Source organism: Eleutherodactylus coqui, chromosome 3, assembly GCF_035609145.1.
Source record: "Eleutherodactylus coqui strain aEleCoq1 chromosome 3, aEleCoq1.hap1, whole genome shotgun sequence".
In the NCBI taxonomy this organism is placed as follows: Eukaryota; Metazoa; Chordata; class Amphibia; order Anura; family Eleutherodactylidae; genus Eleutherodactylus; species Eleutherodactylus coqui.
Genome location: NC_089839.1, coordinates 69702837 through 69824732, shown reverse-complemented (window position 1 = coordinate 69824732; position 121896 = coordinate 69702837). Strand labels below are relative to the sequence as shown.

At 43.6% G+C, this 121896-nt stretch overlaps 3 protein-coding genes across 7 annotated transcripts; 2 read left to right on the top strand and 1 right to left on the bottom strand.

Moving 5' to 3' along the window:
* The first annotated feature begins 3019 nt into the window (after nt 1–3019).
* Nucleotides 3020–18204, top strand: PEX13 (peroxisomal biogenesis factor 13). Its single transcript, XM_066595730.1, has 4 exons — nt 3020–3167; nt 4986–5677; nt 7429–7554; nt 9850–18204. Exons 1-4 carry the CDS (start codon nt 3094–3096, stop codon nt 10143–10145), a joined length of 1188 nt encoding a protein of 395 aa, XP_066451827.1. The 5' UTR covers nt 3020–3093; the 3' UTR covers nt 10146–18204.
* A 4054-nt stretch (nt 18205–22258) lies between these two features.
* Nucleotides 22259–47788, bottom strand: LOC136619759 (GRIP1-associated protein 1-like). 4 transcript variants are annotated; one of them, XM_066594522.1, is made up of 9 exons: nt 47705–47773; nt 46329–46474; nt 45927–46208; nt 40333–40464; nt 32041–32199; nt 31841–31956; nt 30889–30994; nt 27561–27689; nt 22259–22431 (listed from the first exon to the last, which is right to left on the bottom strand). In XM_066594522.1, exons 3-9 carry the CDS (start codon nt 46161–46163, stop codon nt 22381–22383), a joined length of 930 nt encoding a protein of 309 aa, XP_066450619.1. In that variant the 5' UTR covers nt 46164–46208; nt 46329–46474; nt 47705–47773; the 3' UTR covers nt 22259–22380. The 4 variants fall into 4 exon arrangements, with proteins under 4 accessions (XP_066450619.1, XP_066450618.1, XP_066450620.1 ...); XM_066594521.1 differs by lacking the exon at nt 46329–46474 and having other exon boundaries at nt 47705–47788; XM_066594523.1 differs by lacking the exon at nt 46329–46474 and having other exon boundaries at nt 47711–47781.
* Nucleotides 47789–48037: 249 nt separating this feature from the next.
* SANBR (SANT and BTB domain regulator of CSR) lies at nt 48038–103865 on the top strand. 2 transcript variants are annotated; one of them, XM_066595727.1, is made up of 22 exons: nt 48038–48103; nt 56098–56263; nt 56404–56558; nt 66260–66446; nt 72206–72299; nt 78721–78959; nt 82778–82836; nt 84059–84219; nt 85087–85173; nt 85264–85374; nt 87357–87480; nt 88139–88276; nt 91021–91157; nt 91237–91336; nt 93023–93055; nt 96216–96315; nt 97162–97253; nt 99063–99088; nt 99174–99247; nt 100518–100606; nt 102675–102766; nt 103689–103865. In XM_066595727.1, the coding sequence occupies exons 3-22, from the start codon at nt 56409–56411 to the stop codon at nt 103723–103725; spliced, it is 2130 nt and encodes a 709-aa protein (XP_066451824.1). In that variant the 5' UTR covers nt 48038–48103; nt 56098–56263; nt 56404–56408; the 3' UTR covers nt 103726–103865. The 2 variants fall into 2 exon arrangements, with proteins under 2 accessions (XP_066451824.1, XP_066451826.1); XM_066595729.1 differs by lacking the exon at nt 93023–93055.
* Nucleotides 103866–121896: the final 18031 nt, after the last annotated feature.

Genomic DNA, 121896 nt, shown 5'->3' with positions numbered 1-121896 from the left:
AGATCCCATGCTGTTACACAGCAGCGAGTATCGCTCGCAGCGCGACCAGCAGGGAGTCGGGGCGGCCTGAGAGCGCTCTCCTCCTGCCAGCCTCCATTCACTATAAGCGCCGGTCGTTCAGTTTTCAAGCATGCTGAAACTGGATAATAATAATCTTTATTTGTATAGCGCCAACATATTCCGGACCGCTTACATAGATAGGGGGATACAGAAAGACAAAATATACAAAAATTACAGAACCACGGTTACATAGTAATCAGTTGATGGAAACAATAGGGGTGAGGGTCCTGCTCCAACGAGCTTGCATACTACAAGTAATGGGGTGATACAGAAGGTAAAGGGCTGGAGATGTTCACCGTATGGCGAGGTGGAGAGTGAGGGATGCTATACACACAGACAATGGTCAGACATTTGACCGTGTGATGGCAGAAACGGTATGACTGCAGGAGCGGTTTATTATGGTGGCTGGCAAGGATTGCAGTCAGTAGGTCAGGGAGCATGTTATCAGGCGGAGTACAGAGGGGTTTGTTTAGGGAATGTGGTATGCCTCCCTGAAGATGTGCGTATTTAGAGCACGCCTGAAGTTCTGCGAGTCCTGGATTGCTCGGGTAGCCTTTGGTAGTGCGTTCCAGAGGACCGGTGCTGCTCTGGAGAAGTCTTGGAGGCGGGAATTAGAAGTTCAAATTAAAGTGGCAGTCTGATTTCGTTAGCAGAGCAGAGAGCCCGGAGTGGGTGATGGATTGAGATGAGGGAGGCAATATAGGGGGGCGCTGCGCTGTGGAGGGCTTTGTGGATGAAAGTAGCGAGTTTAAATTGAATTCTGTATTTAACGGGCAGCCAGTGCAGTGACGGGCACAGGGCAGAGGCGTCCGAGTAGCGGCTGGACAGGAAGATGAGCCTGGCTGCTGCATTCAGGATGGATTGGAGAGGGTAGAGTCTGGTGCAGGGGAGGCTGATCAGCAACGAGTTGCAATAATCGAGCCGGGAGTGGATGAGGGCAACAGTGAGCGTTTTTAGCGTGTCCACCATGAGAAAAGAGCGGATTCTTGTGATGTTCTTGAGGTGCAGCTGACATGTTCGGGCCAGAGATTGGTTGTAGGGGGTAAATGATAGATCAGAGTCAAATATGACCCCAAGGCAGCGGGCATGTTGTCTAGGAGTTATGGTGGCGCCACACACTGAGATGGAGATGTCAGGATGAGGTCGGTTAGTGGAGGGTGGAAATACCAGCAGGTCAGTTTTAGAGAGGTTTAGTTTTAGGTAGAGAGAGGACATGGTGTTAGAGACAGCGGACAGACAGTTAGTGATGTTTTGGAGGAAAGGTGCAGAGATGTCACAGGAAGAGGTGTATAGCTGGGTGTCATCAGCATATAGGTGGTATTGGAGGCCAAATCTCCTGATGGTTTTTCCAATAGGGGCTGTGTAGATAGAGAAAAGGAGGGGGCCGAGGACCGATCGTTCAGTCTCTGCAGGCATTTACGCGAGACGACCATCGTCCAAAACCCTGCGAGAGCTGCAACTACCAACAATAATCATCCCGTGTACAAGGGTCTTAAAACATGCGTGTGTGCAAAAATATGCAATGCCCATTGTTCAATTGTGCGTGTAAATGTGCTGCTTACGCGTGGCCATAAAGCATGAATGTCACCGATCAGTGTTCTCTCTGATTATGGTTATTGCGCGAGGGTGACAGCCGACACCTGCCCTGTATAGGATGGGCTCAACCTGATATGCAGGGGTTATTATTAACCAAAATGGGTCCAAAGCAGGACAGCCGGTGGTCCGATGAAAGGTTCATGGGCATCAAAGGCTCATTGATGTGTGTACGGAGTGAGGGCTAGTCGGTTTGATTCCACAGAAGAGCTACTGTAGCACAGATTGCTGACTATGATACAAAGATGGCAGATAGCGCCACTTGCTGCATATGCGGCAGTGTACCTGAAGCACCCATACTGAGTGCTGATGACAGCACTTACTAAGTGCATGTGACATCTAAGCCTTGTGCACAGAAGCTCTTCGTAGGCATTGGACCACACAGACTAGCTGTCACTCCCCATGCACATCAGTGATCCTTGGGTAGCTATGGCTTGATCGCCGTTTCACCGGTTGTCCTTCCTTGGATCACTTTTGGTAGGTAACTACTGCATATATGAGCCTTGTGTGGCGCAGAGTTCTAAGCTCTCACTCATGACATGAAGGTTGTGGGTTCAATCCCTAATTGGTTCAGGTAGCTGGCTCAAGGTTGAGTCAGCCGTCCAGCTGAGGTCAGTAAAATGATCACTCAGCTTGCTGAGGGTAAAGATGACTGGGGAAGGTTAAAACACTCGTCTGAGAAACCCCATTGAAATCAATGGAAGCTCAGTACGCTGTAAGAAAACGCCTGTGCAAGAGTGGCCTAGGGGCTTGCAGGCGTCTTAGTGCAATGTTTTTGCCCAATGAACGAGACTTTTTGGCGCATATTGGCGTATTTTACTGTACTTTTTCTGCGCACAAGGCATGTCCATTTGCAAGCAGCAAACAAACACAACAATTGATTTAACTGCTTCCAGATGTGTTATTTTTCCAGCAGAATTACGCAGTGTTCCACGCATCTCCTTGCGTTCCAAGGAGGGAGCCAAACAATGGAAATACAGCGCAGGCGTAAATGTGCTCTTATAATTTTCTATTCCTTGTTTTTTTGCTGCATAATCATTTTAATCAAGCTTTGATGAAAAGAAATCCAGGCAGAATAATCCTGATTTACAGTAGATAAACCCCAGAAAGGAGCGGTGTTCTGTAAATCATCCAGCAGGGGGAGCCGCTCTGTGCTATATCCATCCTGTTTATTTTAATTGCCGGGCTGTTGTGCTCATAAAACGTATTTCCAGTTTGGGTCAATCTGTTTAGAATCTATGATCTATAGTGGTGATCGGCACTCCATTGATAAGGCCTTTGGCTGGCTACGCGGTACGGCGTCGCCGGTAGATTAGTTAGGTCTGTGAGTGGCTTGGCTGCGCAGACTGTTGGGTAGATTAGTCAGGTCTGTGCGCCGCTCTGCAGCAGAGTGTCGGTGGATTGGTCAGGCCTGTGCATGGTCTGCAGCGGCGGAGCGGGATGGCGGCTCAGCCTCCTCTTAAACCATGGGAGACCCGGAGGGTCCTGGGCGGAATCCCCACCACCTCCTTCCAGTGAGTGCAGGGGCTGAGGGAGAGGGTGGGGAGCCCCGCGGGGCGGCTGCATTACACCATCCAAAGGTCGGTGCCCACCAGGACGGGCTGTGCCCGGGGGGGGGGGCTCCTTGGCCATTACTGTTGCTGGGGGCTGCTGCCATGTAAAGGAGGTGCCCGGGCATACCTAATGCCAGCAGTGCCACCAGCATAGTGTGCAGGCCTGAGGGGCAGAGTCCAAGGGGCCTGTGCGGTAGTGCTGTCCCCTGCCAGACCTCTGGGGATGAGTATTAACATAGCTGGGTGCCCTCTGCGTATTCATGCTTTGGCGCTGCCATGACCGGGGGCCTTAGCGTATTCGTATTAACACGACCGAACCCTTAGCGTTGCACTGCTACAATGACGGGGGCCTCTGTGTCACAGCGCAGTCACAGCTGGGGGCTTTGTGCCCTGCAGGGTTGTCATAGGGGCAGACAGGGATTTCTCACCATCTGGTCGCAGTCTTGTTATTTTGTATCTCTTCATGTTCTTCTCCGATCCTTCTGTAAGACCGGTTTGGCGGTTCTGTCATCTGTATTTAGATAGTGTGACTGTTCTCTCTCCCGGCCCGTCCGCTGCGGACGCACGATGTTACTTTGTAGACGTCTCTCTCTCTACAAGGTTTTTGGGGTAAAATAAACATGGAATACCCTTCTAGATATGAAACGTCTTATACCTGAAGACGAGGGCAAGCCAGCGCACACAGCAGCCCCGCCACCTACTGTGTGCCACAAGGGTCAGCTGTGCCCACTTACTCCCAGCTGCCCCATTATTTAAAGGGATACTCCGGTGACGTTACGTTATTGTGTGTATGTAGTAGCGGGGATAACTAGCTGATCAGTTGGGGGTCTGACTGCCGGGACCCACACCGATCCATGCCCCCCAAGAGACTGGCAAAATGAATGAATATACGGTGCTCCCCTTCACCTGGAAAGTCTTCTCGCTCTTGGCACCTCCTTCACCCGCGGCCCCTAGTGAGCACAGAGTAGATGGTGCAGAAGTGGCGCTGTGCTCACTAGAGGCCGACGGGTGCCTGGAATATCGGGGATAAAATCATATGTTGTGATAAACAACACCCCCCAGCCATGCCGCCTGATCACACCCCTTTTTTGGGTAAGGGTTCCCCTACAGTAAAAAAAAAAATCCCAGTGGTGCTCCAAGGCTGAAAAAGGTGGGAAACGCTGGCGAGTAATTTCACCATTCTACTATAACTTGGACAACCCCTTTAAGGGAGTTTTCCAAGACTTGATCTGTTTGTAGGTCATTAGTATCGGATTGGTGGGGCTCCGCCACCTCCGCAGATCCCCTGTTTGAGGGGACTGTGATGGTCAGGTATACGCTTGTATACTAGGCACAGCCCCGTGACTTGTGCAGCTGCTGTACTAGAGATTATACCTCAATCCCATCCACTTGAATGGGACCGAGCTGTAAAAAGGCCTTCTAGCCAATGAACATGATGTGACGTGCCAAAGAAGAGGCTGAGCACCGCAGCCCCATCAAGCAGCTGATTGGTGGCAATGCCGTGAGTCAGACCTCCACCAATATGATATTGGATGGGTTGTTTGTATTTAAGTTTTGGAAAACCCCTGTAAATGTATCCATAGGCTCCAGGTCCAGATGGGCCGTATGCACACATGGAATATACTATGCAGTATACTTTTTCCATTCCAGCAGTAGGACGCTACGTGTGATGTATGCCACCACCCAAAGGCTTGGACGTGCTATGTACAAAGCTTTACATTGTAATTTTAGGTGATGATACACTTTAACCAAAATCTCAATTTGTATTTCCATTTGTAGGTCAGCTGACTTGAGAGCCAGCACAATCACCAGGCCTGGGCAGCCAACGCTTACCCGGGTGCCACCACCTGTCCCGCCTAGACTTTCACAACAGCCCGGCAGCGGCACCCTCAGCACCTACAGACCTTCATACAGCTCCTTCTCACCAGGCTTTGGCTCTTATGGTAGTTCATTTTACGGAGGCTACAGTCCATACAGCTATGGTTACGGCAGTGGACTTGGCTATAACCGGTTCCAGACAGATGACGTACCACCTAGCAGGTTTGTGCGTCAAGCTGAAGAAAGTAGCCGGGGGGCTTTTCAGTCCATTGAGAGCATCGTCCACGCCTTTGCCTCGGTCAGCATGATGATGGATGCCACCTTCTCTGCTGTCTATAACAGCTTCAGGGCAGTTCTGGATGTGGCGAACCACTTTTCCAGACTAAAGGTCCACTTTTCAAAGGTGTTTTCTGCGTTTGCACTAGTCAGAACCATCCGGTTCCTTTACCGCCGTTTGCTGAGACTTTTGGGTCTACGGAAGAGTTCCGAAAACGAGGATCTGTGGACGGAGAGCGCTGGCACTGTGGCTCGAATCGGTTCGGAGAGTGATGGTGCCAAATCGTGGCCCATTTTCTTATTTTTTGCTGTCATTCTTGGGGGCCCCTACCTGATTTGGAAGCTCTTATCTTCTGGTGGGGATAAGAATATCGAAGGTGAGTGTGAGCCAGGTGTGGGGAAATGTCTGGGGGGGTTTTACTTTTGGGGTGTGACTAGTAAAGCTGATGTACAGTTCCATTCAAGTGAATAGTCTAAGGTGGCAACACCTAGAACAGCATGGTGTTCGGAGTATGAACCGGACTGCAAGTGACAGCCCTTTCAAACAGTGAGCAGTGCTGAGAGTTGGACTCCATCGACCAGGTAATGATGGCCTAATGATTGATGTTCAAAGCCTGGACAAGCCCTTTAAAAGTTGGGTTAAGAGTAGAGAGGAGCAAGCGTACTCGCTAAGACAAATTACTCGAGCGAGTATTGCCTTTTGCAAGTACCTGCCCGCTCGTCTCAAAAGATCCGGGTGCCGGCGGGGGAGAGAGAGAGAGATCTCCCCCCGCCGGCACCCGAATCTTTTGAGACGAGCGGGCAGGTACTCGCAAAAGGCAAAACTCGCTCGAGTAATGTGCCTTAGCGAGTACGCTCGCTCATCTCTAGTTATGCGGAACGATTGTTATCCAGGTAATTGTTGGATCTTTTGAAACTGAACCGTAATCTTTCAGTGTAAACATGGCCAACATTCACTGACAAAACATAATTCGTTCACTTATCATCGTTTTATGTAAAGAAACCAAACGATAATTAGCCCATGTAAACAGGCAGTCTATAAACAACTACCTGTTTACTCTAAATGAAGCCGGGCAGCCGGAGGCGATCTCCAGCACGCTCCAACCCAATTCAGTGAGCAATAATTGTTGGCAGGAGCTACTTTGAGACTTGTCTTGTATAAAAGGACACCAACTTACTAAACTATAAGAGTTTCATGAAGGTACAGTAGGGACGTCTAAGGGCACTGTGCAATAACACAAACTGTAAGGGTGCTTGTCCATGGGCGGGTTTGAATTTCGTTCCCTGCAGGGATAATCCGGCCGCAGGGAACCCAGTGAAAGCTCTCCATATTGCGATTCTCCGCTCGCAGCTGGCAAATCGCAGCATGCTGCGAATTTACCACGATTCTCCTCGGTCAGATAGGCTGACGGCGGAGATCCGCCTGCCGGCACCTGCTCTCGGGCAGCGGTATCCCGTGGCGGATCTCCGCTGCGAGATACCGCAACGCCCCTGGACAGGGGGCCTAAGAATGAGTTACTGAAAAGTTTTTAATACCAGGTGTATTCTCAAGTAATCTAGTAATAGTATGTAAGGTTGAATAAAGACCTGTGTCCGATCCATTCAGCCTATTATTCTGCAATGTTGATCCAGAAAAAGGCAATAACCCCAATGAGGTAGAAGCCAATCGTCCTCATTCTAGGTAAGAAAAATTCCTTCCCAACTCCAAATCTGGCAATCAGAACAAGTTCGTGGATGAACAACCCCTCTGAAGTAACTCTTATGCCCCTTTTTGGAGAGCTGCTTCTCATTTGAACGAGCGAGTGACGTCACCGCTAACGCGTTTGCACGAGTGCAAGTTGTTTAAATAGGCAAACGTTGAGAATCGTTCACGTCTTGTTCCGTGCTCCACATCCCTGTGTTATACACTAAGCCGGGAGTGTTTAAACGTAACAAGACGTGAACGAGCCAACAATGATTTTTAGTCCGGCTGAAACTGAATGAAAAAGAAAAAGCGCCAGATTCTCGTTCAGTCGTTGGCTCCCATTTAAACCAAACGATTATCGTTCACTTCCGCTCGTCTGAATAGTTATCCTTCCGTCTAAATGCAGTATTACTGTTTTAATTCAATTTTTCATGTTTTGTCTAGAAAACGTAAACTGGGCGAGTGGCGAGGATGACCACGTGGTGGGAAGAGGTGAATATGACTTCACAGCTACATCCGAGGAGGAGATTTCCTTCCGTGCTGGAGATTTACTTAACCTAGCTCCCAAAGGTAGGAACATTTCTCCTCTACCATGTATGACACTGGTTAGTGTAGTTCACTAAATCCAAGGTACTTCTAAGACCCATTGTCCACAGGCAGATCTCATTTGCAGAATCCGCGCGGAGGACCCACAAATAAAGACACCCATAGGGACTACATGAATGTCCGCAAGTGAAATAAAACGTGCGGCTTTGATTTGTGGACCTTTTCAGTGTGGATCCCGCACGGACGACTTCCATTGAATTCAACGGACGCTGTCTGATCCGCTGGAAAGCAGGAGTTTAAAAGAAAAAAAAAACACCGCGCATGTGCGGCGGCACGCCCACAGGCATATTAGCCTTTTACTCTCTAGCTCAGTACTAACAACCAATCAGGTTGAATCGGCGAACCCAAACAACCAATCAGGTTGAATCGGCGAACCCAAACAACCAATCAGGTTGAATCGGCGAACCCAAACAACCAATCAGGTTGAATCGGCGAACCCAAACAACCAATCAGGTTGAATCGGCGAACCCAAACAACCAATCAGGTTGAATCGGCGAACCCAAACAACCAATCAGGTTGCTGGAATTGCTCCATAGTACTGAACTGGAGAGTAAAAGGCTAATATGCCCCCCACAGACTTACGCAGAGAAGAATATGAAGACCTGGACGGGTATGAAGACCTGCAGTGGCCGCGGACAGGGTCGGATTCCACAGTGGGTTCCAACATGCGAAATCCGATACGCCCGTGGACATGAGGCCTAAGGCTCAGTTCACACGGGGCAAAAATCACACGGAATGTCCGCAGCGGGACCGCACAGAAATTCCCTGACATTTCCGCAGCTGGAGTCCCAAGACATTTTGGCACAGGTTTTGAAAGCGGCTTATTCCGCTGCGCCCATCTCTCCCCCATAGAGAGAAGAGCCCGCAGTGGAAATGGCAATACAATTGACATGCCGTGCCTTCGAATTCCGAGCAGCATGTCAGTTTTAGTGCGGGGTTAAGATTGCAGGCGGAACTTCTGTGCGGAAAGTTCGCACGGAAATTCCGCCCTGCCTAAGGCTGGGTTCACACAACGCTCTGTTGTTCTGGAGCTGAAGTGCCAGATTTTCCCAGACTTGCAAACAAAATCGTGCAACATGCTGTGCAATGGATGTGGGATTTCATGCCAAAGAGTCCGCCACAGAAGATCAAGTCAAATCTCTAAATACTGAGAGTGATCTCGTTATATGGCTCCCAGCATGTTCTGGGTAGATCTGCTTGTTAATCAGCCAAGGGTGAGTCAATTTTGACCTGTTCTCAACATTGTAGCAATTATTAGCTCAAGTCACAAGACGCTGCGAAGTGCTGTTGTGCTTGCTATGTTGTTGACACACAATAGTAGCATGAGGAACGTGAACACAGCCCTCGTCATGTGATGTAGCCACATAGTGCCGCCCCCAAAAGAGGCAGAGATACGGAACTAGCAGCAGAGCTACGGTGAATGATAATGATGGACTGCAGAAGAAGGGAATAATCCTTAAAGGGGTCTTCCAGGGAGAATACTATTGAAGACCTATCCTATAGGTTATCAATAGTTAATCAGCTGTGGTCCGTCGCCCGGGACACCGACCAATTAGCTGACTGTGCTGACAGCATCGCAAATACAGAGGTCGGAGCAGTGTGGTGGCTCTCGTTGAAATTAACGTAAGCCATGCCTGCAGTTACAAGCGCCGTCGGCTACACAGAGGTCAAAGCAGCGACTGTTGTCCTGACATTTGTGTATTTGCGGCGCTGTCAGTGGGTGTACAATCGGCTGCTCGGTCGGGATCCCAAGTGGTGGACCCAAGCCGATCAACTATTAATGACCTATCTTGAGGATCATCAATAGTATTTTCCCCGGAAAAACCCTTTAAGAACCTGTCTTCTCTCCCGAGGCGGTCCAACCCTGCGGTCCCCCCGGTCTTTGTTGTGGAAGACTAACACCTCAGTGCTGCCGCCAATCAGAAACCACAGCAGTCAAGTAGCATTCTCCTGGCATTATGGTTTCCAATATCTAAGCGTTGGTGATGCCAAGAAAATGGCGCGTAAACGCTGCGGTCTCTGATCGGCTGCAGTGGTCAGCTGGTAGCCGTTCCAATACAAAGATCGGGAGGGCTGCCAGCTGGGTTGCTGGGGGAGAGGACAGGCAAGTACCTCTGCTTTCGTTGTTTTTAACATATTTGAGCCAATGCTTTAAAAAATGACTTGTAACCGGACTAGAACCTTTAAAGCCTCCGTGTTCTCTGTGTTTACTGATGTCTTTTGTAGTCCTTGAAGATTAGCGGGTTTTCTTCTTTTTAGAACAACAACCTAAAGTAAGAGGTTGGCTGCTCGGAAGCTTGGATGGACAAACGGGGTTCGTTCCTGCCAACTACATCAAGATCCTTGGCAAACGAAGAGGCAGAAAGGCTGCGGAGCCGGAGAAGTCGCAGGTGGAGCCGCAGCCGTTCCCTGACCCCACAATGCTGAGTGCGGCTACTCCGGTGGCTACGTTGGAAGAGCAGGAAGCCGCTCTTGAGTCTGTTTATGTGGAAACAAACCATACAGTACGTGATGATGATGCAAACGTGAGCCACAGGGATGTATTTGATCTGTAGATACACGGGAGCGTTGGGAGAACTGTAGTGCAATGCTGCACCTCTCCATAGAGATTAGTGAATGTGCGGCTGCACTGCATCTAGTGCACACAGCCACATACCCGAAGTTCAGTCTAAAGGTGCAGCTTGTCTTCGGGGATGTGCTGCAAACAAGGTTTTATAGAGGTCTTTATAACACTAGATTAATAATTAAAGGGAAACACATCTAATAATTTCTTACAATACTGTGTCAATGGAGCTTTTGGTTTCACTAGGCAGATCCAAAGGGTCAACTTTTTCCCTATCTCTGTTGCATTTTTGAGATCGTTGACCAGATGAAAGCATCCGGCTGCGTTTGCATGTGATGACGTACTGCTTTGTGTTTGATTCAATGCAGTCAATCAAACCTCACCTGTGATCTCTGGCCATGATCTTGTAAGGGTTTTTGGGGTGGAAAAAAAGCATTCACCATCAATGTGGTGGATTTTCTAGGGGTCAGCAGTCTGAAAGGGGGTCTCTGATATATTAAGTGTTCATCCGGCTTGTGTCGGTTCAGATCCCACTGATCACACATGGCAAAAAATACCAGAGGCAGCAAAGGGTAACTAAACTTCGAGTACCTGCACTTTGACGTAGGAGCACTCCTGCTTCGTTGTCCATTATCAGCTCCTTCGGGCAGCTGCAGATGGCTACATATAGCGCTATATGGGGACATCTTCAGTGCAGGTACACTTTCAAATAAAAAAAAAAAATTAAGATATGTCACTGTGACAAGTCAGAAATTTTGGTCCGTGGGGGTCCGGGCACCGAGACCTCTCACTAATCCTTAAAAAGAATGATAAGCGTTCATCACAGCACTGGGCCCACTTGGCTGGTTCCTCTGCTGCTTGGAGTGATGTACCGACTCAATAGAAAGTCTAAGCCCTTACACTGCTGGACAACCATCGCCGAAGAGGCACAGTGCTTGCCCGAGTGCTTCTGCCCCCTCATGTTGGGGATCACAGGGGGTTTCAGCACCTGGACCCCCATCAATCAAAACATCTGACAACATTATGACTTGTTAGAAGTTTAGTTATGCTTTAAACAAGCGGACCGTCCTAGAATGGTCCTCAGATGGTGGTCTCAACATGCTAAAGACCATCCAAGCCTGTACCCATCCTGCTTACCGGACAGGAATATGGATCTTTCACCCCACCTTCCCTGTAAAATGTTTTGCAGATACCATATTGTTTTCTCATGCACATGTTTTTTTCTTGTTTGTTTTTTTTCCATCATGACTACAAAGCGTCAGGATTGTCTGCTAATTCCTTGGATGCACGTCATCAACTGTATGGACACTTAAGTTTTTGTGTATGATTGCTAAAAGTTCTGTTTCCGACACTGTAATAGTTCAGTCGTTCAATGTCTCATAGCTGTAGCACAGAAGATTTTTAACCCAGAGTTTGTTTTATCTGCGTTAATACTAGTGCTTTTTGACTGTTTTACTTTGTTTAAAAGCATGGAGAATTCCACCCTAGATATTGCACCATTGATATCTGATGGAGTAGATATAGCTAGAGATTTTGGATACTGCTCACAGTATGCTATGCTAAGAGGGATTCTCCACTTTGGGTAATTCCTACTTGTTAGAAAGGTCCTTTGACAATAAGAAAATCACAGTTTTCCCTGGCTGGGACCCCAGTGAGTAGCTGTAATCTGGGTTGAACCTAGAGTTCAATTTCCCTGCAGCACTCCAACAGGAGAAATGAAGAATTACACAATGTTAATTTACATCAATTGGTTGTCTTTGTGTCTAAAGCAGTGTTCCCCAACTCCAGTCCTCAGGGACCACCAACAGGTCATGTTTTCAGGATTTCCTCAGTGTTGCACGGGTGATGTAATTATTGTCAGTGCCTCAGACATTGCCACAGGTGTTCTTACCATTGGATATCCTGAAAACATGACCTGTTGGTGGCCCCTGAGGCCTGGAGTTGGGGACCCCTGCTCTAAAGGGGCTTCTGAACTTTTCATAAAGAACAATGAGTAAGATGACAATGCATTGCCAGTACACTTTCCCCACCTGCATGTCTGTTCTGTAGTTTAGGTACAAAACAATAGCTATTGTAGGAAATAGATGCACATTGGAGCACCAGAGGGTTTTTTTTACAGGTATTGAGCCAAGATAAAGAGCAGTCGCCTCAGGCTAACTTCACGCGGTCGAGTGCGTTTTTATTTTTCCCAACGGATGTGGGGTGTTTTTATGTCAAAACCGCCTTGCATCACGTTGTGGATGTAGCGGTACTTCGCTGTGTCTGACAGCTAGCTGCAGGGGAAGATCATGGAGTTTCTTCCATTGTTTTCAAGGGAAGAGACCTTGCATCGCAGTTGCCGCTTGCCCCATTGAAAATTATGGGGGATGCGAGGTGAGGGCACACCCAAAGATAGGATGTGTGGCGAATTGTTTTGCGATGCGGGAAAAAAATATCGCTCATGTGTATGACCCCATTCAAAATGTGATTGTTCTCAGCAAGTGAAACCAAGTAATACCAGAACAGATGAGTAAAGGAATCAATACTTAACTAGCCCACTGATAAGGGATGTGTTATGTCCTTATACTGGTGTTAGTGGGTAACCAGGCCTGCGATATCCGTGCTATAGATTTCTCATCATCTTTAGTTACGCATGAGATCTATCTTAGGCCTCATGTCCACTAGAAATATACAATACCCGCAGATTCCGTGCGGATTTGCTTTAAATGGTATTTTTTTTCTTGCATGCGGATATCCCCACCTATAGATAGCAATGTGGCCGATCCGCGCGGAAACCACACTAAAATGGAGCATGCTGCGGGTTTTTTTCCCGCGTGCTCCCCCGAGCACGCTTGGACGAGAAGGCAGGAGCTTGAGATGAGTGAGGCTCACTGGAGTAACTGACCTTACCGAGCGTGCTCGCTCATGTCTAGTTGTAACCCGCCTAGTTTAGTAATAAGTCTCTCACAAAGTTTTTCACCAAAGTTGCATTTGAATGTATGAGATGCATGTCATTAATTACTGGCAGTCCATGAATGATCTGCGCTGCGGAGTAACCTGATTATTACCAGCGCGTAAATACTCAGACATCACATTATACTTGTGTATGAGGAAATATCTGTAGGGCAAACCGTGATACTTCACCCGGTTCATGACCACTTATGTACAAATCCAAGCAGCGTATAAAATAGAACTCCACTCATATAAGAAATGTGAATGCAATACTTCATTCACCAAAGTCACGCTTGCGAGCGTCCGAGGAGCTGAGATCAAAAGAGCCGTAGTTGTGTGCGGGTCTAAAACATTTGCAGTCCCTAACCTGGCAGGGCTGCTATTTTTGTTTATTAGTTAGGGAAAGGCATTTTCTTATTTCTGCCATGAATCATACATTGGGCAACTTAACACAAGGCTGCAATGACCAGGCCCTAACCATGCATCTGCTTCCTGGCAGCACGACTCTCTGTTTATATGTGCTGCTGTCACACAAGAATTTCCATGCCCATATGAAAGATTTGATCAGTGGAAGAACAAGTGTTGGCGTATTCATTGATTTGATCAGGGCGTCTTCGTACAGCCCAACTGGGCAAATACTAAAAGATCAGCCCAAGTCAAAGTACTAATGATCACTTGTCCGTGAGTGAGTGAGCTAAATGCTCCGCCCTGATCACATGACGCCGATGTCATCACAGGTCCTTCAATATTTTGACCAACTCCAATCGTCATCACAGGTCCTTCAGTGAGTTACATGTGATGATGTCATTGACTATATTATAAGTGAATTATAACACTGGTACTATAAATAACACTGATACCTAGTAAAAGCACCTGTAGCTAAGCGCAATAGAACAGCACTGTTTCTACAGACAGGACATAGAGATAACAACATGTAACCGATCCGTAATCTGAAACTTTTCTCTCGCATTATCCCTGCACTGCGAACTTTGATTATTGTGTCTAAAGGTTCAATGTCTGTTCAGGTTAGTACCTGTGACAATATCAGAGATACGATTCTATGGCGGCTTTATACTACATAATGGCACCTTTTTAGTTTCCAACTTGCTAATGTTTAGGTGCTGCTAAATACCATGTTTTGCCGAAATGACACTTAAGATCACATTGAAGTTCTGTGCCTAAAAGCGATGCTATAAGCCTGTTGGTGTAGCTCTTTCTGGGATGTAGTCTTAAGGAGATTATAAAGGAGCCCCAGATTTAGATGACAAGTGTTCCTTTGTGGTGTTTCATACGGGCAGATTGGAGGCTTTTCTCCTGGAATGCCTATCCTCTTATATGAGAACTCGCTTTTGTCTGAGGTCGTCAGCAGATCTTTGTACAGGAATGAAGTATATAACGCAACGGAGTTCATGATTGGTAATCCAGTCCGTGGTGTACATGGAGAGATCACGCTGCGCCACCAAGAGCAGAGGAGCCCGGGCTTTGTTTTACCTCTCTATGTTCTTCTGCCCTTGCTCCAATTCCCCAACCTGGGGAATGGGCCTCCGAATTATGTAACCCCTTTCATTAACTCTTCTTAAAGGGGTTTTCCAGGGAGAAATACTACTGCTGACCTGTCGGGATCCTGACCAATAAGCTGAGCGGGTGCATTCTCTCAGCGCCGCAAATACACAGAGGTTGGAGCAAAAGCAGCAGAAATCAATGGGAGCTGTGCCTGCAGTAAGATGGAGGGCCGGCCACTATACGGAGGTCGCTGTATTTGTGCCACTCAGCTGATCAGTCGCACTCCCAAGCAACGGCCCCCGGTTGATCAACTATGGATAACCTGATGATAGGTCATCAATAAGTATTTCCCTGGAAAAGCCCTGACATAAACAATGTTTGACGTTCTATTTTACTTGCAGCGAAACGTATTCCTGCAAGTAGCGCCAACTTATTCTGCAGCGCTTTCAGGTACTTCGTTTATTACCTTTTACCGACCTCTGAAGAATAAGTCAATCTTGAGCCGGCTACCTGAACCATTCTTCTGGTAAAATGCCCGGAAGCTGAGCAAAAACTAAACCGACCCCGGTACAGTCAGTGGGGTCCCTTCGGCGCTGTTTGGTTCCGCCATCTGTTCGGCCAGGGGATTCGCTTTTCTTTCTACCCGAATAGAGCAGGAAAACGGAACCCCCGACGCAGATGTGCAAGGAGCCTAAGGGCAAGAAAGCAATCTTGTAGATATCTCTAATGCATAACAAATGATGTTGCAGCAAACTTTAGAAAATAGTTAGGTTTCTTCAAATGTTATTATCCCAGCCTGATGAAGAACCCTAAGGGTGCTTGCACACGGGCGGGATTCCTGCCATGGTATTTTAAGCACATTGTCCGCCCCTGACCGCAGCCAATATACTTCTATGGGGATCCGCAGTTGTCCCCAGACGGACGGATTTGCATCGCGGATTTTCACGCGCTAGAAAAAAAACGCGGCATGTCCTAATTTGGGTTGGATTCTGTGCGTGGAGACTCCAATACAAAAGAATGGACGCGTTGTTTCACGCAGTACATCCGCAGTGCAGCTGCGGATGAAGGCACTGGTTGCTATGGCATTAGAGGAAGTAGGCGTGGTGGGAGGCTGCAGGTTTTCCGCGCATTTTTTTTCCGCAGCACATCCGCATATATCCGCGCGTGATTTTTCACGCATCCGCACCTATCCGCAAGCACATTTAGGTGCCATACGCAGGTCTCCCGCCCGTGAAAATCTGCTGGCGTAATCCGGAACGCTCGTGTGCAGGCGGCCTAACTGTTTGCTGCAACATCATTGGTTAGCCATTAAAATATATCCTATCTCCAAAATTATTTTGTTTCCCTTACTGAGCGCAGCAGCATTGTGCGTCACTGGTTAACACCGTAGCACCCTTTTTTTTCCCCCTATGAGGATAATGGAGAAAGCTACAGCCAGATCACTTCCGTGGCAGACCTAAGGATCAAGTGTTGATATTCAACATGCCCAATCCTTCTATTCTCCGACAACATCTATCAGGGAAAAACTGTGAGCTTCCCATACACATACAAGAGTCGTCCGATGACTCTAGTCTAACGTGTATTGGGTCCTTAAAGTGACCCTCCAGTTTTGGGGCCAAGTTCTGTCCTAGACGGGAGGTGTTGGGTGGTATATTACCTGCACTTTTTGGATGGCCAAAAAACAGATGACTGACAACATTTTCAGACTACTTAATCCTCACAGTTCATTGGTATTGGTTAGGTTACCAATGCAGTATCCGCAAAAAGCATAGCCACCTCGGCAGGCTTAACGCTCTACTACTCCCAATGCTCAGCATATTCACAAAGGATGAATCCAGCTTCTGCGGCTAAGGCTTCTTTCACACGAGAGCATAAACGGCGATGGCGTTTTTACGCCAGCTCTGTATGAGCGCCTGAATGGGCGTTTTTTTGCAATCACAGCCAGCTTTTTCTTGTTCGTTCACATGACCGCAAGCGTCATTTTTAGCGAAAAAAATACGCCACGCCCTGAAAAACCCTTGCTCTGCCAAAATCCTCAGGATGCCTGCCAGTGCCTATATAAAGGCACCTGTAAGCTTTTCGCAGCATTGGACGCAGCAAAAATGCCTCCCCCTCCCTTTTCTTTCCCTGCTTCCATAGGAGACTATAGGATCCGCGGGCGTATATTAACTATGTTTTGGCTCAGTGTATAGACGCTGGCCGCGTATATGTTCTATTGCACTGCTGGCGTATTTACACACCGTATATTCACCCATGTGAACGGCTGCATAGGAAACCAATGCTTCACATGGGTAGCGTATATGCGCCCAGGCATGAAAACGCGCTGTTTATGCTCTCATGTGAAAGAAGCCTAAAAGAGATTAAACATTTATTGTAGAAATATACAAAAACGCCACTCCATTTGAAAACCGTAATGCATTATACCTGCTCTCTGATTGGCTAGTGCTTCTCATGTGATCAGTCTCGGCCAATTGGAGAACCTTGCACCGTGTGCATTGATAGAAAATTGTAGCATCCTTCTTAGATGGCTGAGAACCAGCGGATTGGACAGACAGCAGAGAAGAAAAAGTGCAGATAACTTACCCCCCAACCCTTCCAGATTTTGTGCTGAAACTGCAGGGTCACAGTAAGGAGTCAAAGAGCAAAGTTTGTACCTCCATCGTGTTGCAGGCATTTAGCAGGTACAGTAAGTATTAATTGAGCTAATTAGTCATTAGATGAGTTGCCTAATACAATGGGCTCTTAGCATATACATTTCCTTGTACCTAAAGTTCAGATACAACAACCGAGGGCTATGAAATTTAGCCAAAATAAGACTGCGACTTGTGCCGTGTGACCAAAGATCACCGTGTAGTCCTGCCACCTCCTAATCTGAAAGTCAATACAGACCGCAGTGTGACTCACAAGTAGCCATGAACTGCCAATTGCAAAAAGTTGAACCTTGCTATTTTTTGTGATCTATGGGTTGCAGGTACTTATCAGTCACACTGCGATAATGCATTAACGTCTCTTAGTTTAGGAGATGGCAGGGCCACACCACTATCTTTGGTCACAGGGCTCTAGCCTTAATCACCCAGAGCCTGGAAGATTATACTGTGTCATATACTTCCATAGCAAAGGAAACCTATACATCTAGCTTGCTGCCTCCATTGGTCTGCATGCAATATTGTCACAGCGGAGATCGTGCCGTCTGACCACACCGCCAAGATTGATCTGGATGCCTAAATGCCATTTGTAATAAACACGTAATTGGAAGTCTTACATTCAGTTACATAATTAGCTTTTTGGATATTCGCACGGAGCTCTGAATGACTATAAAGGGTATTTGATTACGTACATTATTGTAATTCTCTAACACTTTGTGACCTTGTGGTTCCACAATCGGCAAACCACATAGAGGCTGATGACACTCGGTGACCAGGGGGCATGTGGGACGCGTTCATCAGTATACTGTACAAGGTTCTTTCCTGTTGCGCTGTGATGTCAGGAAACGGATGTAAATGACTTCGATTCTTGAGATCTTTCTGATCGGAATTCAATAAAATAGTCTATTTTATTAAAAAAACAATAGCGGTGTGCTATGTCGTCTGAAATAAATGGTCTAAATATTTATTAGACACCTGTTTGGCTGTTTTCTTTTTCCTTCTGCTGCCCCTAAAGTATGGATCTGTTATCATCCTCCGTCTACAACAACTGGCTTATATGGATCTGGGTTCAGCACTGTATGGATATGCTATTGTGGAGACCCACAGTGTCCCAGTCATGTGCTCATACATACACACCGCTTATAATAGGGAGCCTAATGTACACAGGTTTGAAGTGAACGGGACATTTGGCAGCACCATGGCTCTCCGACTCCAAACCTCAGCTTTAACACCCTTTACAATACCATTATTCCACTTGCAAAACAACTTTTCTGTCATCCATTTACAATGCAAATATATTGCCCCCCTGTTGCTAAGTCTTTACCTCTCAGATCCCCCCCCCCCCCCCCCCCCCCACTTGCATGCTCTGATACCTAATCTTCAGCTGTCAATGACCTACTGTATCAGGGATCATGCTGCGCCAGTAATTAAAGCATGGTATCCATGATCGCTAGTAGTAGTTATTCCTATACAACGTCCTGGGGGCCTTGTGGGGATCAGTGCTCAGTTGTAAAGAGGACCTGTCATGTCCTGTGATTTCCCTTACAGCCGCATCATCGCTGACTTTTTGTTTTACACCCCATATCCCATTTGCCCACACCCACCCGCCCCTTACTTACGGAGCCCAGCATTAGTATTTTGTCATGTGGGCTTCTCCGTGTTAATCAAATGTGATGTCAGCCATTGACATTGAAGATTGAGATTGCCCACATGACAAAATAATAGTGCTTGGCTACAAAAGTAAGGTTACTTTATCACGGGCCAATAGTTGCCCGATTAATAGCTCAAATGAGCGTTTACGGGTGACTGTTGGCCTGTGTAAACATGGCAGCCATCTATGAAGAACTGTCTTTTTGCAGTGAATGGAGGCGGCCGGTTGGAAGAGATCTCCATTCACTGGACGACTATTCTCCGGTGTGAAAGCATAGTAGAAATAGTCATTAGGATGGCTGTTGGCTTCTTAAGTTGTCTAAAACCACCCTAACATTGTCAGCAGATGACGAGGAGTGGAAGTTGTGTAAGACAAAGAAAAATGGCGGTCAATTGAGTGGGGGACACTGCTGTAAAGGAATGCAAAATGGCTCTGCTGCATCAGAGAACGTCAGAAACTCTTTAGGCTCTAAATGGGTGGGAGTGAAATCCGTCCAAAAAAATTGGACCGATATCGCACTTGTAAAACTGCAACTTTTTTTCTGCGCTTGCTATACACACAATGGTCGCACATACCAAAAAAATTTTAATGTTCCAATAGTTAAAATACATTTCGCTCTCAGGTGCAATGAGATTGATTTTTATTTTTCACGCACCCATGGGAAATAATAGATGATTCTACAACAGAATCGCCCAAAAATAGGACATGATGTGATTTTTCGATCTTGCACCATTGGTCTGAGCAAAAAATCAGTCATGTAAATAAACCCACATGAACTCAATGGGATATTTTCTTGTTTGAGTTCCATCCATATCGCAATCAGACAGAACTCACACAGGAAAGCCTTTCATGTAAATCCGCCCTTAGGCTACATTCACACGAGCACAAATATGCATTGAGAAGCACAAAACTCACTGAGTATAACTCCACTTTAATGGAGTCAAACATGCGTGATGTTTTCCCACACAGTGATGCTGCAAAGTAAAAAAAAACCCGCTACATGTATTATTTTTTTCACATCATGCATGGTCCTCGGAACGCATCACCAATGGTTTTGAATGGGACAGTAAAACACATTGTGTGTGAAATCAATGGGAAACACTTGCCGATCCTCTATCGCAGGTGAAGCAAGCGCTGCAGCATTGCGATTTCAAAGAAATGATGCGAGGAGTTGTTGCGTGGGTAAAATGCATGTTGACAAGCGTGATATCACGCTCACCCGTGTGAATATAGCCTTAAAGCTTGATACACTTGCAGTGTTTCCTCTTCTGACGTGCAGGTCATCATGCCTCGGGTGCATCCGAGGAGTAACATCAATCTGCCCCTAAAGCTGGATTATTTTTATTTATTTATTTTTTGCCTGGCATGTTAGAAAATTTTTGGATTCGTAAATGAAGAAAATACAGTAATATTACTCAATTTTAGAGAATCGATTCTTTAGAAGAAATGCATCAGCTCTTATCCAATTTCTTGCGTACAACATAGTAAATCTGGCTAGCCCAATGCAGCTACACCCCTAAAGTTAGATTGAATTGTGCTGTAAAGAGTAATATATATATATATATATATATATATATATATATATATATATATATATATATATATATATATATATACACACACACACACCCCCCCCAGCTTCACCCGAGTTACTTTGATGCAGATGTTTGTGGTGTTCGCATACAAAATGTTAGCACATGGTGGTTACTTCAGAGGAACCGAGGAATAAAATATATATACACATAGAGGAGCGTTAAATTCTCCTCAGGTTGCATGTACCGATGTTCTTCTCTGCAGAATGTGCCATCCCTCTCACTTTTCACCATTAAAGGCAACACCCCTTATTCAAATTTAACCCCAGACTGAAGGTTGCAGCCCCATCTTAGCCTTAAAGACATGCTCCATCCCTGCAGTCTATGGCCACTTCCTTATGTCCTTTACAGCCTTTCAGTATATGCACAGAGAGGTGAGGTAGATTCTCCTCAGTATATAGACATAGAGGTCAGTTAGACTGTTGTGCCAAATTTCACACTTGTAGAACACTGGGAAGTTACATTACATAGAGGTGCACTTATTTTTGCAATTAGCATTGAATAATCAAGTTGTGACCCTTTACTATTCCTATTCAGGACCTAAAGAATGCTCCTGCCAAAATTCCACGCTTGTATGACACTGGGAAGTAAGAGAATTAGTCGCAAGCCAGTCAATCAGTCAATGAGGGTTTACACACACGGCTTCGCCCGAGTTAATTTAGTACTGGTGTTTATCTGGTGTTCACAGGGAAAATCTTATGAAGTAGTCGTTACTTTAGAGATACCGAGGAAAAAAATATGTTCACCATTTTGCATGGTTCTTTGCGTTACCCAGAAAACACCACGTGGAGGTAACCATGCGACAATTCCTTTATATAAAATGACATCAGGAAGTGAGAGAATTAGATTCTGTACGTAAAATTTGGACGCTAATTCTTTTGCGCTTAGAATTGAATACCGTATTTTTCGTTCTATTAGATGCACCGGTCTATGGGACGCACCCCCGTTTTAGAGCGGGAAAATGGGGGGAAATTTGAACTCACCCAGGGACAGCACAGGGTTAGTGCCGGGTGATGGAGCAGAAGAAGCAGCAGAGGTCTGAAAAACCGGCGCTTCATATCACAGCAGCGCTTGTGTGCAGCAGGAGGAAGGAAGGAAGCCATTTGGTGGAGGCGGGGAGCAGCAGTAGTACCCGCCGGCGCTCACGACCAATCAGAGGTATGTATGGGCGGCAGTGGGGAGGAGACTGGTCGCACATTTGTTTGTGCGATCGCGAGTTGAATTCGCGATTGCGCTAAAAATAGCAATCGGAACAAATTTTTTGGCACATTCGCTCTATAAGACGCAGCAACTTTTCCCCCACGCTTTGGAGGGGGAAAAAGTGCATCATAAAGCGAAAAATAAGGTAATCGAGTTGGGACCCATTACCTTTTCCTATATATGACATAATCAATGCTCGTGCCAAATTTCAAGTTTCTATGACATCGGGAACTGAGAGAATTAGATTCTGTGCATAAAATTTGGACGCTAATTCTTTTGCGCATAGAATTTAATAATCGAGTTGGGACCCATTAGCTTTTCCTGTTTTTGACATAATTAATGCCTGTGCCAAATTTCATGTTTCTACGACATCGGGAAGTTGGAGATTTAGTGGCGAGTCAGTGAGTGAGTGTCAGTCAGTCAGGGCTTCAGTGATTAGATTAGATTTAGATTGAGTTTACTGCGTTCATATAGGCTGCCGTATCACTTGTGTATATGCACCAGCCTGCAGCTGAAGTTTCAGTCTCAGTATTAGTTGACCTGAAGTAATTCCACTACTCCACATATTCCATATAGCCTTCTGTAATGGCTGATTTATAGCATATAGCAGATCAAGGGATGATATACAAACTGTTACATAAGCTGCTGATGTGATGATAGATATCTGTGAGTAACGAAGTCCATGCTGGCTTTTGCTTCTTTAGGTTATTTTTGGTTCCTGTTGTTTCTGCCCACAAGTGCAGTCTGCAACTTCCCCTTGAGAAAAAAAGCAGATGATTACACTATAAGGATGTGCTATACCATGCTACACACAGGAACTAGGCTCTGTACGCACTTCCATATGCTGCTTCTGTCATAAATTCTGGAGAATGATAGAACCTGTTATAGTCAATAGGTTCCTTCAGGCTCCGCCAGGTTTTTTGCATTTTGACAGATTCGGTGGCCATTTTTTTTTTGTTCTGCTCTATAAGACCTCTTTCACACGGGTGACAGCGATATCACCGCTAAAATCGTGGCAATATTGCAGCTCTGTTCCCACAATTTTGTAAGATCAGCGATGCATTTTTCTTGAAAAAAACCATGCATTGCTTCTACCAGCGAAAAACTCGCACCATTTTATTGTGAGATAGTTAAACCCTACCCCTAAAATAAGCCCTAGCTGCCTTCCCTGGAAAAAAGCTCCGCCATCCGCCCTGCAGTCCTCGCTCACCCACAGAAGATGACTTCCTGGTTGCGGGATTAATAAATCCTGCCTGCAGGAAGCGATTGCTATGATTGGTTCATCCAGTGCTACTCAGCCAATCAATGCAACACTGGATGAACCAATGTGAGGCAGTTCATCCAGCTCTGCATCGATTGGCTGTACAGAGTTTGGCGTCGGGATTTATGAATTGGCCAGTTAATGCCATGGCTCAGCCAATTCATAAATTTCACATCCACAACGCGCTGGCTGTTGATTGGTTCATCCAGCACTGCATTGATTGACTGTGTAGTGCTAGATGAACCAATCACAGCCATCGCATTGTTTTATCCAGCGCTGCATTGATTGCCTGAGTAACGCTAGATGAACCAATGAGAGCCATCGCTTCCTGGAGGCGGGATTTATGACTCTTGCGACCAGGAAGTGATCTTCTGTGGGCGAACGAGGACTGCTGGACGCTTGTAAGAACTCCGGAGAGCAGCGGGAGGACCCGGACCGAGCTTGCTAGTTAAGTATGCACCTTTTTTTTTTTAAGGAAAGGCAGCTAAAACTTATTTTAGGGGTAGGGAAATGTATCGCATGAAAAGCGCTAGTTCATGAGATGCGATGCGATAAACAAGGAGGTTTGCTAGAGAAACATGGGATACAAAAAAATAGCAAATGACTTAAATATTGAACATGCCGTATTTTTTTTCTCGCAACATAGCATCAGAGAAAACATCGCAAAAGTGAAGGAACCCATTGGAAAGCTTGGGCTTCACATACATGCGATTTGTAGCGCTGTCGCATCGCTAGAAAATCGTGCGATTTTGTGGCTCGTGTGAAAGCAGCCTAAGGATACATACACACGTTTTGCGCGTTGCAAGACGCATACAACTTGCACAAATATGAACTCTATTCTTTTGAATGGAGTCATACACATGACTGGTTTCTTTTTTCCCCTCCCAGCGATGCTGCAAGGTAAAAAATAGCTGCACGTTCTATTTTTTTGCGTCCCTCGGAATACATCGCCCATTGTCTTTAATGGCACAGTAAAGTGCACGCGAGTGCGATGTGATGTTTCCTATTGAAAACAATGGGAAACACATACCGATCCTCTGCTGCGCGTGAAACAAGCAACGGAGGATTGGATTTTCAGAGAAGTGATGTGGGGCGCTTTTGCATAGAAAATGCCTCGCATCCGCGGGTAAAACACACATTGCCAGTGCGATATCGGGCTGCGTTTCTCGGCCCAATATCGTGCTCGCCCGTCTGAAGGTAGACTAACCGAACAAAAAGTCTGAAATATGAGCAGAGCCTAATTGAGGGATAATGTTAAAGTGTAGTTCTACGAGGTTTGCCATTAGTTAGCTCACATCCTAATTCTGATGTTCGAATTTCATGAATGGTCAACATCATCAGTAGTGATAGGTTACACTACAAATAACCCATTAGGCCCGACTTACCTTAGGCAGTCTGGTGTAAGAGCACTATTACACAAGCACCGTTAACACTCGTCTAATACCGCTAGGGTTACGGTCCTACATAGTAACCATACAGCGGCGATACCAGCAGCCGTTGATGTGGGTCCGTGTGACTGACTGGTGAATGGTCTTCACTGACAGTTGTTAATGGCAATGGGTTTACCTAAAACTGTGCAGCCATTAAGAACTGACAGCCAGCAAAGTCTTTATATAGCAGTCAGCTACACAGAATGCGCATCACCGGCGAAGTTATCCATTTCTGCAGCCGCGTGGTAAGCGCTACGTGGGGCTGTAACCTTCGTATAGTCCAGCAATTATCGGGTAAATGGGGGTGCTAGTGGCAGCCTAATGGTGCTTTTACACGGAACGATGACAGAGTTCGCGCGTGCAGCCTGTTTATACAGGCAGATAAGTCGTTTGCTCCCAAGTCATTCACATTCACTATACTAGTGAATGAGTACAACTGAATGATCAGTTTTTAAACTGAACAACTAGCGAATGAGCTAACAATGATTTTCATGCTTGCATAAAATGAGCAAGACGAGAACGAATTATCATTCATTGTAGGTTGTGTTTACATGGAATGATGATCGTTCAAATTCGAATGTTCCAGTGATTGTTTTTTTTTAAAGGATACCGTTCCATGTAAAAGCACCCATAGCCAGTTTCACGTGCTCCTGGTGATCTCTGCCCCTGAACAACCCCACACTATGAACAGGTTATATGTGGAGCACAAGACCTCACCCATTCTCTCCTCTACCTCGCCTGCTATATACACTCCTCCATGGCCCTTCTGTCTCTGGAGGATTGTGTTTCGCATGCAGGGGAGTAGAGAATAGATTGTGCAATGTTAGTCAGCTTGTAAAAGAGGGGCATGCTGGCAGCTGTAAACAGGGACAATATCTGAGAGGGGAGAAGAATGGCGGCATCTGTATACCCTTGCATTGGTAATCCTGCCCACAGCAAAGAAGCATGAAAACAACTGTACTGCACAGAACTGGGGCCGATATTGACCCTTTGCAATCCAATTTTGGATTCAGGGTATCCAAGGGGGGCTTTCTCTTACTACCATTATACAATAATGCCATCTGCTGGCTAGAGCCAGTACTGCGGTATGGGACAAGCTGGAGAGGCCCCGACAACAGAGCGGCCAGTAATATACAGAAAGAATACCCTGCCGAACGTCTTCCAACATCGGAACCATACAGCCTTCAATCAGAATGTCTGAAGACATCAGACAGTGGATTGGAATGGGTTAACAACCAGAAATGCCTACATCTCAGCGCGCATCATCTGGTGAGTATTCAGAGAATTTTAGGTACTTTTCTGTATTTTCTATGGGCTAGGAAATATATATTTTTAACTAAAGCCATCAGTAAATCCTGAAGGGTGGCTATTAGAGATTAGCGAGTATACTCGCTAAGGCTAACTACTCGAGCGAGTAGTGCCTTAACTGAGTATCCTCACGCTCGTCTCTAAAGATTTGGGGGGCGGGGAGCGGCGGGGGAGAGCAGGGAGGAACGGAGGGGAAATCTCTCTCTCCCCCCCGCTCACCGCCGCAACTTACCTGTCACCCGCACCTGCAGCCGAATCTTTAGAGACGAGCGGGGAGATACTCGGCTAAGGCACTACTCGCTCGAGTAGTTAGCCTTAGCGAGTATACTCGCTCATCCCTAGTAGCAATGTAAAAAAGAAAGATTTATCTGCACTAAGTGAATCTGGCCTGAATGCAATAAAACCGAGCAGCAAGAGCTCCACGCGTAGGGTTGTCCTCTGCAGACCCTCATAGGGCCTCGCACATACTGTTTTTCTTTTCAAATTCTGTGCAAATCCAAAAAAAAAGTAGTATACTCTATTAGATATTAAGGCCTCTTTCACACGGGTGATATCGCAGCTGTGTTCTATGCGATTTTCTCGCGGTGATATCTCGATTTTGCGGCGCTACAAAGTCACACAACTTAGTAGCACTCTTTTGCCGGGATTTTTTTTGAGGACTTGAAATATTAGCCCTACCATGAAAATAAGCCCTGTCTGCATAAAAAAACCCCAATAAACAATACATTACCTAACAGGCGCTGTGCGCTCCGCCGCTCTTCTCCTTCTGAAGCTCCACTGCACACTTGTTTGTAGTCTTTAGCCAGCACTTCCTGGTCAGGGGGTTCAAAAATCCCGCCTCCAGTAAGCGCTGGCTCTTATTGGTTCTCAAGCGCCGAGCCTCAGTCAATCACTGCAGCGCTGAATGGCTCTGATTGGTTCATCGAGCGCTACAGTGATTGGCTGAGGCGCGGTGCTGGAGAACCAATCAGAGCCAGTGCTTCCTGGAGGCGAGATTTATGAACCCCTTACTAGGGAGCTTCAATTGAAGGCTACAAACAACTGCAGAGGACCTGCTAGAGGAGAAGTGCGGTAAAGCGGACAGTGCCTGTTAGGTAGTGTATTTTTTTGTTTTTTTTAATGTAGCTAGGGGCCAGGACTTTTTTAGGGACAAACAGAAGGACTTACTACTGTAAAAGTTGCATCACACCGCACGAAAACCAAGATTTCGTGCAGTGTTATGCAACACAAAGGAAGGCTCCATAGGGAAACATGGGCTACAAAACTTATCAAATCGCTGACTTTTTTTTCTCGCAATGTAGCAGCCTACATAATATCGCTAATGTGAAGGAACCCATAGGAAAGCATGGGCTTTACATACATGTGATTTGTAGCGCTGTCGCATCGCCAGAAAATCGCACGATTTTGTCACTCGTATAAAAGCGGCCTTATGCTTACCTTCCCCACCGTTCCCCCTGGTGTCAGCGCTGAAACCGGCCACTGCAGTGCATTGAGTGGCAAGCTAAGTAGTCCCCCCACTCTAAGTTAAGTGTGCCGCTCACAGCGCTGACACTGGGGGAATGGCAGGAAGGCATGTAAAAAACGTACAGACTTAGCAGGTCACCTACACTGAGCAGATAAGCTTCATTTATAGCACTCAAAGGAGCTGACAGAGTCTCTTTAATGGGCCTCATTTATCAAAACTGGCTCAAAGAAAAAGTGTATATTGCCCATAGCAACCAGTCACAGCGCAGCTTTCATTTTACCAGAGCAATTTCAGAAAACAATGCTGAGCTTTGATTGGTTGTTATGGGGAACAAAGAAAGTTCTTCTTTTAGATGTTTTTTATAACTGAGGCCCACTATGTTCTGTGGCGTATGCATGGGGCCTAAATATATGTGACATACTTGTTCCTGGAGTTGATTCTGAAATCTTTGGCATATTGACTGCAGTTCTTCTATTGTCCTGTTCTTTAGTTGTAGTTGTAACCGGCTGTCTTCAAGGGCCGCCATCACTGACTTACACTTCTCACACTCCTGTAGGAATAGAACATTTATATTAAGATGGAACCTGCCAGGTCCTATAAGGACCATAATCTAAGGCGTATAAGATAGGGGGTCGCTGAGTCGTGGGGGAGTGCTCTTTATACTTACCTGCCTCCCCGTTCCTTTGTGGTCCACCCTGAAAGCTGACGTTTGGTATGCGCATCGGACTCATCTCTTCTCTCACTGTTCATACACTTCTGTTCTGTGTGTGCACATGCACTGAGTGAAGAGATAAGTCCGAAGCATGGAGAAAGGAGGATAGCGGAGGTGGGCAAATATACAAAGCACCCCACCCTCTCCTATCAAAGGAATCGGCAATTCCCTACCCTATCAGCCTATAAACTTAGTTTCTGATGCTCTCAGGACCTGGCAGGTTCCCTTTAAAGAGGGTGTACCAGAAAACACTTTTATTACCAATCCATAGGACAGGTGATAAAAGTGTGATCAGTAGGGGTCTCACCACTGAGACCCCTGCTGTTCTTGAGCACAGGGTCCCCATGTCTCTCTCTGTCACTGCAGGTTCACTGCACCCACTGCATCGAGGTCAGACTGAATACAGTGGTGGCTGCAATTCCACTGATTTCATTGGAGCTGATGGAAGCAGCTGAGCACAGGCACTCAGCTATCTCCAGTAGTCCCATTGAAAGTGAATGGAGCAGCACCGTGCATGCACAACCACCGATCCATTTAATCTCACTGCAGGAGTGCAGTAAGCACAAAATGTGGAGATGAAGGGATACAAGACCCCTGTTCTCGGGAATGATGGGGGTATCAGCGATGAATAGGTGATAAAAGTTCCCTTTAAGCTGAATAAGTAAATATTTCTGCACACGTCTACTTGGAAAATTACAAATTTGTATAATCCTGGTGCTTAGCTGCAGTAACCTAAACTGAAGGATCTTGAAACACACGTGATAGACTTGTCCACCACTCCATACAACTCCTCACTGCGGAGGGGGAAGGGATGGTGATACAACGCTGTAGTATTTATCACATAAAACTATTGTACATGCTTGACTAAAGGCCCATTTACACAAGCCGATGATCGCTTAAAAAAAAAAAAAAATCACTAGTCGGTGATCGTTTTAGCGATCATCGGAGCGTCTAAACGCGCGCCCATCGTGTGCTTTTCGTGCACTGCTAGCTGATTGTTAAATTCAGTCCAACCTAAAAATCGTCCTTCAGCCTTATCAGCAGTTCTCTATGGGTGGGGGGTGGGGGGAATGCTGATAGCATTGTTTCCCCATTGAGAACAAAGGATCTGAGCACAGATAATAGCCCTTGAGCTGTTAGCTGTGTTCAGTGAAGGCTTCATTTGCATACAGAATTGGTACTTGAGTAGCTGAGTAGCTACTTAATAGTTTATGCAAAATGATTGCTCAAAGCTGTCACTCAAACTGTTGTTTGAGCGATCTTTGAGCAATCATCTGCTGGTGTAAATGGGCCTTACGTTACTTGCTGGATGTCAAGGGGCCTGCAATTTTTCACAGACGATTAGAAATATTTCTATATGCCTAAGTCAAGGATGACACAACTCTGCTTGCAGAAACAGAAGCAGGTCTGAAGCAGCTGATATGTAAGATTAAAACTGAAAGTGAAGAAAATGGGCCTATATCCGAATCTAAAGAAAAGTGGTCAAATGAAAAACAAAATCGACAACAAGGCTGTAGAATGCGTGTGAGATTTCATCTTCCTTGGCTCAAAAATTGACGAGGCTGGCGAATCCATGAGATAAAGCGTAGGATAGCATTGGGGTGAAGCGCAATGCTAAACATAGACAAAATCTGGAAAAGCAGGGATATCAGTACAGCAACTGAATGAAGGCTAGTGCAAACCATCATATTCCCCATAACCACGTATGGATGTGAAAGCTAGACTGCGAAAAAAGCTGATAGGAGGATTGATGCGTTTGGGCTGTGGTGCTGTCGAAAGCTGCTGCGTATGTCCTGGATGGCGAGAGTAACAGAGAAGTCCTGAATCGTATAAGACCCAATATATCACTGGAGGGTGAGATGACCCGACTCAAACTCACGTATTTTGGCCATATAATGCGAGCAGAGTTGCTAGAAAAATTTATAACGCTTGGACAGGTCAGTGGCAAAAAAAGGCCTGGCCACCAAAGGACACGATGGCTGATACTGTCAGAGCTGATACTGGCATGGATATCACACAAGTGAAAGAAGCAGCGCAAAGCTGAAAAACATGGAGGGAGGTCGCCTTTAGGGTCACCGAGGGTCGGAAACTACTAAACTGATTAGGACAAGTCAAGTATCCACTAGACCAGTGATTCACAACTAGGGTGCCGCTGTCCACAAGCTAGGAATGATGTAGCCGACATTAAATGGGTTTTCCAGGCAGCGCGGGCTACTACACAGGGCTCAGAGCAACGCTTCCGCTCCGACCCTGGTGTATCCCAGTGCATGCTGCTTGGAAAACCCCTTTAGGCTGGGTTCACAGGATGGATTTGCCATGGAATTTCTGTGCGGACCCCCCACAAGGAAATTCCGCAGCATTTACAGTAGCAGCAAAATGAATGAGATTTTGAAAACCTTGTCTTTAAGCTGCGGAAAAAAATCTGTACAAAATCCATGTGGAAATAAACACGCGGTGCAGAATCCACAGCGGAAAATTGCATTGGTGTGGATTTTGACTCGAAATTAGCTGCACTTGCGCAGCTTATTTCAGAAGATACCGCGCTCCCTCCCAGCTCCGAAGTCATCACGCTCTCAGCACCTCCTTCACCGGGCACATGGCAGGCTCTAGCAGCATAGCACCGCTAGTCAGGGGATGCGGTAGTGGCCAGAGGCCGTCCGGTGCCGGAATTACCGGAGGTAAAATGATGCACATGATAACCACACCCTGACAGCCCCCTCTTTTTGGCAGGGGTGTTCCAGGGCTGAAAAGGTTGGAAAACACTACTATGTGTTAGGCTATGATCATACAATGTACTGCCTAGCACAATTTGTGTACCCCGTTTATTACACATACACCAAGTCGAGAAGCTAGGTTCTAGTTGCACTCAATATGTTATTTTATTCCATAGACACAATGGTAATGCACTTGGAGCAAAAATGGACCAGATTTATCTGATTTTCATGAAAACAGAATTCCAGGTAGTGTGAATATTATCAAGACAATGATAATTATAGATCACATTACTGAAATGCCTATGGTGACAATGGAGCCTTACATGTGATGAAACACTATGTCTCCTCAGCTGTCCACGGAGCATATGAGCTTCCTCTGCTAATCGCTTCACTTCCTTCTGAAGGTCTTCTATCTGCTTCTGATGTTCCCTATAAGTGAAGGAACAGACAAGAAACGGCGGTTTACTTTGTCGTTGAAAATACAGGATGCTTCTATAACTCCCACAGAAATGAACAGAGAAGCCACCCTCCATTCCCCTCCTACCTAGATATGGCAACCAGTGTCCACCTTGCAAGGTGGGACTGGGGTTTATAGACCCCTGTTCTGTAAATACGTGCAGGTCCCACTACTTAATATGCCATAAATTTCAATGATGAGAATAACCCTTTAAGGCCCCAGAATAGGTGATGACACCACAGCTTGGGGCTTGGAGGGCATAAAACATTTCTGAGGAGCAGGCTTGGCTCATGTCCAAGGTGTGGTGAGCCTACTTTTAAGCACCGCAGCGGGCATTGATGGTGCAGGTATGAATTCAAAATGGACAACTTCACCGGTTTGGTGACATCACGAAGTCAGTAAAACATTAATGTTGATGTCATCCAAGAAACTGTCAAGGATTTGGGCTGGTGGGTACCCTGTAGAGCAGTAGTGGAGTGCATGTGATGATGTTATAATGGATCATTGCCTGACATGCTCCGTATAAGGGCCCAGAACAGGTGGTGATGTCGCAGATGGCAGAGTAGTTGGCATTGACATCACATGACGAGGGGTGCCAGCCCTATAAACTTCTGGGACTCACAGCTGTCTGGCAATTGCTCTCAGAGCCGAAGGGGCACCACAATGGCTTATGATGTTGCAGGCGTGATGTCACTGGGGACACACTCTTTACCATATACATTTGGACACCTGGTACCATCACAAGGTACAAAGTGAACCGCCATAAATGCCAATCTCCAAAGTAGTTCACAGGATGAAATACGTTTTGTGAATTATACCAAGACTTGTCTTTGAAAAGCTCTGAGATCTGCTGCTTCAGTTTATTAATCCTTTCATCCCTGGTGTTCACTTCTATTTGACTTTGCTCCCGGAGTGACGCCAGGGTCTCTTCATACTTTACAAGGGAGGAAGCACGGCAGGTGAATCTGTGTGTTACTACCATACATAAAGGTGACATGTGACAAGTCCGTACTCATACCTGATCCTGCAGTTCTCGCATGACTTTTTCATAATGCTGGATCCGTTCGTCCAATAGCTGCTCCTTCTCTTTCACTAACCTCTGGCTCATTTCCAGCGACTGCCTAGTAGATTTATGGTCATTTATTTGGTGCTCCAGATCCCTGGTGAACTGCAGAGTCTGCAAAGAAAGAATAGGCTCTTACATATAAGACGTATAGATGGGTGCTAGATGCCACTGTTAGACATCCGTCACACAGATCTGTCAGCGTAGGCTATAATGGCATCGATTTAACGGATACGTCATGAAAAGCTCATGACGTATATATTTATTATAAAAAATGTGAGGGCCCCTAGGCCCAACATGGTGTGCACCAGCCGCTAACTCTACCACTAGTTGCATAAGGCCGTCTGCACATGAACTGGTCAAATTTTGCATGCGGAATCCGTCCCTGACCGCGGCCACCAACCCTGTGTACCTGTCATTTTCTTCTTTCTTCTGTACTGCAAATGGTCTGGACGGCTCGGCGTCAAACATGCGCTATATAGATTCTTTTTAAGTGTTTATTTTTGCCACAATGTTGTTAGGCAATGACTTGGCTCCAGCGACCTTTCCACAATGTCAATTATGGAAGCGCCACGGGTCGCACAGCTCCTATTGACTTCAATAGAAGCCGCCTGTGCGGAGCCCACACGAAAATAGAGCAGACTGCAATTTTTCCTCTGCAGGTGGAAATCACAATTGATTTCCGGCCGTGTGCAGGAAGCAGCTCTTCTCCATAGGCTGCAAGGAACAGTGTTTGCTGCGGATTCGACGCCCGCCCCGGATTCCGTAATGCAAATCTGTTCATGTGCAGGCGGCCTAAGTAATATTATATATCAAGAGGGGAAGCCATGGATTCTGAAGCCATATTTAAAACATTACAGGTCTGCCATTTATTTATCTGCTAGTCGAGAAAAAGGTTCTGTGGAGTGAATTCTGCCAAATTTACGAAGAGATGTAGTTAAAAAATGACCCCCTGCGTCCCCTTTCTGAAAGATCTTCCGCTTCATAAAAAGACGCATCTATTTTACAACACCTCTCAGATGATCTGCAAGTTGAGACTGTGCCTCCTTCCAATTCATTTCCGTTTGACTAGTGGGAGAATATACATATGCTTGCTCGTTGCTGAAGGGCCTCAATGACATCCCAATACTTAGACTTATGTAAGCTAATCTTCTGTATATAATGACCACGTATAAATGCCTTCATGGCATCCCGCACCACAGACACTGACGAGGAGACAATATTCTAATCTGAAAAAATCCCAATTTAGCCTCCTGCATTCTAGCATTAGCATCAAGCTGGTTCAACCAAAAGGGATTTAACCTCCAAACTCTATCCAAACCAAATCCCCCACCATTCATAATCAACAGCATAGTGGAGAGTGATCAGACACAGTTCATGGTAGATCATCTCTACAGACATAAGGAAGCGTAGACGGAGTACCTAATGGGAGATCTGTTCTAGAATCCTCAACCTCCACAGATCACATAAACCTACTGTCATTAATAAATGTGTGAAGCAGTTGGGGAAGGAGAAGCCACAATAGGGCCTTCATTAAAAAATTGTCCACAATTAACATAGGAACAGCAGAAGATACACTATATGGACAAAAGTATTTGGATACTGCAGAAAATCAGCAAATACTGAGTTTGCCAAACGGCATGCTGGGAAGGGTATGGATAAAATAAAAAAACTGCTAATTTTGTAATAACTATTCATTCATCTGATCGAGCACTTGTGGGAAGAACTGGAGCGACGGGTACGACAAAGCCACCTACACAACAGTCTCTTCTTACAAGGAATGGCAAGCTATTCCTGCCCAGACTTACAGAGAACTCGTGGAAAGTATGCCTCAACGTGTTGCCGCTGTAATACAAGCAAGAAGAGGGCCGACATGTGACTAAATAGAAGAATAAAGCACTTTTTGTGACAAACATGCAGTGTCCAAATACTTTTGTCCCTATAGTGTACAGGTACAAATTCCATCACCTCCTTAATACATTAGCTGGACTATGAGGGGGGGGGGGGGTGAGGTATATTGCATAAAAGAATGTTTTTTTTTGCACAATAATACGTTTAAGACAAATAAATCTCCCCATAGTATCTATAAAAGATGACTCACATCTAAAAGAGATACTTTTATGAATCAGTGCACTTACTCTTCGCGAATGACCTGAGTACACAGAATAAATGAATATAACCATACCGAATAGTGAAGCAAGTGAACAGTATTCATTGTTAAATGTGTTTCCAATAGACAAACAATAGCTGGTTCAAAATGTTGAACAGACGAAAAGACAGTCTTCTAGTTTTATCCCCCATACCCCTCACATTCCACACAATTATGTTAACCTCTTGTACCATGGTAAATGATATTCATTATTTATGTTTTACTCATACAATTTAAAATTGCAGCTGTGTTGTATGTCAGAGGAGCAGGAGAGAGGAGGGGAAGAAGAAAAAAAAACACCCTGCCACACCCACCCCATTACACATATACCCATATTCCCTAGGGCTCTAATGACCTAGGTGTAATGATAATGGGCGAAAAGAATCCCAATATCACAGTAAGGTCACATATACTAAAAAGCACTACCCAGGAACCTGCCACCTATCTAACAAATGTAATTTCCTGCAATTAGATACTCTACCGATAATCCACTAATAGAAAGGACTACTTATAACTGTTGTTCATGTATATCAATCCAGGAGGCGGCACCCTAGAATAAGCAAACAAAAATTTTCCCCCTGCATTACAACTCTCAGCCGTGTCGGATACAAAATAAGATAAGGCAGCTGTAAACCCCGTAACCTTCTCTTAATACCTTGAAACGGCATCCGTTAGTTTCGTATGTCCACTGACTTATCTGGAAACACAGCTATATGATGACCGTCCATAGTCATCTCTTTCATGCATCTTGCTCTCTTTAAAATAATGTCCGGATCTTTATATTGCAGTAGTGTTATCACAACAGTTCCCGGCGTGGCACCCGGTGGAGGTGGTTTAACAGGAACTCTAGGAGCCCTGTCCACAGCAAAGTAAAGTATCTTCCCCAATAGTTGGTTTCAGCCATCCCTCAACACATCATCTCAGATACAATCCTTCCACCTTTTCTGGAACCCCACTAAGTCGCAAATTGTTTCTCCTTAGTCAATTTTCCAGGTCATCTGCTTTATATTGAAAAGTATGGACAGACTGCTGGCATTTACTAGATATATACTGCATCTTCCATTTCATTAATACGTGTCTCTACTTTAGACAATCTTACAGTAATTTTCTGCAAATCGTGTCTTATAAATCCAACATCCTCTTTTAGGCTACCAACCTAAGCAAAGTGGGAAACCCAAACAACATTACTTTTAGTCACAGCTAGAAAAACATCATGTAGAGTAGGCTCATTTTACATAGACACACCACTAGCTTGTGCTGAAGTGGCCTGTATAACAGCATTCACAGAGGCAGATGAAGCATATAAAACAAGGCCATGTTTACCCTTCTCAATTACAGAGATATCATCCGGATAAGCCATCAATAGCTGAACGGCCGGCGTCCGTCGCTCGGGACCCCGACCGATTAGCTGAGCGGGCGCATGCTGTCAGCACTGCAAATACACAGAGGTCGAAGCGGAAGCCTCTGCGCCAAACTCCATATAGTGGCCAGCGCTTGTAACTGCAGGGGCGGACCCCGGCCGATCAATTATTGATGGCCTATACTGATGATAGGAAAACCCCTTTAAGCGAGCAAATTCCTCCAACCTGTTTGTCGCATCAGATTGGTCAAAGCTTAGTATTCAGTATTACCTCTGATCTTGCATGGGAAGTCTCATGGTTCAAAGTATTCGCTGTAGCGTTCATGGATGCCTGAGCACCATCATGAAGCACACATGCACCACCGGATTCTTTCCTCCTCATCATCGCAACTCAGCTAACTAACAGTTAAACAACAGACAGGCCTTACAAGAAACCAGCCATAGCTATCACTGCTCTTTACCTCTCCAGTCCTCAACTCCCCCACAATAGGAACTGTGGTGCAGCACTACCAAAAGCCCAGGGACTAGCAAGGCAGCCAGCATAGCAGAATCAAAAACACAGCCTCAGCCAAAGAGCGAAGATAGCAAGCTACCAGAACAGTTGGCAGCTCTCCTGGTGTGTCTCCACTGCTCACATCACGCTATAGGCCATACCCCCTACCCGTTAGATGCAATATCACATGCAACACATGTCGCTGTGTTGCTCTAGCCTAAATACTGCTGACCGCACCAACTTCCAAGAAACCATGCCCATTTGTCAGGTCAATTTTCAAATTTTGGTAAGTGAAAAAAAAAACTGAAATTTTTACGCAATTTTGGCAATTTGCAAGATCTTTTGGCACACTCTATGCCAAAATCTGGAGCAACCTACTGAATAAATGTTGGCGCAGTGTCTATATTTTATTTTTCTTACTACAAAGTTGAAATATGATTGGCCAAAGCCTGAAACTACTTACATACAGAGAGATTGTGATAACATTTCCTCTCCCGATTCCTCAGGGGCGGGGAGTCACACTGAGACCTTAGGTAGATTCAGATCTCCGGATATAACAATCTCTAAAGGCTACCGAGCTGGGTTAGTGGCGGTTATGTGTATATATGTGGGGGCACCAATATATTTGGTGATTTGAGCCACATGAAGTTTCCATGGGATATGTTATCACCAGAACTAGGCGGTACTGCAGCTTCAGGAATATAACCTAGTGTAGAAATAAGCTATTAAATACAGTTTTCACATTTTTAATGCTTTGATATCTCTCTTTAAAGGCGATGAGCCAACATGCACAACCCCTTTCACAATGCGGGGCCAAGGGCAATCGGCTAATTGTGCCAGGTCCTGCTCTCGGCACTCATGGCAAACTACTAATTCTTCTAGGAAAGCCGCCAGTCACGAGGCCCTTGCTCTACGATGGTCATATACCCTAGTAGGGCGTATGAACATGGCAGAACCACTTTACTGGTAAAACCTGACGCTTCGCTTTAAGAGCCAGCAGTGAATGGGTTATTGCTCATAAGTGCATAGAGCTGGGTTTCTGAACGTATCCTGCTGATGAATGGGACAGGCTGTGCTTGGTTAATGTACGCTACAAATATCCTAATCCAATATTTATTGATTTACAATAAAAATAATGATACGGGTCACATTTAGCGCATCACTTGGGAGCATTCTGTATGAAAAGAAATCCATAATAGCTGACGGTACTACTGAATCATCAAGCCTGGCTATCATTTTTCTCTAACTCTTGGAAAACTTCCATTCATATTTTTACATTAAATTGCTTATAAAAGCTAGCCGCATAATACCGCCAACTACGCATTTCGGAAATTTTTTTGAAAGGCAGGTAGACTACTCAAGATGGTGAGTCATTCAGACTGGAAATGAGCGAGAAGATCTGAAATGCACGGACAGACCTTAGACAACCCAATGTACTGCCTGCAACTGCGTACCACTTATTATCACATATACTGGGAATGGCCACTTAATTAGAGACACCAATCAAGTAGTACGTTGGACCACCTTTGGCCCTTAGAGCCGCATCATGCTCGTCATGGCATAGATTCCACTAGGTGATGAAATCATTCTGCAGGAATATTGGCCCCTGTGGACAGGAAGCTTCTTGCAGTTGCCACAAATGAGATGGAGGTGCTGATATGTTCTGAACAGCTGGCAAGAAGGGTTCAACGATTCATGCTGCTTGTGCCAAACTTTGACCTACCATTAGCACGGGGGAACAGAAATCTAAACTCATCTGACCAGGCGATATTTTTCTGCTCATCAGTCATCCAGTTTTTCAGGCTCATTCACAACGGGCTTATGTGTATTTCAATTGTGTAAACGTGCAGTATATTTATGTGCCTGAAATAAGCATATTCCCTGCAGATTGCACTTTTTTTATACGGCTGCAATGTGCTTGACTGTGCCTTGCTTGTTTGTCAGAATGATTCTTGACATCTTCTTTTGACCCCTTTCATCAACGAGTTCTTTGAGTTCACAGGATCCCATTTCTCTGAATATTGTCCTTGATTACACCATTCTCAGTATATTTCTACGGTAATACAGTTACATGAAAAAACCCCACAAGGTTGGCAGTGAAATCCTGGCCCTGGCTACTCTAGCATTAATGACCAGGCCTCGTTAAAAGTCACTCAGATCACTGGATTTTCACATTCTAATGAAGAGTCACACTTAAACTGATCCATGGAAAACATGATTTCATGTTGCACTCCGGGGTCACATGTCTTCTTATATAGCACTTTTTTCTGATCATGTAAGGTTGGTGTCTCGAAGAAAGTAGCTATTCAGTGTTAAAAAAACAACAAAAAACCTTGTTTAGAAATGCAGCGACATGATTTATGTCTGTATAACTATATCCGGATGTCACCAGCTAAAAATATGTTTATCAAATGGAAAGGGGGGAAATAACGTAGTCTGCAGAAACTGTAGGGCAAGTATCGCTAAAGCTAATAATGAATTGAGGCTTGCAACAGAGGCCAAAAGCAATAAAAAAGGATTTGGGGGTATGTCAAAGCAAAAAAAAGGCAAAGATGCTATTGGATGCTTACAAGATGAAAATGGCGAATTGGTTAAGAATGATGTTGAGAAGGGCGAACTTTTAAATTCTTATTTTGTATCTGTTTTCTCTCAGAAAGTAGATGGAACATCAACTGATCTTCCATGTGCTATTGGGGGAATAAAAGAATGCAAGCTATCTATAAGCAGAGAGATGGCGAGGGAACACTTAGCTAACTTAAATGAATTCAGGTCTCAAGGTCCAGATGAATTACATCCTAGGATACTAAAGGAAGCAGCGGAGGTAATTGCTGAAGCACTCGCCATAATCTTTGAAAATTCCTGGAGAACAGGAGAAGTCCCAGAAGACTGGAAAAGGGCAAATGTTATCCCTATCTTCAAAAAAGGGAAGAAGGTGGATCCAGGAAACTACAGGCCTGTGAACCTGACTTCTATACCGGGATAGATCTTTGAACAAATGATTAAACTGCATGTATGGAAGTACTTGGATGAAAAAGAAGTAATTAACCAGAGCCAGTATGGGTTTGTAACAAACAAGTCATGCCAGACAAATCTAATTTCCTTCTATGACAGAATCACCGACTGGGTTGATCAGGGAAATTCGGTGGATATAGTATATCTTGATTTTAGTAAAGCATTTCTAATGTTAAAAACGCATTGCACAAAAATTGCAAAGCACCAACTTGCGATGCGTTTTTAACATTAGAAAGACCCAATGACAATCGCGTGAAAAAAACGCAGTGAGGGCGCCCACCCACTGGCGTTTTTTTTCCCTGCGAAATTCGCAGCATTTTTTTCTCTGCAGGGGTCTATGGGACTTGTAATGTTAAAATCGCGATCGCGCAAAATCTCGATTTCGCGGTAAATTGCGATTTTGCGCGATCGCGATTTTAACATTACAAGTCCAATAGACCCCTGCAGAGAAAAAAATGCTGCGAATTTCGCAGGGAAAAAAACGCCAGTGGGTGGGCGCCCTGATATAGAGTGAAAAAAAACGTGCAAGAAAAACGCAAATGTGCAGGAGCTTAGTCAGACCTCATCTGGAATATTGTGTCCAGTTCTGGGCACCCCACTTATAAATTAATTTATAAAAAATAAATAAAAAAAAAATAAAAAAATCGAAAAAGCAAAAAGATAGGACATGCTGTCATTTTTTTATCGCAACATCTCATGAGGAAAGGCATCGCAAATGTGAAGAAAACCATTGAAAATCATTGGTTTCATAATTCCACGTTTTTACTCACTCTCGCATCGCACGATTTTGTCATCCATGTGAACCCCCCCTAAATATGCAGCATGCCTATTTATGCTGCGGATTTCTGTTGCAGAGTTTACTCTTTATGATACAAGGGATTCCGCAGCAGAGGTGCTTCAAAAACCAGGCCAAATCCGTACCAGTGCAGGTTTGCCCACTGTGGTTTACCAGCATAATTCTTTGCGGTTTCCATTGCGAATGCCCACAGTGATTATGTCGTGTGAGAAGGCGGCCTTAGAGGTTGGCCAACAATCATGACCTGTCCATTTGTGGAGCACAGAGTAACGGGCGAGAATTGACCAGGAGACTTGAATTACTGCAGATCCTAATTCCCACCTCCACCCCCCCACCCCCACCCCCCGCTGATATCACCTGCAGGGCAGATAGACAGGCATAATGATGATAACCACAGAGCAGCTTCAACAAATGTCATATCTGTAGCGCCACTGTACCTGGGTCTTGATCGTTCCATCTAACTCCGTAACCAGATGTTCTTTCTCTTTAAGACATGATTTCAGTGAGAGGATTTCCTTTTCTAAAACTTTTATTTTTGAAAGAAACAAATTTTCCTCATTAGATGACACCTAGGGCAAGAAAAACGTTCTTGGTCTCCAGAGTAATTCAATATTTCCATACTAGCGATATAAATAATGATGATGAGTGTTTACTATCAGATCTGCCCCCTTTATGAACAGATGAGTACCGCTACGAGCACTGCCCTCGGGGCTGCCCTGAGGCTTATTTTTGAGGATTTCAGCATTGAAGGAAAAGAGAAAGTGGTCATTTATTACACAATATGGGGCTTGATATGCGGCAAAAGGAAGGATTTTGGACAAAAACTAATTGCAAAAAAGAGCTAAAGAGTTGGGTTTTAGGTTTGACTCGAAAGCCAGCAGAATAGGTGAGAGTCTATTGTTCGAGGCATTGAATTTCATAAAGGGATCAGTTCTGGAGGTGAAAATGTAAGGAGCAGAGTAAGTGGAGAATGGGGGTATGTGTGGGGTTGCATTTGAAGATGTGTGTAGAAATGAAGTTGAAATCAAAATTAACCCCTTCAGTGGCGGGTTTCTTACCACTCTGTCGTGCCCACCAGGGCAGCTTTTTTAAATGAGCCAATCATTTAATATCCACTAGTTTTCCAGTCGCATTCCAAGAGCCATAACCTTTTCATTTTTCCATTGACACAGCCACATGAGGGCTTGTTTATGGCAGGACAAGTTGTAATTTTTGATGGCATCTTTTGGGTATATATAATGTATTGCATAACTTTTGTAAAAAAAAATTTGCAGGGAGATTGGGGAAAAAGAAAAATTCTGCCATTTGCTTGTTCGATTTCATACTGAGTTTATACAGGTTTTTTATGTTTTGCTATTTTTGCACATTTAAAACATTTTTTTTTCTTAAAGGTTTGCTTTTGTGTCGCCACATTCCAAGAGCCGTATTAATGTTATTTTTCCATTGCCAGAGCTCTAGAAGGCCGTGTTTTTTGTGGCATGAACTCCAGTCTTCATTTATCTACTTTTTAGGAATATGTAAAATTTTGATCGCTTTTTATTTAATTTTTTCTAGTGGCAAGATGAACAAAATCTGTAATTCTGGCATGTTTTTTATTTTTAACTGCATTCTCTGAGCAGTATTAATGATGTATTAAAGTAATTCTACAGGCCAGTACGATTATGCCAATACCAAACTATAATAGTCTGGTTTTTTTCGCTACTTTTTCACACTTAAAAAAAAAAATGATTATTTTTTTATCACTGCATTCAAAGATCCCTAGTGTTTTAATTTTGTTTATCAATGGAGCTGTGTAGGGGTTTTTAATTTGCGGGATGAATTATACTTTTTATTAGTACCATTTGTTGATCCATGCAGAATTTTGATCACTTTCTATTCCTTTATTTTTAGCACATTTAAATTTTTTGTTCCATGCCGTGCACCCTGCAGATTAAATAATGTACTGACTTCCTTCTCTGGGTCATTAGGAATGCAGGGATATCACATGTGTAACAAACTAAAGGGACAAAGGTGGGGTTTTGGCATTTTTATTTTTTTACTAATTTTTTTTTAACCTTTTTTACATTTTTGTCCCTTTAGTGGACTTGCATAATACTTTTTATTCTTCTAATACTCTACTATGCTGTGATGCTCAGACAGAATGCGGCATATAAAGGGTTAAACAGCGGAGATCAGAGGTTTTCTCCGTTCTCCGCTGTAAGAGCTGGTGCCCGGCTATCATCTGACAGCCAATCGCCAGCTCTCCCTGCCACAGGGACCATCGGCCGGCTTCTGACAAGCTGATGGTCTCTGTGGCAACCTGTAAACAGTGCAGAAGTTCAAAAAAAGAAGCGGGAAGTTGTCGGCAGATTGGTTATGTCTTCCCGCTTCTTTTTTAAAGTCCTGCACTGGTTCTCTGTAGGACTGTGCAGGCGGTGTATGTGCAGAACACAATGCCCCAGCTTATGGCATAGTGTTCTGCACAGTCCAATAGTGAAACATACCCTGGAAATCTTCCGGGCTATATCACTATGGGCAGTGGAGCTAGTCCCGGAAAATTTCCGGATGTGCCACTGAAGTGGTTAAACCCCCATTGAAAATTAGGTTTACTTGCCAAATTTACAAACTTTGAGCTGATTGCAAAAAACAATCAAATAAGGCCAATTTAAGTAGTTCAACAGAACTAATATGACAAATGGTTTCTCCAAATTCAACACAAAATGCCAATTTTAATGACTACTGCAGTCTCAGAATTATTCAACTCCTTCATGACAAGTGTCTTTAGTACTAAGTAGACGCCCTTTTGCTGTTATGACTTGCTGCAAACATAATGCATAGCCAGAGGCCAGCTTCTCACAGCGATCCTGAGGAGTCTTAACCCTATTCCTCATGGGCAATGTCCTTCAGTTCACTAATGATCTTGGGTTTGTGTGATGCAACCGCCTTCTTCAAATCCCACAAAAGATTTTCTAAGGGGTTCAAGTCAGGCAACTGCGATGGCCACTCCAAAGTCTTCGAGGATTTCTTCTGAAACCAAGCCTTGGTGGACTTTGAATTCTGCTTGGGATCATTGTCCTGTTGGAAGGTCCAATGGTGCCCAAGCTTCAGCTTCCTCAGAGACGGCATAACATTTTCTCATGGGATTCCCTGCTACTGGATAGAATCCATCTTGCCCGCCACCTGCTGCAGGTTTCCAGTGACAGAGGAAGCAAAGCAGCCCCAGAGCAGCACTGAGCCACCGCCATGCTTCACTGTAGGCAGGGGGATGTCTTTAGCATATGCTTCAGTCTTCCTCCTCCAGACATACAGCTGATCCATAGGCCCGAAAAGTTCCAGTCTTGTTTCATCACCCCACAAACCAGATTCCAAAAACTTCTGTGGCTTATTTGCATGGCTTTAAGCATATCAGAGTAGGCTTTTCTTGTGCTTTTGGGTCAGTTATGGAGACTTTCAGTATTTAGTATGCAGGTTACTTTGCAAATGGCAACCTTGGTGCCTGCTACCACCAAATCTTGCTTTCTTACCACCTGCCTCCTCGGGATTCTGGTGGCAGTTTCCACTTTCTGCCACGTCCAGGTAGTGTAGCCAGTGTTAGTTTTAACTTTGAACTTGTAATATAGTGGGGAGATTTATGAAACTGTCTAAAACAAAATCTGTCTTTGTTGCCCATAGCAACCAATCACATCTCAACTTTCATTACTCATAGTACTCTTGAAAACAGATACTCACTCTGTGATTGGTTGCTATGGGCAACAAATATTTTTTCTTTTAGACAGTTTTTATAAATCTGTGCCTATGCTTCCAACTGTATCTCTGGGCATATTCAGTGCCTCTTCTATCATTTTATATCCTTTTTGTTTTTTGGGCAAGACAATGATCTCTTCACTTATCATTACTCTCTTGACTTAGCCATATTTCTAGCATGCGATCAAAGCTCACAGTCAAATAAGCCTGAGCCAATCCAGGTATTTGATGTGTTTTATCTCAAGCGCACCTGATGCAACTAATGAAGCCCTTGATTAGTTGCATCAGGTGTGCTTGAGACAACATTTAATTTGCAAATGTGTGCTCTTATGAGGGATTCTATTCAGGGGGTTGAATAACTCTGAGACTGTAGTTGTCATTAAAAGTGGCAATTTGGAGAACCCACTTGTTATATGAGTTGTCTTGAGTTATTTAAATTATTCTTGTTTAGTTTATTTTTTCAAAACACCTAAAAGTTTGTACATTTAGTAAATAAACCTAATTTGAAATGGGGGTTGAATCATTTTGTTTCCAACTGTATATGTAGGGGTCAAGTTGTGAAGCTCTTTGTGTGTCAGTGTGGGTAGTTAAACTGGGACGCAATAGAGAACCTAGAAGAGAGGCATATTAGTTGGGCAGTAGAACTGAGGGTGCGTTCACACGAGCGCATAAACGGCGCGTGTTTGCGCCCAATCGTATATACGTGACCATCTGAGGCGTTGGTTTCGAATGTATTCGTTCGCACGGGCGATTTTACGGTGCGTAAAAACGGCAACCCGAAAAAAAACGGAACATACGTGACCGAAATACGCGCCAACGCATATTCGATGGCCGAAAAGATAGTTTGCAAACTAGGAACAAACGATAATACGCTTTCTAGCTCTGGTCATGATCGGCGAAAAACGTTCTTTCCGGCGATTATACGCTGCGGACGTGCGAACGTAAATACGCCTGCGCTCGTGTGAATGCACCCTGAAGATGGAACGCAGCTGATTGGCTGTTAGCCACAGAGGAGGTTGCGGTATTGTTTCTGCTAAACATGAACAGGAAATAGACGGGCATTAAGTTGATTCATGAGTGAGCGAAGATCAGACTGGGAATATGTGTTGGACTTGAAGCTACGGGAGGTGGTAAAAGTTTGGATGTGTTGTCTAATGAACAGATCACAATCTTACGTTATTTATGGGATCCAAAGAAAAGGAAAGTTTTTATCAAGGTTTGCCTTATCAACACAATGTTAACAAACCAGGCAAAGGGGATCCGCCTGGACTTGGGGAAGCTCGCACCTGGAAGGCTAGGTAAAGTGATAAAGTATAGGACCCTCTGTAGGATCTTGCCTTTGTTTTTGGCTGTAACAATAAGGCCGGCATCACACGACCGTATTTGCGCACAAAATATTTGCAGGTGCAATACGCCGAAACTAGAGCCCATTGATTTCCATTATTTTCCTGCGCATCTGTGCAGTGAAAAGAGCATTTTGAACTCAAAACTATTGACCATATCAATAGCTGAGATCATCGATGTATGCTTTTTGCATGCACAATTGTGCAAGACATGTGTGTGCAAAAAGTACACTAAAATACGCCAATTTGTGTGCAAATTTGCAATGCCAAACCATAAAAACATGCGGCAAAAACGCACAGAAACGCTCGTGTGAATGCGACCTAAGTGTACCAAATGTTATTACGCCTATTAAGGCCTGTGTTACACTAATGTATTTAACGAGTAAAATTTGGTTGTGCAAAAAAATTTGCAGCACGCTCTATTTTCCTGCGCACTTGCGTAGGGAATGAATACATTTTGAACTTTTTAAACTATTGGACATTTCAATGGCTGAGAGCATCGGTGCAAGTTTTTTTGTGCACACAATTGCACAAGAGTACATTAAAATACGCCAATTGGCGTCCAAATACACAACACCCATTCTAAAAAAAACGTGCCGCAAACATACTTACGCTCGTGTGAATCCAGCCAAAGGGCTTATTTAGACGACCGTATATCGGCTCAGTTTTCACGCCGAGCCGATATACGGTGTCCTTGTCTGCAGGTGGGGAGGATGGAAGAGCCAGGAGCAGGAATGGAGCTCCCGTCCCCTCTCTGCCCCTACACAATACTAGAAGTGGATTTAACCCTTTGCAGGGTCAAATTTGCAGCAGATCCATACACAATGTGCAGATAACACACAGGGACTTTGCTGCGGTTCCTCTGTGAAAAATATGCAGTGACTCCGCCCAATGTTCAGGAAATCGAAAATGGTCGCTTTTGATAAATGTGCTTGGTGGTGCAGTGTGGTAAAAGGCGCCCTTACCTGGACGGCCCTGCTGACAACACTCTTTCCAGGTCTCACAATGGTGGGAAAGCTTTTTGTTGTCCTCGTGACTGGCACGCTACTAACCGCTACCGGTCTGACATCTTGAATCCCCAAACCAATACCGGCAATGCTGGGCAGACTTGCTGATCTGTTTGTTCTGTGCGACATGACAGACATCGCGTCTGAGAACACTTTTGCAGTCGCCCTGGAGCCCCTTCTCTGCCTGGCTGTCATGTCTTCACAGCGGGGGTCCCGTTAACGCTGCCGGAGTCTTCACGGCTGTAGGCGGTAAATTAAGAAATCATTAGAGAGCGTCTGGATGAGAAGATTACTGGAGGGACTCATCTCCTCACTATGAAAACATAAGAGATAATAACATTAGCCGTACGTCTTCTGTACCTCAAGAAGTCTATTATTGGCGTAGGCTTAAAGGGGAAGTCCAGGCATAAGGTCCAACAGCCGCCCCACGACTATCGCTTCTGTGCTCTCACACAGGGGTCATTGCGGAAAGGTCACGGATTCTGCATCATCGCCTAGCGACAACGCTGGAAAAAAACGGGAAGAAAAAAAAATGGACTACGCATGTCCTACAGCTCGCCATGCGCACCATCCATAGTACAGCCGGGGAATAAGAAGCAGGTACGTGCGGATGCCAGCTGGGCACAGGGTTAGATTCCGCTGCGGGATTCCACATGCGGAATCTGACCCGCCTGTGTGCAGCCGGCCTCACATGGGCAAGAAAAATCGATTTGTGCGTTGTGAGGCGCATAAATCTCGCACGGATATAAACGCCATTCTTTTGAATGGGTCATACACATGTGACGTGAGGCAGGAAACAAATCGCGGCATGTTCTATCTTTGTGCATGCCCTCGCATTGCATCTCATTGTTTTCCATTGGGCCGGCGTCATCGTGGCGTGATGTGAGGTCTCCCCTGTGGAAACAATGGGAGAAACTCTGCCAAGGTGATAAAAGGCGGTTTTGTTACAAAAACGCATCCCATCCGCGTCAAAATCACATGTTGGCAAGTGCGATAGGCTACAAGCACGCGAGCGCGAATCGCAGACAAATCTGAACCGTGTTCTTTTGAATGGGACAGCCAATCACATCGTACGCCGTGCGCTGTGACATTTCCCATTGAAACCAATAGGAAACACTTACCGATCCTCCGACACGCATGAAAGAGCGCCAGAGGATCGGAATTTCAGAGAAGCGATGCGAGGCGTAAAACGCACGCTGACAAGCGTGATATCGGGCCAGGTTTCTCAGCCCAATGTCCTGCTCGCCCGTGTGAAGGTCGCCTCATCCTGCGTTTATACGGAACGATTAGCGTTCACAAAATCGTTCAAACAAGCGAAACCGAATGATAATCGTTCTGTATAAATGCCGCCAACGACGAATGAGAATCGGGAGGTTCTCGCTTGTCGTTCATAATAATCGGCGCCAGTTTAAACACACTGCCAGAGCGCGAACAAGGAGGTGATGAACAACCAGCGAAAGGCGAACAAATTAGTGGTTGCGTTTAGACTGAACGTTAGCGATCACTTTCGATTATTTGAAGGATAATGGTTCCTTGTAAAGGGGTCGTCAGCGGAGCCGCTCCATGCATCTCATTATCAGCCCTGTTACTATTAATGACACGGAGCCATGGGAGACAAAGGAATCCCAGGAAGAACCTAGCAGTAGCTTTATACTGGGCCTGACACAACTGATAACAGAGAACAACAGACTGCACTGCATCCACTCCTATAGAAGCGTAGAGCTGGTTTTACAGACCCCCACCACGTCCTCCCCCGTACACCGGCCTCGGTGGCTCCCGGGTGTGTCCTGGACATACACTCCGCCCCGCCCGGTTGCTAGGATACCAGAGGACGCTGCACCATAGCCGCTGCACTGCGGCAAGGCAACCAAGCTCCGTGCAACCAACCCCACTACGTGACGTCACGCGTGCCCAGCACATCCCAGCACATCCCCGCACTCCCTCAGATAGCTCCTTATGCAGCGGACGCATCCCTGCATTCTTATTGGTCGCTTCGTCTGACATCCCGCACGCTGATTGGCCGGCTGCTAGCAGGTGTGCTACAGCGAGGTAGGTTGCTGCATGAAAATCTCTATCACCGGCTCTTTAGTGCAGCGGAAGGGTGGTCAGCAGGTGACTACTGACCTGGGGAAGAGGTAAGTTACCACTCTGAGGCAGGGTAGTACTGTGTAATATATACCATACAATACTGTATAATATATATCACACAGTACTGTGCAATATATACCATACAACACTGTGACATATATACTATACAGTACTGTGCAATATATACCATACAGCGCTGTGATATATATACTATACAGTACTGTGTAATATATAACATATAGCACTGCAATATATACCATACAGCACTGAGCAATATATACCATACGGTACTGTGTAATATATAACATATAGCACTGTGCAATATATACCATACGGTACTGTGTAATATATAACATATAGCACTGTGCAATATATACTATACAGTACTGTGTAATATATAGCTTATACCGCTGTGCAATATATACTATACAGTACTGTGTAATGTATACCATACAGTGCTGTGCAATATATACTATACAGTACTGTGTAATATATACCTTATAGCGCTGTGTAATATATACAATACATTACTGTATAATATATACCATACAGCGCTGTGCAATATATACTATACAGTACTGTAAAATATATAACATATAGCACTGTGCAATATATACCATACAGGGTACTGTTGTATCTTGTCTCCACTACAAGTATGTGTGGAGACCTAGTGAAGGACAGTATGTGCCCTGTTTACGATCCAAGCTCCTGATTGGCTAGGTATGTAGCAGGCTTCAGATGCTGGCCCAGGAGCAGCATGACCGGGCGCAGCGGGATGGAGGCAGGCTGATGCTGTACTTGCGTCACCTGTATCTGGGAGACGACAAGGCAGGGCGCCCTAGAAGGGAGAGTGGCGCTGCGCAGCAGCGGAGCACAGTGGCGGTGACACTGAAAGTGCAAGAGCGCAGATACAACAGTACCACTATACAGTACTGTGTAATATGTAACATATAGCGCTGTCCTACATAGTATATAGTACTGTGTAATATATACCATATGCAAATAAGGGAGATGAAACAATAGTGCCACCTATTGGAAGGCAGCAATACCTAAACTCAATGTTAGACTCTTTATACAAGCCTTGCAACAATGACCAGGAATTGAAAGCAAAGTCAGAGCCCATGCATATACAGCTGTTTCTCCCTAAGGAGAAAATATAGCGTTTCTGACCCCAGTCCCAGGCCTCTCTCTAGCAAAGTCAGAATCCTCACACTGATTTGGGCAAAAACCCTGAAACAATTCCTGGTCATTGTTGCAAGGCTTGTATAAAGAGTCTAACATTGACTTTACGTATTGCTGCCTTCCAACAGGTGGCACTGTGGAGGTTTTGTTTCATCTCCCTTATTTGCATATTACCCAGAGGAGCGTAAATGGTCTTTTAAGTCTCCTCACTCAACGTCTAGGTGCTCTCCCTAAGGAGAATGGATAGCGTTTCCAACCCATATATACCATATAGCACTTGCAATATATACTACACAGTACTGTGCAATATATACCATATAGTACTGTATGAGCAGTGCGAGACAACTTTGATTCTCAGGAAAAGTCACTTGGTTACTAGCCATTGGTTTATCTTTTCTCACTGGGGTTTTCGCATTACTGGTGTTTACCAATTACGGCTGGGCGCCTGTAGGCAGTAATTGCAGTTGATATTTCCTTGAACAATCAGCAGACCTCCCTTTTGACACATGCTTTACAGCAGGTGGGTGGCGTCACTCCAAGAATCTGAGTTGTGTCCTCTCTCTATGGTACAGGAAAACCCAGCTCTCCAGTCGCACTGGAACAGCTCACTCCTCACAAGACTCTCTGCTCCCTGCAAAAACTGCCGAGTCACCACCCAGCCTGGGAGCCTATTTTTTAAACCCAGCTCATCAGCCAATCAATGGGCAGATCACTTTCTCTTAATCCACAGCAGCAAAGTTAAAGGGGTTATCCAATTGTATTGTAATTGTCTATTCTCAGGATAAGTCATCAGTAGTAGACTAGCAAGTGTCTGCTGCACAGGGCCCTTACCAATAAATGGTTCTCTAGACTGGGAGGCTCGTAACACTGAGCTAATTTCTGCAGGAAGCAGATAGCTCCATTCCCACTGCAGTGGCCAGGCTTGGGATTGGTTAGGCTGATTTGACACATGCTTTTTATACCACACCTACATTTTGGACTAATGTAGCCACAACTAGGCTACATATTTACTTAAAGGGGTTTTCTAGGGAGAATACTACTGATGACCTATCCTCCGGATAGGTCATCAATGGTTGATCAACTGGCGTCCGTCGCTGGGGACACCGACCGATCAGCTGAGTGTTGATTTCAATGAGAGCTGTGCCTGCAGTTACAAGCATCGGCCACTACACAGAGGTCGTCTGTGGAGACTCCCACTGCTTCAGCTCTGACCTCTGTGTATTTGTGGCGCTGACAGCATGCGCCTTTTCAGCTGATCGGTTGGGGTCCTGAGCGACGGACCCCAGCTGATCAACTATTGATGACCTATCTTAAGGATACATCCTCAATAGTATTCTCCCTGGAAACCCCCTTTAACTGAATATAGTGCCCTATAGTGAAATGTGTCTCTAAGTTTCCTCAGATGTATCCTTCTAGTTGTAACATCAGGTCCATCATCTTTTCCCTGTAGTCACAGCAGGACTGTCCTATCCTTCCCCAGTAGTCACAGCACAATGGTCCCCATGTTACATAGTAATCAAAGCAGGACTGTTCTCCCTTTCCTCATTTATCAAAGCAGGGATGTCCTTTCCTTTCCTTAGTAGTCACAGCAGAACCTTCCCCTCAGTAGTCACAGTAGGGTCCCCCACCCTTCCCCCTCAGTAGTCACAGCAGAACCTTCCCCTCAGTAGTCACAGTAGGGCCCCCCACCCTTCCCCTCAGCAGTCACAGTAGGGTCCCCCATCCTTCCCCCTTAGTAGTCACAGCAGAACCTTCCCCTCAGTAGTCACAGCAGAACCTTCCCCTCAGTAGTCACAGTAGGGCCCCCCACCCTTCCCCTCAGTAGTCACAGTAGGGTCCCCCATCCTTCCCCCTCAGTAGTCACAGTAGGGTCCCCCATCCTTCCCCCTCAGTAGTCACAGTAGGGCCCCCCACCCTTCCCCTCAGTAGTCACAGAGGGTCCCCCATCCTTCCCCCTCAGTAGTCACAGTAGGGTCCCCCATCCTTCCCCCTCAGTAGTCACAGTAGGGTCCCCCATCCTTCCCCCTCAGTAGTCACAGTAGGGCCCCCACCCTTCCCCCTCAGTAGTCACAGTGACTGGGTTTTGTCCAGCCCTGACTATATCATTCCTCTGCACCTTTTGCCATTGCATGCTTCAGCACATATTCAGCAGCTGTACAGCCACACAGCATAGTTACTGTATTATAGTACGATTATCTTTGTCTCATGTTTCCTGGTTACATCAATAAAAAATGTTTGAAATATATGAAACCTTGGACTGGCAAACACTAAATGTCTGGTAGTGCCAACCACTATATATGAGAGCCATCAGGCCGCTCACAGGAGTTTTCATCCGGATTTCTACAGACATAGTAACACAGTATGTTAGGCTGATAAAAAGACCTATTTTCATCCAGTTCAGCCTATTACCCCCCAATGTTGATCCAGAGGAAGGCAAAAAAAACAACAACAATGAGGTAGAAGCCAATTTTCCTTATTTAATGGAAAAAAATTCCTTCCCGATTCCAATGTGGAAATCGAAATAATGCCTGGATCACCGACCCTTCTGAAGTAATTAGTGACTATAACACATAATATTGTATTATAGGCATCCAGGCCCCCCTTGAACTTATCAAGTTCGCCATCACCACGTCCTCAGGCAGAGAGTTCCATAGTCTCACTGATCTTAAAATAAAGAACTTCCTTCTATGTCGGTGTAGAGACCTTCCTTCCTATAGATGTAGAGAGCACCCCCTTGTTAGACTTGGTTCACACAGGGCATAAATCCCGCGGCAGAAATGCAGCTTCAAAACTTGCGCCGTTCAGCGTGGGTTTTAAAGCATCTTCACTGGCAGCATTCCCCTGTTGCCATCTCTCCCTATAGAAAGGAGTGATAGCCGCAGCGGAGACTGCGATAAAATTGACATGCCACAGCTTTGAATTCCATGCTGCATGTCAGTTTCAGCGCGGCTTGTCCGCAATGGCTTCTCCACAGTGTGTGGACAAAATTTTTGCAAATCTCGTCCACTTTGTTACTTTATCCCAGGATAAAAATTGCTGTCGGAATTTCTGTGCCGAAAGTCTGCTCGGAAATTTTGCTGCATTTCCGCCCCGTGTGAACCCAGCCTAACAGTCACAGTCCTGGGTATAACCAGATGATGGGACAGATCTCTGTATTGTTCCTGATAGATCTATATATATAAAGACAAAAGCCCTCACTGACTCACTGACTCGCCACTAATTCTCCAACTTCCCGATGTCGTAGAAACATGAAATATGGCACAAGCATAGATTATGTCCAAAATAGGAAAAGCTAATGGGTCCCAACTTGATTATTCAATTCTAAGTGCAAAAGAATTAGCGTCCAAATTTAACGTACGGAATCTAATTCTCTCACTTTCCAATGTCATAGAAACATGAAATTTGGCACAGGCATTCATTATATCATCAATAGGAAAAGTAAATGGGTCCCAACTCGATTATTCAATTCTAGAGCAAAAGAATTAGCGTCCAAATTGTATGTACGTAATCTAATTCTCTCACTTCCTGATGTCATTTTATATAAAGGAAACATCGCATGGTTACCTCCCGTGGTGTTTCCTGGGTAACGCAGAGAACTATGCAAAATGGTGAACATATTTTTTTCCTCGGTATCTCTAAAGTAACCACGACTTCATAAGATTTTCCGTGTGAACACCAGATAAACACCAGGACCAAATTAACTCGGGCGAAGCCGGGTATATCAGCTGGTTTATATATATAGACCTTGAATGGTATACTGTGGTGAATTGTTCCCTGAACTTCCATTACCTTCTGGTTTTACATTTCTGCTGCTTGGCCTGTGGCACTCACAGTGGTACGGGCATTCTTTGTAGGGGGGGGGGGGGTTGCCCTCGAGTTTGTTAAGCTGAAGTTCCATTATAGTTGGCTTTTAATTGAAGGAGTTGTACCAAAATAGACTTTTATCACCTAACCATAGGATAGGTGATAAAGGTCTGATTGGTGGGGGTCTTACTGTTAAAACCCCCACCCATCCCAAGGGGCTTCTGTGTCTGCCTTTGCTCCTTAATGTGGGCTCACTGCACCCCATGGAGTGCGGGTTGCAAATTCCTGGTGCCCTTTTATTCATTTGTATGGGGCTGATGGAAATAGCCAAGTACAGCACTCAGCTATCTCCGGCAGCCCCTTAAGATGAATGGAGTGGCACCACATGTGTGACTGCTGCTCCATTCAGTCTCCTCTTCATTGCAGGGGGAGCAGTCAGCTAAGAGTGAGGATGAGAGAGTGACATGGGACCCATTCTTTGGATTGGTGGGCGTCTCCGTGGTGAGACCCCCACCAATCGGACATTTATCATCTCTCCTATAGATGGGTGATAAAAGTCTCTATTGGTACATGGACAGCAGATGGACGGGATATACACCCATGTGATTGGGCCCTTAGTCCATTATCTGTATGGACAGCGCAACAGGGAATGCTTTATGGCAGCTGAAATGAATAGGAATTAATCCACTGAAAGTAACAGTACAGTCTCCAGAAACAGCTTTACAGATCAGAGGGTGAAAGGAGAGCTGCATAGTAGAACCTTATCTATGAATTGTATATAGTGGTGCTACCTTGCATCAGCTAGACCTCCAGCAGTACAACAGAGCCGTCATTAAAGGGGTTGCACTGTGATATAACGTTATCCCCTGTCCACAGACTAAAGCTTCTTCTACGTGGGACGACTGTCGGGCAGTGAAGCACCTGACATCCGGCCCAATGAATCGCTCCTGTGTTTTATGGCGCCTTCACACTGGCGATAAAATCACACTATTTTCGTGCGATGCAAGAGTGAGTGGAAATGCAGAATTATGAAACCAATGATTTTCAATAGTTTCCTTCACATTTGCAATGTTTTCACTCATGCCATGGTGCGAGAAAGAAAAAATCACAACATGTCCTATCTTTCTGCAATTGGCTTTTTTTATCTCACGTGTTTCCCTATGGAGTCTTCTTTTTATTGCATCGCAAAGCATGAACTTGCGATTTTTGTGCGATGCATTTTTAATATTAGAAAGTCCTATTAACTATCGTGCTAAAAAATCGCAGCAAAATCATGTGAAAAACAGCATGAGAAAATCACAAGTGGCTGTGATGCTTTTGTGAGAAAAACAAGCGCTGATGCTCAAACATAGTGGGGGAAAAGTTGCGATTTTTCTTACAGCGATATCGCGATAGCCAATGTGAAGGAGCCCTTACACAGGAGTAATGATCGCTCACTTAATGGAGATCAAGCGGGCCGGAGATTGTTCCAGCTGCCCGCCTTCATTCCCAGTAAACAGGCAGTACTTCATAGATGAACGACTACCTGTGTACATGGGCAAATGCAGTGGGAGACCAACCATGATTTTATGGTCTGCATGAAAGGTCCGATCAGCAATTTATCCCTCATCCTTCTTCTACTGAATGCACAATTATCGTGTAAACCACTCAATCTAACAAGCAGTTTACACAATAATCATGCCATATAAAAGGGCCAAAGGGATAACTTTATGATTGATGGGGTTCCAAACCATAGGACCCCCACCGATCCTGAGAAGGGGGTTCCTGAAGGTCCCCGCCTGAATGGATCAGAGGACACGCATGCACACTGCCATTCCATGCAATTTGATTGAAGCAGTGGAAATTCATGGCTTCAAGTGCTTGATAATCTCTATAACTTGTCATTGAAATGAATGAAGTGGTACTGCATATGCACATTCTCTACTCCATTCATGCCAGGATCTTCAGGTCCACCTTTCTTGGGATAAGTGGTTGGACTCCTACTGCTCGTAATGTTATCCTCTAACTTGTGGATAGGGAATAACTTTACATCTTGACACAACCCCTTTAACCCTTTACTATCCAATTTTGGATTCAGGGTTTCCTAAAAGGCTTTCTCTTTTTGCTGTTATACAACGTTGCCATCTGCTGGCTAATGCCAGTATGTGTGTGTCAGAGAGGCTCCAACAGTGGAGTGGCTGGCAATAGACGGTAAGAATACCCTGTCGTACATCTTCTGACATTGGAGCTGTACAAGCTTCAATCAGAATGTAGGAAGACGTCAGACAGTGGATTGGAAAGGGTTAAACTCCTGAACTTCTAGTGACTCCGCTGACCATGTCCCAGTCTACACAGAAAAGTTATTAAAGCTGCTGAAAAATGTGAAATTACATTGAATTGTATGTGAATATCGGGCTATTTAAAGATTTCTTTTTCTTTTCCCATGAATAGTCACATAAAAATAAAGTGAAAGAAAAATCCCACATTTAAAAAATTTTTTTTTAAATAAAAATCTGATTAAATGATCCGTAATCTGATACTATGTCTCCCTTAAGTACTGATGTCAGAATAGAAAAGTTACGTCTTATCTCTTCAAAGTACTAAAAATCTTTTTTTAAACCTTCCTATACATTTCTTCTGCAGTATTGTAAACGCCACAAACATGAACGATAAAACTGAGAGCAAATGCATGCCGAAAAGTAAAGTCAATCCTCTTCCCTGTTCAGATCCCAGAGATGAAGGCTGTAACAAGGTTACTGAAATCCCATTTGCATGTAAGACGTTTGGTTCCATAAATCACAGCAATAAAGAGGCACAATCACATATGCATCCTGGCTCCGCACGTCCCACAGAACTGCTGCGTAATAAGAAACATTAGCATTTTTATTAATGTGCCAGCTTTCTTTGTCCATTCTTTGCTTTTTTTCTGCATTGCAGCTGTCTAGGTAGGAAAAGGGTTCTAAACGCCCGGCAGCATGAGCGTTATTAGGGAGCACCAGCGCCGCCATCCTGGCACTACATTATACATGAGCACTAATTGGAATTAAAACTGTTTCTGCCCTTTTTCACATGCCAGGTTTTTGCAGACAGGGCTAATTTGATTGGATGAAGCAGCGAGTATTGCCACCCTGCCAGCATCCTCTCCGGTCTGCAGCACCAATCTTCACATCCTTCCTTTGGCTTACTGCAGGGACTTTGTTCTATCATTCATCTTGCAGCATTGCACCTTCTTTCTTGCACAGGTAAACTTATTCTTGTTTTCTGTACTTTTAGTTGACAAAGCCTATAAAGCAATACCAAACTTGTATGTTTATAGTAAATCCGTTTATTGTTTTTTTATGTTGTTTATTACTATAGTTTTATCTTTTCCGTCTGTTATCAGGCAAGATGAGTCGAGGATATTCCGAGAACAATAATTTTCCCTATGACAATAACCAGATGGTTTTGGACATGATATTGTATTCGCTGGTGGGGGTCCCTCAGCCAATTAACTGGGACAGTGTTGCAAGACTGGTTCCAGGATATTCATCAAAGGAGGTAATTATATATTTTTTGATCTACACATGTGTACAGAAACATAAACCAATTATGCAGAATATTCTGAAAACTAGAAAAAGAGACTTCTGGGTTACAATGTACTGATATTTTAGCTGATCTTCTAATGGAGGATGAGGGTCCGTTATTGGAGGGATACTGGACTTTTAGGTTTTCTTTAAATCCTTTATATTTAATCTTCTATATTATTTGATGAGCTGTTTTCAGATATGCACGATTGAAGTTTGAAATGGTTAATTGGAGTTGTGAGTCCACTGGTGCATAGGTATTCAGAGAGCACAGATTAGTGAAAAAACTTCACAGTGCTCATAGAACCGAATGCACAAAACCTTAAAGCACAGCTGTTTGCGTTGTAGACCTCATTTCTTTCTACTCACCAGCAGAAAGTTTCAGCATTGTCTGCTATGTTACAGATAAAGTAAAGCTGACGATTGACTATTCTTTCTGCAAGCTCACGTTACACTAGCAGCTCCTCCCCTCTCCCCTGTCAGTGCACTTCCAGGATCACACCCATCACACTGCATAGAGATATAAACTACCTAACTGAATCAGTGCAGAGGCTGCTGTAATCACAGGACTGTAATAACTAGCAGGTTCTACTTTCCAACACAAAAGAAGTTTGGAATTCCCTGTCTGGGTAAGACATTCAAGTTAGTATCTATCTATCTATCTATCTATCTATCTATCTATCTATCTATCTATCTATCTATCTATCTATCTATCTATCTATCTATCTATCTATCTATCTATCTTCTAATTTTTCTGATCTATTTGTTTGCTCTGGCACCTTACAGCAACAGAAGGAGGAAGTAGAAAGCTGCAATAATTCAGGTTTCCTCCTATTTCACACTATATTGAAATGAGTGGAGTGTGTAGCCTGCATTTTTTTCAATTTTAGATTGCATTAAATAGTCTATTAATGGTTCTGTAGCTGGTTGTTTCCTAGATGTAAAGAGTTCAGGGTTACAGTATATCTATTGATTATTCATAATCTGTTGTACAACTTGGTTCGGAAAAAACTGTGTTAACCCCTTAACACCATAGGATGTACAGTTATATCCTAGGCATGTGGGGTTTGTATGGAGCGGGATCTCAAGCCAATCCCACTAAATGCAAGGAGGGTGCTGTCTGTCTGTGATAGCTGACACATGCTTCCAACAGCCGTGATCGGCACTAGCGCTGATCCTGGCTGTTAACCCTTTAAATGCTGTAGTCAATTCTGACAGCAGCATTTAAGTGCCACGATTGTTGTTAAGGGGTCCTGAAGGCCCCCTCTGCCTGTGGTACGCCTTCGTAAACTGCCTGTCAAAATGCGGTATAATGTAATACTTTGGTATTACATTATACTGTATGAATGATCAAATGATCATAAGTTCAAGTCCCCCACGGGGTCTAAAAAAATGTAAAATAAAAAGTTTTTTTTTAATTATTGGAAAAAAATTTAAATAAATATAAAAAATAAATATAAGCATATTTAATAGAGATGAGCGAGCACGCTCGGATAAAGCAGTTACTCAAGCGAGCATCGCTCTTCTCGAGTAACTGCTTACTGGTCCGAGCAGGCTCGGGGCGGCAGGGGTGCGCGGGGGGCGGTGGGGGGGGGAGAGTGAGAGAGATCTCTCTCTTTCTCTCTCTACCCCCCACTGCCCCCTCCAGCCTGCTCTGACCAGTAAGCAGTTACTCGAGAAGAGCGATGCTCGCTCGAGTAACTGCTTTATCCGAGCGTGCTCGCTCATCTCTAGTATTTAGTATCGCCACGTCCTTAAAAATCACACTTCATTTATTCTGCATGGTGAAAAAACATAAGCGCAGAATTTTTGGTCACGCCACCTTCCAAAAAAAATGTAATACAAAGCAATCAAATGCTCCAAAAAATACATGCTCCAAAAAATGACTTTGCATTCAACTATATCAATGGAAAAATACAGTTATGGCGGCAGAAAATAATTACAATGGGGTTCGTTACTCGAGTAGAGCTTTTGAATTTTAAGAAAAGCTCGACTCGAATAACGCGGACTCCAGCATTTGGGTGCTCGCTCATCTCTAGTTGCGACCCCTTTACTTTTCCTATTTACGATCTAAAGAATGGTTATGATAAATTTCAAGTTTGTGCAGTACAGATGTGTGTTATTAGTTACATTACATAGGGGTGCACTTACTTTTGAATTCTTACTTAGAATTGAATAATCAAGTTGCGACCCCTTTACTTTTCCTATTTATGACCTAAAGAATGGTTGTGCCAAATTTAAAGTTTGTACAATATCGGGAAATTAGAGAATTAGTGTCAAGTCAGTCAGTCATTCAGCCAGTCAGTGAGGGCTTTTTGCCTTTTTTTTTATATCCTAGCTGATATACCCGGCTTCACCCGAGTTAATTTGATACAGGTGTTTACGTGCTGTTTGCACGGAAAATTTTATGAAGTCAAGGTTACTTTAGAGGAACCAAAAAATAAAATATTATACACATAAAGGAGTGTTAGATTCTCCTCAGGCTGCATGTAGCGATATCCCTCTGTAGAATGTGCCACCCCTCCTACTCTCCTCACTTAGGACCTAAAGAATGCTTGCTCCAAATTTCACGCTTGTACGACATTGGAAAGTTACATTACATAGGGGTTACTTTTGCAACTAGTATTAAAGGGGTTGTCCCGCGGCAGCAAGTGGGTCTATACACTTCTGTATGGCCATATTAATGCACTTTCTAATGTACATTGTGCATTAATTATGAGCCATACAGAAGTTATCAAAAGTTATTCACTTACCTGTTCCGTTGCTGGCGTCCTCGTCTCCATGGTTGCCGTCTAATTTTCGCCATCTAATGGCCAAATTAGACGCGCTTGCGCAGTCCGGGTCTTCTGCTGTCTTCAATGGGGCCGCTCGTGCAGAATGCCGCCTCCGTGTAGCTCCGCCCCGTCACGTGCCGATTCCAGCCAATCAGGAGGCTGGAATCGGCAATGGACCGCACAGAAGCCCTGCGGTCCACAGAGAGAGAGGATCCCGGCGGCCATCTTCAGCAGGTGAGTATGAAGACGCCGGACCGCCGGGATTCGGGTAAGTACTACCCGGTTTGTTTTTTTAACCCCTGCATCGGGGTTGTCTCGCGCCGAACGGGGGGGGGGGGGGGGGGTTAAAAAAAAACAAAAACCCGTTTCGGCGCGGGACAACCCCTTTAAATAATCAAGTTATTCCCCTCTTTACTTTTCCTATTTAGGGCCTAAAGAATGCTCTGCCAAATTTCATATTTGTACGACACCGGGAAGTTAGAGAAATAGATTAGGTACATTACATAGGGATGCCAATACTTTCGCAGTTAGCATTGAATAATCGAGTTGTGACCCCTTTACTTTTCCAATTTAGTACCTAAAGAATGTTTGTGCCAAATTTCATGTTTGTACGACATCGGGAAGTTAGAGAATTAGTGTTGAGTCCGTCAGTCAGTGAGATATTATATATGGCTTCTATGTAATTGTTCCATCTTAATGATAGATGTTGCAGAGTACCTGGTCAATCTAAACGGAGAACATACAGTATATACTCAGATGTTGCCCGATGTGGCATAAACAGCAGTGCTAATAGCAGAAGTATTCTGATGCCCATTGAAATATGCTGCAGGATTTGCCCTCCCATCCTTACAGACAGGCAGTGAATAATGAGGTTATTAGGGAATGCTTTCATGAAGATGTGCTACAGTGTCAAATTATTGGGATGCATCAAAAAGATACCACCGTGTCTGCTCTGCTTTTTTGAAGTAGGACTACGTATATTACTTGTGTCAAGCATGTAATGTCCTTAACATTTCTTATAACGTATTTTACTTCAGGCAGACAGTCCTATTAAGCTGGCATTGTTAAAATTCTGGAATTTATATTTATCTAGCTCTCCAGTGGATCTTGGTTATGAGTCACTGGAGTGTGACGTCTCCGGCCTTGCAGGTGGCTGACATAGTTCTCTTATTGCCGTGTGAGTCAGTGCAGCTATAGAGTTACAAAATAGCAACTTCTCTGCGCAGAGCTCATAGGCTTTATAATGCACTCCTACCCATTATAATATACACAGTTGCAATAAAAGTTATTCAACCCCCATTGTAAATTAGGTTTATTTGCTAGATTTACAAATGTTCATGTGATCAAAAAAAAATCAAACAAGAACAATTTACAGCTCAACACAACTATTCTATCTTTATCTGTTTAGTCGGGGCCGACTCTCAGACACTTTATAGATCAGCCCTCAACACAACTAATACGGTATAACAAATATTTTCTCCAAATTCAACACAAAATGCCACTTTTAATGACTGTGGACTACTGTGGTCTCAGAATTATTCAACCCCTTTATGTCAAGTGTCCTTAGTACTTTGTAAGGCGCCCTTTTGCTGTTAGATCCTGCTGTAAAGTTGATGAAGTCATCAGTTTCTAACAAAGTTCCTGAGGAATATTAGCCCATTTTTCATAGGGAATGACCTCCATTTCACTAATATTCTTGCATCCTGCAACCGCTTTCTTCAATTTTCACAAGAATTTCTATTGAGTTCAAGTTAGGTGACTGTGATGGCCACTAAAGAATCTACCAGGACTTCTTCTGAAACCAAGCCTTGGTGGAGTTTAAGGCATGCTTGATATCATTGCCCTGTTGGATGGTCCATAGATGCCCATGCTTCAGCTTCCTCAGAGAAAGCATGATGTTTCCTCCTAGGATTTCCTGATGCTTGATAGAATCCATCTTGCCCTCCACAGATTTCTGGTGCCAGAGGAAGCAAAGCAGCCCCTAAGCAACACTGAACCACCGCCATGCTTCACTGTAGGCAGGGGGTTCTTTTTGGTGTATGCTCTAGTCTTCCTCCTCCAGACATACGACTGATTCATAGGCCCAAAAAGTTCCATTTTGTTTCATCACCCCACAGAACAGAATCCCAAAACTTCCGTGGCTTATTTATATGGTTGGAACATATTGAAAATAACTTTTGTTGTGCTTTTGGGTCAGTAGAGGTGCACAGCTTGGACTTCAGACATGAAGACCTTCAGCATTTAGAATGCACCTCATTGTGGAAACAGAAAGCTCAGTGCCTGCTGCCACTAAACCTTGCTGCAGGTCTTTTGCAGTCATTCAAGGGTTTTTGACCACCCATCTCCTCAGGAATCTGGTGGCAGCCAGTGGTAGCTTCCTCTTTCTGCCACATCCACGTAGTATAACCAGCGTCCCTTTAACTTTGAACCTGTGTGAAAAGTAGTAAACTATATTGTTGGTAATCGATGTCTAGGATTGCATTGATACTATGTGTGTGAGATTGAATTGGCGATCTAGTTCTTTGTGATTGGGTATTCTTATCCGTAAAATAAAAGAGATAGTGGACCCAATGAGTAACAAGCTTATAAGAATGTTAATGAACAGGGGTTCGTAGCCAGCTCCTGATACTTCATGAGAAAGTACATGGAATGAGTCTGAGCTGTGGATCTGGTTGTCTACTGCAGTTCAGTAGGGGAAACTAATACTAGTAGTATGGGCTAATAAAGTAGAAAAGGTTTGGGGAAAGAGGGATGCTGTAATGAATTGGGGCGTTTTGATGTGGATGTTATTCAGAGAGTCACAGGAATTGTGCAATATGAGTTTGAGAATTTAATGCATGCAATAATGTAAGGGCAACTTGAACCTAATAAGGGACTGAGGGTTGGAGTAAGGATGAGAATGTATCATTAAATATGACAGAATGGACCTTACTGGGCAGAGTGAATGCATATGATTTATAGGTGACATATAATTTAGGCGCCTGTGGGATAGCGTTTTAGAAAAAATAAGGGGAAAAAAATACAAACAAAAAAGAAGGGGATGAGAATAGTTTAAGGAGAAATTGCAGCAATAGAGGTAGTAATTAGAGATGAGCGAGCACGCTCGGTAAAGGCAGAAACTCGAACGAGCATCGCTCTTCTCGAGTAACTGCACACTCGTCCGAGCAAATGCAGGGGGTTGGCGGGGGAGAGAGTGAGAGAGATCCCCCCCGGCCCCTGCTCGCCCCCGCTGCCCCCCCCCCCCCTTGCATTTGCTCGGACGAGTATGCAGTTACTCAAGAAGAGCGATGCTCGCTCGAGTATCTGCCTTTACCGAGCGTGCTCGCTCATCTCTAGTAGTAATACATTTATTCATTGGAAAGATAAAGAGTTATGAAGATACCATTACTAATGGAGAAAACATGAGCTTTATGAAAAGATAGGACTGGATCAAAATTAATTATTGGGAAATAGGTTAGTAGATGAATTGTAGAATCTGGATTGGGAACCCTGAGGAATAAGACAGATCTACGTGTATAACAAGTAGAATAGGTGGGGATGTAAGAATGGTGGGGGAGTTAGTTGGTTTTCTAGTGGGTATATCACAGTAGTGGGCATGTAGCAATGGGGGTGATACTAACGGGAAAGGGAGAATGGCGAGCACAGACAAAACGAGAGGATGTAAGGAAATGAATTTTTAGGATTTTTTTTAATTAGAGTATGTGGAAAGTATTATGAATGAACATAAATCTGTATTAGTTTAGTTTATTCATGATTTTATTTCAATTAGTTATATCAGTTATAAAAAACATTTTTCAGTCCTTTATTAAGCCCCGTTGGAGCCAAAGTGTTTACTTTATATGTCCAGAGCATTTCCCTTTTTTTTGAGGGTTCCAAACCTATCAGAAATTTTTGGTGGAATTTCTTCCGAAGCAATTATAGAGAAGTCATTGAAGTTGCAGTTATGTACAGGAGTCGTGTGACTGGAAACACTGTGGTTCAGAATCCATCTGTTACATTTGACCTGTATATGTTAATTCTACATCATAAGTACTACGTGGTGCGACCCACGTACTGGAGGGGACAAGAACATTGTGGTAGGAATATTACAAAATTCATGGTGTAGCTGGTGAACGCAGTTACCCTGTTCTTGATACTTGAATAACATTTACAGGTTTTTGTTCTACATTTAATATGAAAAAAAGGTTTGGTTCCGTGTTAACCAGTAAAGTGTTTGTGTTCTCAGTAGGAGATTACTGGTTTCTCTTACTGAGAACAATCACATTCTGCTACATTTAAAACAGCCTACTATATTTGGACACAAGTGTTGAGGAAGTGTTTGATTTCTTCTGGTGTTTTTTTAACCTACCGGATGTTAAGATGTTTTTGAAAGAACACAGTTTTCAAAAGTAATCCAAGGTTTTAAGTGAATGATTTGTGTAAGAAATGGTTCCTGCAAAAGGATCTGCCAATGTATTTCTAAAATACTGCGGACAACAGAATGTAAGAAGTTGTAAGTCATAATGAAATTAAGGTTAAACTTGTAGGGCTTTTGATCGTCATCTTTTCCTTTTTCTAGGGATTCCTTTTTTGGCTCTATTAAATCCCGATATATTAAGTTTTGGTGCCATCGTTTTTGTCTGAGTCTGTTCTTAATAATTTTGCTTTGTGGGATGAAATCCTCTGTTTTTGTGCAATTATGTCTTAGTCTCTTGACTTGATCTTGGGGTAGGTTTTGTTTTCTACTTCTTGTAATGTGCGCTTTTGAAATTCAAAAAGCTGTTGGTTTTAGTTGGTTTAAAAAATGTCTTTGTGATCATTTTATTTTCTTCGTGGCTTAATTCGTACTCCATACTTACCCCAATATTTTTCTGTAAAAGAGCAAATAGAAAAGGATTTGGGTTTAAATAAGTTCTAAAAGCATTAAAACCTTCTCCTGAACTTTCCCATGCGAAAAATTAAGTCGTCAATATGACTTTTGTAGACTTTAATATTTTTTTAGACCGGACGTGATAAATTTGCGATGGGGGTCCCTTTTTGTTTGTATAAAACGTTTAGAATCAAAAGAAATTGATGTTGTCTAAAATTTGGTCTTAACCAGATTTTAAAGAAATGTTGGTTCCGTAAAGAGGGTAGATGATCGCAAGAGAAAAGGACTGGTAGAGCTATCTCAATAGACTTTAGCTGCAGTGATTAAAAAGTTTGTTATCCACATTTTTCTTTATAAAGGTGGAATGGCAGGACTAGTTCATGCATGAAATGGTGAGTGCAGACAACCCAGATAACATTCAACCCGTGGGTGGACGTGTCAGACAGGGACTAGTATGAACCAAAAACCTGGGAATAAGGCACAACTCTTTTATGAACAAATGTGACCAGCTTCTGTCTGCTGGGAGTGGATTTATTCTTGTGGACCATTGGAAAAATGTAGGTGGTAAGGATAATGAAGGTGCCGTTATGATTTCTTCAGATAGTAGGTCTCTTTATCTTTATTCTGCGGTGATGATCGGTGCTGGTGAAGCATGAGAAGTTGTGTTTTGCAGGGACCTAGAATTGTTTACCTTGAATGAAGAGGGTTCCAGCCTTTCCTCCTATGACATGGTGTGTGGTGTATTGGTTTTGCTGTTGTTAGAATTAGTACAGGGCTTGTAGATCAGCTTTTTAGTCTAATCTAGAGAAAGAGGAGGTGGACTTTTTTGTGTCTATAAGGGAAGGTGATCATAGGTTGATGTTTCGGTGTGTTGTTTTTTTCATTTTTTTTTTGTTCTTATGCTGTTATCTGTGTTTTCTCTGATTTCTGTTGGAAGATGAGTATTAGAATGATCATTTCCTATTCCAAAATTGCACATTATTTGTCTTATAGTCATTTTGGTCTCTATGCAATTTATCTAATTTCTTATGGAGGATTTCTTTCTCAACATTAATTATCCTTTTAGACAGGATTCTATCACATCTGTTGAATTGAAGATGTGTTCTAAATGTATGATAATGCTTCCAGGACTAGGAGTTGCAGTTACCAAATGCAGTAGTAAGCTCTTTTCGTTTCTCACTCAGTAATGATAAGTCTCTACTACAGTTATGTAGGATAAGATCCCACTTTTTGGTGAAGGACATGTCCTCAATAAATGTAGGCATCATTTATAAATTTAGGCCTCTTGCCATAATGTTCTCATCTAAATGGATCTGGAGGAACTTATGGTCTAGATCACGTTGAGCTTCTTCACGTAATAGATGTTCAAGTTCATAAAAATGTTTAAATAAAACCTTGTCTTCAATTTGTTCTGGATCTGTGGATTTGGAGATATCCTCTGTTCTTCCAGACCCTCTCTTGGTAAATCAATGGACTAGGCGTTCTCTTACACAAAGCTTATTTACACAGTAATCCATTTGCTTGATCCGTAGGAATTCCTTCTGGCAGTTACCGGGTGCTCAGGACACTGCCTTTTAGGGTGGCTTATGTACGCACAAAAACACGCTTCTATTAAAACCAATGCATTCCCTATGGTGTGTGCACATGTCCGTGCCTTACAGGCGTGTGTCTGCAAAGATAGGACATGCATGCATCACAGGGAATGCACGCATTGTCCTCAATGGAGCTGCTGCTGCCGGCGGCTCCATTGAAGACAATGGTCTGCCGGCACCCCTGAATTGTTTTTCAGGGAAGGGCTTTACATATAAGCTCTTCCTTGAAAAACAAGAATTTTAGTGTAAAAAAAAAAAAAAACTTAACTGTCCGCCGCTGCCGTGTCCCCGTGGGGATGAAGAACACATCTGCTGCATGCGGCATGAGGCCTGAAGCTGTGCCACCCCCTCATACGTTTACAATTTTCACTAAAATAGGCCATGATTAAATAATAGAATTTATGTATCAGTGGTATTTGTTGCGTTTTTGTAGTAATGATCTCTATGGTTGTATTCTCAGTGTGCCAAAAGATTTGAGGAAATAAAAAGTAGTGGGACATCGCCTGTGGATAATCAGTACAACCCACTGCTGGCAACAGGAGGAATACCTCTGGAAAGCCTGGCCACGTATATCAAATCTTCCCTGCTTGACCCGGCAGAAGAACCTGAGGATGTGGCAGCAGGACAAGGCACCAACTCTGTCACAGGTAAACTGCATTGAATCCACACAGTTAAACTTCGGGACATAAACGTATTTGCAGCACATCGCACTTTGTAAAATTTAAAGCCAAAATTTATTTTCTCCCCAATGTGTGTTCTCCGCATCAGCCGTGTGAAGTTTTCTATACTGCTTTTTCTCCATATTGTCTGCCAAGTATAGGGATATTCTGAGACCAGAGTCAAATTCCAAAATAGTCATAATTTATATCATAGTGCTATAATAAATCCATCCCTCATCTCTTTCCTGCGCTTCTCCTCATACTGCATCACCCACTGTGCTTTGCTGTTTACATCAGTACTTCCTGTTCAAAGTCTTCCTGTGCTTCTCTACTACATCTCCCATAATCCCCTGGGCTGCATCTCTGCCTGTTCACTCTGGGTCCTCCTCCAACACACAGCTCATGAATACTAAAGCCCACCCACTAAACCAAGGATACTCCTCTAGCTCAGTGGTCCCCAAACTTTTTCAGCAATGGAGTCCTTTTTTAAGCAAAAGTTTTTCCCGTGGAGCCCCAAAGCGGGACAGGGGGTGTGGTCAAGGGAGGATTAGGGGAGTGGCTTATCACAGCATATTATTTTTACCTTCGTCATTATAAAAAGGTCAGGGCTGTTTTTAAAAGAAAAAAAGCAGGGCGGAACCCTGGCGCATAGGATTGGCTATTGATATACATTATATTTAAAATTAACATCCTGCGGAATTAAATCCTGCACCACATATTAATATCCGCACAGGTTTTGTGCCGATTTTTTCCACAGAGTGTGGATGAGATTTTGAAAATGTCATCTACTTTACTGCTACAGCTACTGTAAATTCCACAGCAAATCTGCCCTGTGTAGTAATAGTGACCTCCTATATTGGTGGCCCCAGTAGTAATAGTGTCCCCTGTATTACCCCCTAGTAGTAATAGCGACCCATATTGCAGCCCCAGTAGTAATAGTGTCCACCATTGCAGCTCCAGTAGTAATAGCGACCCCTATTGCTGCCCCGAGTAGTAATAGCGACCCCTATTGCTGCCCCAGTAGTAATAGCGACCCCTATTGCTGCCCCAGTAGTAATAGCGACCCCTATTGCTGCCGCAGTCGTAATCGGCGACCCCTATTGCAGCCCCAGTAGTAATTGTGACCCCCTATTGCTGCCCCAGTAGTAATAGGTGACCCCTATTGCAGCCCCAGTAGTAATAGCGACCCCTATTGCAGTCCCAGTAGTAATAGTGACCCCTATTGCTGCCCCAGTAGTAATAGTGACCCCTATTGCTGCCCTAGTAGTAATAGGTGACCCCCATTGCAGCCCCAGTAGTAATAGGTGACCCCCGTTGCAGCCCCAGTAGTAATAGGTGACCCCCATTGCAGCCCCAGTAGTAATACGTGACCCCCCTGTTGCTGTCCCAGTAGTACCTGGGCTCCTTCCTATTGCTGTACCCCGGGAGTCACGGGGCTCCCCCCTATTGCTGTTTCCCACGGTAGTAATGGGCTGCCCCCTATTGCTGCCCCAACAGTAGTAATGGACTCCCCCCTATTGCTGTCCCCATGCCATTGGTCCCCGCTCTACTCACCGCTGCAGCAGTGTCCGGAGAGGCTGGAGTGAAGGGATAAACGAACAGGACCTGCAGTTGCATAGCACCGCGTATCAAATGACCGGAGCTGGCTCATGTGATCTGCATTAATATACCACCGCAGGTCCTGTTCCTCACAAGAGTCTGTCCGAACACTGCTACACTAATGAGTAGAGCAGGGACCTAGACCCTTGGTTGGAGCCCCTGAGAAGCTCTCGCAGAGCCCCAAGGGCTCCGCAGAGAACAGTTTGGGAAACGCTGGCATAGACAAACATGCACAGTATCCGCAGTAAATTGCCCATACAGTGTAATATACTCATTTGCGTTCCAGATCCTTTTTCCAGTGAATACCAATGCTGTGGGATAAGATGTTATGTATACTCTACACACACCATCCAGAAATGTAATCTTATTGCTCACTTACCCACTGTAATACATTCTACTTCCCAACACATGGCAGCCATCAAAGCAGTAACAGCTAGAGGGAGAAGGCAGCGGGGCTGGGCTGTGTTAGTGAGCATGCAGTATCCTCTTCTGAGGTTAGAACTGTGCCTGGTCATAACTATTAGTAATTTGGTCCTGACCACCCGCCTAGCTCCTAAATATTCATGTGGCTGAGACAGGAAGGGCAAGACAACTAGAAGTCTCTGACTATGGTCATTAGATCAGAGGAAGTCTCAAAATTAGGACAGCAGTGGTCATGTGGAACAATTATTTTCCTCCACCCCCCCCCCCTTCCTTTTAAAAAATCATAACTCCTTGTTTTACCCATCGATGTTGCTGTATGAGGGCTTGTTTTTTGCGGGATAAGTTGTATTTTTCAATGGTGCTATTTAATGTACCGTATAATGCACTGAAAAACATAAAAAAAATTCTAAGTGGAGTAAAATGAAAAACAAAATGACATTCTGCCATCTTTCAGTGCGTCTTGGTTCTTCGGCGCACGAACTGCAACAAAAATGACATGAGGACTTTATTCTATGGGTCCATACGATTACTACGATACCAAACTTGTATTTTTTTTTTTGCTGTACTACCTTTATTTCTTTTCAAAGACATTTAATTTTTTTAAATTATTTTCTGTCGCCATCTTCTGTGCGCAATAACTTTTTTATTTTTTCGTCAGCGTAGTTCTGCTAGGGCTCATTTTTTCAGAAATGTCCTGTAGTTTACATTTTGGAATACATGCAATAAAAAGCAATCAAAAAGTTGTATTTTTTCTGTCAGACAGGGTGATTGAAAAAGTGCATTTCTGGCGTTCTTTTTTTTTTTTTTCAGACGACGTTCACCATACGGGGTAAATAATGCACTACTTTGATAGATCGGACTTTTACGGACACGACGATACCAAATATGTATTTATGATTTACATTTTTATAGATATGGCAAAAGCGGGTGATTTAAACTTTGATTACTTTTCTTTTTTTTTAACAATTAATAAAACTTTATTGATCTTATTTTTACTTCTTTTTTTTTTTTTTTTTTTTAAAGCCCCCCTGGGGGACCACAACTGGCGATTAGAGATGAGCGAGCATACTCGGAAAAGCACTACTCGCTCGAGTAATTTGCTTTATCCGAGTATCGCTGTGCTCGTCTCTGAAGATTCGGGTGCCGGCACGGAGCGGGGAGCTGCAGGGGAGAGCGGGGAGGAACGGAGGGGAGATCTTTCTCTCCCTCTCTCCCGCCCGCTCTCCCCTGCTCCCCGCTGCGACTCACCTGTCAGCCGCAGTGGCACCGAAATCTTCAGGGACGAGCACAGCGATACTCGGATAAAGCAAATTACTCGAGTGAGTAGTGCTTTTCCGAGTACGCTCGCTCATCTCTACTGGCGATGCTTTGATCGATCCTGCAGCATACTGAGACTTGACAGGCGGTTTATGCTACCCCAGAGGGACGGCTTGATAGGCAGTCTGCTAAGGCAGCCCTGGGCCTTTTAGAAGGACCCCGGCTGCCATGACACCCATGCGGCTCCCTGCAATCTCACGCGGGAGGGGGCAGCGGCATTTAAAGGGTTACTAGCTGCTATCAGCCACGTTTAATAAACAGCTGATGGCCCCCCACGATCTCTCTTCATACATACCCTGCACCTGCATGACGTAAATGTACGTCACATAGTGGAAAGGGGTTAAGCTAGCCATACATTTTATGTAGACTGAACAGCTTTTTCTGCTAAGAACCAACCCCCTTCCCCTCCATACACATGTGCACTCAGCTCACCCAACATGTATTCTGAATAGGAATATTGCTTCTGTGCTTTCTTGCAGGAGATATAGTCGTTCAGTGAATTGAAGTGGAGCATGCCAGAGATCTCTTCTGGCTGCCCACCTCCATTTGTTGTGAACAGTCAGTCATTCATGGATGAATGATTGTCTGTTTATATAGTGAGAAGTTGCTAACTAGCTGCTTTGTACAAAGCAACTAATGAGCAATTTCTTACTCAGTATCCTGTTGGATCTTTCGTTTATATGGAACAACTGTTGGTCAAAATCGCTCTTTTGAGCAATTTTTTGGTTGATAGTTGGCCCTTGTAAAGGCACCCTAAACTGCTGCTAGATATTTCTGGCAGTGGCATATCTCCCCAAGAACAAAAGGATTGGGCATGTTGAAATCCAATTGTTCGATCTAATTGCAGCTGTGCTGGGGCAGAAGATGGCTAGAAGGTTGGAGGAGTGTTTAAACTAGGGACTGGGGGGGAAGACAGTGTAGACAATGACCTGGAACTAAGTAATGGAAATGGGGTGGAGCGATGGGAAGGGTTAGTATAGTTAGGGCTGGCAGATCAGTTAGTAGGAATACACATAATTTTAAAAATAACCAAAACCTTTTGAACTGTATGGTGAGTAATGCTAGAAGTCTGACCAATAAAGTAGACAAACTAGAAGTAATAATGACTGAGGTAAACTACGACACAGTGGGAATAACGGAGACCTGGTTGGATGAAAGCTGTGACTGGGCAATGAACTTACAGGGTTACAATTTTTTCAGAAGGGATCTTAAAGACCAGAAAGGGGGAGGGCTTTGTCTTTATGTAAATACCCAGAGAGGTTATCAAAATTGGTATTATTTAGTTTAGAAAGAAGACGGCTGAGGGGTGACCTAATAACTATGTATAAATAAGGGACAATACAGAGATCTCCCATCATCTATTTATACCCAGGACTGTGACCGTAACAAGGGGCATCCTCTACATATAGAGGAAAGAACATTTCTTCAACAACATAGAAGGGGGTTCTTCACTGAAAGAGCAGTGAGACTATGAAACGCTCTGCCTGAGGACGAGGTCATGGCAAAATTGATAAAAGTTCAAAAGAAGCCTCAAAGTTTTCTTGAGCATTGCAATATTACTGTATATACTCGAGTATTAGCCGACCTGAGTATAAGCCGAGTCAATAAGCTTTACCACAAAAAATTGGTAAAACTTTATTGACTCAAGTATAAGCCGAGCTATACTCGAGTATATAGTAGGTAAAAAAAAAATAGCAATACTGACCTATCAGCCGGTGTCTGTGTCCCCAGCGTGATGCTCCCCCTGGTGGTGCGGCCAGCTGCTGCATTCTTCTCCCCGCTGTCTTCTCCCTGGCTTGCTTTTAAAATCCCCGCCATCAGCGCTGTGATTGGATCGAGCGTCGGCCAATCACAGCCGGCGCTCGATAAACCAATCACAGCCATTCAGAATGACATCACTGGCTGTGATTGGTTTATCGAGCGCCGGCTGTGATTGGCCGGCGCTCGATCCAATTACAGCGCTGACGGCAGGGATTTTAAAAGCAAGTCAGGGAGAAGACAGCGGGGAGAAGAATGCAGCAGCTAGCCGTACCGCCGGGGAGAGCATTGCGCCGGGTACACAGACTCTGGCTGATTGGTGAGTATTGAGGACTTTTTTTTTTTAACCTCTCTTGAGTGTAAGCTGAGGGGGGCTTTTTCAGCACATTTTTTTGTGCTGAAAAACTCGGCTTATACTCGAGTATATACGGTATATGTTATAATCGTTAATAACTTGAAAAGGGTTGTTGGTTCAGGGATTATTCTGATTGGCAGATTACAGTGAGGAAGAAATTTTCTCCCTTAAAGCTGAGAGGTGAAAGTCCCTGTGCAATTGCCCGTTTTGACTTTCCTGAGTATGTCACACACCTCAGTGTTCCAAATACAGAAGTTATATAATGAAATATGACAATTCTATTTCTTGTATTTAGGGAGATCTAGTGCTGCTTTAACAAGAAAGTGTCCTTCAGAAAATGCTAAATCGCCTTCTTCCATGGATGAAGAGAGTACAGAAGGAAGCCAGGGGTATGAAAATGTTATGCAAAGTTGCATGTCCTTGTGTCATTCTGATGCCACTTGACTATGTTCCAGTGAATTGGTATATGAAGAGACCTCCAGGATATGGCCTCTAATCCTCTAATATAATAGTTATTTACAAAGATGTAACCATAAGTAAATCATGGGAAAAGTATGATGCCAATAGCAATGGCTCTAACGTCTTCTCTTTCTATTCATTTAACCCTTTCCAATCCACTGTCTGACATCTGAAGACATTATGATTTAAAGGGGTTGTCCCGCGCCGAAACGGGGGTTGTTTTTTTTCTACCCCCCCCCCCCTCCCGTTCGGCGCGAGACAACCCCGATGCAGGGACTTAAAAAAAAAACAGCACAGCGCTTACCTGAATCCCCGCGCTCCGGTGACTTCTATACTTACCGGTGAAGATGGCCGCCGGGATCTTCTTCCTCCGTGGACCGCAGCTCTTCTGTGCGGTCCATTGCCGATTCCAGCCTCCTGATTGGCTGGAATCGGCACGTGACGGGGCGGAGCTACACGGAGCCGGCATCCTGCACGAGAGGCTCCATTGAAGAAAGCAGAAGACCCGGACTGCGCAAGCGCGGCTAATTTGGCCATCGGAGGCCGAAAATTAGTCGACACCATGGAGACGAGGACGCCAGCAACGGAGCAGGTAAGTATAAAACTTTTGATAACTTCTGTATGGTTCATAATTAATGCACAATGTACATTACAAAGTGCATTAATATGGCCATACAGAAGTGTATAGACCCACTTGCTGCCGCGGGACAACCCCTTTAAGACTGTACAGCTCCGATGTTGGAAGATGTCCGTCGGGGCTCTCTTACTGTATATTGCCAGCCGCTCTGCTGTCGGAGCCTATCCAACGTGTCACCTCATGCAATACTGGCTTTAGCCAGCATATAGCGCCGTTGTATAACAGCAGAAAAAGAGTAGGCCTCCTAGGAAAACCAGGATAAAAATTGGATTGGAAAGGGTTAAATGTTATGAAAATTAGACTGTGATTTTTTAAAGTACTACTGTCTATATACTGGGGTATTGTACAATGAGAGTATGCCAAAAACTTCAGCATGCAATTTCTAAACTGCACTAATGAAACATGGACTGGTTCCTATAGATAATATGACCACATTATAGTCAAGGCAGTTTTGATAGATGAAGTCCTTGGTTGACAAATATTCCTTTTCATTACTTAGTTGTGGTCTTGTCAAATTAAGCTTTCTTTCAAAATAGGTTTATTAGTTTTCGGAAACAGCTTTGCATTGTTGAATACAATAAAGAAAATGGAACAATATGACATTTGTTGGGCAAGTAGGAGGCGAGGGAGGCCACCGCTGGGACCTCTAACTGAAATTCAAGGGACATGAACCTCGCGGGCCGTATGTGGTTATCTGCTGGGGGTCTAGATGTGAATTCTACTACCATTGGGGTGTGATCTACTCGGCTTCAGGTCTCCTCCACCCAATTCTCCGCTAGTTTGACCCCCTATCTGCCACTGTGATTAGTTATTACTGCGGGTTCCGGTAGCCTCCATGCCCCCACACGCCTTCAGTTGAACTATATAAACACTTTCAAATTGTTAGAGAAATGCAATGCAGATATTTTATATGAACGATTAAACACAAATATTAACAGACGTTAACAGCAGAATAGGACGGGGGGAGAAGTTAAACCTGGAAGGGGAGGTAGGAAACAAGGGAAGAGAAAGAAATGAAAAGAGAGATGATAGGAGATGATAAAAAGGAGGGATGAGGGGGGGGGGGGGGGAAGGAATATGGTCTTCCTCTACCTCCTTACATCATTTTGCATGGATGGGCGACATGAGGTCGAGCCTATTGACGGTTGATGCCCGATCTAGGTTCTCGTTTCCTCCTCAGTTCACCCAATATATTTGCATTCATAATGAACTATCGACCAGCCATGTGCGAAAGGATGGAGATCCCTTAAGGTCTATCCAGACGGTCCAAATGTCGCCTGTGACCGCTCGTGGCCCATCAGGCTCTAAGTCTGAATTTCTGAGTTCTTCCATATGTTTGATATATTCCATAGCCTCTACCCATGTCGATCTCTGGATCTCTCCCCTTTGTCTCCAGTGCTGTGAGATGATTAGCCGCATAGCCACAATGAAGTGTCTTAGGAGGCCTTTTTTGATTCGCGATATAGTGCCTGGCAGCATGGAGAGGAGGGCGATCTCAGGGGACAAGACAAGTGAAGACCTGCACATTTTATTATATAGCCCGGCGATGTCCCCCCAGAGCGAGGCGATTAGCGGACATGACCACTATATGTGTAGCATGGAACCCACCTCTAGGCCGCATCTCCAGCACTCCTCCGGAACGTCAGGAACGATTCTATGGAGTCTCTCCGGGGTCCTGTACCACTGTGAGATAATCTTGTAGTTGAAGTTCTTTGACCTTAATTGATATAGACATCTTGTGGGAAAGCTTATATGCTTTGCTCCAGAGCTCTTCAAAGAACTGCTTCCCGATCGCTTCCTCCCATCTCGTCTCCCACGACAGGCGCGACACCCTCTGCCTACCGTCGAGCAACAATCCATACAGCAGAGATACTACGTGGGTCGGGGGGATGGGGGCCATGCATATCTCCTCGAATGAGGTTAGGTACGAGTTTAGCTGCCCGGACTCCTCGAGCGAGCTCAAATAATTCCTGACTTGTAGATATTGCATCCACGCACCCGGTTTTAGTCTATGGTTTCCAGCAATATCGTTCAGTGGGCGCATACCGCCTGACCCCCACACCCCCCGGGTTTGTGGTTTAGGATTGTCCGGAAGAATGGACAGTGTCTTTACCGTTAGTGTGGCCGGGAGTTGGGGGTTTCCTGTGAGTGGTGTCAGGGGTCCAGGTACACTTGCTATCTTACTGTTCCTGGTAACTCGCCTCCACACTCTTATTAGATGCAGCACCAAGGGGGACACCCCCTGCCCTTTCCAGTCTATTTTCCCGGGGATCCAAAAACCTCCTTCTTGGTTCAGGTTATTTTGATCTAATTCCAGGACCACCCATGCTTTTTTGTCTGGGTGGTGGAATATGTCTAATATACATTTCACTATAGCTGCCTTGTGATAGAGTTCGAGGTCCGGTAAGCCTGCTCCCCCGGACGACATAGAGCGAGATAGGGTCTTGTAGCTAATTCTAGGTTTAAGGTCCTTCCATACAAATTTTGCTAAGGCTTTTTGTAGTATGGTGAAGAAGCTCCTGGGGATATCATATGGCGCAGTCTGGAAGACGTACAAAATCCTGGGCAATATATTCATTTTAAGGGAGTTGATCCTCCCAAACCATGATAAGTGCAATTAAGACCAGCCTTCTAGATCCGTCTCAAATAATGATAGTAACGGTCTATAGTTTAGGTTAAAGATGTCTTGTGGATCAGCTGGGATATGTATGCCCAGGTATTTTATTGCGTCACTCCTGCAGGTATTTTATTGCGTCACTCCTGCACGTATATGGAAGTGACCCGCTCATCTGGGTAGCCTCTGAGGTTGGCAAGGATATATTTAGGATTTCAGATTTTTGGGGATTGATTTTGAAATTGCTGAGGTTCCCATATCTGGTAAATTTCGTTTTAATCTCAGGAATCGAGCTACTAGGGCTCGTGACGTACAGTAGTAAGTCATCTGCGAAGATGAATAGTTTGTGCTCCCTGCCTCCCCCCACCATCCCCCGAATATCTGGGTTCCTCCTCAGAGCTTCCGCCAAGGGTTCCATTGCTAGTATATATAAGAGAGGGGAAAGGGGGCATCCCTGCCTGGTGCCATTTCGAATCTGGAGAGGCGCCGACAGGAGGCCGTTGACCCTGATCCGCGCAGAGGGAGTGCTATAGAGGGACATTATCCAGGAAAGGACCCTTGAGCCTAGACCCACCCCCCCAGTACCAACTCCAAAAAGGTCCATTTCACCCTATCAAAGGCCTTTTCTGCGTCTATCGCGAGAAGGCACAAAGGGAAACCGGAATTCCGAGCTTTGTAGATTAGGGAGATAGTTTTCATAGTATTGTCTGCCAGTAACAACCCCAACTTGATCTACATGTATAAGGGACGGGATAAGGGGGTTTAGTCTGTTTGCCAAAATTTTTGAAAAGATTTTTAGGTCGCTATTTATGAGGGAGATGGGTCTATAGCTTTTGCATGAGCGAGGGTCCTTCCCTGGTTTCAAGATTACCGCAATGTTAGCCTGCAGGGCCTGGGGGGGGGGGGGGAATGGGCATCCCCGAGATACTGAATTGCATGCGGTTAACGTGATTTCTGCCAACTGGTCCCCAAAGGTTTTATAGAATCTAGGTGTAAAGCCGTCAGGGCCAGGGCTTTTCCCTAACTTCAGATCTCGTATGACCTGAGATAATTCCGTGGGAGAAAGGTCCACCTCGAGAGACTCCGCCTCGGCTTGAGATATAGTTGTGTTTATGTTTTGTTGTAAGTACTGAGCAATTTGTTCCTTTTGGGGGGGGGCTTCTGAGTCTTCAGAACAGGGGATGTTGTAAAGATCGGAATAATAGGCCCTGAAAGCTTCCAAGATCTCGCTCGGAGCGTGGACCTCGCTCCCGGAGGAATCCCAGATGGACATGACATTCGTCTGGGGGGTTCGGGGGCGTAGGACCCTTGCAAGCCACCTCCCGCTCTTGCTGCCATACTCGTAATAGCCCGCCCTGAATCTATCCTTGATGTGTAAGGTATTTCTGGTCTAGTATGGCTAGAATTTTATGTCTAATGTCTATTATTTCTGCTAATAATGTCTCTGACTTCTGAGCCTTGTTGGCCGTCTCGCGTGTCTCCAGTTCTAGGAACAGTTGTTTGATATTGTGTGATCTTTCTTTTTTAAGTCTAGAGCCGTGGGACAAAAATATCCCTCTCAAGGTACATTTTAAAGCCTCCCACTTAATTAGTGCCGGGGTCGTGTCGTTCGTGTGAGCCTCTAGAAAGACCTCTATTGTCCTTGTTATGTCAGCCAGGCATGATGGGTCTTTAAGGAGGTTGTTGTTGAGTCAAATGAAGCTTTAATTGTGATCTATATCTATATGGAGAGTGAAAATAAATTTGTGGTTGGTTTTACAGGCAGAAATAACATGTAGCAATTTAGAAAAGCACCTTGGTGATATGCAATGCCAATAGTAAACCTTTATTTCAATGTATCCTTTCATACCTCGAACCAAGAACATAAATAAATCACAAGTAGTAATTCATGTTGTCGAACCCAAGACTGGTGCAGCCAGAGAAAGCATGCGATCATTCCTGCCCAAATTGCTTACCTAGTTGCTGCTCACCAATAACTAGTAGATACCTCACCAATGTGGTTCATAGGATCTAGGTGTGGATTTGTAACAGAAATAGCTAGAAGTTCCTCTTGGGAGTATCTTGGGATATGGTAACTAATGGGGAGACAGGCATGCAGGTTCATTCTCTTGAAAGTTTGGTTAGTATTTTACATTGAAATGTTGTTTTTTTTTATATTTAAATTTTTTGTAGAAAAAATGTTTTTGTGTGTCTTTTCCATATCATTGTTGGATCCAAAATAATATGTGTTAACTTATAATTATCATTGCTTTTGCTATTAGTTTCATGGAACTCCTTTTTTATAAGACATTAGACACATAATTTATACTCAAGGCCACTGGTGTAACTATAGAGGATGCAGGGGATGCGATTGCACCCGGGCCCAGGAGCCTTAGGGGGCCCATAAGGCCTCTGCTCTCCATATAGGGAGCCCAGTACTATGAATAAAGCATTATAGGTGGGAGCCCTGTTACAGGTTTTGCATTTAGGCCCAGGAGCTTCAGGTTACGTCTCTGCTCAAGGCCAATCCCAATCAGTTTAATTGTTTATATAAAAACATAAACTTTATCAGAATTGATCATTTTGGCTTGCTTGTTTCCTGCAGATTGTCTGTAAAGACCAAGAACACAATCATCACACTAGTTATCATTTAGTGTCATGTATATACAGCCAGTAATGTACTTATAATATCTCCTATAAAAGTCACATTCACAAACACATTGGAGTCTCATACATATACCTTGCTTTGCTGAAAATAAGACCTACCCCCAAAATAAGCCCTAGCATTATTTTTCAGGATGGTCAAAATATAAGCCCTACTCTGAAAATAAATAAGCCCAAGTTACAGTTAATAAAAAAAAGTCCATCTAAATAGTGTCCAGGCAGTTATACAAGTAAAAAGTAAAATCTTTTGGAGCAGAAATTAATATATGACCTTGTCTTATTTTTAGAGAAAGAGGTAGTGTTTATACATAGAGGTGCGCATAATTCCAATTTTTTAATATGTAATGGCATCCTATGCATCTTTATTAGTATGAAAAAGTGAAATTGCAGGCCTAACATAGACACAAACCCTAGCACATGATGGATAAGAACTGCTCTTTGTGTTTCTTTTTTGAAGGCCAAACATGGTCATCCATGTATGTGATGAAGCCAAGAACCTAAGAGAAGACTTTGTGTGCCCGCGAGATCTGCTCATCTCTGAGATGAAGTACTTTGCAGAATATTTATCCACAGATGCCCAGCGATGGGAGGAAGTTGACATCTCTGTCCATTGTGATGTGCAAATTTTTAACTGGCTGATAAAATATGTGAAGCGGAATTCAATTGAAAGCGAACAGCTGGATGTACCAAAGCTGGGTTAGTCTGTGATGGTTGTTTTTTATAATTCTTGGTTTTATTAAGGCCTCATGTCCACGGGGAAAATCAGGCCCACTACGGATTCTCCATGGAGAATCCGTAGCGGGTCCCTTCTGCCCCGCGGACATGAGCGCTGAAAATAAGAATAAATCAGAATAAACTTACCTCCCGCCCGCTCCGGATCCTTCCTTCGCTGCCGCGTCATCTTCTCTGCGTCGCGGCCGTATCTTCTTTCTTCGGCCCGGCGGATGTGCAGGATGACGTCGGTGACGTGCCCCGCGCAGGCGCCGGCCCGAAGCAAAATGATCCGGCCGCGACTGAGAGAAGATGGCGCTGCGGCGAAGAGAAGAACCGGATCGGGTGAGTAAAATCTGATTTTTGTCTCCCGCGGATCTGGACGGTTTCCATAGGCTTCAATAGAAGCCCGCGGGAGCCGTCCCCGCGGGAGACCCGCATGAAAATGGAGCATGGTCCAGATTTTTTCATGCTCCATTTTTAAAAAAATCACTTTTATTGACCATCCGCGGGTATTTATCTACCCCGCGGGTGGTCAATGCATCCCTATGGGGTGCGGATTCGCGTGCAGGAGAAGAGTTAAAATCCGCTGCGGATTTTAATTCTTCTTTTGCCTGTGGACATGAGGCCTAATACTATAAAGTAAACAATGCATATAACATAGATTCCACAATTAAGGCTTTGCACGCATCACGTTTGCTGATAACATTCTACATTTATGTTTAAAGTGAAACTCAGGGTCAGTTGTCAAAATTAGTAATATAAACTCGGTTGTTAAGTCCTGCTTCCCAAATGCAAATTTCCAAGGTTCTGTGCATGCTAGAGGTCCTGAACATAAATGGCTTCATGTTACTGGACTGCACAGAAGAAGCTGCCAAAGCCACACCCCCTTCCTTCCTTCTCTGACATCACTTCCTGCTCTACAGCTGTTGGCTGAAGCTTTACTTAACAGACTTCCTGATATGTTTGCCCCCTGCATTCACTGTACACATAATTCTTCCTGCTTTCTCCCAGTATTAACAGTATTATGTTTAGACAGCAAGCATGGGACGGCCAAAGCCGGAAATCTGGGAAACTGCTAGAAATTTAATTTAAGAAATATGTATTCTGCAAGTAAATGCCTAGACTGCTGCATTCATCCTCTTCTGTTATCAGGAAAGTGATGACTTAAATGTTATTTGTGGGATAACCCCTTTATCTGCTAACCACAAGTTTAGTGATAAATGTAGGATCATGGAGGGGGGCCCCATCTTTGGGATTCTACTGGTCCAACGAACGGGGGTGCCAAATGCTTTGGATAGGTAATAAATTATATTTTTAGAAAAATGTCTTTGTGGCCTTCTTTAACCCCTTAATGACACAGCCTATTTTGGCGTTGAGGATCAAGCGATTTTTGGTATTTTTCCATCTCCATTTTTCAAAAGCCATAACTTTTTTATTTTTCCGTCGACGCGGCCTTATAAGGGCTTGTTTTTTGCGTGGTGAACTGTAGATTTTTGGGTACATAGACTACATTGTAAAACTTTTATTATTTTTTTTATGATCGTAGGAAGAGAAAACGCATCAATTCTGCCATAGATTTTTTATTTTTTTTTAAAGCGTTAATTATGCAGCATAAATGCTACAACACATTTTTTTCTGCGGGTCGGTAAGGTTACAACGATACCAAAAATTTTTTTTTTAGGTTTTTTTCACTTTTCCACAATAAAACACCTTTTTTTTGGAAATTCTTATTTTTTTCTAAACTCACTGCATTCAAAGTGCTATAACTTTTTTATTTTTCCATGTACGGAGCTCTGTGAGGGCTTATTTTTTGCGAGACGAGCTGTAGTTTTTATTGGTAACATTTTGGGGTACATACGTTTTTTTAATCACTTTTATTGCGCTTTATGGGAGGCAAAATGCTAAAAATTAGCATTTTGCCTCAGTTTTTTAGCATTTTTTTTTTTACGCTTTTTGCCGTGCAGGATAAAAAGCATGTTCAATGTATTGTACACGTCATTACGGACGCGTTGATACAAAATATGTGGGTTTTTTAATTTTTAACATTTTTTTTATGCTAATAGGAGAAAAAGCATAAAAAAAGGTTTTTTGACATTTTTTTTGACATTTTTATTTTTTGAACTTTTATTTATTTTATTTTTTTTTACAACACTTGTGTCCCTCTGAGGAACTTTTACTGTTACACTTCAGATCGCTGCGATAATGCATGGCAGGGCTTCTTCCCTGCCATGCCTTATTGCTTACTATAGCGATCATAGGCTATGGCAGTACAGGACGCTGGTATCCGGCGTCCTGTTGCCATAGCAACCAGCCGTGCTCTCGCGATAACATCGTGAGAGCCGGCCGGAGACACAGAGGGAGCGCGCTCCCTCTGTGAACTCTTTCCCTGTCGCAATCTACTTAGATCGCAGCAGGGAAGGGGTTAACAGCGGGGGGGCGCATCTCCGATACCCCCCCGCTGTAGCAGCGGGAAACCGGCTGTGACTGACAGCCAGCTCCCGCTGCGGGATAACGCGGGATCATATGTGATCTCGTGCTATCCCTAGGACGTAAGTTTACGTCCTGTTGCGGGAAGTACCCTGCTGCCAGGACGTAAACTTACGTCCTACAGCGGGAAGGGGTTAATGACTGGTAAATCTCTTACAGATTCTGAATAGATAAACTAATGCGTTAGGGTGGCTTTACATGGGTCAACTATCACCTGAAAAGTCAATTTATGGAGCCAGTCTCTCTCTTTCTGAAATTCAACATCAGTCACTCCGTTCAGACGCTCACACATTGCTGTAGCGAGTATTTTCAGCAACTATTTGGACTATAGTTGTTTTATGTAAAGCTACCCTCAGTTCACAAATGTTGTACTCTAGCACCGGTAATTGTTAGGTATTAGTCTACAAGGAAGCGGGGGCTCAGTTTTTATGTTTGGCACTATACAGTCTAAAAATACTTAAAGTGTAACTGGTCTAGTCAAAAAACTTTTGACATGCCATATGGACAAAAGTAGTGCTGTGTCTATAACAAAATAGGCATTTTCTGTAATCTCAGATAACAATAGTTAACAAACAAATTAAAGAGAAAAATCTCCGCTCTTGGTAGATCGGGAAGAAATCTGGCCCTGAGTTATGGGCTCAAATGGCCCCGATTTATTAAGGAGGTGCTGGCGGGTTGTCCTTTCCCTAGGAGCTCCCGCCCGGCACCAGGGGAGACCCCTTCATCTACATTTAAATGAAAAACACTATCAGATGTTGCCAAATCTGAGGCGCTGTTCGCTTGTTTTTTCTGTATCTTTGAAATAGTTGGAAGGTATGATATTCATACAGTTAGGGAGGTAAGGAAATCAAGAGGGAGTATCTCAAGGATGCATTATCTACAGTAGTGAGAAGTTCTCACTAAGAAATGATTAGAAAGCCATATGACTTAAAGTGAGGTTTAGTCACCCCTCCAATTATGTCCACCAGAAAGCAAAATTAATGGCAGTCTTCTAGAAGCAAGATTGTAGGAGATAAACCAACCAATAAAATGTTTGACATGTCATAGCTGGGGTTCAGATTGTGAGACTAGAACAAAGCAGTAGAAGCGCTCATCCGAAGATGAGCCAAATGGAAAGTCTCTGGGCCCATGTTTAGCTAGGGAGCAGTGGCAGCACTCCAATGAGCCTTTCTGCCTGCTTTATTTTCGCAATCAATGGGGGTCTCAGCACCAAGATCTCCAGCGATCACAACTTAGTACTTTCTTTAAGTTACACTTTAAAAAATATGTTACATAATGAACTATCTAAATGTAAATGGTTTTTTTTATTACAGAGCCCGGAAATGTTATTTCAATACTGATTTCATCTGAATTTCTTAAAATGGATTCACTGGTAAGCAAATAAAGTCTTAACTGTCTAATGTTCCCTTATATAAGCAGGTAATAATTTGGTCGGAGGAGGAAAGCTTCATATCAATGAGAGAAATAAGTTGGAGTGATTAAATAAACTTTGGGGGGGAGTGGGCTATATTGCTGATGCAGTGAGGTTAGAACCAATCCCCACATGTCTACTCATTTAGCCTATAGGTCTTCAAATGTAGTAAGGGTACCTCTTTAAATCTATATAACGTATGTTTTTCAAGGGCAATCGGTCAGTTAGTTTTAGAAATACATTTAGAAATACATTCTGAAAGGGATGGTGAAGACTCCTCTAACCAGTGTTTAGCAATCGGTTTTCAAGCCAAATGCATCCTGCAGCCAACCTCCTGTTTTACGCAGTCCATATGGCCCAATACACGCAAAGAAGGTTTCATTGGTAATTTAAAGCCTATACGTTGAAATAAAGCGGATCAAAACTTCTTTCCATTAATGAAATAGTTTTGGACATTGCCACATCACATGCATAAAGTCTGCCTTATCCTTTTTGCGTTTTTGACGTAGGGGTAAGTCGTGAGCACCAGTGTTAAAAAGCCACAATATAGTCCTATAGACCTGATAAACGAAGTACAAGTCCGAGAGCTTGTGTGCTTTGTTAAGGCCAGGCGCACACTTACTGTGTGTGTGAGTTGCACCTGAGGGGTTCGGGCGCAACTCGCATAGGACACCACATGCACACCTGTCCATGTTTTGTCGGATACACAAACAGCCTGCACATTGGAGCCTCCTGTGGCTCAGAGTGCTAAGGCAGCAGACATCCAGTCCATAGCTCTGGTTCAGGACCTGAAGGTTGCAAGTTCTATCCCCGCAAGGTAGCCGTCTTAGGGTCGACTCAGCCTCCCAACCTTCCGAGGTCTGTAAAATGAGTACCCAGCTTGGTGGGGGTAAGATCAGTACCCAACTTGGTGATAATAAATAATTACCTGAAAGCGTTGAGGAATAAGTTGGTGCTATATAAATAACAAGATCTATCTATTTGCATGGCCTAGTTCTTGTCTGTGATGAGGTCCACGTGAAAACAAAGGCCCCATAGAGTATAGTGGGCATGTGTGCTGTCCGTTAAATTAACGCGGACCCGAATGTGCTAGTGTCCTGGGCGCCTAAAGGATAGATTAGGTATTGCTTTCAGCACATTGTTCCATTGCATTTATTGTTTTCTTTTTTTTTTCTTTATATAGGTAGAAAAATGCATTGACTACTGTCACAAAAACATGAGTGCTATTGTAGCCACTCCATGCAATATGAACTGCATCAACGCAAACCTCTTAACAAGGATTACAGATCTCTTCACACACAATGAAGCAGATGACATAAAGGACAAGAAAGACAAGTTTAAGAGGTGAAAAACAAAACTTTGATGCTGGTCTCCTATGCTCCTGTCTGACAGCATAAAATAGAGGGGGACACTCTGAACTTCGGGATATATATATTTCTTTATTAACTTATTCAATAGCTGTTTAAATGTTGCCAGGAATCAGAGAGAAAATATGTGAAACCTTCTTCACACCGAGTGATTGACAGGTCCTCTAGGTGAGTTTTTACAAGGAGAGCTGTCAATCACTGTTTGGAGTAGGAGGTGCAGGACTCGCAGTCTTTCTCTAAGTCCTGGCAGAATTTAACCGTTTGCAATCCAATTTTGGATTCACAGTTTCCTATACGGCTTTCTGCCATTTTACAATGGCGCCATCTGTTGGCTAGAGCCAGTACTGCTGTATGGAACATGCTGGAGAGGCCGCTGACAACAGCAACAGAGCGGCCAGTAATATACAGTAAGAATACCCTGCCGGATATCGGAGCTGTACAGCCTTCAATCAGTACGTGTTCAGACGTCAGACAGTGGATTGGAAAGGGTTAAAGGGATTCCGTCACCAGGGTCATGAAGTTTGACTTGGAGCTGAGATCTGAATCACAGAGGCAGGCCACGATGGATTTCCCCTGCCCACAGCATGCGGACTGACAGCTCTCTCCCATTACACAAAAGGGGAGAGAGCTACCGGTCTGTATGACACGACAGAGCGAAGCCAGCATGGTCCGCCCCCGTGACCTGGAGCTCAGCTCCGAGTCAGACATCATGAACCAGGTGACAGAATCGCTTTAAATAGCTTGTCACGTGAAAAACCAAATCTAATATTAGAAAACTATGTGCTCTCAAATACAAATATTTAGCAAAGGTTTTCGAAGCTGATGATATGACTCTATTTTGCAGCAAAATATTCTGCAAGAAAATTGAAAGACTGTTTGATCAAGAGTATGAAAATCCCGATTCTCCTGCCAATGCTGGGACTCTATACAGGTTAATACCCACATACAATATACGTTTCTGGTACCCTGGTAAATGTAGCTGTTGTGTAGATTGACTTACTGTGTAAATATTCCGTTTTAGATGTTGTTTGTGTAAGAAGCTGCTGACAAAGGACGTTGAACAGAAGATTGCCTGTCTACCTGGGAAAATCAACATCGACCAATATGGAAATATTGTGTATTTTCACATTAGGTAAATTAATAGCAGACTTTACTTTGCAGTATTCAGTATGAGAATCAAATAACCTTTGAGAGATGGCTAAACTGCGTAACAGACCTGAGACAGACCTCATCCTCGTCTTGACAGTTCTACTGCTCACTTAATGAACAGGGCAAAGAAGAAATCTGATTTTCATTGCAAATTTCTTCTGGCTTGCATTTTAGAGGTGGATCATCTGCTTAAGTCAAGATCACGAGGTCATTTCTTGGAGAATATACTGTATAAATGTATGATGCATGGCTAATGCATCATACATTTAATGGGATATTCTCATTTTAAACATGGTATTTCCACAGGACATACCATAAATTTTTGATGAATGCAGATTCCACCTCTGAGATTTCCACCGATCTTCAGCACGGTGGTCCCTGACCCCATCGCACCTAGTGTAGTAAATGATTAGAAAGGTGCCTGGGATTACCAAAACAGCTGATCTCTTTGTGCCACCCTGTTCCCGTAACTTCCACCGTTAACCCCTTCACAACCGCCAATTTTGACAGCGGCATTTAAATCCCCTAAACAATGTTCGGGGGTCCTATACGCCCCCCCCCCCTCCCCATGATGAGATCGCAAGGAGCCGTGCGGATGTCATGGCAGCTGGGGGCCTTCTGAAAGGCCCCAGGGCTGTCATGGCAGAGTGCTATCAAGCCACGCCCGTGGGGTGGCTTGATAGATTGCCTGCCGGATTGCAGTATGATATAATGCTATGGCATTATATCATACTGCAGAAGCAATCAAAGCATCGCAAGTTGTTGTTCCCTCCGGGGACTAAAAAAAAAAAAAAAGTAAAAATAAGAACAATAAAGTTTTACTAATTATTTAAAAAAAAAGTAATACAAGTTAAAAAAAACTTTTGCCATATTTATAATAATATAATCTAAATAATAAAACAAAAATTAATATTTGTTATCGCTGCATCCGTAAAAGTCCTATCTATCAAAGTAATGCATTATTTACCCTTTCCATTTCTCTGCACTTAGAATATTTTTTTAAGTTTTTCAGTACATTATATGATACTTTAAATAGCACCATTGAACAATACTACTCGTCCTGCAAAAATAAGCCATCATACGGCGACGTCGATGGATAAATAAAGGAGTTATGATTTTTTTAAAAGGGGGAGAAAAAAACAAAAATGGAAAAACACTAAGGGATTAAAATATCATATAGAACATCTGTCATTTTTTTCAAAATGGGGTTTTAACTACTAATATATTCTTCAGATTATTCTATTAAAGGGGTTGTCCCGCGGCAGCAAGTGGGTCTATACACTTCTGTATGGCCATATTAATGCACTTTGTAATGTACATTGTGCATTAATTATGAGCCATACAGAAGTTATCAAAAGTTATTCACTTACCTGTTCCGTTGCTGGCGTCCTCGTCTCCATGGTTGCCGTCTAATTTTCGGCGTCTAATGGCCAAATTAGACGCGCTTGCGCAGTCCGGGTCTTTTCCTTTTCTCAATGGGGCTCCGTGTAGCTCCGCCCCGTCACGTGCCGATTCCAGCCAATCAGGAGGCTGGAATCGGCAATGGACCGCGCAGAAGCCCTGCGGTCCACCGAGGGAGAAGATGCCGGCGGCCATCTTCAGCAGGTAAGTAAGAAGTCACCGGAGCGCGGGGATTCAGGTAAGCGCTGTCCGGTGTTCTTTTTTAACCCCTGCATCGGGGTTGTCTCGCGCCAAACGGGGGGGGGGGGGGGGGGGGGTGAAAAAAAAAGAAAACTCGTTTCGGCGCGGGACAACCCCTTTAAATTACCTTTTACAAAAAATAGAGGTTGGAAAGAAAAATTCTTCCCTCGCTATTAAGTGATGTATGTATAAATAACTTAGGAACTCTGAATAATGCTAAATTCTCTCATATATTCTACTGCAATAGTTGCCAAGTAATTGTACATTGCGTAATTTAGATCACCATGTCTAAAACTCTTTGCTTGGTTTACATGGAATCTACAGGGACAAAGCTTGGGATGTTCATGAATACCTGACAAGTTTATTTGAGGAGCTGAAGTCTTGGCGAGATGTTTACTGGCGCTTGTGGGGCACTATAAATTGGCTTAGCTGCTCCAGATGTAAGCAGGTGAGTGGTTGGATGTATCTTGGAGTTGGCCCTTCTTGAGAGTTTAGTTTCCATACAGCTGGCTTTTGACAGTACACTGAATCACACATACAGAGGTGTCCAAAAAAGTGCCTCACATGTTCCATCCAAGCAGGAGTTAAAAAAAACAAAACTCCACTGCGCATGTGCGGCAGCAGCGCAGGACAGCGCTTTCGCACACTTCCACAGTGAAGAAAATGGAAGACCCTGACAGGCACGCAGAAGACCCGGACGGGTAAGCCGTGTCCTCTGCTGCGGGCACGGGCGGATTCTGCTGCGGGGTTCCGCATGCGAAATCCCATCCGCCCGTGGACATGAGGCCTTAGTAAGCTGTTGTTGTTATTAATTTATGACCGCACCTAAATGACCCACTGCGATTTATTTGAAGCAGTCATTTGCATTAAGAATTGACAAACATGCCTAAAAATCAAATTAAATTAACATTTTCTTTGCAACTTATAGAACCCAAACTATAGAACATTGCAAATACTGTATATTGGGAATTGTCATGTATGTACGTATTCTGTTAGTAGGAATTTTAGGGTAATCTTTTTTGTTTTTCGCTACCCCATTTTATTAGGATTCTTCACAATATGTTGCGAAAAATATTGCTATCAATTCTTTTATGTCTCATTTTCAGACGTTCCTGTTGAATGAGTTGTCCCATTGTCAGTATCATTCTGAGCAGGCTTTATATCCACTCAATTCTCCGGGCACTGGAGCGTATCCCTGCTGTAACCAAAAAGTCCTCCGATTTGATCCTGCGCAGCTTCCAAAGGTTAGAATTGTTATAAGTGCAATGTGTCTTGGTAATGCAGTGTATACCTGCGTTATAGCTCACTAGTGCACACAGGCCTCCTTTTTCTAGACTCTTTCTAAATTGTCAAGAAAACTGTTGAACTTGACAGACATCTTTCCTAAACTATGTAGGTACAATAAGTCAAAAACACATAAATATTTTGCTTTGTTAGTCAATTTGATGTAGAATTCTCACACATCGTGTTCTGTAAATTATCCCATTGCATTGTCTTGTTCACTCATGTCATTGTATGAAGTTGCTTAAATGTGCATTACTCCATGGGGATACCATAGTATGTTTCATAAGTTGTTGCTGCATTTAATCTTGCAACAATGGTCTGCAGTTCCTGACCTTCTACTGAACTAAACTTAGAACCGCAGGGAAGAAATTTTCCCTTAAGGCCAGTTTCACACGGGCGACAAAATTATGCAATTTTCATGCGATTCGACAGTGCTACAAATGAGGGAGATGAAATAATACCTCCACAGTGCCACTTATTGGAAGGCAGCATTCCTTCAAGCCAAAGTCAGACTTTTTATACAAGCCTTGTAACAATGACTGGGAATTAAAAGCTACGCCGGACCCCATGCACAGACAGCTGTTTCAGGGTATTTGCCCTTCATCAGTGTACAGTAGGAGTCTGGCTTTGCTGGTGAGAGGCCTGGAACGGGGGTCAGAAACGCTCTTTTCTGCTTAGGGAGAACACCAAGATGGTGAGTGAGGAGACTCAGAAGGCCATTTATACTCTACCTAAGGAGAAAAGATGCTACAAATCGCATGTATGTGAAGCCCATGCTTTGCAATGGGTTCCTTTACATTAGCGATGTTTTGTAGCCTGCTACATTGCGATAAAAAAAAATAAATTGTGGGTTGCTGAATATTGCCGTGATTTGCGAGGTTTTGTTGCCCATGTTTTCCTTTGGACCCTTCCTTTGTGTTGCATTACACCGCACGAAAATGCGGTTTTCGTGCGGTGCGCTGCAACTTTTACAATAGGAAATCCTACCATGTCCCCTAAAATAAGCCCTAGCTGCATGAAAAAAAAACAATACATCACCTAAGAGGCACTGTCCAGCTCCACCGCACATCTCCTCTGCATCTATGGCACTTGAAGTCTTCCTGCAGGTCGATTTGACTATTTGAACTACTGAAAATACTAAATCAATGTAGGTCTTTCTCTACTGGTATGTAGGCTAGACTCCTATGCCCAGACCTTGGCCACTTCTGCATGATCATAAGGAGGAAGCTGGACATTTGGTCCTGGTAGGGCTTCAGTACCAACCCTATAGCCAGGGAACCTCAACCCCCCCCCCATACCCACAGGCCACATGGCATCTCGGGCTCATATGTGACTACCTCAGAATTTATTGCTGGTTTAGGGGGGGGCCTTACCTACTTCCTTATTTTTAAATTTTCCTTTCTGTGTTGCATGTTTGTCCAGGTACTCGCATTACCTCCTCATTTATCACTTCTTCTAATTGTCAACTATCAAATATAGGGGTGAACGGGGTATCCATTTGTGTCCTAAGCACTATGTTTTAACTGTACTGTGACTATTTACTACTAATAGTTTCACTGGGGCTGAAAAAAGTCTAACTGTTAAAGGGAATCGCCCATCAGGTTTATTGTGACCTGTCTGAGGGTAGCATAATGTAGTGACTGACTATTTTTATTGGCAATAAAAATTTTGCAACTGGGCATGCCACGGGAGTCTGGCAGTGTTGTGGTGGCATTCCTGTGACACCTTTGCCGTATGCAGCTGAGCATTATCTTGCTGGAAAATACCTCTTGAAAGCCCTGCCATGGGAGGCAACACACATGTTGCTGCATCCAAGTGCCTGGAAATGGTTCTGACAGACACAAGGGCCTAAAACAATGGTGCCACCTGTCTCTGGATGGCGGACAATTAAACAGTTGAAGCTACTCGTGCTTGTCAGACAATTAGACAATCCTCTCAACTGGTGGTCTGCTGAAGGTGTCCTGATCCACGTTGCCTTGTGTGCCCTCATGCATCCATTGGTCCCAACACTTCCTAACAGCCTGGTCAGAACGGCCCAGGTGGTAAGCAATTTGTTGATATGTCCATCCAGCTTCTCACTTTTCAGTAATACGCCCCTCTCAGACTCTGTGACTGGGCAAAATTTCTTTGATGGCGTCGTAGTGGTCAACAAGCTCTACACAAGCCAAAAAAAGAGTTTTATAGTCCATGGGTGGAACTACTTTTAGGGCCTTAGGTGGCAAGGCCGTTAATCTAATCACCTAACAACTTTAACCATTTGCATAGCTGCCTGAGATGTAACTGCATGTCGAGTTTTGCAGCAAAATAACAACTCCTTATAGGGGCTTGTTTTTTGATTTGTTTTTTTACAGTGAGTGTATAAAATGCAAGCGAATCCAGTGGCCAATTCTTACTGGAGGTAATAGTATATGACATGGTTCTCGAATGGAACATTGGACCTAGTAGGATAGATATATTGGCTCTGTAGTAGCGTGATATTAAGAATGGTTTAAGAATATTTCTAATTTATCATCTAGTGTCTTATTATTAAGTTATTTAGTGTCTTATTATTAAGTGAAAACAAATATTAAGTTATTTGCTTTCACTTACCAAAATTGTGTGTAAGCTACTGTCAATCTGGAAAATGTAAATTTTTGTGAAGTGTGATCTGAGCAGCAATGGCTTCTTAACAAGGATTATTGAAATCTGCTTTCTTGCTTACCAGGGTTGTAAAGTCCGAGACCATGTCATTGGTTTACCTGGAAGAGGAGATGCACCAAAGAGTTCCTCTACGAACTTACTAAGTGACCTCTTACAGAGAAGGGATATTATAGTTGTGCCTTTTTCTAAAGACTCCAGTGGGTAAATAATTTTGTCTGATACGATCACATACAATATTTCTTTAGAGTGGCTAATACTACAGTGTTCTGCTAATACACAGGGACTCTGGGATTAGCCTAAGTCAAGATAAAAGCCTTGAATGTGATGTCCAAATAGAGCCAAGCACTGCATGCGGGCAGAAGACTGGAGAGATTAATGCTGTGAGTCTCTGTCATTCTTGTACACATATTACATGCAAGTAAAACTTAAATGGAGAGTAGAGAAATTCAGCAAAATGGTCACCACCTATGCAGCCTATGGAAACCCGTCCAAGGATGGGTTGAATGAATCTCTAGACCGGGGAAGGAAGGGGATGGGGTCAGAGCCTAACTCCACATTGTTCCTTCCTGTTAGGCTAAATGGTAAGCCTGACAGCAATGAACAGTGCAGCATTAGGCTCTGTTAAACTAATAGATCACAGACTGAACATGAGTCAATAGTGTGATGCAGCAGCAAAAAATGTAAACACACTTCTAAGATGTATTAGGAAAAGCATGAAGTCTAGATCACGTGAGGTAATTATCCCCCTCTACTCTTCCTTAGTCAGACCTCATCTGGAATACTGTGTTCAGTTCTGGGCACCCCACTTTAAAAAAGACATCGACAAACTAGAGTAAGTTCAGAGAAGAGTTACCAAGATGGTGAGCTGTCTGCAAACCATGTCCTATGAGGAACGGTTAAAGGATCTGGAAATCTTTAGCTTGCAAAAAAGAAGGCTGAGAGGAGACTTAATAGTGGTCTACAAATATCTGAAGGGCTGTCACAGTGCAGAGCGATCAGCCCTATTCTCATTTGCACAAGGAAAGATGAGAAGCAATGGGATGAAACTGAAAAGGGGGAGATACAGATTAGATATTAGAAAAAACAACAACTTTCTGACAGCAAAGATGATCAATGAGTGGAACAGGTTGCCATGGGAGGTGGTGAGTTCTCCTTCAATGGAAGTGTTCAAACAGAGGCTGCTATTCTATCTGGGATGATTTAGTGAATCCTGCATTGAGCAGGGGGTTGTACCAGATGACCCTGGAGGTCCCTTCCAACTCTACCATTCTATGATTCTATGTCCACAACAATGTCTCTCCCCCTCAAGTCCATAGATAATTTCAACCTGTCCTGGGATGCATCTCCACAGGCTGCACAGATGCAGACATTTTGTTAAGTTCCTAGACAAACCCCCAAATGGTGCACACAGAACATTATTATAACTTAGTTCATTGATTCGATAGATTGCTATAAAAAGTTGAGACTGCATTTAACAGAATGCAACGAAGAAGAAGCAGTAAATTAAGGAGAATGAATGTGGCCCCGAATTCTGCACTTAAGCGCACAATTTCTTCGTAAATCAAACCATGACTCCACTACTGACTTTTTGTATCTCCCTTTATGTTTCTTGTAACCTTGGCCTAAACTCTGTCTTGATAGTGGACGCAAAATGTTGGCCAACGTCTTAGCCTTAAATTTGTAAGATGCCCTTTAATTTTACGTCTATCGTTAAAAGGATTGTATGGCTTTAGAAACATTTTTCAAATACTCTATTAGGGCATTCTGAAGGATCCTGCAGTCAGAGTCTAGAAAGAGCAACACTCAGATGATTTCAGTTGACACAAGTAATGATTAATTTTCCCTAAGTGGAGCTGCAGTACAATTAACTACTTGCTACCAGGTCCACCTTCCCCCAGATAACATTGCTGTAGTGTGCCCTGTGATCAGCTTATTTTAGGTGGACCAGTCTAATGAAAAGCTATGTATACTGTAAATAGTATGTAGTGATCTTCATTTATCCACAGTTTAATGCCTTTTATCTCTCCGTTTTGTCTTTTCTTCCTCTTTCCTATTTGGTGTGTTAGTTTCTTTCATTAAAAAACTTCAGTCTACAGCTGGTAAGTAGAAAAAAAATATCATTCTTTCCAATATGAAGTTGCATCGGTCACATTTTAAGGTGCATTTACACGGAATGATTATTGCTTCCATTTCCCGTGATCCAGTGAGAATCTAAACAAGTGTTTTCAGTGTAAATGTATGCAGCGACTGAACATCAAATAAGAACTTGTTCACTTCTTGTTCGTCGTTCAGATTATGTATGAAGAAAATTGAATGACGGATTGTTCCGTGTAAACAGGCAGTCATTCATTTATGAATGACTTCCTGCTTACTGTGAATGGAGGCAGGCGGGCCAGAACGATCCCCGGCCCTGCTCCGCCTCCATTCACTACAGCTCAGTAACGAGCACAGTAACGATTATCACTGGGACGAGCTGTCTGGAATTCTTTTGTCCAACAGATCACCACATGTAAAAGGTTCCTTACTTATTGTAACTGTTATTATGGGGTCATGCAGAGTAGAAAATCTATTTTCATACATCATATTAGGAAATTCAGTTAATATACTGTAGGAGGTTCTGCTCTTCATAACCAGAGATTGCGTGAATGCATATTCACTACACCATAATCCAATCATCACATTGCCTCAAGGGCGAAAAAACTATCCGATTTTCACACTACTAACTACATTGTATTGTTTTCTCTTCTATGGTATAGAATTTATTAGCCTAACCAATAAAAACCCAGAAGGTCTATTCTAAATTGCACAAAACTGTATACCCCTTGGCAACACCGAAGTAGCAGAAAGACTGTCATTAGAGTTGAGCGAACATACTCTGCCAAGCTTGATGCTCGTTGGAGTATTAGCGTACTCGATGGTGATCGTTACTCGAACAAGCATCAAGCCGTGTTTGACCCCGCCCCAGTTTTGACTCCTCCCTGCTGTGACGTGCCTGTTTTGGCCCCTCCCCACCACGGCGCAGGGCGCGCAATTGGCAATTTTTTTGTTAGAAAGAGGCAAAAATGCTCGAGTCTCCCATTGTAGTCAATGGGGTTTATTACTCAAGTAGAGCTCTCGAATTTTACGAAAAGCTGGACTCGAATAACGTGGACCCGAGCATTTTTGGTGCTCGCTCATCTCTAACTGTCATATAAGCGTACTGTGACTAAAGTTCATTAAACTCAATTATAGTAAGATCTAAAACTGCACTCCGTATTAAAGCCCATCAATCTCTCCGACACGTTTTACAACGTTCTCAGGAGTATGGGGCAATGGCCCTATTTAAAGTAGAACCCCTCTAGGCTAATAAAAATGATATCTTCAAATAGAACTGATTGTTCTAGTGGTGTGAAAATTCTGTATTTCGCCCCTGTGGTAATGGGATTTTAGTCTTTTGTTCAGGCTCTTCTTTTGGTCAGAGTGAAGCGCAATTACAAAGAGCATCTATCACTCTGGGGAACCTTCCTACATTACTAACACAACTTAGTAATTAGAAATGGAACTATGTAATGCTTAATTTTCCGTGTGGTGGAGCTGCAGAGAAATTGAACACTAAATGCCAGCTTATCTCCATTCCTATTTGGTCAGAGCCTGGGTTGGTCCTGCCACCGAATTGAAGTTGATCTCTAGACTGGGTACTTAGATTCCTCTAGTGGGTAACCCAGATGCTCCGGCCTTCTTCCAAGGTACCTCATTGATGGCCTGATCAGGACCTGATTGTTGCTATATCCTGACGCACGAAATGAACGTGTCCAGCAGGATGCAAGAACTTTTAGGCAGTGGGACTAATAGTACATTAGCGACTGAAAACAGCGACCGATTTTATACGGCGTGTGAAAAGATAGGTCTTGCCCTAACTTTTGACAAGATATGCTGGAAGCTCCCATAGAATTCTTTGGAAGCTAAAAAAAAAGGGGAAGGGGAGGGATTTTTCTGGTGCCCAACGTTGGGAGAAGATTACAGCTGACTCTATTTAAGCATTACAAGTCATTCTGAAGATTTCTGCCGACCAAGAGATTTCTATGCTGTGGCATATTTTTTTCGCTGATATGCCGCAGCCATCTGTGTGAATGGACAAGAAAACACTAATTTAGATCAGGACTTGATCTCGGCTATTCTTCTTTCACACGATTTTTAGCTGTGATCGGCCAAGTATAAAAACGCATACAGTCATGTGAAAGGGGCCTTGGTGTGAGATTGCTTATTGCAATTTTCCTAACCCTGAAGCAAATGGGCCGCTGGCCATACATACGCAGCAGCAGCTCCATTCATCTCAATGTCGCAAATAGATAGCTCTATACTTGGCTATCTCTGTCTGCTCCATTGAAATGAACGGAGCCTCAGAATCTCATGCACCATGCAGCTCCATTTATTACAATGGGGTCGACAGAGGTAGCTGAGTATAGGGCTCAGCTATTTGCATTAGTCTCATTGAAATGAAAATAGCAGCTCCAATCCCTTTATTTCAATGGGACTGTCGAAAATAGTCCAGCATAGCGCTATCTGTCTGCACAATTAAGATGAATGTAGCCGCTGTCGTGCATGTACAACCAGTGGCCCATTTGCTTCAAGATTAGGAAAATTTGAATAAGCAATCCTCCAAAGAAATAGGGGGCACACGGGTTCTCCATTCTTGGGATCAGTGATCGTCTCTCACCCCACACTCCTCCACTGATCTATTAGTCTTCACCAGTCCAATGGATGGCTGAAAACCTCTAATTTCAGAAACTGACCAGACAATACCTTTAAAAACCATCATATGTACAAGATTATGTTGTTTCTTTTAGGCCTCCTACACAGTAGCATATTTTGGGCCATGTTCTGTCCATTCAAATTCACAGACGGTGCACAGCCCCATTATATGCCTATGAAGACTTGCACATTGTTTTTTTACACAGACTGATCGTCCAGTAGAAAAAACTCATGACAAGTCCTATTCCTGACCATTTTACGGGTGTCAGTGTTGTGCCTCTGCAAACATCGGACATCTCATGGACTTGTGTCTGTGTGCTCTCCGATGGGAGTTGCTCCCGAACTGCTCATGTGCAACTGGCATTCATGGCTAGTGTACATCTAGCCTTACTGAGCATTTATGAAAGAAACAGTACAGAACTTTTCATTTCCAGGTAGAGAAGGCAGACTTCACAAGCAAATGTATGTTTTGTAGCAGAACTAGTCATAGAATTTTCTATACTTTCACAAATTCATCTTCTGTTCCAGAAGCAACAGTCGCTGTTGTCAGAAGACGACGACTACACTACTGGATCTGAAGTGACAGAAGATGAGGTTGGAGATGAAGAAGAAGTGATGAAGAAGCCAGGTAAGCTTCTTTGACATTTAACATATCTTCTCCAATCCTCTATGTATAGTAGATAGAGTACATTAAATGTAATGTATACACAGAACTGGACCATAATATGAATTACATATTTCTACATCCCAGCATCCATAGGTTATAGCCAAGGGCACCATGAGCTTAATAAGGGGAACACCTCTTTACCCACTGTCAGAAATGAAGCCTTTAATATCTCTCTATGGCTTTCCAAAACTGAACTATTGAAAGATCTTAAATATGTCTTCTAATGGAAGCTTCCAAATGGATACATCGTCCTCATATAGTAGTCTAAAATGTAAACATAACTCCAACCTCTTCCATTGCCTGTGGTCCTGATCTATCATTCAAACCTTCTGACTACTTCATTCTTGGCAATATTTAGTTATCTAGACTCTGACTTAAACTGGCTGTTCATGTTGTTTAAGATTATTACACATATTGCAAAAGTTCCTTCTGGAGAGGTATTGTCTTTCCTTGAGGAGAGCACCTAGAAGGTGAGTGAGGAGACTTATAAGGCCATGTATGCTCCTCTGGGTAATATGCAAATAAAGATGGAACAATACCTCTGCAGCACCACCTATTGGATGGCAGCATTCCTGCAAATCAATGTTCGACCCTTTAAAGGGACAGACATTGATTTGCAGGAATGCTGCCATCCAATATGTAGCGCTGCAGAGGCATCTTTCTATCTTCCTTATTTGAAAAAGTTCCTTGTAATATGAACCTTCCAATTTCTTATAGGGATGCGTTGTAACCCTTCTTTGAGGCCATTGTAGTGTCTATTTATATTATTTTCAAATACTGTATTTAATTTCTTTTTTTCACTAATAGGAAGAAAAGAAAAACCAAAGAAGTCCTGTAGACAGCCAAAAAAACATACCTCTTCACCAAGTATTCAGAAAAAAGAAAGGCCTCAAGAAAAGGTAAATGCTTTACATTATTTACTTATTTTCCATTGATTATGTAGTGCTAACATATTCTGCATCGCAGTAGTGAGATTGTCACCATTCAGTCACTATTATTTTCCTGGTCTCAATTGCACATATACTGTACAAAATACAGTTTCATAGGAAGTAAATTTTTCTATTATGTTTTTGGAGATGATTGGATCTTTGAAGGTGAGACCAAGCTTAAAGGGGTTGTCCCGCGCCTAAAGAGAAAACATTTTTTTTGCCCAGTCCCCCAGTACCTGTAAAGGAATACTGCTGCAAGGTGTTATTAAAAAAAAAAATTCCCTTACCTGAATCCCCGTTCAGCAACTTTAAAAAATCTTCTTTCCAAGATGGCTGCCGCTGGTCTTCTCCCACGGTGCACTGCGAGTCTTCTCCCATGGTGCACCGTGGATGTTCTTCTGCTGTCTGCGCTCCACTGCCAATTCCAGCCACCTCATTGGCTGATCGGCACCATGTGACGGGGCGGAGCTACGCAATGACGCTGAGAAGGGGGAGGAGCCAGGACGCAGCTCGTGAGCCCGGACCCTCCAGAAGAGGATTCTTCTCTGCGCAAGCGCGACTGTTGCGGCGACCAGAGGAGAAGTTTGGTCGTCGCCATGGAGACGGGGACGCCAGCACCGGGAGGGGGTAAGTATATAACTTCTGTATGGCCAATATTTAATGCACAATGTATATTACAAAGTGCATTAATATGGCCATACAGAAGTGCATAACTGCACTTGCTTCTGCGGGACAACCCCTTTAACTCTCCTACTGATTATCCCAAGTTCTGTTCGTGCAGCAGGAAGAATACATTACAGTTTTGAACAATACATTACAGTTTTGAACTAACAGAGCTCATTCTACTTCAAATGGCTAAAAGCTCTGGTGCTATCATGCCAGGAATCTTTGCTTTAAAATGAGACCAAAAGCATGACTGTAGCTGTGGTAGAACCAGAGCTACAGCTAAAGTGAAGTGAGAGCTGGAATACTGAACTTATAGCTTTCACGGCCATTTATATTCACAGCAAGTCGGAAGGAAGTGGGGACAAGCAGGCAGCAAAGAACCATCTGTGATTCTCCTGCCTGCCCCCTTTTTCCAGGGAGGGAGGGCATGGATTTTTTTTATCATGTTATCACCCCACTTATCAATCGGAGATTATATTTGCTCTCTGATTGTCAAATGCAAAAGTCTTTTTATTTCAGAAAAGGAGTGAGAAGATGAGAACTTGTTCATCTAATCACTCCTCTTCTCTTTTTAACTGCGCAGTTGTGCAGTCATGGATGACTGTGGCATTTAGGTGCTTTTGTAGAAAAATAAAAATTGTCCTCTTACACAATTCTTTACGGAGGTTGTATCAAGATCTAACGTTATGTCCTATCCACATTTTTTACTTGTAACAACACAACCCCTTTTAAGTAGGTAAATACATATTTTTTGCCGTAGGAGAATTAGGAGAAACAAGTGTATGTGAGATTATTTAAAGAGGTTTTCCAGGAAGAATACTACTGATGACCTTTCAATGAGGAAAGTTTGAAAGAAGTAGACATCTTGCTATTTGTCATCATCTTTTCAGTTAGCTTTTTAAAAGTTTCACATGCTAAGGACTCTGAGAGCAAAAAGGCATCTTTGTTGGCTTTCCTAAAACCTTGATAGCAGAGTTCTACCTGAGGTGTTCCTGTAGGACTAGTTTCCCTCAGAATTTAAGATGTATTCATTGTGATTGTGAAATGTACAACCCTTGAGGAAAGGATGTGTTGCTACTAGTATTTATACAAACATTTTATTTTACTCCTCAGCCATCTCGTGACTCTTCCCCATTTACGTGAGTATGTCATGACATCTGTTTGTGAACTATGTAAAACAGTGAAAAATTTGATGTACAAATATAATTATATTTTTTATAATAGTGTGAGCCTTCAGAGAAGTAAATGGGATGCTTCTCGTTCCTTGAGATTCAACCAGGATGCTCAGAGAGAAGAAGGTGTGTGATTCTATTGGTGCAACGCTTAAATCCCACCATTAGCCTAAATGTCCTTGTTGTGCCCTATTTCCCTGTTTCTGAATAATCATATTAACACTAGAGATGAGTGAGCACCCAAATGTCGGGCCCGCGTTATTCGAGTCGAGCTTTTTTTAATTCGAGAGCTCTACTCGAGTAACGAACCCCATTGACTACAATGGGAGGCTCAAGCATTTTTGTATGTGGGACGCTGGGTCCCGAGCTTTTTTTTTCTTGGTTTGTGTGTTCTCTCCCTCTCCCTCTCTCCGTCTCTCCCTCTCTCCTCCTCTCCCCCTCTCCCCCTCTCTCGCTCTCTCCCCCTCTCTCTCTCTCTCTCTCCCTCTCCCCCCCCCTTCCTGCCAGACAAAAAATTTGCCAATTACGTGCTCTGCATCGCAGCAGGGAGGGGCCAAAACAGGCACATCACAGCGGGGAGGAGCCAAAAGCTGGGGCGGGGTCGAACACGATTTGATGCTCGTTCGAGTGACGAGCACCATCGAGTACGCTAATGCTCGAACGAGCATCAAGCTTGGCAGAGTATGTTTGCTCAACTCTAATTAACACATCACATATTTTGGTGTGAATCTGAGCCAAGATCTGCAGCATGTTTTGAGCTGTGGATTTTGATGCAGATCCACACCAAAATCCACATCTAAATTCACAAATTTTTATATAGTTTTTGCATTTCAATTGAAGGGGTAACAGCTGCTGCAGATCCGCGGTAAAATCTGCAACAATCATGTGGATTTTGATGCAGATTTACTGTGGTTTTTGGAGTGGAGCTTTCACCACATGTTAACTTGCCCTAGAAAGGGTTTCTGAAATCTGGGCAATATGTCACTTGCCCCATTTTGCCAGTCCTCCAGGTATTGAAATCACATGCATTGAAACATCACATGACTATAACAGCCAGTCATGGCATAGCCTTGCGGTTTGAACTCCACAGGGGACCAGCTATAGGGCAAATATTGGGAAGCGACTTTCTAAACAATTTTTTTCAAGACTAAGTAGTTTTTGAATATTTTTGTTTTTCACAGCCTGTACAGTAAAGGGTTTTGTTGAAATCGTTAAAGATCTAGGCAAAACCCTTATTGCTGAACCAATTATGCAAATGATCTGAAATGAAGTGATTTAAAAAAAATGTGGATGACTAATCATGGTAGTCATAAAACATAATGAGACAGATTTATCAATGTTTAGGGGATTTTTATGTATGCTCTCAAAGAAAATTAATATCTTTCCTTTTCTGCAGATCAGAGAAGAATGACAGAAATCACAGGTCATTTGATCAAAATAAGACTAGGGGATCTGGATCGTATGAAGACCAAAGATGCGAAGGAAGTAAGTACAGCTGAGCAACATGAATAGTCTATATATATATAAAACCTCAGACAATTCTCCTAACCATAGTAACATAGTAAAAGACACATGTCCATCCAGTTCAGCCTATTACTCCCCCAATGTTGATCCAGAGGAAGGCAAAAAAAACCCTAATGCAGTAGAAGCCACTTTTAAGGGAAAAAATAGTTCCTGACTCCAATCTGGCAATCGGAATAATCCCTGAATTTCCGACCCTTTTGAAGTTATTATTGATTCTAACATATAATATTGCGTCCAGGCCCCTCTTGAATTCTTATCAACTTCGCCATCACCACATCCTCAGGCAGAGAGTTCCATAGTCTTACTGCTCTTACAGTAGAGTACCCTCTTCTATGTCAGTATAGAAACCTTCGTTCATCTAGATGCAGAGGGTGCCCCCTTGTTACAGTCCTGGGTATACACAGATAATGGGAGAGATCTCTATATTGTCCCCTGATATACATAGTTATTAGGTCGCTCCTCAGTCCGCCCTTTCCATTTATTACTTTAGTTGCACGCCTTTGTATCCACCCAAGCTCTGATATGTCCTTCTTGATCACCAGTGCCCAAAAGTATACACAATATTCCATGTGTGGTCTGACCAGTGACTTGTAAAGAGCAAGAATGTTCTTGTCATGTGCCCCTAGACCTCTTAATCTTATATGATTTGGCAGTAGCTGCCTGGCACTGGTTGCTCCAGTTAAGCTTACAGTTTAACTGTAAGCCCCAAGTCCTTTTCAATGTCAGCGTTACCCAGTGGTTTCTCATTTAGTGTGTAATGGTGCCATGTAGTTCCCTTTCCCATGTCCATGACATTACATTTATCAGTTTTAAACCTTATTTTCCACTTATTTGCCCCCAATTTATCCAGATCCTCCTGCGACCGCCTTGTGTCCTCTCTTGTGTTCATTTCTTTAAATAGTTTTGTGTTATCTGCAAGTATTGATATTTTACTGTGCAATCCTTCTACCGGGTCATTTATAAATATAATAAAAAGAACAAGGCCCAAAACAGACCCCTGTGGTATCCCAGTAGTATCTACGACGCAACCCATGTGTGTTCTTCCCTTATGACCCAGATATTACCTCTGCCTGAGTATCATTAGGCTGTGTCCATATAGTGTTTTCGCTTTGTGTTTGGCATATGCATTGGGAATACTACTGATCCATATGTCAAACATATCTACGGTGCCCCCCCCCCCCTCCCCATTCTTGTGATGGAAACCTAAAAAGTGTCCTTCTGGCCTCTGTTGGTTTGTATGCATTTTGTTTTGTTTTCTTTTTAACTGTATTGGAAAGTATAGTCTGCTGAAGTGGTCCACTGCAAAAAATGGATACTATGCGGTATAGGTTTTTTTTTAACATTTTGGGCCTATGATGATATAAGGAATGGTATGTCCTATGGTGGCTCATGTTGGACTGTTACTTTCAGCTCATATGTGGAAAGATTTGAGGCTGAGCTGCAACACCAGACATAGCTTATGGACCGGTACGGTGCTTTTTCTGGGAACCAGAAAGCATGCACCTTGGATTGTGTGAACGGGCTACTTCAAGTACCAGGAATTAACCCATTCTTGCAAGCTTTAGAGCAGTATAGCCACAATCTTTTCATGTGGCTATACTGTGCTCCCACAGCGCTCGTCTGAATGAGCCTTATAGTTAATATCACAGTAATCATGCTGAGGGGTTTTTACATCTCCATTCCCCTCCCTCCAGAAAAAAAAAGTTTTATACAATATATGCATCCTAGAGTTGTGCTATAAAAAATGTCAACTTGTCCCCCCCCCCAAAAAAACAAGCCCTCATGTATCTGTGCGAACAAGTTACAACTCTTGTAATGTAACACTGACAATTACTTGGTCCTTAAGGTTAAAAATAGGCTGGTCACTAAGGAGTTAATATACTCTAGATCACGGACATAACACCTCTTTGTAACAGGTTTTGTAAACCAATGAATTTGTAGAAAGTGAGGTTAGGGAGTGAAGGTGGAAGAGACAAGGAGTGAAGAAAATGAAAGACTTGATTAACTCTTTTAGTCTCTTATTCTTTAGCAGGCAGGTGGCATTTACTCGCGACTTGAAGCTCAAATCAAAGCCTCGGTTCAATCAAATACACGGCAAAGTAACCCAGAGAAGAACCCCAGGTATATATATGTTATCTGTCTATATGTGGAACTTGTACATATAGTATACATATACTCATTCCGTGAAGCCCAATTATCAGCCAGTAATCCCCAGACTAAAAGCTCTGGGATAATGACATCTGATGATTATCTGACTAGCTTCAGTGAGAAGTCTGTTATCCAGTACGATATTTCACGGGAATTTGATTGTGTGGCTTAAGTCAAGTACACCGTGTGGCTTGGGAGAAGCAATCACTTTTCACATATATGTGGTATTCGTTTTAGTATACAGTCATGTAAAAAAGTATGGACACCCATGGAAAGTTTTTCACTTTCTAGCGAGGCAGTATTCACAAAATCCTAGTAACGGATGTACGGTATCTATCACAACCAGATCAAGAACAACTGAGTCCGTGCATGGGAATACATTTTAAAGCCAGATATCCATAATGCGTCCACAGCCACATTGCAGCCACAAACCCCAGCCTGACCACAAGTTTAAAGACCCAAACCTCAGAGTATGATCGGCATTGTTAAAATGATTGGTGCCGATCGGGACATCACCGTGTCCTGCTTTGGGGTTTTAATGGCATTAGACCCTGACCTCAGCTTTCCTACTTAGGGGGTAATTGAAAGTTGCCACCGGCTGAAGGGTAGGAATTACACGGAGGGATTTTAACATTGGTGAGTTTTTTTAAAAAAAAGATGAACTACTCACACTGACTGCATAGAGTTATGATGACCGAAACAAAATACAAGATGGGATAACGCTTGGACCGGGCATATTGCATTAAAAAACTTTACATGAGTCCTTTTTTTCCCATGAATGTAAATAGACATAGACTAAGATGACTTTAAAATCTATATCACACATATATATGCCTTATATATGTATATATATGTATATATCATTCAGTTAACCTATTTATGTATATTATTGCAGGTCTAAACCTCGATTTGGGACTGGACGACCAACATAAGTATAGGCGTTATACCTGTATGTATGCTTCAAGACTTCATTAGGATTAATGATCTGTCCATGTGGACAGTGGATATTTATTATTAGTTTTAATCTATGCTTGACGAGCTCTTGCTATTTGGAAATTGCTAGAATGACTTTGCTAATATATTATTTAGCTTTATATGCTCTTTTTTAAAATAAACTTATTTTAAACAAACACAAGGGAGTGTTTTTGCCTTTTTCATGCACAGTGTGATCGTCTCATGACCAGAACATAGTTGCATAGCTAGTGGGTTGATAAAAACACCTAAGGACATCGGGTTCAATCTTTTATACAGGGTGACTGTATAAAAATGGTGCAAAAGTAAAGGCCCATTTACACAGGATGAGTGTTGGGCAAACGATGCCCAACACTCATCCCTGTGTCTCCGTGCTCCAGCGCTCCTGCACAGGAGCTAGCAGAGCAGGCTGGTTCACGGAGCGGCCAGCAGGGGGGCCGGGCAGGGCAGGAGATTTCTTTTCTCTCGCTCCCCCAAGGGTATCTGAGAGCCTGGAGATTTAATGGGGAGTTGTGGTGTAAAAGTAAAAAAAAAATTAAGTTTCACCTCCTCTCAATCTCAGAGGGGAGATGAAGCTATTTGCCTACGGTCTCGGATAATGGGATCTTCATTCACAGACCTTCTCCCCAACTTCTGTGTGTGTGCCGTCGGCAAAATGACGCATGCAAGGGCAGAAGCTGGGGAGGGCACAGGGAAATTTAAAATCTCCTTGCTCCTGGCTACCAAAGATAGCCGAGAGCCTGGAGCAGTGACCAAGGATCACAGTGAGCAGTCCCGGTCACGTGATCGCTGTTACTCTGCTTCGATTCATTCAAAAAATGGGGGGTCAAAATATGCAGTACACCCCTAGATGAATTTGTAATGGCATCTAGTTTTCAAAATTGGGTCATTTGTGGGGGTTCTCTATTGTTTTGGCAGCTCAAGGGCTCTACAAGTTGGCAATGGGGCCTAAATCACCTTCAACCAAAATTTCTGTTCTGAAAACCGCCAGCTGCTTCTTCGGTTTGGGCCCTGTTGTGCATACAGATATAAGATTAGAGCCACAACGGGTGTGTTTCTGAAAACAGGACAAACGGGGGTATGTATTTTGGATACTATCTTAAAAAACTGTCTTTAAAATGACATATTTGCAAAAATATGAAGTTTCATTTTTTCTCCTCTAATCTGCTTTAACTCCTGAAAAAAAGCTGTGGGGTTGAAATACTCATGACACCCCTCTGTGAATACATTAAGGAGTATATTTTGGGGGTCATTTGTGGGGGTATCTATCATTCTGATACCTATGAGCTTTTACAATCTTGGCTTGGTGTAGGAAAACAAAATGTGGCTCAAAATTTTAATAAATAATATTAAATTTGTACGTTTCCTAAATGGTTTAAAACAAATCTAAAGTTTTTCAAAGGGGGTTAATATTGCTATAGGGATAATATTATTACTGAGGGGGGTTAATGTTACTGGGAGGGTTAATATTACTGAAGAGGTTAATATTACTGGGAGGGTTAATATTACTGAGGGGGGTTAATATTACTGTTGGTGGGTTAATATTGCTGAGGGGGATAATATTATTGCTGGGGGGGATAATATTACTGTGGGGTTATTACTACTGAATTGTTAATATTGCTACTGTGGCGTACCCTGTTACTACTGGGGCCACTGTGGGGGTACCCTGTTACTACTGGGGCCACTGTGGGGGTACCCTGTTACTACTGGAGCCACTGTGGGGGTCGCTCTTACTAATTTGGCCACTGTGGGGGTCGCTATCACTACTGGGGCCACTGTGGTGGTTGCTATTACTACTGGGGCCACTGTGGGGGTCGCTCTTACTAATTTGGCCACTGTGGGGGTCGCTATTACTAATTTGGCCACTGTGGAGGTCGCTATTACTAATTGGCCCACTATGGGGGTCACTAGTTATACTGGGACCACTGTGAGAGTCACTACTTTTACTGGGGCCACTATGAGAGTCACTATTTTTACTGGGGCCATTATGAGAGTCACTATTACTTCTGGGGCCACTATCAGAGTCACTATTACTACTTCGACCACTGTAGGCGGTCACTTGCCCCCTGTCCCCTGCCCTGTTTGCCCTTGCTATAGAGCCCCTTGGAATTCGGGTCCGGACATCACCAGTAATAAAGGGATTTAAACTTCACAATTATGAAGAGCGCATAGCACTATATGCTGATGACACCCTCCTCTTTCTCCAGGATCCAGAGTCCTCTCTTGATTCTGCACTCCAATTTAGCTCCCCTCCTTAAATGGGCTGAGGGAATGGCGACGCGTTGGGCCTCTCTCCAGCTCACTCTAGTGGGCAGAGTCAATTTGTTAAAGATACTATAGGGGTCACTATTAGGGGCTCGTTCACACGGGCGTAATCGTATTTTGGCCGCAGAAATACACTGCGTATTTGCGCAATCGAAAATAGCTTATGCCTGCATATTTGGGCACGCAAAAAAGAACACAGATGGTCCCACTGAGATGGTGCGCAAATATGCAGTGAATACATGGGTTTCCTGCGCATTCACCATGTATTTGCGAGGCCCATTCGCTTCAATGGCCTATTGGGGTGCGTAGTACGCAACAAAATAGGTCATGCTGTGTGAAAATATACATCATGTGAATGACTCATTGAAATCAATGGCTTCTATTCAGTGCATATTATGTACGCAAATACACTTGTGTGAACGAGCCCTTACTATACTGTCTTACAATCGGCCCTTTGAAGGTCACCATAAGCCTGATGTGGCCCTCGGTGAAAATGAGTTTGACACCACTACTCTAAAAGATATAAACTGATATCTAGGCACCAATCCATATCCAGTATATTTGGTAATTCCACTTTCCCCCCGGATATGAACAAAAATGAGTTAGGATAGTGGATAGAGAGGGTCCTCACCAGAATAGTTGATTTTGTGGATAGACTTGGCTTCAGACAGTTTGAGTTTTTCCAGGCTGTTCACTCTATTCCAAACTCGGAGATGTTTTGTCTTCAAGACATTAAACAATATGTTTTAGCACTAATGGAGAATAGAACTAACTTTCCGAACTAACTAATTTTGAGAGCCTGTGCAACTCAAACACCAGGGGTCCTGGGAAAATCGCCAAATTGTAGTCCCACTTTATAACACCAACGGATAAACTCCAATATATGAGGAGATGGGAGGAAGAGCTAGGCGATGAACTGCCTATCTCGGACTGGCATAAAATAGCCATTTCAACTGCAAAGCTTTCTATTAATGTAGCAATAACAGAGGCGGGCTATAAACTTTTAATGCAATGGTATATGGTCCCGAGACGACTGGCCAGTATGTTCCCTGGGACGTCAGGCTTATGCTTCAGAGGATGTGGAGGTGAGGGTTCCTTCCTACACATTTGGTGGAATTGCTCTAGGAAGCTTTACTGGGTGAACAAATTCCTAACATCCCCAAACACACACCCACAAATGGATATCCTATTGCTTCCTATTTGCACGGATCGCAGTCGCCTGCTCCTGGAGGAAAACCTCAGTTAATATTGACTTTGTGAAAACTAAATTATCTTGGATCATGGTCAGTGAGAAGCTGGCAGCTATTCTTATGGATCGGGAAGGGTCGTACAAAAAAAAACTTGGGTTCTATAGGAGCATAGTCTGTGAATAATGATACCAGGAAGACCAACAGCCAGAGCTTTGACCCTTCCAGGGCAATCTAGTTTACCTTCAAGCATTTCATCTACTTCCCCAACAGAATTATGAGGAGCATGGATCTAGCCAGGTTAATAAAATAGATTCATTTTTATTTTTCCTTTTCAGGCTCATCCACATAATAAACCATATTACAACCTCATCCCTTTCTTCCCTTTAGTTTTTTTCCATGTTCTTCCCGTCTTATGTGTTCTTCCTGTCTTCTTGTCTTCCTCCACTCGTTACTCTCATTTATGGTTCTCTAATGTTTATACTGATTTTTATCTGATTAGGAACTGCAGTAATTGAAGAAGTGAAAATTAGCACTTTATTTTTATTTTACCTTCAATGGTTATTAGAAATTAAATCTGGCAATGTAACTCCTGATTTATTTGTTCAATCTGCTTGCCGCTGACTGTAATGTTGTAATTCTTGATTGATATGTTTTGAACATCATAAAACCAATAAATATTTTGTTGAGCAAAACATATTTGACATATTGCAGTTGAAAATGTGAAAAAATAACAAATTTTTTCAAAATTTCTCCAGTTTGGCACTTTTAATAAACATGGACACATTCTATTGGTCTATTTTTACCACCTTGATAAGTACAGTATGTGGCGAAAAAACAATGTCAGAATCACTTGGATATGCAAAACCCTTACAGAGTTATTTCATGTTAAAGAGACACACGTCAGATTTCCAAAATTTAGCCTGGTCATTAAGGCACAAACAGGCTTGGTCACTAAGGGCTTAGCAGAACACTTATCATTCGGATTGCCATGATCCAGCAAGAATTTGAACGATTATTGTTAAGTGTAATTGCATCCCCCGACTGCAAGCAGAAAACTCAATGCCGTATCGTTCACATATGAATGACCTTCTGTTTACTGTGTAGGGAGGCTGGTGGCCCTGAACGATCCCCTCCCGCTCCACCGCCAATCAGCCAGCAATGCCTGTTCCTGTGTTAAAGCACAGGAACGGATTGCTGGGACGACCTGTCTGGCATCTGTTGCCCAACATATCGTCACTTGTAAAAGTACACTTATACCAGTGACCCTGAACATTGTGTGTCTCAGGAAAGACGTTTAACCCTTGCTCTCCCCATCTATAGGAATTAAGATGGCGGTGGTCGTGTGATTCCCTTGGCTCTGTCCACTTCTGTGCAGCTGCAAATACAGGTCCTTTTTGCTGTCTGTGTCTTCATATTCGCTGAACAAGTTCAGTACCTACACAGAACTGGATGGAGCTGGGGGAACAGCCGGAAAAGTGGTTACGTGACTACCATCATCATGTGACTAGCACTATCTTCATCCACATGGACAGAGGAAAACACGTCATCCATTGTTTTATAGTGGCAAAGAGGGGAACTTAATATAAAGAACAGGGTAAGCTGTGCCAGTTTGTAGAGATCTGTGAAATAAAACAGAATAGTTTATGGCGTAGGCAAAATTCTGCTAGAAATTGGTCAACCCCTTTGAAATATATCCATAACTTTTAGCCATTACTAAGTTCTGTGGGAGTATTTAAGTGGGTATATACATTGTAACATTGTATATTAGGCTAAAAAAGACACATGTCCATCCAATTCAGCCTATTCCCCCCCCCCCCCTCCTCCCCAATATTGATCCAAAGGAAGGCAAAAAGACCCCAATGAGGTAGAAGCCAATTTTCCCCATTTAAGGGAAAAAATCCTTCCAACTCCAATCTGGCAATCAAAATAAATCCCTGGATCAACAGCCCTTCTGAAGTAATCCGTGACTATAACATATAATATTGTAATGCTCAAGAAAGGCATCCAGGCCCCTCTTAAACTCTTTTAGTGAATTCGCCATCGCCATGTTCTCTGGCAGAGAGTTCCATAGTCTCACTGCTCTTACAGTAAAGAACCCTCTTCTATGTCGGAAAGAAACCTTCTTTCCTCTAGATGTAGACGATTGGCCCTGGTTACAGTTACAGACAAATGTCAGCCAAACCCACCGCTTTCGGCTAGACCAGCCAAGTTTCTAACTTTAGGAGAGGGGGAGGGTCCTGACTCTCTTTCTATGGAATGTGTCAGGAAAAGATAGATCAGATATGTTGGAGCCCAATGTGCCTGTCAGGATCGGCAGCTCCCCGGGCCACCGTTCACGCACCGCCAATCCTGTCACCCGGGCAGCTGAGGTGTGGCTCAGGGGAGCCCCAATGTTGGTGACCTCCCCTGGCCGCCGCCTTCCTGTTCGCCGCCGGGTTGTTAGGGACATGGCGGGCGCTGCCCCACGCTGCGCTCCCATTGCCATGACAGCCGAGCGCGCTTCCTCTGTCTCCGCCCACCCAGCTAGTGTTAGGGGTGGGTTTTCCAACACTCTGTGACTGGCTCCTGTTGCTGTCAGGCTCTCTGCCCTAATCAGCTGCTGGGGCAGGAGTTCTGACAGCATCTGAACCTTTCAGTTCCTGTCCAGTACTGCAAGTGTATGTTTGGTCTTTCAACTGCATCCACGTTTTTCCGGTTGCTGCTTTGTTTTGGACTTGCTTGACTTTGCCTTCACCTGACTCCTTTGTACTGCGGTCTCTCCAGTTGCCGACCTGGATTGCCTGACCTGTCTCTGTGTTTGTTTATTCCCGTATTTGTTTGTAATCTACTCCCTGCCCCGCTTCCCTAGTCAGCCTACGGACTGTCACACAGTTGTCGCCCTGGGGCCTAACCCAGGGGGGCAAGTAGGTTAGGATAGGGTTTGCGGGCAGTTTTCAGGGACTTCCCTTACCCAGACCCCAGTCCTTGACAGTACCTCATCCTTTCTTCCCGTGGGAGATAAGCTGCTGCCAAAGATGTTACATGTATAACAATGGCATATCCATATGTAGAAATAGTAAATTTGCATAAAAAATCTGCTTTTAAATGCGCAAATTTGTAAAGCAAATTTCTCTTAAAATTGACATTGTATTTTTCCGACACGGATTTCTCCTGTGTAAACATACTCTTAAAGGGGTTGTCCCGCGCCGAAACGGGTTTTTTTTTTTTTTCAACCCCCCCCCCTTCCCCCGTTCGGCGCGAGACAACCCCGATGCAGGGACTGAAAAAAAGAACAGCACAGCGCTTACCTGAATCCCCGCGCTTCGGTGACTTCTATACTTACCGGTTGAAGATGGCCGCCGGGGTCTGCTCCCTCCGTGGACCGCAGCTCTTCTGTGCGGTCCATTGCCGATTCCAGCCTCCTGATTGGCTGGAATCGGCACGTGACGGGGCGGAGCTACACGGAGCCCCATTGAGAAGATAAGAAGACCCGGACTGCGCAAGCGCGTCTAATTTGGCCATTTGACCATTTTAGACGGCGAAAAGTAGACGGCAACCATGGAGACGAGGACGCTAGCAACGGAGCAGGTAAGTGAAAAACTTTTTATAACTTCTGTATGGCTCATAATTAATGCACAATGTACATTACAAAGTGCATTAATATGGCCATACAGAAGTGTATAGACCCACTTGCTGCCGCGGGACAACCCCTTTAAGGTTTTAAAGAAATTTTGTGTGAAGGACAGCCACATTGCCGTCCCCTGCAGAACTAAGCAACATCTAGAAGAGTTTGTAGTCACCAGTATCTGACAAGTAAACACTATCTCATCAAACAAACCGAAATCTAAATATGTGCAAAACTATACTGTAAAATATTTACTGAAGACACCGTGCTGGAGGCGATTTCAGTCACCTGAATTCATCTGATGTAGAAAGTCATGACTGGGCTTTATGGAGGCTTCGGAGGTGTCTGACAAAACAGCATGAACTACAGCTCCAGTTTCTTATTCATTGGGATCATCTGTTGCAATAAAGCAGCTTGCAATTTTAAAGGAACTTGGGAGAACAGATTTCTAACAGAGTTCATTATTGAACAATGAAGATGTTGATACGACTACGACACTATCTGCTTTTATATTTTGCCACTTTGAACCTACTTGCTCAAGGTAAGTAACTGTAAGGGCTCGCTCACATGAATGTATTTTGGCTGTGTATTAGTGCATAATACGTAGTACTGCATATTTCATGCACCCCTAGACAGGGGCGTAACTATAAAGGATGCCGGGGATGCGGTTGCACCCGGACCCAGGACTCTTAGGGGGCCCGTAAGGCCTCTCTTCTCCATATAGGGAGCCCAGTACTATGAATAAACCATTATAGTTGGGGGCCCTGTTACAGATTTTGCATTGGGGCCCCGAATCTTCAAGTTACGCCTCTGCCCCTAGACTATAGTGGTGCGCATTTCACGCCAAAAGAGGACACGCTGCGTTCTCATTTATGGGTTTTAGCACGGCTTGTTAAGTGCGTATTGTGCAGCTAAATTCCGGTCTTGTAAGTGAGCCCTTAGCCTGTTAGTTTTGTAGTACGATGGTGTATGATACTGTACATACTGCCAGCTTGTATCTTCTTAGAAGAGGTACGGTTCAGTCGTTATTTATACTCCGGTAATGTTAATGTTACATTTTGATCAATTATAAAATTGTCATGCAAGGTATAATTGATGCGTCAAAGGATAAAGAAGCAGTCACAACAAGTGACTAACAATTTAGGCCGGGCTCACATGAACGTATGCTCACTGCGTATTGCCCATGCAGTTTTTGGGTGTGTAATACACAGTAACAATATCCCATAGACTTTAACTGTTCTGCTCACGCAAAATATGTACGTAAAAAGAAATCCCGGCATGTTCTGTCATGGTGTGCATACCCGCCAAGATAGTGTACGGGCATTGGCGGCACACTGCAAGTACACGTCACTGCGTGTTCACACGTAGCCCGCGAGCAATTGTGGTCGTGTGAGCCCAACCTTAGTATGTTTACTGAATGGCAAATGGCAAAAAAAACAAAAAACACCCCTTCTAAAAGGTACACCTGTATTCAATAATATTAAGAGCTCTGATGTACAAACAATAAACCAAATGAGATAGATAGATATGAGATAGATAGATAGATAGATAGATAGATAGATAGATAGATAGATAGATAGATAGATATGAGAGAGAGAGATATATATAGATATAAGAGAGATAGATAGATAGATAGATAGATAGATAGATAGATAGATAGATATGAGATAGATAGATAGATAGATTTATATGAAATAGATAAATAAATAGATAGATGTGAGAGAGATAGAGGTAGATAAATAAATATGTGAGTTTGATAGATAGATATGAGATGGATGGATAGAGAGATATGAAATAGGTAGATAAATAGATATGAGAGATAGATAGAGATAGATAAATAGATATATGAGATAGATAGCTATGGGATAGATACAAGATGGATGGATGGATAAATAGATATGGTATGAATAGATAGATATGAGCGAGATAGAGGTAGATAAATAAATATATGAGTTAGATAGATAGGTAGATAAATAGATATATGAGAGAGATTGATAGATATTACCCTGTTTCCCCGAAAATAAGACGCGTCTTATATTAATTTTTGCTCCCAAATATGCGCTATGTCTTATTTTCAGGGAGTGTCTTATTTTTCAATGAAGAAGAATTCCCATTTATTGTTTAACCAAAAAAATGAACATTTATTACCGTATATACTGCACAGAACCGTAGTTGTCACCACAAACCAATATAGCTAGACAAACTGTGAAAGCAAAGCAAAAATTACTCAATGACAGTCATGTCATCATCTTCTGGCACAGAAAATTTGCCTGACTCACATACAGGGCCACAAAAAATAAAAGCTGTAAAGTACCTGGCTCCCACACACTGTCTGGAGACTGTAATGCTCACCCCCTAAGGCTGGAAATACACTCTGTGAGAACCCAGCCTTAAGAATCACACATATGGTTGCCTGACTCACACACAGAGCCATAAAAAAAAATAAGGCCTGTAATTTAAGTAACGTACCTGTCTGCAGACAGAAGTTCCTCTTGTAAGCAGGGATGGTATTGCAGCTTCCGGCCACCAGGGGGAGCTCATCACAGCAGACGTGTACAGCAGCAACAGAATGACAGTATGGAGTTTTCCAGCCAGCAAGGGGAGCTCACAACAGCACACTCGTACAGCACAGGAGGAGGTAGGAGACAACGGGGATGGCAGCAGGGGACAGGCCTCTCGACTTGCCTGCACACTTTAGTATGCCTTATTATTGGGGTGTGCCTTATATTAGCGATTTCTACAAATTTCTTAATGTGTCTTATTTTCGGGGGTGCCTTATTTTTGGGGAAACACAGTAGATAGATATATGAGATGGATAGATAGATCGATCCAAATAGAAAGTTACTAAGGGAAATATATAGGCAGGACAAGATATATTCAAATAAACAAATTACATATACTAAAGAAACAGTATAACAGTAGAGCTGTGTATGAAATAATCCACAATTGTACTTACGAAATGCCAGGGCTCCAAAATAAATCACATGACCACAAATCAATCCACTTCCTTTCTTCCATATGCTTTCAATATCCACATGTATTAATAATAATGCTATGCAACACAAGTTTTGTAAAAGATAAGCAGATTGGTGACATATATTAACTTTAGTACACTGAATTCAAATATAATATCCATTTTTTCTGCCACATAAGGTTTTCCAGTTATGGGACAAAATGTAATCCAATTGCCGTTTTCTTTATTTTTTGGAAATATGCCTATACAATTAATCCAGTAGGCTCGCCATTAACCTTGCTTAACAAATGATTTTGCAACTATTTTGCAATCACTGTTACACCCCACACGCTGACTAAACACTATAAGGGTAGGTTTATGTAACATCTAGGGTAGGTTTTCACAAATAAGTCGTAATTAATTAACTGTGTTTTTACAGGTCATTGGTTAGACTGGGACTAATCTTCAAAATTTAAAGGGGTTGTCCCGCGCCGAAACAGGTTTTTTTTTTTCAACCCCCCCCCCCCCCCCGTTCGGCGCGAGACAACCCCGATGCAGGGGTTAAAAAAGATCACCGGACAGCGCTTACCTGAATCCCCGCGCTCCGGTGACTTCTTACTTACCCGGTGAAGATGGCCGCCGGCATCTTCTCCCTCCGTGGACCGCAGGGCTTCTGTGCGGTCCATTGCCGATTCCAGCCTCCTGATTGGCTGGAATCGGCACGTGACGGGGCGGAGCTACACGGAGGTACACGGAGCCCCATTGAGAAGATAAGAAGACCCGGACTGCGCAAGCGCGTCTAATTTGGCCATTAGACGGCGAAAATTAGGCGGCAACCATGGAGACGAGGACGCCAGCAACGGAGCAGGTAAGTGAAAAACTTCTTATAACTTCTGTATGGCTCATAATTAATGCACAATGTACATTACAAAGTGCATTATTATGGCCATACAGAAGTGTATAGACCCACTTGCTGCCGCGGGACAACCCCTTTAATAGGAATATGGCTGAGCGGCGCAGATGTCTGAACAACCCAGACAATTTCTGTGTGTCATATAATACTCATCTCATACAGTGGCTGAAAGGCAAGAGTAGAATGCCATTCGCCATTCCATTGGTATGGTGAGAACAAAGAGACTGACTGTTATTTCTGCATGACAAATACTAAGGCCTCATGTCCACGGGGAAAATCAGATCCGCTGCAGATTCTCCATGGAGAATCTGCAGCGGGTCCCTCCTGCCCCGCGGACATGAGCGCTGAAAATAACAATAAATAAGAATAAACTCACCTCCCATCCGCTCCGTTTCTTCTCTTCGCTGCGGCATCATCTTCTCTCGTCGCGGCCGGATCTTCTTTCTTTGGCTCGGCGGATGTGCATGATGACGTCGTTGACGTGCCCCGCGCATGCGCCGGGCCGAAGCAAAATGATCCGGCCGCGACTGAGAGAAGATGGCGCCGCGGCGAAGAGAAGAACCGGAGCGGGTGAGTAAAATATGATTTTTGTCTCCCGCGGATCCGGACGGCTTCCATGGGCTTCAATAGAAGCCCGCGGGAGCCGTCCCCGCGGGAGACCCGCACGAAAATGGAGCATGGTCTAGATTTTTCCATGCTCCATTTTTTTAAAAATCACTTTTATTGACCATCCGCGGGTATTTATCTACCCCGCGGGTGGTTAATGTATCCCTATGGGATGCGGATCCGCGGGCAGGAGAAGAGTTAAAATCCGCTGCGGATTTTAATTCTTATTTTGCCCATGGACATGAGCCCTAAAGGTTTCTCCAGTAAACAGAAAGATAAAATTCTGTATCCAGATATACCTTCTGCAACAAAACCTGTACATCATGACGCCAGATTACCTCTTCCTGATCTAATGGGAGAGTTGCTATTGGCCTCCGGCTGGGCAGCACCCCTGGGACTACTATGGGGGTCACTATTACTACTCAGACCAATGTAGTGGACACTGTTACCACTCCACTAGGGCTACTATTACTACTGTGGCCACTATGGGGGTCACTATTACTACTGAGGCCACTGTGGGGTCACTATTACTACTCAGACCAATGTAGTGGACACTGTTACTACTGGGGCCACTGTTACTACTGTGGCCACTATTACTACTGTGGCCACTAATGGGGTCACTATTACTACTGAGGCCACTGTGGGGTCACTATTACTACTAGGGCTACTACAGGGGTTACTATTGGGGCTCATTTCCATGGACATAAGCGCATTTCAGTCATTTAAATGCAATATATATTTGCACGACCAAAAATCGCTTACTGCCTCATTTTCACCTGCTATGGCGTGTTTTTAAGTGCCCAAATACACAGCATATTTGCATGTGCAAAAAAGAACATAGACAGGCTGATTGAAATGGTGTGCAAATAAGCAGGTTTCCTGCGTCCTCACTGCGTCTTTGTGGCCGCCTATTCACTTCATTGTCTAATTGCAGTGTGTAATACGTCCCAACAAGGCCATGCTACGTGTTTTTCTATGACGGCATATGCAAACTGTTATCATCTTAAGGAACGGAAATGCTTCGTACCTTGAAAGTGAGACTTGCTGCTAGTATTCAATGTTACAGGTGGAATCAGCAGGTTTTAATTTTACAGAAATGTACAGAAATGTATCAATTGCTTTCTGTTATGAACATTTTTAAAAATTTGTTGCACAGTGTAATGGCGCAAAGAGGGGGAAAGAGGTAAAACTCACCTTATAAGGAACCCCAAAAATGTCCCTGTCAGCAGGGAGGTCGTCTTGAAAAAAGCGTTCCCGTAGTCTTGAAGACTTTCCACAGACCCTACCAAAAAATACCTCCAAAACAAAAAAACATATGAGGTCCAATAAAAGTTTCCTGGCACGGCTTCAGGATAAACGATATTATGGTTCATCAGGGGTATAATTAATGTTTTGTATCTCGGTGATGTATTGCTTTACTTACTAATGAAGGCACGGCTGAAGAGCTTTAAATATTGGGCACACTTGTTTATCTATGGATGTCATTATTTTTTCTTGACCGGCTACATTTTCGTATTGCAGAGGTGCATATATATATTTTTGCTGTTTGGTCTGATATATGGTCTGATAGAACATACATAGTAACACAGTATGTAAGGCCGAAAAAAGATATATGTCCATCCAGTTCAGCCTATCACCCCCCTCCCCCAATGTTGATCCAGAGGAAGGCCAAAAAAATATATCTCTGTTTTTTTTAAATTTTTATAATCAATGCTGTCATTTCGATTTCCTAATTTTTCCCAAGTAATTGCAATTGTTTTGAGATACTGAAAAGTATCTAATTGTTAGTGCTTAATGAGTGCATACAGTGTTTGAATTTTGGGGGATGCACATACTTAATTTTTCATATTCCACATGACAACGGTTGTAAACTCTCTTGCTTATATAGTCCCAACATACTATATTCTGTAGTGCCGTGCAGCGAGAAATGCGTTAACTTTGACGTTTAATGTACAATGATAACTACACTGTGCTTCAATGCTGTAAATCAAGTTATTATTGTGTGTATTGTAATACCTATATTAGCATGAAGCTCAGTTGGTAATGTTTCATTGACAGCGGTGTAGGTAGTTTTACCTAGCCCCAGGGTAACTAACTCATTTTCACCAAGGGCCACATCAGCCTTATGGTTGCCTCCAAAGGGCTGATTGTAATTGTAAAGTAAGGACTCGTACACATGAGCGTATTTGCACAGCGTATTATGTGCGCAAGTTTTATGCGTGTAATACTCAGTGAATAGAGCCCATTGATTTTAATGGGTTCGGTCACAGGAGTTTATTTCTTTCCGTGACGTGAAATCACGTAAAAAAATACATGGCGTGACCTATTTTGGAGTGCATTATGCACAGCAATAGGCCATTGAAGTGAATGGGCAGGGACAAGTATACAGTGAATATACACCTGTGCACCTTTTTAAACAGCCTGTCTGTGTTCTTTTTTGCATTCGCAAATACGCAGTGTATTTGCACAGATAAAACTTCAGAGCGGCTGAAAAGTTCAGGCGTAAGCAATTGTTGGTCGCACAAATACAAAGCATATTTCATGACCGAAATGCGCCAGTGTGAACGAGCCCTTATAGTGACCCCTATAGTGTCGACAGTAGTAATAATGACCCCCATAGTAGTCCTAGAAGTAATAGTACCCCCCCGATATTGGCCTCAGTAGTAATAGTGACGCCCATAGTAGTCCCAGGGATGCTACATGGCCAGAGCCCAATAGCAACCCCTCTATTCGCCCCTGACCAGGCAGGATCCCTACGGGCTTTATACTCACCCTGCCTGTAGATGTGGTCCGGCTGGGGCAGCCGCTGCTGAGTCTGTGATTGCTGACCTCGCACCTCAGTGGTCACAGACTCTCCACCGCCACCGCGGGCTTCTGCGCCGAGGTGAGAGGTCAGCGGTCACAGGCTCAGCAGCGGCTACTGCTGCTGGACCGGAGCTGTGAGCAGGGTGACAATAACTCCTGTTATTTTGATGCACGGCGAGCAGGCCACATAAAAAGAGGTGGCGGGCTTTATGTTTGACATGTGTGATCTACACCATGCAAATGAGTGATGAAATTATCCTCCATAGCGCCACCTGTTGGAATGGTAGCTACCCTGTAAATCAATATCCAATCTTTAAACAAGACTTGCAACTTGACTAGGGATATAAAACAAACCGGAGTATCTATGTACATACAGCTGTTTAAGTGTTATTGCCCCCCATTAGGGTACAGTAGCATTCTGGTTGTCTGGTGGCAGACCATCAATGTGAGTCCAGGGGGGTAACATTTCTCCTTGTGGAGAGCACCACAGGAGAGCAAGCATGTAGGGTCTCTTATATAGACCATATAATGCTCTGCGGAGGATTATTCCATCACTCATTTGCATGGCTTTTTCCCATGGAGCATTGCATGGCCTATATAAGATTCTGTATACCCCTGTGGTGCTCTCTACAAGGAAAAATGTTATGACTACCCGGGACATTGATGGGTTCTCATCTAGCCAACCAAAATCTTACAATTCACTGATGAGGGGCAAGAACTCCAAAACAGCTGTACTCTATGTACAAGATATTCCCTAGTCATATTGCGAGGCCTGATAAAAGGTCAGATATTGACTCATGGGAAGTCTACCATTCCAATAGGTGGCACTGTGGACGATTGTTCCATCACTCATTTGTATGCTTCCCCCCCCCCCCCCACAAAAAAAAAATAGAATGGCCTGTAAGTCTTCCTACACTCTTGTGACGTTCTCCCCAAACTTAGAAAAGTATCCCTCCAACTCATATTGATGGCCTCTCACCGAGTCAATCAGAATCTTACTGATCTTACTGTACACTGATGAGAGGCAATAACCCCAAAACAGCTTCACTGTATGTACATGGATATACTGATTTGGTTTATATTCCTAGTCCTATTGCAAGGGTGAATAGCTACCATTTCAATAGGTGACGCTGCTCAGGAATATTCTATCACTCAAGTGTAATTAGGTCTCTTTCACGCGGGCTACAAAATCTCGCTACAAAATCATGGCTACAAAATGCATGTATGTGAAGCTCATGGTTTACAATGGGTTTATGTAGCCTGAAGGAACCCATTGGAAACCATGAGCTTCACATACATGCGTTTTGTAGCAATGATTTTGTAGCGAGATTTTGTAGCCCGTGTGAAAGAGGCCTAAGGACTCCTTCACATGGGCGACACGATATGACCGCGAGTAAATCGCAGTGATATTGCAGCTGTGGTCCATGCGATATTGCTGCGTTTTCTCTACCTCGTGAGAAAACTTTGTAGCACCATGTGCTAGGATTTCCGGGGGAAGGGTGGGGGGGGCTTGAAATATAAGCCCTATCCTGAAAATAAGCCCTAGCTGCAGGATTTTTTAAAAACATTTACAGAAGATTGGACAAAGGCTTTAAGAAAAACTCTGTAAACATTTCATTGAAATGTTTCTTTATTAACTCGTGAAGTGTTTCACATATTGTTTTATTCCAGTAGGTGGTGGTGAGCCAGTAACACGCAACACTCCATATTCCACTCCTTATTTACAAGAAAATCAGTCAACAAAGGATCTGGATGATTTGGAATTGAAATATGATACAATGTTGAATAATGATGCTACAATTGCAACCACTGAGCCAATGGATACTTCTACGCTGGTAACGGCCTGATACCTTTATAGACTTTACTTAAAGCATACCTTCACTTTCAGATGACTTTTCAGAATAAGCAGCTATATGTGTTTATGAGGAATAACACCATTTATGGCCATTATATGACTTTTATGCTGCTTTCTGTCCAGTTTCCTTTGCATCTCTAATTTTCAGAGTCCCTGAGTTGGTAGGAGGAGACTAGTAGCTGATTCTGTTTCCTAACTCTTTGTAGTATCTTAGAAGACATTATACCACAGTACTGAGCAGTGTAGATGTGATTCCAGTAGCTGTAACACAGTAAATCACTTACTAATAGCAGCTGCTACATCTGTGTGAATCTCCCTTGCCGTGCAGTAGTTTCCTCTTCCCACTCTCCTTTCCATAGATTTCTATAGGCAGCACGAGACAACCTCTCACACACTTCCTTTAATTCACCTAACTGTCTCTGTTACTAGAGTCAACTTCATTTGACAACAGGCAGTGGACTGCAAATTAGAAAAATAGTTAGCACAATGGTTTTTATAGTAACACAAGTTGTCTCAGAGTGCAATGACCATTTAAGAGTTAAACTACCCACAGACATTAGTTTTTCCATTGTAATCAGCTATCTAATATTAGTCCAAGGACTGGCAGACCCTAACCCAAGAGGATCTGATAGGGTGGATTATTTTCTATTATTTGGAACCTGATAGGCACTGAAGTAATCTACTAATCATTCTCAGCTGTGTGTTGGTTCAACCAAAATCAATCTTTGTGACCACCTTTAAGCCATTAAGGACCAAGCACAGTAAATTTATGGCATTTGGTCATGGGCTTAAATCCCAGCCGATAGTAAAAATATGGCATGGGATTAAAGCCCCTGCTGCTTATGCAATCAATCACAGCTAATAACCCGGAGGAGGGAGAAGTGTTTTTTAACCACTTCTGCCTTCTCCTTTTACGAGTACATAGCGCTCAATGAGCGCTATGTACTAAAGAGAGATAGTGGAAGTGTTTCTTCCACTATGCAAGCCGCGATCATGTGACCGCCGGGATCTCCTGACACAGCATGGCTGCAGGGTCCTAGCATTCCCTGATCAGCTCTGCCAGTGACTATTGTCACTACAGGGGATGTTTTTCCTTGTAACTGGAGCTCCTATGAATGCCTCAGCTACAGTGAAAAATGTCAAATAAAAAAACCCAAAAACTTGTGAATGTTCTCCAGCGGTCTTACATGATGTCATGGGCGACATAGATGGTAAAAATAAATAATTACATAAATAAGTAAAACAAAGTTTACAGAATGAAATAAAAATATATACGTAGGAAAGAAAATAACCCAAAACAGACACCAACCAAAACCGTCGCTATATGCGCCCTGTAATCCAAAACCATAAATATTATATATCAAAATGTCCAAAACAAAATGAGGAACCCTTTCCCATACTTTATTTTAGCATAAATATACTAATTAAATAAAATAAATAACTATAAATGTTAAAAAATCTTTTTTTTAGCTTTTTACCCCCAATAAAACAAAAAAAATTAAAAAAAGTCAGTGACAAAGAAAAAAAAAAATAGCCTTATATGTCACAGGAAAAAAAAACGCAGCAAAAATAATTTAGGTAGCTGAAGGAAAAACAATAGGGCAGTTAAACCACCACATGGGTAAAATCCTGAAAAAGTATCTGGACCGTAAGGTACAAAACAGCCTGGTCCTTAAGGGGTTAAGCTAGCTGTGTTGTCTTCAAGTCCCTCTAAATAACACAGCATTTTATCTTTGGAATGGAGCTTTAGACAGTGCAGAGATAGCAGTAACACCCAGGGGCGTAGCTAAAGGCTCATGGGCCCAGATGAAAAAGTTTATCTTGGGGCCTCCCAACTTCTCTTAACCCCTTAACGGAGATGTGTTACTTGAAGCTCCTGGACCCAAATGCAAAACCTGTAACAGGGCCCCCAACTATAATGCTTTATTTATAGTACTGGG

Excerpts from the sequence above, each read along its gene's own strand:
- PEX13 (XM_066595730.1), top strand. The coding sequence starts at position 3,094 with ATGGCGGCTCAGCCTCCTCTTAAACCATGGGAGACCCGGAGGGTCCTG. Across the intron at positions 3,168-4,985 it reads ATCCCCACCACCTCCTTCCA|GTCAGCTGACTTGAGAGCCA; the intron begins GTGAGTGCAGGG and ends TTCCATTTGTAG. Across the intron at positions 5,678-7,428 it reads TGGGGATAAGAATATCGAAG|AAAACGTAAACTGGGCGAGT; the intron begins GTGAGTGTGAGC and ends TGTTTTGTCTAG.
- LOC136619759 (XM_066594521.1), bottom strand. The coding sequence starts at position 46,163 with ATGACAGCCAGGCAGAGAAGGGGCTCCAGGGCGACTGCAAAAGTGTTC. Across the intron at positions 32,200-40,332 it reads ATGGAACGATCAAGACCCAG|ACTCTGCAGTTCACCAGGGA; the intron begins GTACAGTGGCGC and ends CTTTCTTTGCAG. Across the intron at positions 27,690-30,888 it reads GACATAGTGTTTCATCACAT|GAGTGTGAGAAGTGTAAGTC; the intron begins GTAAGGCTCCAT and ends CTATTCCTACAG.
- SANBR (XM_066595727.1), top strand. The coding sequence starts at position 56,409 with ATGAGTCGAGGATATTCCGAGAACAATAATTTTCCCTATGACAATAAC. Across the intron at positions 56,559-66,259 it reads CAGGATATTCATCAAAGGAG|TGTGCCAAAAGATTTGAGGA; the intron begins GTAATTATATAT and ends TTGTATTCTCAG. Across the intron at positions 85,375-87,356 it reads ATTGTGTATTTTCACATTAG|GGACAAAGCTTGGGATGTTC; the intron begins GTAAATTAATAG and ends TGGAATCTACAG.